This window comes from Lepidochelys kempii, chromosome 4 (assembly GCF_965140265.1).
Source record: "Lepidochelys kempii isolate rLepKem1 chromosome 4, rLepKem1.hap2, whole genome shotgun sequence".
Lineage (NCBI taxonomy): Eukaryota > Metazoa > Chordata > Testudines > Cheloniidae > Lepidochelys > Lepidochelys kempii.
The window spans coordinates 56,352,071-56,496,249 of NC_133259.1; the positions used below are offsets into that span (position 1 = coordinate 56,352,071).

The 144,179-nt window shown below is 40.5% G+C and overlaps 1 protein-coding gene and 1 long non-coding RNA gene across 2 annotated transcripts; both read right to left on the minus strand.

Moving 5' to 3' along the window:
* Positions 1-2,829: 2,829 nt before the first annotated feature.
* On the minus strand, positions 2,830-89,650 carry IQCM (IQ motif containing M). The gene is made up of 6 exons (XM_073343183.1): positions 89,586-89,650; positions 87,939-88,125; positions 84,594-84,738; positions 81,477-81,611; positions 38,559-38,717; positions 2,830-2,939 (listed from the first exon to the last, which is right to left on the minus strand). The coding sequence occupies exons 1-6, from the start codon at positions 89,648-89,650 to the stop codon at positions 2,830-2,832; spliced, it is 801 nt and encodes a 266-aa protein (XP_073199284.1).
* A 6,960-nt stretch (positions 89,651-96,610) lies between these two features.
* Positions 96,611-117,933, minus strand: LOC140909966 (uncharacterized). Its single transcript, XR_012158392.1, has 3 exons — positions 117,815-117,933; positions 101,873-101,976; positions 96,611-96,687 (listed from the first exon to the last, which is right to left on the minus strand). It is a non-coding gene; the product is annotated as an uncharacterized lncRNA (long non-coding RNA).
* Positions 117,934-144,179: the final 26,246 nt, after the last annotated feature.

The window sequence follows — 144,179 nt, forward strand, 5'->3', positions numbered from 1 at the left end:
AAGGCCAGATTCTGATCTCATACACATAAGTATATATACACTTACTTCATTGACTTTATTGGAGATAATCTGGTGTAAATCTGGATTGAAAGCAGAACTTGGTCCATTAACTTCTTGATGTTTAGCTGAATCAAACCTTTGAAATTTGCCCATCTCTACCAGAAATGTTGAATGATTTACCTTCCTTAAAATGAGATATATATCTCAACCAAAGCAGGTTGTCAGTTTCATTGATAATTTTTCCCCAAGATGTAATAATTCATACAACCCATTTCTTTATATACTGTCTTATTTTCAGTCATTTGTAGTGAAAGGCCTATATATCGGAAAGTTCTGTAAAGCAGTCTGTCACCTAATACAATACATCTTAATATGTTGGTTTTTAAACCAATCACATTTAATACTGAATTGCAAAAGGTGACAGAACGTTGTCAGAAATAATGTAACATTTTGGAAACTCTAGAAGATGTAATGTTGACCTTGTGCATCTGTTCTTTTCTTCCTTTCTTTTTCTGAATGATTATGAACTTACTCTGAAAGTAGGTGTTTTATGGATCAGTTTGAAGCAGTGTTTTTTTTAAAACTCAGATGGGTCACAGGAATTTTCTCAGCACTCTATTCTAATTTGCAGTTTTGCTTTAATAAAAGCCCCAAATATATTGCTACTGTCTAGACATTTTATCTGAAACAAGTGTCCTTTGTAGTCTCAGAGGACTTTTCTGTTTTATTTCCAGTAAATCAAAGTCTGTGAAGAGCTTTGGTTCTTATTAAGACATACCCTTCATAGTCCAGTGATTGCCAACGATGGCAAGCCATTGACAGTTCATTTACATATAAGTGATGACTTCCATCAAGGAGCTGGCTCAAAAATACAATGGACATTTAGAGCATATCCAATATTTCTTGTTCTTTGATGAGCATCAAGTGCCAATTTATAACAGAAACTGACTATTGGGAAGTGAAAGCTTCTCTTTACTAACCTTACACTGCCTTCTACAGATCTGGACTGACATATTGTCACTGAACTAAAAAGCAAGTTCATTTTTCTGAAGAGGTATGTAGAACAAGTTGAGATCAAGAAGCATCAATACAGTTATAAGTTTTATAGACAACAAATCCAGCCAGATTCATTGGTAGCATGAGTTACCCAACTATAAGCTAGGCACACGAGGGCAGTATCTAAACCTGGCAAAAATGTGATCTTTAATTCATCACCAGTACCCACTGGTACAGTCTGATTGGTAGAGATGTGGTATGTTTTTATCATCATGCCATCAAACCCCATTCTGAACAGGGTAGACAACTCAGTTATGCTGTTGCTCCTACTGGTGGCAAATTATGAGTCCCATTTTTGCCTGTGAAGACAAGACCTATAAGAGAACCTGCCTGGAGAGTGTAAAGTGGATGCTCTTATAATTCATTAACAACATGTGTTTGTCTTAAATCCCTCTAGTAGCTAGGAGTGTGAAGGGGCTGATGTAGGTAGAAACTTGGCGATGGTAAATGCAAATTTGGATGCAGTCTCAAGGACTACATTTATACTAATGCTCCGGTGATTATACTATGCCTAAGAGTTACTAACAGGGAGATCTACATTAAACTGCCCCCCCCAGCATCCCCTCCCCTCGAAAAAACAACTATTGAAATATTGCACACACAATTGTCCCCCTGCAGAGATGAGAATGACTGAACCATGCATGACAGATGTTAGTCACCTCACTTAATACGCTACTGGGAGGAGCTTACATACAAGGTGATGAAGGCAATACAAGAACACATATTGAACACAAACAAACAAACTTTAAAAGCCTCTCAGTGTTCAGAAACAGCCATAGGGGAATGTCCAGTCCTGTTCATTCCTTCAGCTGCTGGTGGCTGCTGGATTATATGACCTGCAGACACATCTATTGTCAGAATCATTTTAATTGATTCTGTGAGAAGCTAGGGAAAGGAGAGAGAAATAGTTCCCCTCCCAGTCCATGGAGCAGCAGCCGAGCTTCACCAGGGAGGACACTTAAGCCTAACAGCTGGAATCATTTCTATGGCTCTACTGTGTGGGAGAAAGGCCAGGAGGATCAATGTAGCTTCCCCTTTCTAAGGATGACTCTGCAGCCAGACTCCCACGGGCACTGCTGCTCAAGAAGGTCATATGGAGGTTTCACATCATGCAGTGGGTCTGCAGCCCTGCACAACATACCTAAATCCTACAGTGCACAGTGGAATCATACTGGCTCCATTGACAGAGGCCCCCCCTGCACTCACAGGGAGGATGGGGAAGCAAGATATTTCCCTTTTAGGGCCAAATTCTGAAATGCTTACTCAATTACTAGACAAACTTTCATTGAAATCAATGGGAGATTTGCCAGAGTAAAGACTAAGGACGTGAGGATCTTGTCCCAGTTTTAAGAAAATGTTTAAATACTCTTTAAATAAAATCACTGGCTGATGTGTCTACATTTTCCCCACAAATTAAAATAACTTTTCTTTCTCAGTTGTGAAGATTTTATTGTGTTGGTTTGTTCCTTTAAAGCATTTGTACATGCTTCCTATACTGTTACCATATATCCTGTGACATGCATACCAACATATATACTTCAGAAATAGAGCCTGAGTAACATAGCTTACTGGATTTTCAAAAAATAGCTTTAAGAGCCTAACTGATGATGTTTGTCAGCTTGTAGAATTTCTATGTATTGTGTATACACAGATGTAGTAGTTTTGTTTCTCTTCTGCCTATAACAGAATTCTTACAGTCAAACTCCTTGCTTTTGGACACCTGCAGAAGAATTTGACATTTAAAGATTGTCGGCTACTTTCCATCCATCATCGCTAGGAATTCTGAGCAGAAAGGTTTTTCATTTTCCACTCTCTCATTGATGACGCTACTAATTCTCCTGTCACTCGAATGTCAGCTGCCTTTAATGCTGGATGTCCACTCACTATAACACAAAATGAACAGATTTGTTTGTAAATTAGAAGTCCATAAATAAAGATTACTCAAACTGCAGACAGCATGACCAAAATCAGCCCTTATGAGACAAGATTTGACATCTTACCACACGGTAAACACTATTAGTTAAATCAGAGAAGATGGGGATTAGTATAAGAACTGGAACTGGCTAAAGGGAAGACAACAAGGGGTAGGGTAACCAGACAGCAAATGTGAAAAATCGGGATGGGAGTGGCGGGTAATAGGCGCCTATATAAGAAAAAGACCCAAAAATCGGGACTGTCCCTATAAAATCGGGACATCTGGTCACCCTAAAACAGGCTATGGTGAAAGGTGAATGATCAGACTGGAAGAAGGTGATCAGTGGAGTTGCTCAAGGCTCTGTCTTGGGATCAATGTTATTCAATATTTTACTTAATGACTTGGCACAAAAAGTACAAAAGTGCTAATGAAATTTGCCAGTGACACAAAGTTGGGTGGCATCATCAATACAGAGGATATAAGACCATCACTGAGGAAAATCTGGATGACCTTGAAGACTGGAGTACAGAAATGGGATGAAACCCAATTGTATGAAGTGCAAGGTCATGCACTTAGGGTCTAATAATAAGAATTTCTGCTTCAGGCTGGGAGCTCATGTGTTGGAAAAAACAGAGGAGGAGAAAGACTTTGGGGTGTGGGTTGATCACAGGATGATTTTCAGCCACCACTGTGATGTAGTTGTGAAAAAGGCAAATGTAATCCTAGGCTGTATCAGCCAAGGTATTTCCAGTGGAGAAGGCGTATTAATGCTATTGTACAAGACACTGGTAAGAGTCTGTTTGTAATACTATATAAAGTACTGGTCACCCATGCTGAAGAAAGATGGACTGGAGGACTTGTCTTACGCGAGGAGACTGGAAAAATTTAGCTTGTTTAGCCTAGCCCCCCAAAAAAAGACTGAGAGGGGATATGGTGGCTCTTTATAAGTACCTCAGAGGTGGGGAGGGAAACAACAAGGAGAATGACGAGGTATTTAAGCTAAAGGACAATGTTGACATAAGAACAAATGGGTATAAACTGGCCCTGAACAAATTCAGACTAGATAAAGGTGTCTAACGATCAGAGGAATGAGGTTCTGGAACAGCTTCCCAATGGGGGTTGTGGGGGGAAACAATTTAATTAGTTTTAAGACAGAGCTTGACAAATTTGACTGTGATTGTAGAAGGGGTTGCTTGCGCTGGTAGGAGGCAGAGCTCAGCAGCCTGGAGATCATCATCAGTTTATGCCTTACATTCCTAAAAGCTCCTGTTTCAGGACTTCAGCCAGCCACCCTCACGGGTTAGATAGGGATTCTCCCACCTCTAACACCTTTAATGTACTCTGACTTTTGTGAGTGGATTTTTGGTCTCCTTCCACTGAAGCATCAGAGATGGCCATGCCTGGAGATGGGACACTGGAGCAGGGTGGGCCAGAACTCTGATGCGGCTCTAAGTATTCTCTCTCTCAGGTGCTTGGCTGGCTGGTTCTTGCTCACGTAATCAGTGTCTAACTAATGGCCAAATGTAGGACCAGGAAGGAATTTTGCCCCAGGTCAGATCGTAGTGATTTTGGGTGTGTGTGGGAGGGTCACCTTCCTCTGCAGCATGTGGGTGTGGGTCACTTGCTAGGATATGGGTATATTTAACACAGTCATTTACCTGCCATTACAGGGGCCTCGGACATTGGAGCACCTCCATCACTCCTATTTCCTCCCTATAACACATAATAGTCTGATCTCCTGTGGGCAGTAATATCTTAGTCTAATTCAGTTGTTGGGTTTAGTGTACAGGTACTGGGTGGTATTGTTGGCCTCAGATATGCAGGAGGTCAGGCTAGATGATCTGGAGGTCCTTCTTGCCTTAAACTCTGTGACTGCAAGATTGATATCTGAAGGTGAATGTGCATCCCAGTAAAGACATCTACCTATAATTCACTGACAGAAAACCTTGTTAATGCAGAGTTAAGGATGCCTGATAGTATCTCTTACAGCCTGCCTCAGAGATAAAGTCCCCGCACATTGAGCCCTGAAGATCAGACTTGAGGTCAGGAGAGGACATTGCCCGGCCATTGTACTGGCAGCAGCCTTGCACTCATCCATGATTAACCTGACTGCACCAGATCAGTAATAACACTGGGGAGCTTCTAGAAGCCTGGACTAAAGCCACACAGTGTAGCTATGGACATTCAGGGCTGCAGACTTTTGCTAAGTGTATAGTTGTTGTGATATCTCTGCCCTTCCAGATTGTTTAGTTCTGCAAAACCAGGAAATACTGAGATAAGGTACATGCACATGCAACTGTAACTCTTCCCCCCCCTGTGGAGCTGGCAACAGCATAGAATTATCTGCATGGACTCTAGTTGCATTCACTGTGGTAGATATAACTGTACTGAATGGTGAAAGGATTATATGGAGCAGTTTTGCAGAGCTGTGATTGTGATGTGAGGTATTCCTGTGAGCCTCTCTCCCTGACCTCCATGTATGCAATCAATGAAAGAGGTTCACGTGTATCTTGAGAAATCTAGTATGCCAATTTCAGCAATGAGTTCTGTAGGTTACATCAGTAGCAAGACACAGGGGTCTTCTTTCCATGGGAATTGTCAGCAGCTAGGTAAGAGATAAGTGTGGTCTGTGGGATTAATGCGGGATAAGTGAAAATATAGTGTTAGATGGCATTGTGTGCATAAGATTGTGAAAGGGAGCATAGGAGCTACAAAATTTAGCAATTGTGGTATTTTCTGTGAAGTAGACTCCGCGTTTCAGTGTAGGGCAGGTGTAGGAAGCTCCTGTTTAACAAAGACAGAGTATTAGTATTGATATGTGTGTTATAGACATACTGGGGGCATTGCTCAAAGGGGCCAGATAATCTGACTAAGCATGAGAATTTTAGAGCGCTGGAAGAATCGACCTTTAAACAGAAAAGTTTTCTCAACCTTGTCTGTAGGAGAGCTGATGCTCTGCTATAATTTGTACAACATTAATAATCAGCAACTGCTTTGCTATATCCAGATCACTAGCACAGTATAATCCTGAAAGCACAGGAGGCCCTGAGGGGGAAAGGGCCACCCATTTCCTAGCTCCCAGATGAGGGGTTGGGGGTAGGCAGAAGTGTTTAGACATCCCCAGAGGGACAAGCCCCTTTCCCAAATCCCAGTACACAAAAGAAAGGAGAATGTGGGGCTGATAGACAGCTCCCTTACATCTAATCTCCCATATTGCCTGCCCTCCTCAATGTTACCCCTCCCAAGGTCCATTCCCACTCTCCCTAATCCCCAATCCCACTCCCTGATCCAAACCCCCAATCCTTCTCCCCTCCTCTACCAGGGGGATCCCCATAATCCCCCTCTCCCTGCGGCAGTCGGTAACTCCTCTCCCCCATTCCTCCAGTCCCTAATCCCTCCACCCTTCCCAGCAAGCATTCACGTGAGTAATTTATTTTGTTTTTTAATGTAGTTTGATCACCTGAATTTTTTGCAGCACTCAGATCACATTTCCCAACAAAACAAAACAAAACAAAACAAAACAAAAACAAAAACAAAACAATACAACCCTTTGACAAACGCAGATTGTAGCAACATGGCTATCTTTTATTTTCCTATTTCTGCCAAGGGTTAGGTTCACACAAAGTGCTCAAATGTAGTTCAGATTTAATGGCCACATCACATCCCCTTGAGCCACCCAGCTCCAATGAATACTGACTAGCTATACCCTTCTTGAGTATTCTATCTGCATATGCGCAGTATAATCTGGTTGGGGTGCGTGTGTGTGGGTGTACGTTTTGTCCATTAATGTTTCCAATATTTCTTCCTCAAAGGGGATGTGCTTGCCTTGCACTATCTGGGGTAAATGTTGAGTGACAGACTCTTTGGGGCCCAACCAGAGCTATGGGTTGATCCCTAGGCCTGTACAAAAAAAAGTTGGTTGAATGTGTCAACCTTCAGAAAAGTTTTTTTTTTCTTGTGAGAGGGCCGTATCTTGGAAGCTGTGTGGTCAAATAACCCCAATTTTGGATCATTAGTCCTACACCATGCCCTCATGAGGCATACCCAATTTCAAAGCAATCTGAGGAAACATGCAGATTTTAGGGCACTGTGAATAGTCATCCTTTAAACAGAAAGGGTTTCCCAACCTTAACTGTAGTAGATCTGGTGCTCCCCTATAATAAAGGGATAATGCTAGATTACACACAAAAAATCAGCAAGATGGAGTTTTACAACATATATTTTTCTCAGAGATGCTTACAGAATTATACCCTCCTCACAAACAAAGCTCGCTGAATGTGTCCAAATTGTTGAGGGACTTTATCCTCACAAGTTTGATCTTGCAGCCATTGAATTCCCAAAACTCTAGTCCATAAAGGAGTTTGGGAGTGCAAGCAATGCAGAATCAGGCCCCATGGGATACAAGAGAATGATTGCTGCTTTTGCTTATTTTTAGTTCTTTACAAAGACAAAATCAGAAAAACAACAAACACCATTATGCCTCCTGAACATGGCCAAGAGGTGCAGTTTTTAAAACGGTTTGTAATAATTACTTGTACAAGTATTCAGTAAATATTTTTAGATTTTTTTTTAAAAAAATGATGAAAAATTAAAACAAATGTATAAATACAATCCTTACGAGAACAGCAAAAGCAACTTTCACATGCTTATAAAACAAAAGATGAAATTAAAAAGATGTAAGGGCCAGGCAGAATTACAGCACCTGCATTCTGGGCAGTGAAAAGACTGCATGGTACCCCAAAGGAGGAAGGAAAGAGGTGTGATCTGAGATCCACTCTTCTACACCAGCCAGCTCAGAAGCTCAGCAAGTTCCACTGCAGAGAGGGGTGCAGTAGTGGGCATGTGGCCTCTGTATGCCCAGAAGCCAAAGGCAAAATACTTCCTGGAGTTCCCCACACACCCAGCAGTGGCACCTCTATGGAGGAGCTCAAAGCATAGGGCGCATAGGGAGTCACGTGGCTCTTGATCTGGATCAGGTAAACACAGGAGTGACCATGCTTAGTTGGGAGAAGCTCTGCTACCTTTAGTACATTTATAACACAGCACTTAGCATCCTGTAGTGTCACCTAGCAATGCCTCACAGACAGAATATTTATTTTAAAACAAGACAGCCACAATACACAGCTATGTTGCTGGTATGTTAACTTTAAAATAAACACTATGTAACACCTATTTGGCATAATGTGATGAATGCAACTTTTCTAGATGGCCATAAATTTTCAACAGATAAAATTAACACCAGGAAGTTTTTAATTTATTCCAAATAGGGAAAAACAAGCAAAGACCCCCATCCTGCTAACATCTACACATATCTGAGCAAATTACATGTCACTGACTTGAAGTCAATGGGACCACTCAGATGAGTAAAGCTACAAGGGAAAGCATTTGCAGCAGTGATCCCCACACCACTGCTGATCCAGCTAAAGTTATTCCAGTAAAAGGTAACCAAACGTCTCCAAAAGATCAAAAAACTGCAGCTGCTTCTTTTCCTTCTAAGTCTATATACTAACAATACCCCATGAGAAGTAGATCCATCATATTGCTTATGATTTTATTGATACAAGCAAAGTCGTGCTACGTTTGAGAACTGAACATACTCCTTGTAAATCTTTCAAAACTCTTATTTTCACCTTTAACAGATTTGAATGAGCAACACACTCCCCAGCTTAATGATTGCCTCAAACTGGAGAGTAAACTCAAAATACATTAAAAAGAGGATAAAAATAAAAAATAAAAACAAATAATTGCTAAGACCATTTACATTACAATTTCTATGTATATAAAAAAGAAGAGACACAACCATCAGTAGGAAAACGAACACAGGAGGAGAACAGCAGAAGGGATAGGAAAGAGAAGCAGCTGGAAGAAATAAGCAGGAAGCCCCAAAATGGAAACTCTCTTTGGCAGGATCTGTGGAAAATAGGCATACATCCCTAGAACTGAACTGCATAAAACAGTCCATTACCAATTAAGGGTTGAAACTGTATGTAATTTGTTACCACCTTCTATTCTGTTTAAAAAATGGGGCTCTTGAGAGTTTTTCAGATCAGTCCCAATAACAATAATCCGCACTTCTGAAAGGAACTGATTTCAATTCTGACTTGCTATTCATTTGGTGGGCCAGGGCTCTTTATGATGATTTGTTCTTGAGAGTTTGATTATTTAAGAGTTGTCCCTCCAAAAGTGTCTCTTGTTTTGACTGAGTGCTTGTGACTCCTTAAAAATTTTAGTCCTGAGGTTAATATTTATTTATTTAACCCCTCTCATTCTGCCAAAGCTTCTAAACATAAAAAATAAAGCTGGAAGACGTTTTCCACACAATGGGGGAGAAGAACCAGAGGGTCAAACCTACCATGACCCCCAGTCTGCATTTACAAAGCATCCCTAACAATCACTTTGCAAAGCACTGAACAATTATCCACCAAGCACATATGAGCATTAGAAAGCTATGCTAAGCCGGCTCTCAAAGATAGATATTCCCCTCTTGAGCCAGATGTGTGTTAACCATTCATAAGGCTGTACCTTCATGCTATGAAGGAGAGACAGCCATTTTTTTTTGCAAAATGTTTGTCAAATTGTGATGAGACATTGGCTTAGGGCATTCCTCAGTACAAAATAATGAGAGGAAAGCATAAATGGACAATTAAAAACAGAAATACTTGTTGGAGTAGAGACTCAGAACAGTTCAGTGTCCTGAGAAATGATTGTGAAGAATGCCTTGTAAATATGGCAACATACTGCAACAAGTCACTACGCTGCTCTGTGCCTGTTTCCTCACTTGTAAAACATGAATAATGCTACTTTCTTCCTTTGTAAAGTGCTTTGAAATCTACTGATGAAAACTGCTATATAAGAGCTTGGTATTAATTATTATTATTTTATTTACTATTAAGTGTCACAGGAGAACACATACTTGATACATCAGTCAGAGGTATTTTGCTCCAGACACCTCGTACATCTCAAGCATCTGTGAAATGGATAAATGTGAGGCAGTTGTCCTTTTACAGTATAACTGTAGGCAACAAAGCACTGGAAAAACAGTAAACCCCCATTCAAAAGAGAAAACACTGCAAGTGGGTCTGGAAAGAAAGCTTACTTCTCCCACACACATAGGTTTTATGAAATCACAAAACATGTTCAGATCTAGGCATAGCAAACAATTATGAAACATTGGCTGTGCACCTCTGAAGACGACGATGAACTCATGCATGAACTGGATGGAACACTGAGAGATTTCAATCAGAGAGGGTAACAGAAAGGGAGGGATTTATGGTTCCTTCCACTGGAAAATAATTTGGGCGAGTCAAAAATGACAGAACATAAAAACAAGCCATCTTGTCTTCTCCGAGAGATGACACTGGGGATGTGTATTGTAATGTACTTCAGACTTTCCAAGTGTGGTTACAATCAGAAAAATGATTATGTCAATGTCCCACCTTGTTTTTCAACTAATTATTTCCCTGCACATGCTAGGGATCATATCTGCAGTGAGATATTTTCTGACAAAAATATAAGTTTGTACTACTTTCCGTTAGTCCCATAGAGGCAATACACTGGGGAAGAGCAGGCTGGAGCCTATTCTTACTCATGTGCCATCAGCAGTACTGTAAGTTCCAGGTCCAGAAAATGCAACGTGGCAACTCGACTAAGGTCACAGGCGGAGTTTGTAGGGCTGGCATTTAACAAAAACAGCAGCTTTTTACATTTGATCTCGAAGTCTCTGTGGGGATGTCTATACTGCAGCTTGTAGTTTTTGGTACCAGCATAGGTAGACAGACTCGTGCTAGAGCTAGAATCTAGCTCTGCTCAACCTAGCACACCAAAAATAACATTGTGGATATTGCGGCACAAGTAGCAGCTTGGGCCAGCCACCCAAGCTTGGACCCAACAGATCTAGTGGGAGTCTGTCTACCCATGCTGGGAATCACAGCTCCCAGCTGCAGCTACAATGCCATTTTTAGAATCAGTCTTCAGACTGGAACCACAAGGAAAATGAAATAATCATGAAAGCAGATCTCTAACGAAGGTTGCATATCTTTTCGGAAGAGAACACTCTTCCAGACTACAGTGTATTCTTCTCACTGCATAAGTCTGCACCTCCTTTCAGGGGTGTTATTATATCATGCCAGTTTATACATCCTATTAATTTAACAAGTCTTAGGTGCTCTATAAACATGCAACACAAATAAAAAGAAGGTGAGCAGAGGGATCTGGAAGAAAATAAGAAACAGAAGAACCTTACTAGACAGTGGACATGATCCATAATGATGGGTGAACATTAAAAGGTTTGGAAATTCGGCTAGATTAATCACTGAGAGTTCAAATACTTGTCTGCCCTCTGGGATGTTGCTGCCAGAGAACCCCTTGAGTGCAACAGCAGTGGGATGCCAGCAAAAGTTTTGGGACTGGGGAGAGAGGAGGAAAAGGACTTACTCAAACCTAAAAGATTGTTGAGTTTAGTTCCATTCAAGAGATGGACAAATATCTGGAGAAGCAGAGAGATGTTCTTATTTAACAAACAAATTTGCCCATCTCAGGGGGATAACCCCTACAGACCTACAATACACCTGGACTGTCACCCCAAGCCAGGTATAGATGGAAGATCCAAACACAGAAAGGAAAGTCAATTGCCTCTGTCAAACCATCCCCACTTTGTTAAAGCCCTGTCAAGGGTGCTTAGTAGATCTGGAGTTTGTTGGTGGAGAGGGAGCAGAGACTGAGCAGACTAGGAGAAGAGTCAGTAGGAAACGGAGATAGGACTGGGAAAGACACATCTGTTGGTGTCCTCCACCACTCCTCCAGCAGTGTGGAAAATCTCCAGAAAAGATAATACACCCTGAACTATATTATCTTTTCTCCAGATCCCTCCCACAGAGTGTTCCTTAAGGTGGCCATGAGCACTGAGGAATCCAATGGGTACCCAGGCATTCCCGAGGGAATAGAGCTGGTGTGGCGGCATTGTGCTACTGCATAAATGGCCTGGTCTCTCAGAGATCCCCTGCTCCCAGGACTTGCTGGTTTTTTGAGTGAGCCAGCAGCCTCTCTGAGCTGGGGGAACAAAGCCTGCCCCAGCAGAATGATACTGGAGGAACTCCATGAGGGGATCCTGCTTGTGCATCCAGATTCTCTCTTAGCCATTTCATTGCACTAAGAGCTCATGTTTATTTGGTAATCCACCATGATCCATGTATCACTACTTTCCAAAATATATGTCCTCCATCCTATAAATGTTTCTTGGTTCCTAGATGTATGATCTTGCATTTAAACTGTATTAAAACACATTGTTTAAGTGACCCCATCTTACCAAGTGATCCAGATTGCTCTATTGAACTGACCTGTCCTTATAATTATTTACAACTCTGACAATTTTTGTGTCATCTGAAAACTTTACCAGCATTAATTTATATTTTCCCCCAGGCAAAGATAAGAACAGATCCCAGTGAGACTCCACTAGAAATGTTCTGATTGGATGATGATTCTCCCTTTACAATTACTTTTGAAATCTGTCAGCCAATTTTTAATCCATTGCACATATGTTATATTGATTTGTATACTGCTTAAGTAGAATATTATGCAGTACTAAGTCAAATGCCTTACAGAAGACTAAATATATTATGTTAACATAGTTAACTTTTGTCAACCCAATTTGTAATCTCATTAAAAATAACATCCAGTTTGTTTGATAAGATGTATTTTTCATTAATCATGCAGACAGGTATACATTATAGAACCTCTTTCTTTCTTTACTGAATGCATCCATTTTCAGCTTTTCCGTGATTTTGCCCAGGATTAATGTCAAGCTAACTGGCCTATAGTTACCCAGCTCCTGCATTAAATGTGGAATGATACCACTAACTGAAAGTTTAGGAGCTAATCTGCCTCAGTAAAATGGATTTATCTATCTGTTATAAATTTAACATTGCAGAGTTACAAAACAGCTTGGTTTTAGGTTGGCAAATCTAAAAGAGTAGCAGTGACAAAGAAAATTCTCAGTTTTCTGCTTATTAAAATGATTTTAGATGCAGTGCGTACTTAATGTCAGAAGCTTATTTTATGTTCACAAAACCTGCTTTTAACATGAACACAGGACAAAATTGAAAAAACTCTAGTTTATAATGCACAGTATAATATTTATAACGTAATGTAGTCCTTTCAAAATATTATCTGAAATATTTGCACTTGAAGCTCAGCTCTCTCCTTCACAGTCCCATTCCTTCAAATTGGTCCTGCAGTTGTCATAATCTTATATTTATCACATTTAAATGGCATTAGATTGTAAAGTCTGATGTCACATATTCAGCATTATGATTAAGTTTAAAACAATACAAATTTAAACAAAGAATGCACTTTTATAATCGGTAAAGGTAGCAAGGGCAACTAATAATGAAAGAAAGGTACAAAAGGGTTTTAAAGTTTCTCCAAAGTGCAAATATTTCTTTAAATAAACTATATGAATGTGTTTAATCAATTCACAGTTAGATTTCCTCATATTGTAGCGATAGTATATTGATACTTGTATATGATCATGTTCTGCGCATCATGATAGTTATATATCTCTCAAAAGTTAACCCACTTGGAAGTTTATTAAGCAGTAAAACTAAAATTCTATTAACCTTAATGGGATTTACACAAGAAAATTCACACTTAATATGGATGTAGCACTGCTGCTTAAAATTGTTGCCAGGAGAAAAAAGCAGGCTTACTGTAGTTAAAACACAGCCATCACATTTTCTATTTATGTCGTCCTTCACAAGGGTAATCCTCTGTGTATTAGGGAGAGAGGAAAAAGCCAGAGACTGGTTAGTCTTTAAGCTTCTCAGATGTAAGATAAGATAACTGCATTTGCCCATGAAGGATGATCTTGCCTGTGACAGAATAACAAATCACCACTGGTATTAGAGCTGTGTAAATAAAATTGTTCAGTTCAGTGGCTGAACCAGAAAAAAAATGTAAGTTTGGGTAGACTCAAAATTAATTTTTTTTAAAAAAAATTGGTGAACCAAAAAAAGTAAAGAAAAATTCATGGAAATATTTTGTTCTACTTGAAACATGATTTGCTATGTTTTTGAGGGACTTTTTCTTCTATTTCATTTTTTTACCTTTTAATTTTTTTAAAAATAAAACCCAGGTAAAAATGCAAAACAGAAAGCCAATATCAAAATGAAACATTTCAACTTTTTGAAATTGTTTTTGTGGGGGTTTTTTCAGAAGAAACAATTCAGCAAATTTGACATGAATTTGTGAAATGTTTCAGTCTACTCGAATTGGCATTTTTCAGCCAAAAAAAATAAAAATAAAATAAATTCATCCAATTCTAACAGGAATAGGGACAGGAACACATTATGTTTGGTGCAAGAGCAACCATTATCTTCTCAGGTCCTGAAGTTTCTGTTGCCTATATTTATGCCGTAAATTCCTGCCGCTGCCAAATTGCTCCTTAGTGTACTATCTTTAACAAAAATTCAGACTCTTTGTACTCCCACACTCCCCACAACCAAAAGAAATAAACACACAAACAAACAAAACCACCTTTTTCTTTTGCCATTTATGGCAAGCGAGCTTGATCCTGCCAACATTTACTGATGCATTTCAATAACCACTGGAGCAGTCCTGCTGAATATTCAGGTGTGTAAAGTTGAATTCAGTGATGCTGCTCACAGGTGAATTTCACCCCGATGCAGAGAACCAGAATGAGACCTATGAAACACTGAAGTCTTTTTGCAGACCTCAAAAAAGGTGGGATTTAATGGTACAAGGGACTTCAGTGGTTCGTAGGTCTCATTCTGGTTCTCTGCACAGGGGTGAATTTCACCCTAAGTGAGTGAAATTATTCATAAGGGTTATGGAGGATCAGGCTATATTTTAGCAGAATGCCTCGTAGGCCACAATGAAAATATTTTTGTGGAAATTAGCTCTATTCTTTCCCACATTCCCATGGTTAACATTTTAAACTAAGTGTTTCTCAGCAACAGACTTTAGCTTCATCTATTTGAGAATGCACAATATGCACCACCATTGTGAACAGCCTACAGCATGAAGCAGTTCGAAAGCTCTTTCCATAGACTTTACGTCAAAAGATTAGGGTCTGATTTTCAGAAGTAATAATAAACAGGAGCTATGGGTGTTCTTCTTTATTTATTCCCATTTATTTCAGCTGCAGTTCAATGTTCAGCATCTTTGCAAATCAGTCCAAAAATGTACAGTACTGTCTTTTATTCCGTTTCTGAAAATGGAGGAAACATTCCAAGGAGAAGGTTCTCTCTTTACAAGGTGGGGCAGTCAACACAGAGTAACTGTTACAAACTGTATCATCCACTTCTCTACTGTCCACATTTCTCTTATCCATCATGAATTCAAAGTTCAATTAAAAAAATATATATTTATAAAGTCACAGAATACAATAAACATCATGGCAGGCTATGTGATGCCCTCCATGTTTGCCCCAATATAAAAATAACAAGCTAAAACACAAACTATTGGAATTGTACTGTGGCCTAAATGTGCTTGTACTTCCTCCAGAAACCATACCGTATGTTGACTTGGATCTTTCAGTAATGACATACAATCTGGGATTGTTAAGAAAATATACATGCAACAGAGCACGAAAGACTGAGATAATAAATACATTGCTGTCCTTAATTTTGGTGTCATGCCTGTAATAGACAGGATGTCAAAATCCAGCATTTCTTCACCTCAGTCATATTCTCCAAAACGAAAATAACACATTGTACAAAGCAAGAAGTTGTGTTCTGAAAATGATGAAAGTGAGACACTTGCTATCTTACACTTCTTTTATTCACTAGGAGTTAAAAAAGTCACAAAATAATGCCCATGGGCTAGGCACCTTTGCCATCAACTGAAAATGCAATCCTTACATACTAAAACGAATGCACAAGTTTTCTAATACAGAATTGCAACCTAGAACTTTTAGTTAATGTTGTATTGCCCCTATGTTCCCTCCACTCCACTGAACAGTGAAGAAGGGATGAAGACCTGTGGAAAAAACACAGAGGTCTCATGAAAGAGAAAGGTAGTTCTGCTCAGAGCTCCCTCATTACCACCATCTGCTTTTATTCTTTCTGCAAAATACCCACATTGCTGTTGGGCCACTTGCAAGAGAGGAAAGTGGTGAAGGCAAGGAGAGAGAAGCCAGGAAAAAGACAAAGGAAGAGCAAATCTAAAATGTATGTGCACCTTAAAACCTGTGCAGAACGGAGGGGGTCACATCTCAATCATAATATATTAACCTTCTCCTCTGCTACAGGACTCTGTTGTGAGTTCAGAAAGAACCATTTTGGGCCAGACAGTTAACAGCAGCCCCTTTCTGGCCCCTTGTCCCGTGGTCATTCTGTACTCTGGTTGGGCGCAGTCTATCCCCACCAAAATGTTTTTTTCAAGATCCATATAAAGAAAAAGGTCTGTGCATATCATAGTCTACCATATCAAAAGAGTATGCAAATTCTTTACAATTCCATATTCTGCTCAGCCTCCCACCCCAATTATTAAATTACAGGGTATTAAGAGAAACTACATAAAGCACTCTGAAAAGACAAATTTCAGAGACACAAAATGCTATTGCCAAAAAAGAGAGCATGCAATTAAGTTTTTAAATAATTCTTATCACATTTCATACTAAAATTAGCACTTTCAAAAAAACAATAGCAAACTGCAATATTCCCAAAGATGCTCAGCTGAGGTAGCGTAGCAATGCACAGAGACAGAATCCTGATCGTTCCTTAAATTTTGATGTTATGCACAAATAGCACTCATCGTCTCCTTAATTATTAAAATAATTCTGTAACTCTAAAGTGAATATAGATTAATATTTATATAAAAAGATCGAGAAGAATTTCATGTTTCCTTTTTGTACTAGTGCAATAACAAAAATGTATGCTATTCTGCTTGATTTTCAGTGAGAATACATTAGCACAAACTTTTTGTTAATTGGGCTCTCAGAGTAAGTACACAGCAATGAACATTAGTCTCTCCTCATTGCTTTTTAAAACCTTTATGTCTACCCAGGTCTCATAGCCTTACAGATTGTAATGGCCTTAATGAAGAAAAAGGGCATTGTTATTCAATTTGATTCAAGCTGATCTCCATTCAGAATGACAATGTCGCCATTCACAATGCTATTGTTAGGGTTGTCTCATCATTTCTATTTTAAATCCTGTTTATCAGGAATTTTTAATTTGGCAATAAATTTCCTTTCTCAGGTCTGAAATATGGCACACAAAGCATATAATCTACTCCCTCAAACCAACTTCTGCACACAAACCAATTGTCAAACACATACATTTGACCAGTTATTCAAAATCACAGCTCATATCTCTCAAAACCAGCATCGACCTAAAAACTGAAATTTGGCAATACAATACTCCACAATACAATCAAATTGCTTTGATTTCCTGACTGTAAGAAACAAAATTAAAAATGTTTGCAAAACTGAGCTTCAAATATTTCCTTCGCATACGCATGGGTGCTTTGTATGTAATTGGTCTCCAAGATTTTTAGCACACAAAATTAATACCTGCAGGGGTATCTCAAGTTGGGCACCCGAGTTGTTAGCCACCTTAGAAAATGTAGGCCCCATGATATATTGAGCCCTTTTAACACATTCAGGGGCATATTCAATATTGTGAATTACAGGGATAATTGCAAATTACAACAAATTAACAAAAAAGTGTGAATACCTTTCACACAGGTACACATTGCACATCAAAGCCAAAATCCTCACGTGTGCACACACCCCAAGGAGTTGATAGGTACTAGACACATGTCAACAGGTAAGAGGGGAGAGCAATCCTTCCCCAATGCCTCAGAGAGACTGCAGAGCTACCCCATCAAATCTGCATCCTTTATATAAGGTGAATGACCACAACATCTGCTTAGCCATACATCTCATAACCTTTGCCACAGTTCCTCTGGGCCATCACTCAAATGCCCATTGTGTACAGTCATCCAAGGAGCCGCAACAGAGCCAGGATTTTTATCACACAAGATCAGTGCAGTATTTGAGCACATTTGGAGTACAACCCAATCCCCCTACAAAACACCTTCTCCATAAAATTTGTTAAATGCCCTGAACAAGATTCTCCTCAGCTGTCCAACTTGTCAATGTTCCCCACGCACGCTGCCTATGATGTGAATATTAAGAATGTTTCCTGATTTTCTGTTTCACAAATGTGGTCATCCTACTCTCACTCGTACATGTAAATGTGGCTAGAGTGGTTGCTTGAATATATAACTTCAGTATTGTCTCTTTGGTTGACAAGTGCAGCATAGGTGGCCATGAATGAATGGGCTTTTTTGTATTCTGATCCAAAATTGATCATTAAATGGAACTGCATTTAAAATAGACTTTTCCTTCTCCTCTTCCCATTGCTACCCTGCTATAAAATACCCATGTGAGGGTATGGAGGATGAGGTAATCAACAGTGATGGGGAACATGGAGAGTTGGCTGAAGCAAGAACACAAGTGGATCCTGAGATTATTACATTTTAAATGAAAATTATTTTTTTCTAAATCCTGGTTCTCCTATTGGGGGTAAAAAAAAACAAGAAGAGGAACAGAGGGGTACCTCTCAGCCAGCAGCTGTAACAGGAAGTTGAAGGATGATAGTGGGTCAAAAAGGGCAGGCAAAAGAAGTGAGATCTGCAAAACATCTACAGAGAAACCCAGTCATAAGAGTAGGGGGAAAAGTGATCTGGCTGTAAGAATCACAGATGGACCACAGGCGCCTGGATAAAAAGCATTCAATCCTTGAGAAACTGCACCCAGGAGCCAGACTGGACCAATCCAAGATGCCAGTAAGTGCAAATGGGTTTCTGGAAGAAAAGAATTACCTATTGATTTAGGCTAGTTCCCAAGTCTGGAGACAGCATTAGAGGTCAGACTAGTTATAAAGATTTCTGTACATATTTTCGTGCATTTAAGAGGTATCTGGAAGATGGAGAAGTGGCAAATAACAACAACTTCTTCTTAACAGTTACTAATCAATAAATCAGATGGATTAACAACATGTTATACATAGGTATAACTTCCTAAAGGGAAAGGGAAACTTTAAATGCAGTTTCTTTGCTCTAACATGAGCTGGTGAAATCATACTTAAATTTTCTGGAAGGGAAAAAACTACCTGTTAACTGTACTGTTTTGGAGCTGCCAGTAGGACATCAGACATTATTGGGTAACCAATGGAAAATTATGTTTCTTTATGCAAAGAGAATTACTAGTGAAGATTGGCAAGTGCTGAAATTTTGCTACTCTGTGAGTAACTGCAGCATGTTATTCAAGACTAGAAGTATTTATGCAAATATGGCAACTACCTGAGATCATTCAAGGAAACAAATTAGACACAATAATAAGACCTGGCAACAATGGTTCTTCCTTACTTCATTTTCTGAGAGAAGTGAATGTCCATTCCCTTAGTCCTTGATCAAAAACTGTCTTCTCAGAGGTCTAGTCCTTTTTCCATAATGTAGTCAGTACTTTATTGATCTATGATTCTGATAAACCCAGAGCCTGCATGTAGCAATAAAAATAACTGCTAATGAACAGCTTTTTAAATTTCTACTAATAATGCATCATATCCACCAACCCAAATTGAGGCACCATCAAAGCCTGGAAAAATCAGGACCTGTGATGGAAAATATAAACCCCACACTGGGATAGAAGGTGTTAAGGAGCAGTTCTGGGCCCAGGTGGCTCTGCCTAGCCACATGTGCAGAGCCTACACAAAGAGGAGCTTAAAAGAGAGTCAAGACAGCTCAGAAGGCAGGCAATAACCAGAGGAGGAGGAGTCTCTATAGTTATAAAAGAAGGTCTTATGTCAAAATAGGCATACAGAACTTATGTTTTGAGAACAACACTGTTGAGATTCCTATGCAGAATAACAACACCTTTAAATAAATCTATAATGTTTACAACACATGTAAAAAACACAACAATCTAGAATTGGAAGAGTTAGTGAAGGGTAGCAAAGGCCTGTACATTATTTGTGGCGACCTTAATAGCCATAATGAATTATGGAGAAGCAGAAAACTGACTCTAAGGGCAAACACCTCGAATGATTCATTGACATGCACAACCTGATATTTTTAAACACTGGGTTTAATTTGGTGGATGGAATCTTTTCATGTTTAGATCTGGAATTGCAACAAGTAATATAACAAGGAAATGCAGATGGAAAATCTATAAAGAAGATGGAATGAAAGGTGATCACTTTCCTATACTAATTATCGCAGTTAACTCACGCGATTAACTCAAAAAAATTAATTGAGATTAAAAAAATTAATCGCAATTAATTGCAGTTTTAATTGTACTGTTAAACAATAGAATACCAATTGACATTTATTAAATATTATGGATGTTTTTCTACATTTTCAAATATATTGATTTCAATTACAATACAGAATATAAAGTGTACAATGCTCAATTTATATTATTCTTATTGCAGATATTACCACTGTAAAAATGGTAAACAAAAGAAATAGTATTTTTCAGTTCACCTCATACAAGTACTGTGTGCAATATCTTTGTCACGAAAGCGCAACATACAAATGTAGAATTTTTTTGTTACATAACTGCACTCAAAACCAAAACAATGTAAAACTTTAGCGCCTACAAGTCCACTCCATCCTACTTCCTGTGCAGCCAATCTCTAAAACAAACAAGTTTGTTTACATTTGCAGGAGATAATACTGCCCACTTCTTAATTACAATGTCACCTGCAAGTGAGAACAGACATTCACATGGCACTTTAGCAGTTGGCATTGCAAGGTATTTACGTGCCATTTATGCTAAACATTCGTATGCCCCTTCATGCTTTGGCCACCATTCCAGAGGACATGCTTTCATGCTGATGATGCTCATTAAAAAAACCAATGCATTAATTAAATTTGTGACTGAACTCCTTGGTGGAGAATTGTATGTCTCCTGCTCTGTTTTACCCACATTCTGCCATATATTTCATGTTATAGCATATTGTTCATTTTAAGAACACTTTCACTGCAGATTTGACAAAATGCAAAAAAGGTACCAATGTGAGATTTCTAAAGATGTCTAGAGCACTCAACCCAACGTTTAAGAATCTGAAGTGCCTTCCAAAATCTGAGAGGGCTGGATTATGGAGCATGCTTTCAGAAGTCTTAAAAGGGCAACACTCCAATGTGGAAACTACGGAAACCTAACCATTAAAAAAAAGAAAATCAACCTTCTACTGGTGGCATCTGACTCAGATGATGAAAAGGGACATGCATTGGTCGGCACTGCTTTGGATTGTCATTGAGCAGAACCCATCATCAGCGTGGACGCTTGTCCTCTGGAATGGTGGTTGAAGCATGAAGGGACATATCAATCTTTAGCGCATCTGGCAAGTAAATATATTGCAACGCCAGTTAAAACAGTGCCACGTGAATGCCTGTTCTCACTTTCATGTGATACTGTAAACAAGAAGCAGGCAGCATTATCATCTGCAAATGTAAACAAACTTGTCTGTCTGAGCAACTGGCTGAACATGAAGTAGGACTGAGTGGACTTGTAGGCTCTAAAGTTTTACATTGTTTTGTTTTTGAATGCAGTTATTTGTTTTACATAATTCTACATTTGCAAATTCAACTTTCATGATGAAGAGTTTGCACTACAGTACTTGTATTAAGTGAATTGAAATACTGTTTCTTTTTTACAATGCAAATATTTGTAATAAAAAAATAAACTGAACATTGTACACTTTGTATTCTGTGTTATAACTGAAATCAATATATTTGGAAATGTGGAAAACATCCAAAGATATTTATATAAATGGTATTCTATTATTGTTTAACAGCGCGATTAATTGCGGTTAATTATTTTAAGAGTAAGTGTGATAAGTATCTAAGTACCAATTTCATAAGTGATAATTTAGAGGAATTTCATGGTAATATAATAAAGGAAGCTGTAGCGGCAGCCAACCTAGCTATAAAATATTGAATTTCCACAAACTCAGAAATCCAGTTCCCTGGTGAAATGAAGAATGCAAATCAGCAATTAAAGAAAGAAATACAGCAGACAAACAAGCAAAAAATACAATGAATAGCAAGGACTTAATGAACTATAAAATATGTAAAGCAGTGGCACAAGGACTATTAATAAAGCAAAAACAGATTTGGAGAAAGTAAAGTGGGAAAATTACTTAACAAGTTGGTCTTCAAGTCACCAGAGCTTGATGAAATACATCCTAGGCTGCTCAAGGAGCTGACTGAGGAGGTATCTGAGCCATTAGTGATTATCTTCCAAAAGTCATGGAAGACAGGAGAGATTCTAGAGGACTGGAAAAGGGCAAATATAGCACCCATCTAAAAAAAGGGAAATAAGGACAACCCGGAAAATTTATAGACTAGTCAGCTTAACTTCAGTACCCAGAAAGACAATAGAGTAAATAATTAAGCAATCAATTTGCAAACACCTAGAAGATAATAAGGTGATAAGTAACAGTCAGCATGGATTTGTCAAGAACAAATCATGTCAAAGAAACCTAATAGCTTTCTTTGAATGGGTAACATGCCTTGTGGATGGGGAGCGGGAATGGTAAATGTGGTATAGCTTGACTTTAGTAAGGCTTTTGACACTATCTCACATGACCTTCTCAAACAAACTAGGGAAATACGTGAACCTACTATAAAGTCGGCGGGTAACTGATTGGAAAACAGTTCCTAGAGAGTTATCAGTAGTTCACAGTCAAGCTGGAAGGCCATAATGAGTGGGATCCCGCAGGGATTAGTTCTGGGTCCAGTTCTGTTCAATATCTTCATCAATGATTTAGATAATGGCATAGAGAGTATATTTATAAAGTTTGCGGATGATACCAAGTTGGGAGGTGTTGCAAGTGCTTTGAATAATAGGATTAAAATTCAAAATGATCTGGACAAACTGGAGAAAGGTCTGAAGTAAACAGAATGAAAATCAATATGGACAAATGCAAAGTACTCCACTTAGGAAGAAAATATCAGTTGCCCACATACAAAATGGGAAATGACTGCCTAGGAAGGAGTACTGCAGAAAGAGATCTGGGGGCATAGTGGATCACAAAAAAAAGCAAACATCATTCTGGGCTATATTAGCAGGAGTCTTGTAAGCAAGACATGAGACATAATTCTTCCACTCTACTCCACACCGATTAGGCCTCAACTACAGTATTATGTCCAGTTCTGGGTGCAACATTTCAGGAAAGATGTGGAAAAATTGGAGAAAGTACAAGAAGAGCAACAAAAAATTATTAAAGGTCTAGAAAACATGACCTGTGAGGGAAGATTGGGTTTGTTTAGTCTGGAGAAGAGAAGACTGAGAGGGGACATAAGTTTTAAAGTACATAAAAGGTTGTTACAAGGAGAAGGGAGAAAAATTGTTCTCCTTAACCTCTGAGGATAGAACAAGAAGGAATGGGCTTAGATTGTAGGAAGGGTGGTTTAGGTTGGACATTAAGAAAAACTTTGTAACTGACAGGGTGGTTAAAAACTGGAATAAATTGCACAGGGATGTTGTGGAATCTCCATCACTGGAGATTTTTAAGAGCAGGTTAGACAAACACCTGTCAGGGATGGTCTAGATAATACTTAGTCCTGCCATGGGTGCAAGGGCTGGCCTAGATGACCTCTTGCAGTCCCTTCCAGTTCTACAATTCTATGAAAATGAACAAAGATTCCAGGGACTCAGAAATATATAAACTAGTTAAAAGACTGAATGGGATACAGCGTAAAAACAAAATTTATACCTAGACTTATAGTAAATGATAAAGTTTAAAGTTCTAATTTAGGAAAAATTGGAAATTATAGCAAAAGCATTCCAAAAAGTTAGTAGCGATACAAACTGCTACTTCGTTGAATATTTATAAAAATTACTAATGACACCCAGCAGAGGACTGGGTGTCATTAGTTATCAGCACTACATTGCTTAACATCATGATTAATAATCTCCTGAAGAGTGTATGGGCAGGAATAGGTATTACCCTATGTGTGGATGACTGTGCTATACAGGTCAAACAGACTTAAGATAGCGGTGGAAAGAACCAATGAGGTACTGGGGGGAGGGGAGGGGAGAATTGAAATTGATAAGATGCTTGGGGATTTAAGATCTCACTTTGTGAAACAAAACAGAATAATCTTCACAAAATGAAAGATTGGGAAAGAATGGAACATATCTCTATGCACAAAAAATTCAGGTCGTTCACAATTTTATATTTTTAGGAGTTAGATAACAAACTAACTTGGAACGGTCATATAGAAAATATCAAGACTAAATGTAAAGATCATAGAATCATAGGACTGGAAGGGACTTCAAGAGGTCATCTAATCCAGTCCCCAGATATGATGAATCTGCTGAAAAATATTGCTGGGAACAATTGAGGTACAGATAAGAACACACTGATGACGCTGTATAGGACACTTAATAAGATGACCAGTTATAGATTATGGCTATCACGCCTTCAATTTGGCTTCTAAATCATCATTTTAAAAAATAGAGACAAATCAAACCCAGCCTCTGCAAATCACATGTGGTGCAAGCATAACAACACCATTATGTGTGATGCAGGTAGCTACCAGAAAATGTAAGGATGAAATTGTTAGAGTTAACCTTTTGGGCTAAGGTTAATGGGCTAAGGTTACTAGTAAAGATAAGAGTACTACACAAATATACGCGTATTGTTGAGAATTAAGTAGACAAGATGTAACTGAATGCCACAAACTCCCATATGCTAACAAGGTTAAAAGGGGGTAAAATACTTGAATGAAAAGGAAGATATTAAAATCTTTAGTAATGGGAAATCAAACTATAGCTGGACTGTTGTCTCACCAGTTGTGGATTGTGGAATTATACAATAAAACAAAGGTAACAGCAGGATCATCAAAAATGATTAATAAAATTTATGAGTTTATATATGGCAATGTTGACCCCATTTACCATATCTATACAGACAGATCTAAAGATGACAACATGGGTAGAGTGGGAATGGTCTTCTGGTATCCCTGAATCTGGAATAAGAAAATAAGTAAAACTATTCAATTTTGTGACTATTATCATGGCTGAATTGGTGGGCATACTGTTGGCACTGACCTGAGTAAGGGATGTATGCCCAACTACAGCTGCTATCCTATCTGACTCTTTAGCTGGTATAATGAAGATCAGAAAGGGAACATCAGAAAGCAGGAATAAATTAATTACATATTGTGATTAACGATTAAGTATACATTTACTAATAGTGTGGATTTCTGGCACGTCGGGATACCTGGCTATGAATTAGCAGACAAAGCAACAAAAAATGCCTTAAAAATGAGGAAGTTGATATAAAGATTCCTCTGAGTACCCATAACTTCAAAAGTTTGGTTAAGAGAGAACTTAAGCAGGAATGCAAGAAATATGGACCAAAAAGAGTAAAAAGGATGAAGGCTCTATGAAATATGTCCTAAACTTGAAAATAACATTATACTGCACAGCTAAGACAGAAGAAGTGAAATAGGTATATTTAGAGTGCTAAGAGGTCACTGTGGCTTGAACGGTAATTTGTATCTATCAAACGCATACAAAGATGGAAGAAAAGGAGTACTTGTGGGACCTTAGAGACTAACAAATTTATTTGAGCATAAGCTTTCGTGAGCTACAGCTCACTTCGTCAGATGCATTCAGTGGATCCGATGAAGTGAGCTGTAGCTCACGAAAGCTTATGCTCAAATAAATCTGTTAGTCTCTAAGGTGCCACAAGTACTCCTTTTCTTTTTGCGAATACAGACTAACACGGCTGCTACTCTGAAACCTGTCATTATACAAAGATGGGTTACGCAAAATGCAAAATTAAAGAAACAGTTGAGTATCTGCTCTGGCAATGCAGGGAGAATTATACAGAAAGAAGGATTATTTATGTAGAATTGAGCTGTCTCCAAAAGAAAGAATATAGTCTGAAAGGATTGGTGAAAATGCCAGGAAAGTGGGGTAGTATTAAAAAAAATACATTACCGTGCTTTTTTAAGGATAAAGGACAGGGTGAGAGGCTATAGATTTCGATTATGCAAAAACTGTGATAGGTGGTGGTCATAGCCTTACATGCTGAATTTATGGCTGCAGTGCCATAAAGTGACAGGAAAAGAAAAAGAAAGAAGGGGGTCAGACAGGATAGGAGGTGCAAACTACCTTGGGAACTCCTGAGTAAGCGTACAGCTGGAGTCCAGGCTGCAAGTGGCATCTGCCAGAGGCTTAGAGGAGGAACTAGCCTTTACCTAGCAATAGGGAACCTTTCGTGCCATCTTCTTGTGGATCATCTGCAAGGCTTTTGACCACACCCTAGACTGGAAAGGTCAGTAGTACCAAGTGACTCAGGGAGGCAGCCCTGAAGCACTCCTAGATGTTTGACATTGCTGCCTTTCATAGGGTCCTGGGCTGGAGCCTGGTTGTGAGGGAGGGCCCGGGTTCCCCTACTAGCCCCACCTTCCACAATGGGGCATATGTCCCTTCCTCCCAAGAGGTAAGGGGGATAGTGACATTGTAAGCCCCAAGACAAGAGCACGCAACCCACAGAGACCTGGATGTGGGCTGAAGACTCTTTTGTGCAGGACATTGGACTTTTATATTTTGATGGATTCTGTTAATCTTTGAGAAGGGGGCGGCAGACTCAATTGGTGACCTGGCCAGAGGGCCAAGTGCTGGAACAATTTGTATAGTGGGGGTACTGAGAGTCATCGAACCAAACTATAAACACTGCATTTAATGGAAACCACTTCAAACCAAGGAGTGCAGTAGCACCCCTAGCACCCTCATTTCCAGTACCTGTGCGTTTGTTTTGAATGAAACTCCATTTTTTGGTGAATAAACTATATTGCCATATTCCTATGCTATTAGAAAATACATATATATATATACATTTTGCTTTATTACTTTGAAAATATTTGCACTGAATTTGTGAATCCAGGGATGGAAATCCCCTTCTCCTCCCCAGCCATTCCCATTTGTTACTGCTTGGTGAAATCTAATTATAGAACATACCACCAATTGGTGGTGTCTGCCCTGTTTTTGGCAGTCTGCTCCGAGGTAGGCACACACAGACATGAGCCACACCAGGCAGTGTGACAGTTATGTAATCAACTTTGTATATTTTTCTTGTTTTTCTTAAATGTTAGAGAAATACCAGTATAAACATAACTGGAAAAACTACCATGCTAGCTAGTTAAATCAGACAAGCCTAATGTAAGTAATATATAGTAATAGAATAATAAATAGAAAGTATGTTTCAAAGAACAAGAAAATAAAGCTTAAGAAATTTACAGTTTCCTAAAATGTTTTTAGAAATGTATTGTATCAGTTGTTTTCATATTCAAACGACTGCAAGTATGAATCACAGATTTGACATTATTGAGTTTCTTGACTGCAAGCATGAAGCTGTTCTTCTGGTTCATTAGTCAATAAAGAATTGTCCCAGAAAAAAAAATCCAAGTCTTGCATCTGTTAAAATTATAAATAAATTACTATCACAAGGGCACCAAGACAGTGTGTTCAAGTAAGGTATTAAAAACCAAATATTTTCATTTTAAACTTTTAGCGGTCTTGCTTGGATCTGCCATTTTTAATATCTTTCTCTATGGACCCAATACTACAATCTCATCTGGGTGCATGGACCTTTGTGCTTACCTGGATCAGACTTATGTAATTCCAACAGACTTTCATCAGAAAATGTTGGTTTGTCAAGCATGAAATTACTTGTAGAGGAACAGGAAGCATGAGACGGTATCTACACAGTATTTTGGAGCGAGCAGCCCAGCCCAGCCCCATCCCTAGGCTTCAGTGTCCAAACTCCAGCCTAAGCCTCAATTTCAGTCCTAGCTATATAGCTATTTTTAGAGCACTAGTACAAGCCCTACTAACCCAAGTCTGTCAGCCTAAATTGGGAGGCTTCCTCCAAAATGCTGTGTACACACACCCTGGACTCCACTCATGGCTCCACCAGGGTTTTCAGGGCTTCCAGGATCCCTAATAATAGAATCATAGAATATCAGGGTTGGAAGGGACCTCAGGAGGTCATCTAGTCCAACCCCCTGCTCAAGGCAGGACCAGTCCCCAATTAAATCATCCCAGCCAGGGCTTTGTCAAGCCTGACCTTAAAAATATCTAAGGAAGGAGATTCCACCACCTCCCTAGGTAACCCATTCCAGTGTTTCACCACCCTCCTAGTGAAAAAGTTTTTCCTAATATCTAACTGAAACCTCCCCCACTGCAAGTTGAGACCATTACTCCTTGTTCTGTCACCAGCTACCACTGAGAACAGTCTAGATCCATCCTCTTTGGAATCCCCTTTCAGGTCGTTGAAAGCAGCTATCAAATCCCCCCTCATTCTTCTCTTCTGCAGACTACACAATCCCAGTTCCCTCAGCCTCTCCTCATAAGTCATGTGTTCCAGTCCCCTAATCATTTTTGTTGCCCTCTGCTGGACTCTTTCCAATTTATCCACATCCTTCTTGTAGTGTGGGGCCCAAAACTGGACACAGTACTCCAGATGAGGCCTCACCAATGTCGAATAGAGGGGAACGATCACGTCCTTCAATCTGCTGGCAATGCCCCTACATATACAACCCAAAATGCCATTGGCCTTCTTGGCAACAAGGGCACACTGTTGACTCATATCCAGCTTCTCGTCCACTGTAACTGCTGCCGAGCCATTTGGTCTCTAGTCTGTAGCGGTGCATGGGATTCTTCTGTCCTAAGTGCAGGACTCTGCACTTGTCCTTGTTGAACCTCATCAGATTTCTTTTGGCCCAATCCTCTAATTTGTCCCCAACCCCCCAGTTTAGTGTCATCTGCAAACTTGCAGAGAGTGCAATCCACACCATCCTCCAGATCATTAATGAAAATATTGAACAAAACTGGCCCGAGGACCGATCCTTGGGGCACTCCACTTGATACTGGCTGCCAACTAGACATGGAGCCATTGATCACTACCCATTGAGCCCGACAATCTAGCCAACTTTCTATCCACCTTATAGTCCATTCATCCAGCCCATACTTCTTTAACTTGCAGGCAAGAATACTGTGGGAGACTGTGTCAAAAGCTTTGCTAAAGTCAAGGAACAACACGTCCACTGCTTTCCCCTCATCCACAGAGCCAGTTATCTCATCATAGAAGGCAATTAGATTAGTCAGGTATGACTGGCCCTTGGTGAATCCATGCAGACTGTTCTTGATCACTTTCTTCTCCTCTAAGTGCTTCAGAATTGATTCCTTGAGGACCTGCTCCATGATTTTTCCAGGGACTGAGGTGAGGCTGACTGGCCTGTAGTTCCCAGGATCCTCTTTCTTCCCTTTTTTAAAGATGGGCGCTACATTAGCCTTTTCCCAGTTGTCTGGGACTTCCCCGATCAGCATGAGTTTTCAAAGATAATGGCCAATGGCTCTGCAATCACATCCGCCAACTCCTTTAGCACTCTCGGATGCAGCACATCCGGCCCCATGGACTTGTGCTCGTCCAGCATTTCTAAATAGTCCTGAACCACTTCTTTCTCCACAGAGGGCTGGTCACCTCCTCCCCATGCTGTGCTGCCCAGTGCAGTAGTCTGGGAGCTGACCTTGTTTGTGAAGACAGAGGCAAAAAAAGCATTGAGCACATTAGCTTTTTCCACGTCCTCTGTCACTAGGTTGCCTCCCTCATTCAGTAAGGGCCCACACTACCCTTGACTTTCTTCTTGTTGCTAACATACCTGAAGAAACCCTTCTTGTTACTCTTAACATCGCTTGCTAGCTGCAACTCCAGGTGTGATTTGGCCTTCCTGATTTCACTCCTACATGCCCGAGCAATATTTTTATACTCTTTCCTGGTCATTTGTCCAATCTTCCACTTCTTGTAAGCTTCTTTTTTTGTGTTTAAGATCAGCAAGGATTTCACTGTTAAGCCAAGCTGGTCACCTGCCATATTTACTATTCTTTCTACACATCAGGATGGTTTGTCCCTGTAACCTCAATAAGGATTCTTTAAAATACAGCCAGCTCTCCTGGACTCTTTCCCCCCTCATGTTATTCTCCCAGGGGATCCTGCCCATCAATTCCCTGAGGGAGTCAAAGTCTGCTTTTCTGAAGTCCAGGGTTCGTATTCTGCTGCTCTCCTTTCTTCCCTGTGTCAGGATCCTGAACTCGACCATGTCATGGTCACTGCCTCCCAGGTTCCCATCCACTTTAGCTTCCCCTACTAATTCTTCCCAGTTTGTGAGCAGCAGGTCAAGAAGAGCTCTGCCCCTAGTTGGTTCCTCCAGCACTTGCACCAGGAAATTGTCCCCTACACTTTCCAAAAACTTCCTGGATTGTCTGTGCACCGCTGTATTGCTCTCCCAGCAGATATCAGGGTGATTGAAGTCTCCCATGAGAACCAGGCCTGTGATCTAGTAACTTCTGTGAGTTGCTGGAAGAAAGCCTCGTCCACCTCATCCCCGTGGTCCAGTGGTCTATAGCAGACTCCCACCACGACATCACCCTTGTTGCTTACACTTCTAAACTTAATCCAGACACACTCAGGTTTTTCTGCAGTTTCATACTTGAGCTCTGAGCAGTCATACTCATTACATACAATGCAACTCCCCCACCTTTTCTGCCCTGCCTGTCCTTCCTGAGCAGTTTATATCCATCCATGACAGTACTCCAGTCATGTGAGTTATCCCACCAAGTCTCTGTTATTCCAATTACATCATAAATCCTTGACTGTGCCAGGACTTCCAGTTCTCCCTGCTTGTTTCCCAGGCTTCTTGCATTTGTGTATAGGCACTTGAGATAACTCACTGATCGTCCCTCTTTCTCAGTATGAGGTAGGAGCCCTGCCCTCTCGCGTGCTCCTGCTCGTGCTTCTTCCCGGTATCTCACTTCCCCATTTACCTCAGGGCTTTGGTCTCCTTCCCCCAGTGAACCTAGTTTAAAGCCCTCCTAACTAGGTTAGCCAGCCTTCTTGCGAAGATGCTCTTCCCTCTCTTCGTTAGTTGGAGCCCGTCTCTGCCTAGCACTCCTCCTTCTTGGAACACTCCCATGGTCAAAGAATCCAAAGCCTTCTCTCTGACACCACCTGTGTAGCCATTCGTTGACTTCCACGATTCGACGGTCTCTACCCAGGCCTTTTCCTTCCACAGGGAGGATGGACGAGAAGACCACTTGCGCCTCAAACTCCTTTATCCTTCTTCCCAGAGCCACGTAGTCTGCAGTGATCCACTCAAGGTCATTCTTGGCAGTATTCGTGCCCACATGGAGAAACAGGAAGGGGTAGCGATCCGAGGGCTTGATGACTCTCGGCAGTCTCTCTGTCACATCGTGAATCCTAGCTCCTGGCAAGCAGCAGACTTCTCGGTTTTCCCGGTTGGGGCGGCAGATAGATGCCTCAGTCCCCCTGAGGAGAGAGTCCCTGACAACCACCACCTGCCTCCTTCTCCTGGGAGCGGTGGTCGTGGAACCCCCAACCCTAGGACAATGCATCTCATGCCTTCCAATCGGCGGAGTCTCCTTCTGTTCCTTCCCTCAGACGTATCATCTAGTCCACTCTCCGCATTAGTACCTGTGGAGAGAACATGAAGATGCAGGCAAGCTGTGGCTCTCAAAGTTGAGGCTCTCAGCTCTGCCATTTTGGTGTTTTGAAGTTTCCTAAATGAAATTTGTCAGAATCCCCAGTTCAGAAGAAATGTCTACAAAATTTAAACTCAGTCTGAATCATCAAAACCATATTTTGAAATGTCTAAATTTCCCATGCACAGGAAATTCCCAATTTGAGTCAGCTCTATTCCCAACAGAATCTCAAACTATATATCTCTGTTGTGGGAATCCCATAGTTTAAGTATTCAATATTGTATGTATGGTATAGGGACTATGCACATAATAGAGTGTAATGATTCCTTTGAGACAATTATGGTCTACTGTGTTGAACTCTACTGTACAATTATGGTCTTGTGCTGAACTCAAGACTTCAATTGCACCCACTACGGTCAGGGCTGACTATATTTTTTCATTTGCACATACCTTTTTTTTTTACATACTTCTTTAATTAGATTGAGTAAATAATATTTGTAAAATGACTTACTACATATTTAAATAAAACAATTTAGCTTGATTAATCCCAAAGACTATGTTTTTCCTTTAAATTTACAAGTATCAGAGGGGTAGCTGTATTAGTCTGGATCTGTAAAAGCGGCAGAGAGTCCTGTGGCACCTTATAGACTAACAGACGTATTGGAGCATAAGCTTTCGTGGGCGAATACCCACTTCGTCAGATGCATCTGACGAAGTGGTTATTCACCCATCTGCATCTGACAAAGTGGGTATTCACCCACGAAAGCTTATGCTCCAGTACATCTGTTAGTCTATAAAGTACCACAGGACTTTGCCGCCTTTAAATTTACAGTTTTTAATACAGGAAAAAAAGGAAATACATGAACACAAAAATGTACTGAGAACATTAGAGGGCTGACAAACTGATCCAGAATAAGATTTTCTAAAGTGTTTAAGTGACTTGGGAGATAAAGTCCCATTTACAAAAGAGATTTAGGCACTTAGGGACACATTTTAAAGGTATTTATGTACTTAAAGATTCAGATGGGCACCTAATGAGATTTTCAAAAGTGCCTACTTGCCTAACTCACATTGATTTCCATGTGAGCTAGGCACCTAGGGTTGGAGCTGCATAAATGGGTCATTTGACCCAGTTTAGAACTGAGTGAAATTTTTTCAGTAAATAGCAAATGCATTAGTTACAGTAATGCATTTTGGGGGGCATTGAAATCATTTGTGAATTCTAATCAAATTGGCTAATAGTTATGGCCAAAAAAAGAAAAAAAAATCAGAAATGCCCATTTAAAATGGGGATCAAAACCTTTTGTTCAACCCAGACAAAAGTTTTTTTGGTTTTTCATTTTGGCTAATCAAAAATCAATTATTTGCTCAGCTCTAGCCAGGTCTCCCACATCCTAGGATGACCCTTCGGAGTCAATGTCCCGTTAATTTTCAGTGAGATTTAGGCTACTACAGGCTGAGAAATTTTTGAAACTTAGGCAATTTGAAAAATTTACCTGCAGTCCTTAACCTACTCCTCTGTGCATAGGAAATATAGTACAATGCTAACCTGCCCATTATTTTGAGACTTTTCATGTAACTACTGTGTGTATTCTATATTTTCTGCTGATACATAACTGCATTCATTTTAACATTTCTTATGAACTACTTATTCAGCATAAATCTGAAATGATATGTATTGTTCAAGATCTGTGACAAAAACATGTCATTTGCAAGCATTTTTAATGAATGGGACTCAGTAAATATACTTAATTAATGGGACATTTTGATTAATTTTTATGTATTAGATTGTTCAGTGGATGAATTTCACTCTGTAGACAATTTATTGAAAACAGGAGGCTGTTCGAAACACATCATTAGAAGCTTTTATTCCAAACTGACACTATGTAGAGTTTTCCTTGTTAGCTCTATAATATCTACTTCTTTTATTTTTGAGGCTACACCATGTAAATTAAATCATGCTGTTAAACAGCTCAGTAATCAAGATAGTAATATCAAAGCTAAAATAAAGAGGTAATCTATACTACATATATACATTCAAACAACATCTGAAATATCCCCCTCTTCTCTTGTTCTTATTCAGAATGGTCAGAGCTGTTCCCTTATTTTATAAGTGTTTTAACCCTCCCATTTTGTCCCCTGTGTTGCTGAACGCCCTCCATTTATTCTTTTCTTTTGAAATTTCATGAATACCTTTCTAATTCCATTATGTTTGCAGTATACTACTGCACAACAGTACAGTTCCCCAAGTCAGTGACAGAGGGTACACATGGAACCATTTGTTAGAATACCATTATAATATTAAAGGGAAGATTACGGTGATTTCCCACCTTCTGATGGAGTCATCCCCCTCCCTACCTCACTGAATTCTGCTACTAAATCATCCTTGAAATCCTTAAATCATCCCCCATGAAATAATTACTGAAGTGCAAAGTGTTCATGCTTGGAATGCACCAAGGGCCTGATCCAAGTTCTCATTGAAGTCAATGGAAAGACTTTGGACCAGAACACAAAATGTTTGTTTTGTAAATTAATTTTCCAGGAAAGGCTTTACCCCCCAACCCCCCAAAAAATCTTCCTCAACTCTTCCCTCCACATTCAAGTTATACATGCTAAACACTGTGCTATGCTGTCAATATATTTTATATTTTTCAAGAAAAAAATATACGTATTTCCAGCAAGTACAGTGACTCTAGGATTGTTTGCTCTGATGTGTTGCCTGCTTGCTTGGTTATTATATTGAGAAAATGGCTTTGTTCCAGTGTAAAAATAATTATATAGGTTTCCTAGTCATAGACCTCACTTCTCTGCAAACATACATACCACTGGTTCAAGGATTTTGTCACAAGGAAAGGAAAATTGCAATGGGAACCCCTTATTAAGTGATTGGCAGCATATCATTGTTCCATAGGGCTTTTGGAGAAAAGGATGCTTAATAAATATAATTATTACTTATTATTAATCCCATCTAAATACAAACTGAGGTTAATTGCTGACACATCAAAAAAGTTTACTAATAATACTACTACTGATTAGTATTTCCATGGATAGTTCTTCATCTGCCCATCTCAAAGTGCTTTACAAAAGTGGGTATATAACATTATCCTTATTTTACAAATGGGAAAACAGGCACAGAGAGTTGAAGTGGTTTGGCCAAGGTGACACAGCAAGTCAGTGTGAATAAAACCTAGATCTCCTGTCCTAGCTTAATTGATCTATCAATTGAAATACACTGGATCTCCCCCCACCACTCCGTGTAGGGAGTAGTTTAGGGCAGAATGACCCAAATGCATGTGCTTAATACTACAGGAGCTGGTAGTGAGAGCAAATTTTCATTCTCTCACAGGACTCCTTTTGTAGCATGGTAGTCCTTACAAACCCTACCAGCTTCCATGGGGAGATTAGAGGAATATGGAATATGAGATTATGGAATATGGGAACCAAATCAGCCCAGAAACCCCATTTCCAGAAATATACAGACCTAACTGGGAACACCAACCATCGCCCCCTGCATCCAAGACCAAGAAAAAAAAAGAAAATGAAGGTGAGTAATATTGTTTATTTAGTTAGCCACTCTCTCACTTTCAAGTGGCCTTTATTTACATAAAAGGATCGTTTTGGCCCTGTGAAAAATTAATACAATTTCCTTAGAAAAGATTGCTTTTAAATCTTTATTGTATATTAAATTATTTCTGCAATGTTTATTCATCTTGAGAGAAAAGTAATTACTTTTGAGAAAACAATATAATTAGTTTTGCTAATGTTTAATAGTGTTCTTAGTTAAGTTATTCTATTGATTTGTCCCAACAAGATAATCGATAATTCACCCCCACCAAGGTGGCCTTCCTCAGATCCTAGAGAGAAAACCAGAAGTTCAAAGAATTCTAACCTTAAGTGCATCTCTACCTTGAGAACTGATTCTAAAAATGGCATTGCTTAATTCCATGTTTATGGTGTCCAAGTGATTTCTTTATCAAATCTGCCCAGTTCACAATTAAAGACTAAAGGTTTTATTAATTAAAATTAATATAAATGATTGCTGGTCCTGCAAAGAACGCGGAAGATAAGCATTAAGCTTCATTTTCTGGCTCATACATTGCCAGTGATAAAAATTCTAAAATCAAAACATAGCTATCACTCACTAGATAAGGGGAGAGTAGAGGGGATTTATCAGACTCTTTAATCAGAAAAGTAATCAGATATAACTCTGAATATGCAAGATAGCAAATACATTGAGCTGGAAAAGTCACTATACAAAAATAGCACATTCTAAGTAGAATTGCATATTTTCTGCCATTTTCCAATGCAAAAATTCAATGAAGGTCACTCGTCCTTAACAAAAGAGATGTTGAAACATTACCAATAGGAAATGGCGGGGGGAGGGGGGAATATCAGTTAATATAAATGAAGAAGCTTTATGGAATGGCCTCCCAAAAACATGCCATATAGATCAATGAGATGAATAAAGCTACTGTACTCTGAAAATACAGAGAGGTTCTCAAACTTTTGTACTGGGGACCCCTTTCACACAGAAAGCCTCTGAGTGTGACCCCCCCTTATAAATTAAAAACACTTTTATATATTTAACACCATTATAAATGCTGGAGGCAAAGCAGGGCTTGGGGTGGAGGCTGACAGCTCATGACCCCCCATGTAATAACCTCAAAACCCCGAGGGGTCACGACCCCCAGTTTGAGAACCCCTGCTTTAAAAAGTCCATTTCTGTTTATTTAAATCGCATGAATCTTTACTTCCTGTAAACCAGCAGATAACTGCTACTCAATTATCTGATGAAAGTTCAACACATCTCAGAAGCCACAGAAACAGAATCAATAGTAAAAAGAGTTATGTCTGGATTCTGTACCAGTTTTTATGAGTATACACACACACAATAAATTTCCAGGGCTATTTTTCCTAAAATGTTTATAGGAAGGGGAGTCACTGAGCTACAGAAAGTCCTCCTTTAATAGACTAATCTCTTTTCAAGGCTACTGCTGCCTCTTACTTGTCAACTGGTTTAATGACCATGGTAACTCAAAAAGATGCAATATGCCGGTCACTTAGAAAAAACTATAAAGGCTTTCAGAAGTAGCCTTTACTATATACAACATAATCTCATTTGAAGATCCACTTTTGTCTTCTCTTCTATATAATGTAGATAAGAACGATAATCCAAATTCAACACACTAATGTTCTATCAAAGATCTAAATAAGCATTTTAGAAGTGAAGTTATTGGCTAGAAAATCAATCAACTCATGGACAAGCATTTAAATACTACAGATGCTGGCAGGTTTAATTACCCTAACAAAAAAGGCCCCAATCCACAGTTGGCGTAAATTGACCTAGCTCTGCTGAAGTCAATGGAGCTATGACAATTTACATCAGCTAAAAATCTGGCCAAATCAAAAGATCAGGCATCACTTTATAGCAATAATTCAAGCATATTTAAAAACAGTGCTAGTTTATGCGTTTGGTGCAGAAACAGCGATGCATCTACAGGTTAAAAAGAATCCTCTCACAATTTGTTTTCAGCAACAAGCTTGTAACTGTTAATTGTCATGCAATATCATCCTATGAAAATAGTCATATAATAAATGGAATTCAGTTTTAATAAAGACCTTGTAACTTAAGGCATGGCTGAGATATGAAGCATATAAAGCATGAAAATAATAGGATTATGTCTGCATCACTTTGGCTGTCAGTGGGAACACTGTTGTAATAAGGCAGTTATAAAAAAAGGAAGTGTGTATTGTTAAAATGTCAAGGCTCATTGCAACTTAGTTTCAGTTCAACTTTTTGTTGTTTCAATGCACCACCAGACAATGGGATGTTGGTTGGAAAGGAGAGGAGCGACTCCCACCCATGTCCATTTACTTCTCCTCCAATCTTCTGCTTTAAATGTGTTATTTTAAAAGGCCCAACCGTGCAGCAGCATACAATCTTCTTTCTGTGCCCTTAATTTCAGCTCCTCTGTGCAACATACTTGCTGTCCACTTCAGGCCAAATCTTGGAAATGGGCTCACAGCCTAATTAATAAGCTCAGGAAATTTCTCATAAAGCGTGTGGGAGGGAATGGCAAGATATTCAGCACTAACATGCAGTTTCCAACAGATAGTTGGGCTGCTGCTGCATGATGCACTATGAGAAAAGGCAATAGCAGATGTGAGCCATGTGGAATTTTAGCTTTGTGGATTCTCACTCAGAGCCAAAACTACAAATGCTTTGTACAGGGGATCTCCACAGGGGATGAGTAAAGGAAGACTTCCTCCTTCCCAGGCTTCAGAGTACCAGCAAAAATTCTCTGAAACTGCTACTATACTCCATAGTCAGTAAAAAAGATTGCTCTTCTTGCCTTTGCAATTCCTTTTCCCCTGCTAGGGGTTTCAGCCAATGCATTCACATACCCACAAATTGACGAGCTGCAGTCACATCCCCCCTCAGGCCCACTCCTCTGCTGTCATGGAAAGCCACCACCCTGCTCTGAGGCACGCTAAGCCCTTTTGGTTGACTTTGCAATGGTATTGTGGCGTTACCACAGCAGCCAGGCATCTCTGTCCCCATAAACACAATGCTAGCAGACGCCAAAGATACCCATTCTACTTCTTCTCCCTTCCCAACATTCCATTGTGGAGAGATGCTACACAGCTGTACTCCATGGTGTGCAGAGATCCTCTGTATGGGTTCTCTACTGTCTGACCCACCCAGAGGTAGAAATATGGCATTTTTACTGATAAGGGTCTCACATAGATGCACAGGCACACTATAGATTGGTCCTTCGTAATGTTAGACCTATTAAAATCATTACCAAAATGCTGAGTAAATATATTTGGTAGCAGGTTCTCCTATAAGCCAGCGCTTTTAACTCAAAATGTTGACATCACTTCTATCAAATATTTGGTTTATTTAGAAAGTTTATATCTATTATTCAGCATTTCTATAGAGATATAGCCTACACACAACTTATACCACATATTGCTGAAGCAAAATACCCTCATCCACCTGACTATATTCATAGCCTAATATGGCTTTTAAAATTTTACCTAAATATATGTATCCATCTTCTCCATCCACTATAGGTTGCACCCAGGTTGACCTCACAGGAACTACAGTACTCTGCTTTGCACCAGCAGGAGGATATAGTGTGAAAGCCATTTCGAGTGCTTGATGCTGCTTGATGGTTGTTACTTCAGAAGGGTGACCTGGGAACAAATAAACAGCATTCATATAGTGCCCTACAACTACACTTCAAATACTGAGGTGTATCCTTTCTTTTGATACATGTATGCAATTCACATTAACATTAATGGTAGTTGCACATGGATATTTGGCTTCAGCACACACTTCGGGATTGTTTCATACCCTAAATTGGACTCCTGAGCCTGTGCAGGCTGAACCATTGAAGTACCATAGGCTACGCAGTTAATGCATGTGATTTCACAATCATTGTAAAGGTGTATAATTTGGATAGCTTCACCTTATGATGATCTTGGCCATTAAGCATTATATAGCACAATGTTAGGATTCTTCATAGGGATATTTTATTAGTAGTATTCGAATAATTAAACTGGTATTATATACAGAAGCTTATTCCGTAATGATGCTCACTAGTAGATAGTACGATTGAATATGTTTCCTCACACAATACTAATTTTCAGGACTGAGATTTTCAAAGGGGTTGAACATCTCTGAGGGTTGGGTGCATAACTCCCTTTGAAAGTCCCAGGCTAGATGCTTTCTATGAATTGGTCATGAACAGCACTACCTCAAGCTTCAGCCTGTAAATTATTTGAGAAAATGAAAGATAAGCTACAACTTCAAGCAAGCAGTCAGTCTCTTCAATGATTTAAAATGGGCAGTTGCTGACAAGATATGGTAAGAACAAAATGAAATAACACTGACATCAAAAAGACCAACAGTATTTGGTCCTATAACGGTCTCATACAAGTTCTTCTGTTGAAGTCAATAGGCATGGGCACTTTTAATGGGGTGGCCCCCACCTCTTTCAAGTACCCCCTGGTTGAGTGTGTGTGCCTGCCTCAATCAGTTTTTCCTCAATTTCTAGGCTCCTGGTGCCCCACCGGCTGCTGCACTTGTCAGGCAGATCTTTGGTGACTCAGCCCTCTGGCCGAGTCTCACACAGTTCTTGTGAAAACAAACAAACCCATTCTAGGGTATAAGTCCAGAATGTCCTGCAGCCCTCCCTGGCTCAGTCCTTTAGCAGTCCAACTTGGCCCATTGATTTTGGTGTAAGGGAGGTCAAGGGTGTTCTGGGGGTTCAGAAGGGATGTCATCAGGGGAGTAGGTGTGACAGAGTGAAGCTCCAATGCACCCAATTCTCCACTGATTTAAGGTACTTGAGGAACCTTTAATCAATGGCGTACGTTAAAGCTTCCACCTTGTAGCTTTAACTTATATTGGGCATGGCAGCTGAGAATGAAGGAGCTGTGACCAGTTCTTTGACACACCCCACACCTTGGCACAGTGCAGAATCAAGTCCATGGTGTTTAATGAATATTGCCAAAAAACGCTAACCATACAGTAGACAAAACACCTGCAAAAGAGGGCTGAGGGTATCACAACTCATGTGGCTGAACTGACGGTGCTTCAGTTCACTGATCTTTACAGCAGGGTGCAAGAGCTCTCTTCTATTCTCATTGTGGAATTCCAGCCTCCGAACATTCAAACACCATGAGTAAGGCCCTCCCCCAAAATCACGATATTGACTTAAATACCGTGAGATTTATTAATATTGGTTTCTTCTTATTTGACGTCTGTTTGTTTGTTTGTTTTTACCCTTTAGAGTGCACTTGCTTGTTGTTTTCCAGCTTTTCTCTTCAACCATGAGGGCTAGATGCTTACTTTCTTTTTTAATAAAAGCTGAGATTCTCATGCAATCTCTTAAAGCCATCACCTTTATGAAATACAGAACATCATGCCATCATGGTAAAATCATTGGAGTTGGCAACATTGGAGTTGGTATTCAGTTTGAGGAGAAAGACTTCTTTTGTGTTTAAAGTTAGAGAAACGATGGGGCAGATGTTTCAGATACTGTGAATGCACTTTGTTTTTTATAATATTAAGCATATTGTGTAAATTCTAGAAAAAGAAAAGTAATAAATCCTAAAATGATAACTCAATGGGTTAAGACACAATAATTCACAGAATTATACATTATTAAAATACGTTGGGAACTATTTCCTACCAGCTTATTTTTTAAGTGAACTTGATGCTTGTTGAAAGCATTAGACTGACAGTTCAGGAAACTACAATCCTATCTTTGCATACAGTACAGGCAAGTGGTGTAAGTTTCTCCATATTAGATTGGCAGTATTGGCCAGGAGGAAACACATCTAAGTACTGCGAGGGATATTTCACTCCCCATACCAGTTAGTCTCCAGACACAACCCACCTTCAAGACTATCAACTGTGGTAATATTGGGCTTCTAGGTGTGAACAACTTTGGCATCCACTAGAAAGCATCTCATGCCACTGCACAGCCATCCACCATTGATAATTTTTGGTTGTTAGCCATCTGAGCTATACTGAAACCAAGATCAGAGGCAAAAAAATCTGTATCCGGTTAACAATTAAACTCCACGGCATCACAGCTCTCAAATCTGAGCTTTTAAAATTTGTGGTCACAGTTCAGTAAACTCACTTCATGTTGCATTCATTTTCTTCAGTATGAAATAAGTGTATGTCACACTTTTTTGTCATACCATTTTTATTTAACAAATTATTTTCTATTCATTAGTAAAAAAAATTATAAACAAGGCAGCTCATTTATCAAAATGAAAAATGTTCTCCTCCTTGAACAAGGAAAGGGGACTCTAAATAGACTGTCCCTATTCCTAAATTAATGGAACTATCTTACATGTAATATTTTCTTTTAAGCATTAATGTAAGCACTCCAAGATCATTAATGAAGAAGTAGAGGAACAGGAGTTACAGTTGAAGGGCAAAACTGCTAAGAAAGCGTTTCAGAGGGATGTCACTGAGTGATACGATCTAGGAAAATAAATATAAGGATCATTGATATCATAATTAAATGCCTATAGTACATGACGAGGAAAAAGGACAAAACGTTTATTAAAACTTGACTAAGAACATGACCTGCAGGACTAATCAAGCAGGTATACTGAGAGGCCATGCAAAGGGTTACAGTCAATAACGCTGTATTTTAAAATGGCTTTATGACTTAAGAAACAACATTGAATAAAACTTCCTGGTTACTATTTACAAATTCCTTTGTACTTAACAATCCAAAATTTGAAACCCAGCATCAGATCATCAGCTGGTGTAAACTGTCACAACTCCAGTGACTTAAATAGAGCTACCACAATTTATACCAGCTGAGGATCTTCCCACAGGAGTAATTATTATTAATTGCACAGCCAGGTCTTATTTTTTTCACTTCAGTGAACGGCAACATATTAAAAATATAGAAACCATGAGTTCTGGGATGTTTACTCATTTTTAATATAGAGACAACAACATGTTAACATTTCAGACTATTCTGGCAGTCCTCATCACGTACCAGTATAAACATTTAAAAATATTGCAGTCTATAAAGTGATCGATGGAGACTATCAGTTCCTATCCAGACTAACAACACCTACTTCACCCAAACTCATACACACCTTTCTAAAAAGTAAAGGAGAACAGAATTATCCAGGCTAAGCTGAATAAGAAGAACAATAGCTGATCTTGTAATATACACCAGATTTATTGTAACAGAAGAAAGTTCACTAAATCAGATGGAATTCATCTCAGAGAGCTAATGAAACTAGCAGCAGTAGTATGAAAGTGACTGTGTATTATTACTGAAAACTAACAAAGTACAGCCAGGATCCCAGAACTGGAAAAATGACAAAACATATTACCTATTTTAAAGGAGAGGAAAAAACAAATACCAGGGGAACTGCAGAACAGACAATTCAAATTCAAATTGCTAGCTAGCAAAGAAGTCAATTTGTAAGCAGCTCCCAAACCTTTGGCAAAGGCGATAAATAGTAAAAATTTGGATTGGCAGGGACAAAACATGTCTATCACATATATTAACTTGCATGAGCCTCCTGCTCAGTGCCATCACTACCATTAACCACCCTAACACAATGTAACTTCCCCACAGGCACTCTCAATTTGTACTGGAAAATACAATACCCAGCGCTTATCAAACTTCAAGACGAATGATCCATTCTTCCGTTCCCTCATTGCCTCCCAGCTCTCGGGGTGGCAAACTTAATTTTTGTAATGCCCCTTCACACCATTCATACAGTAAACAACATTAGGTCCATCTCTCTGCATCTGTTAAATATTAGACTTTAAACTGAAGGCATAGCACACTAAGAAAGTTTACAACATACAGCAGAAGACAAAAATAGATTGATGCGTGTGTATGAGAATATTTCTTGTTTATAATTGTAGCAGTTATACAAATCATTTAAGCACCAATTGCCTGTTTATTATACCAAACATTCTGATTTCTATTGGTTCAGACAGCTAGAAAAATCCTTTCCCTGTCAGGAAGTTCTCCCATGTTGAAAGCAACACTAGTAACTGCTGACGTGCTCAGGCTTGTGAGATTACAAAACAACATTCCCTTTGTTCCCTCCAGGATGTGGAGACCAGGAAACCATATTTTTCTCTAATCAAACATCTAAATGCTTGGCACAGATGGGTTCATTAGGAAATCTAAAATTGGATTCCCTGACCATTCTGTTCCTAAAACTCTTTGATAAAGAATGGGTTAATTAAATTATTCTCACAATACTGGTAAGAAATTTCCATTATTTTGATGTTCTGTGAAACAACACACTTTCTACATCTTTATAAATAAAGATTGCTCTTTCAGGAAGCCCAACAGTTAAATTGTCTTTTGTTTTGAAAGCCATTTTTTAAATTTGAACCCAGATAGGTAATACCAATCTTCCATTTCTTTCTTTGAAAAGGCCAAGCCAACTAAATTACTCTTCTTGCTAGTCGCCCATGTTTTGTTTTCTGTCATGGTGGGAAAATAATTGTATATGGCATAAGGAAAAGCTGTATGTAGCATATCACTATAGAACAAACAAACACGTGTATGTGAATTACAGTATCAGCACACTTTTGGATGAGAATCTCCCTGCCTCTTTGCTGATATACATGGGGGGGGGGAAAGAGGGAACAGGGAGCCCCTCCTGATCTCTTGCATACTTATGGAGGAAGCCGTCAGAATGTTAATGCTTGTGCTTCTCATGTACAGCGGACACAGGCGAGTCCAGCCACAAGCACCCCACGTTCCAGAGGGAACATGACTAGGATAGGAGGTTAGTGATCATTGCCTATGCCCACCAGTTGGTGGTTGGAGGATGGTGCTAGGGGAAATGCTACACCTCTAAAAACTTATAAGACCAGATTCTGAGTTCTCTCCTACTTTGCCTGCTCCAGCACTCTGCAGGTAGAGTGCCTCCAGCTACTGCTGCTGTATCTCCATTACTCTGGCCCGGACTGTAAAATCCACAATAGAATCTTTTACTTAATTTGTTGACAAGAAAACACATTTAGTGGAGAAAGGGAGGACATGGCATTTTGTACAGTGGAGGCAGTGTCGCTCAGTGGATGGACCACTGGATGATAGGTTGGGAGACCTGGGTTATATCCACAGCTCTGCCACTAGCCTACTGGGTGACTTCAGGAGGGTCACTTCCCCTCTTTGTGCCTGATTCCCCATCTGTAAATGAGGGTGATGACACTTGCATCCTTTGTGAAGTGCTTTGAGATCTACTGATGAAAAATGCTATTTAAGAGCTAGGTATTGTTATTACAGGGCTTAATTCTGTTTCAGTTACAGCCACTAGTTCAACCCTGCAAACCCCATTTGAACTCAGTGGGACCAACAAAATGTGGCCCCTTTATTTACCATAGTAAGGCAAGAGATACTGTTCCACACAACAATTTCAAAATGTAGATCACCATTTTGCTAAAAAAAAAATGAACATATTTTAGTAATGGCTCATGTCAAGGTGAAAGGAGAGGACAGTTGGACCATTTGGTGTTCAATATATTTTCTTAATAGCTTGGAGGATACAGTGGTGAGTACATCGTTCATATCTATGTATGGCATGAAGCTATGAAGAATCACAAAGGGCTTGATAATGCACAGCACAGATGTGGAACTGCATGTGCAAACACTAAGTAAAAGGAATGGTTGGGTCAAATAGTTCAGGAGAACACAATCCTATATTAATGAAGGCATTAGGGTATATCCATCAAATTACTCCTGCCTAGTGCCAGTGAGAAAAGAGTGAATAGCTTTTTGCATGACATAAGATCAGACTTAAGTCAATGTCTCTACAGACACCCATCCTCTGCCCCTTTTATACCCTACATTCCTGAGAACAGGGTAGTGTGGGTACAGAAAGCTGGAGATTAATTTCTGCTCAGTGAAGTCAATGGGAGTTTTGCTTTTCACTATAATGGGAGCAGGATCATTCATCTGCTTAATTCACACTTGTGCTGGACTGCAGCAACCTTACACTCACTGCTGTATACCACACAAGGACTTGCAGGATAAGGCCAAACAGCATTATAAGCCATCTTGAATCATGGACAAAAAGATCAATAAAATAAGATTCATTAAAGACAAATATAATGTGGTTCACACAGGAAGGGATACTCAAATTCACAAGTATAGAATGGCAGACAAATTGAATGCGAGTCAACAATACAAAGCTTTTGTCAAACCACAAAATGTTGAGTTAGATTCTGTTAATATAATAAAATATTATATGTAAATTAAGAGAAGTAAAATTACCATACAATGGGTTATAATTGCTTTAAAAACACTTTAATTATATTCAGGCAATGTACAATCAGAGGAAAAATATTTTGACAGTAATTACCTATATTTAATTCAGTTTAATGGTGTGCTACTAGCTGGGATGGGTAAGAAAGATTTAATTTGAGCTACTTTTCCTGAAATGCAGAAAGTGCCAAAGATACTATAATCGGACATAGGAATTACCCATTTTATAGGAATATTAGCAACTCCAGTTGGTTTGACCACAAAATTAAGTACTATAATCAATTTTGATTACAAAAGACAGACTGGAGAGAATTCAGATAGTCACGCAAATTATAAAACATCTAAAAAATTAAAATGATGGGGAAAACAATAAAGAGAACTGGATATGTTCACTTCAGAGAAAAGATGACTCAGGTTCTTTCCATTGACTTAAATAAGAGCTGGATTGGACTGCTAATCTTTCACTCTCTTTTAGGCTGTCCAAAGAAAATGTTACAGTTAATAAAGGAATAGCTATAAAAAAAGATTTCCAGATGTTTATGAGGTGATCGAGAAGGTATGTAATAGTATACAGAGTGACATCAAGTAGTGGTGAACATCCAGAGTTATTATCCCTTGAAGTAAATACTGATCTCTGCATTGCCTTGGTCACAATTTGCCTCTAAAAACAATAAATCTTTATAGCCTCAACATAAGTCAATATCTGCGTTTCTTTTTACAGAGAAGAAGCTCGAAAATGAGGGCTACAGTCTTAGATTTGGTAGGGCATTTGTATAAATATCTAAATGCATAATAATAAGTATTATTTTTATTATTACTGAATTATGGAGAAGGGGACTATTCTCCTTTTTGTAGTAATTACAAAAACACCAAAGTCTTGATCCTGCAAACGATCTGCACATTTACTTTGTTTTATATGTGGTGGCTTTAGTTAAACAAAACCATACCTATTCAGCACAACACTTAAGCACATGCTTAACTTTAACTTTATGCTGAAGGCCATTAACCTTAGTGGGACTTAAGCAGATACTTAGGTGTTTTGCTGAATAGCATGTGCTAAAATGGATTGTTGAATTGGGGCTTGCAAGTAGGCCCATTAAAGTCAATGGAACTACTTACAATGTATATCATGAGGCACCTGTATAAATCTTTGCAGGATTGGGGCCTAAAAGGAGAACAGATCACACCCAAAAGAACCTTAAGAGGTGATTTGCAAAGCACCTAAGGATTTAGAAGTGCAAGCCTAATTGAAAATGTGCTCCTAAACCCTTATAGGTTTTTTAAAAAATCTCTTCCTTAATTTATCCTGTTGGTTTCTGATCAAATAAAAATCATATTTAATTTGTGACCTATCCTTTTCTGTTAAGATCTAATACACGGTTTCTCAAACTTTTGTACTGGGGACCCCTTTCACACAGAAAGCCTCTGAGTGTGATTCCCCTTATAAATTAAAAACATGTTTTTATATATTTAACACCATTATAAATGCTGGAGGCAAAGCGGGGTTTGGGGTGGATGCTGACAGCTCATGACCCCCCCCATGTAATAACCTCATGACCCCCTGTTTGAGATCCCCTGATCTAATATGAACATAACAGGCATCTCAAGAAGATTAATCAGAATACAGGGGTAATCATTTTGTTTTGCTTTTTATTAATATTATCTGTATTTTTGTAAATAATCTTTCAAAACAGCATTGGAATCAAAAGATGTTTGTTCATGTTCAATACCTCTTTGTAAACCAAAGATCTAGATTTTTTTCAAGTAAAGACTCAAATTTATGCTACCGTGAAATTAACTAGTTGCTGTAATTTTATTCTAAAGTGTTTACCTATCCCTGCTGTTCTGTAGTCAATGAAATGATCTAAAAATTGTTCACAGAGCATTCATAGTTAGCTTCTACTGGAAACAACTGAGACGGGGAAAATCAAGCCAACTTAGTTCCAAATGTTTATCATTATTAATAATACAATTAAGATAATATTGAATGTAGGTAATTATTCTTAATATCAGATTTCTCAAAAGAAACAAAAACAATGTTAATAATATATTTGAACTTGTGCTCAGTATTGAATAAAATATTAAATTTTTCATACTCCTCCTATAGCTGAATTAATATTATGTAATTTCATGTTTTTGCTTTGTAAAACTGCTTAGAAACTTGTTTTTCTATGTGTATTAGTGTGTTTTGGACTTCTGCAGCAATATACCATATATTATTGTGTATTTTCTGTCCGTTGTGTTTATTCAATGTCTTTTTTGTTTCACAAAGGCAAAAGAAAAGGAATAATACTGGGGGATTTCAACTATCCTCATATTGACTGGGTATGTCACCTCAGGAATGGATGCATAGATAACATTTCTAGACACATTAAATGGCTGCTTCTTGGAGTAGCTTGTGCTGGAACCCACAAGGGGAGAAGCAATTCTTGATTTAGTCCTAAGTGGCACACAGGATTTGGTGCAAGAGGTAAATATAGCTGCACCACTTAGTAAGAGCAACCACAGTGTAATTAAATTTAACATATCTGAAGGGGGGAAATGCCAAAATAACCCATCACAGTTGCATTTAACTTCAAAAAGAGGAACTACACAGAAATGAGGAAGCCAGTTAAACGGAAATTAAAAGGAACAGTCACAAGAGTGACAGTACTGTAAACTGCATGGAAACTATTTAAAAACACCATAATAGAGGCTCAAACTAAATGAATACGCCAAATAAATTAAAAACAAAACAAAATAGTAAGAGGACCAAAAAATTCCATCATGTCTAAATAGCAGAGTAAAAGAGACAGAGCCGAAAGGCATCCTGTAAAAACTGGAAGTCAAATCCTAGTGAAGAAAATAGAAAGAAGCAAACTCTGGCAAGTGTAATAAGGCAGGCCAAGAAGAATTTGAAGAGCAGCTAGCTAAGGACACAAAAACTAACAGCAAAAAAATATTTGAAGTACATCAGATGCAGGAAGCCTGCCATGCAATCAGTGGGGCCCCTGGATGATTGAGGTGCTAGAGAAGCACTCAGGAAAGACAAGACTCTTACAGAGAAACTAAATAAATTCTTTGTATCAGTCTTCATTGAAGAGGATATGGGGAAGATCCCCACATCCAGGGGTCATTCTTTTTAGGTGACAAATCTGAGGAACTGTTCCAGATTGATGTGTCAACAGAGGAGGTTTTGGAACAAATTGATAAATTAAATCATAATAAGCACTACGGAACAATTAGGAACTCAGATATGAAACTGAAAAGCTACTAACTGTGATATATAACCTATTGGAGGGTACCTAATGTAATGTCAATTTTTAAAAAAGGATCCAGAGATGATTCTGGTAATTACAGGCCAGAAGTACTAACTTCAGTACCAAGAAATTGGTTGAATTAAGAACAAAATTATCAGACATATGGACAAACACAGTATGATGAGGAAAGAGTCAAGACTTGTGTAAAGAGAAGTCACGCCTCACTAATCTATTAGAATTCTTTGAGAGTCCACGTGGACAAGGATGATCCAGTTGATACAGCTGCTTAGTCTTTCAGAAAGCTTTGACAAGGTCCTAAACCAAGGGCTCTGAAGCAAAGTAAGCAGTTCTGGCATAAGGGGAAGGTCTTCTCATGGATCAGTAACTAGTTAAAAAGATAAGAAACAAAGGGGAGGAATAAATGGTCAGTTTTCACAATGGAGTGAGGTAAATGGCGGGGTCCCTCAACGATCTGTACTGGGACCATTGCTGCTCAACATATTCATAAATGGTCTGAAAAAGGAGATAAACAATGGTGGCAAAATTTGCAGATGATACAAAATTACGCAAGATATACAAGTCCAAAGCTGACTGTGAAGAATTACAAAGGGATCTCACTAAACTGGGTAACTGGGCAACAAAATGACAGATGAAATTCAATACTGATTAGTCCAAAGAAATGCACTTTGGAAAACAATCCCAACTGCACAAACAAAATGATGGGATCTAAATTAGCTGTTATCACTCAACAAAGAGATCTTGGAGCCATCGTGGATACTTCCCAGAAAACTTCTGTACAATGCATAGCAGCAATCAAAAAAGCTAACAGAACGTTAGGAGCCATTGAGAAAGGAATAGATAATAAAAAGAAAATATAATAATGCCACTATATAAATCCATGGTATGTCCATACCTGGAATGCTGCACTCAGTTCTGGTCACCCCATCTCAAGAAAGAGATATTAGAATTGGAAACAGTACAAAAAAGATCACAAAAATTATTAGTGGTATAGAACAGCTTCCATCAGCAGAGAAATTAAAAAGACTGGGACCATTCATCTTAGAAAAGAGATGACTAATTGGGGGTATGATAGAAGTCTATCAAATCATGAAGAAAGTGAATAGGAAAATGTTATTTACCCTTTCATATAACTTAAGAACTAGGGGTCACCCAGTGCAATTAAGAGGCAGCAGGTTTAAAGAAACATAAGGAAGTACTTCACACAATGCATAGTCAATCCATGGGTCTCATTGCCATTGGATGTTGTGAAAGCCAAAAGTAAAACTGGGTTCAAAAAAGAACTAGACCTATCATCCATGAACTTATCTATCAACAGTTCTTAGCCAAGATGGTCAGGGATCTAACCCCATGCTCTGGGTGTTACTAAGACTCCAATTGCCAGAAGCTGGGACTGGACAACAGGGGATGGATCGCTTGATAATTGTCCTGTTCTGTTCATTCCCTCTGAAGCATCTTGCACTGGTCACTGTCAGAGACAGATACTGGGATATATGTACCATTGGTCCACCCACTATGGCTGTTCTTATGCATTAAACATAGACCACCACAATGACTGTTTTACAGGATACTAATCAATGGAAGAGGCATGTACTCAGTACATCTCTTAAAAGTTAGACTCCAAAAGAAGGGTAAACATCAGGAGCATGGGGAAGCCAAGATAAGAACAATCATAGATATGATAAAGGGAGACAACTGGACACAGAGTGATCGGGAGCTCCTGATAAGCTGCGTGCAATCAAACAATATGTGCTTTAGTGTGCAAATGTAAACTTATACATGTAGGAGCAAAGAACATAGACCATACTTCCAGGACGGGGGATTCTATCCTGGAAAGAGTGACTCTGTAAAGGACATAGGGATCATGGTGGATAATCAGCTGAAGAGGAGCTCCCAATGCAAGGCTCTGGTCAAAACTGCTAATGCAATCCCTGGATGTATAAACAGGAATCTTGAGTATGAGTAAAGAGTTTATATTATCTATTTGGAACTGGGGAAACAGCTACAGAATACTCTGTTCAGTTCACAATTCAGTTCACAGTTCAGGTGTTCACAATTCAAGAAGGGTATTGACAAAAGTAGAGAGGGTTTAGAGAAGAGCCACAAGAATGATTAAAGGATTAGAAAGCATGCCTTATAGTCAGAGACTCAATCTGTTTAGTTTAACAAAGAGAAGGTTAAGGGGCCACAATCTGTAACTACCTATATAGAAACAAAAATCTAATAATGGTCTCTTAATCTAGCACACAAAAGTATAAAAATCCAATGACAAAGCTGAAGCTAGATAAATTCAGACTGGAAATAAGGTTCAAATTTTTCATAGTGAGGATAATTGACCATTGGAACCAAGGAGTATTTATGGATTCTCCATCACTGGCAATTTTAAAATCAAGATTGGATTTTATTTATTTATTTTGTGAAATATGGTCTAATTCAAACAGGAATTAATTCAGATAAATCCTATGGCCTGTGTTATACAGGAGGTCAGGCTAGATTATCACAATGGTCCTTTCTGGCCTCATAATCAATGAATCTATTAATATAATTAAATATACTTTCATTTCATAAGTATTTTATGAAATTTGCACTTCAAATCTCCTAGCATGGTTAAAATTTGTACTTAATGTACTTTTTAAATGTTGTACATAACTCTAAAATATACTTTCACATTGTAGATTATGAGATAGTTGGCAAATATATCCTATATAATATGCTTTTAAATGGATTATGCTATTAAAGCTCTGTTACAATTAATAGCATAATCCATTTAAACCATCTATCAAAATAGATGACTTGTCTCATTACCCAGATTAATACTTGGAATCCAGTGGATTTCAATAGCAAGTGTTTGGTATACAGTAATTTGAAAAAGCATGTGTGAAAGAGAAGAAGAAAAATTAATCATGCCCTTAATATAGATACATGGTGGCTGGAAGTGCTGTAAAGTTTGGGGTGACTATATTAACAAGTAGCATACCAACAAGTGAGATATATGTATCTTTCTAAATTAGAGACCAAACTTTATAAAATATTACACACCCCAAAAAAACCTGGGTTAAACTAACATTATTAAAATTGCAAATTAAAACACCCAAAAGTTAAGAAAGTCCAGAATTAAGGTTGCCCGTGAAACTTTAATTTGGCCCTCTTGTTCATATGCATTATGGTGCAGTCTTTAAATATTTGATCATATATAAGGCTACAAGTAGGTCACGGAGGGTATGGAAGTCACGGATTCCGTGACTTTCTGTGACCTCCATAACATTGGGGCCCCGCAGCAGCCGAGCCCCTGCTGGTAGTGGGGGGACCCTCCTACAGCTCCCCAGCCCCCACAGGTGGCGGGGGACCCCCCCTCCAATCTAGCTCCCAGCCCTACAGGGCGGCAGGGGATCCCCCAGAGCTCTCCAGCCCAGGAGTCCATCCCAGCTCCCAGCCACATTAAATCATCAAAGTATGGCCTGTTAATGGTTTACTAGTAGCACAACAAAACCTGAAGGACATAAAGGACATTCTTATTCCTCTAAAGGCACTTGCATAGGACACCTGTTACAGCCAGAGATGTGCAGAATGATCAATAGACAAAAGGATACCAATGAAAGGAAATAGAAATGGGAACAATATGAAAATCATTTAGTGTAATGGAAAGATATTGCAGGTGTTGGCTAATATGGAAATGGAGTTTATCAGAAAAGTTTTATATAGAGAGAGACAATAAAACTATATATAGTTTTTATTTAACATCTTTTTGGGTGTAGAACTATCATTAAGAAATAATAATTATGTGTAATGTATAACATATAATTATATAAATAATTAGTATAATCCTGGGATGAAATGAGGGCTATTAGTGGCAGTGGATACTTTGAACCTTGCACATTTAGTCAAGAAGACCAATGACACCCAATCAAACTACTTTAAAATGAATTACAACAAACAATGGCAGCACAGCTGCTATTAGGACTATAATTAAGTTTAAGAGGGAAACAGCAGCTGAATGCAATCAGATAATTAAGGAGCAAGCTTTTGTTAACACTGAGTATCAGTAGGGTCATGATTCGGCAGATTTTGAATGTATTATGGCTCAACAGACTAATCTATTTTTATACCAGAGGTATATTTCTATTTCTTTTACCAATCAAGTATATTTCTGACTAGCAGCCAGTTGGTCATTTATTTATTTAAAGTATTTACCATCCATTTAGGGGAGAAATTTAACATTTACCAAATCTAAGATTACCATGGAAACCTTACTCTTAATCCCTAAATGCTGTGGCAACACTTAGTGATACAATTGTGATGGCTGAATAACAAGCCATGAGTACTATAAAGACTGTAGTTATAAAATTATTGTAAGTAATGTCTCAGTTCCAAGCCTAAGCATATTTTTCTGTAGTAGTTCCAGCTGTGAAACCCAGTCCTAGAAGGGAAATCTCCCTATTGAATAGAATAAAAACACAAATATTTTAAAATAGCATTTGAAAAATACAGAATAAACATCATCATAGTTAAGGAACTCAAAAAAGTGATCAACAGTTAGAATTTCCTAGTGCATGTCCATCTTTAAAGAAGAATACTGGAGTTTTACCAATCAGAGAGTTTTGGTGCCAAAAGGGTATGGATCTATTTTCTGTAGGCTACAAATATATTGGTTCAGGTCTTTGGGATATGAATTAAGTTCAAGGATCCCAAAACCTGGGCTAGAACTTCCAAGGTTTAGTCCTTCAGATGAGCTGTCAGTTCAGTTTCTCATCATCCACAGTGATTGCACTGGTAGGATTTACACATTTTATGGCACGCATACACAAGTCAAAGAGAAAAGGGGATAACTTCAGAGTCCTAAGTAACTGTCTCAGAAAAATATTCTTCTGAGTTGAAAGCATGTCCCTATTGAAGGGAATAGGAATTTTGCCATTTACTTCAACAGAGCCAGGATTTCACCCTTACTGTTTAATGGTATTTCTGAGTATATAATGGCTGCTCATTGCCACCTATTTGTTTACATTGCCAGTAGCTAACACATAATAATTGCTTCATAAAGCATTTGGAATCATTGAGAATGGAAGATATCACATGAAACCAAACTCTTCTGTTAAAAGAAGTAATAATTTTTAAAATATGTAAAAATAATATTCTATACTATTAGAAACTCAGGGTCTATAACCTCAGCTGGTGTGAAATGAGATCACGCCATTAACTTCAATAGAGCTGTGCTGATTTACAGTAGCTTAGTATCTGGCATTAGGAATTTTTACCAAAAGGTCAAACTGGGAAGTTCACTGATGTGTGCTGTACCTTTCCCCCTTTCTCCTTTAGTTATATTAGTCATTAAGGACAAGAAACCCTAAGGAGAAAAGAATAGTAATTGAGTCTATGTCCATCAAAACAGTAAATCATTAGCAACAGAAAAGTTGTGAGTGACACTTCTACTATAGTTAAAATTTCAAACTTGACTGCAGCATCTGACTTCTTTAGTAAAACATTCTAACCACTGAAGAAAATAACTCGCATCCCTGCAGCAGAAAAAAAAAGGAGAACAGGAGTGGAAACTTCTTGGTTAACTGTGGCTCTTGACTCTACATCTTGGCTCCAGAATGAGGTGATATGAGACCTTGGACCATTTGTAATTAGGTCCAGGAGTAGATGTTCAAAAGATGGAAAAGCAGTCAGTAAAATGACAAATCAACATTAATGTAGTTTTTTATGTAGTTTTTCTGTGTAAGGTTAAAAAAAAGTTCATATTTTGAGTTTCTGACCAAACAATTTGTTGACAATTTTATTTTTGACCAAATTCCAAACATTTTTTTTCCAATCAAAATGTTTATGATCAGTTCTAGGAGCTACAAAAGTAGACATCTTGACACAAACTATTTAAAATAATTTCCATTTGTTTGTAGGAAGTCATTTTAATGGCCTTTCTCCAATCTCTGGTTCTGTGTGGTCCAAAGTTTCATTTCATCTGTAGATCAACAAAGTGTATGTCTAATCTTACCTACAGGGTGCTATTTTTTTTCCTTTTCTTCTTCAGGAAATCCATTCCTAGACTCTATAAAAGGCAAACAGAATTTGGTTTTTAGGGTATGTCTACACTGCAGCTGGGAGTGTGCTTCCCAGTGTAGGCCGACAGACACATGCTAGCTAACATGGTAAAAATAGCAGTGTAGGTGGGGTAGCAGGCTACCTGTCCAAATACATAGGCATTAACTCCGTGGGTGCTTCGGGGATTAGTGGGTGCTCTGCACCCACCGGCAGCCAAGATCCCCTCACCCGCTGCCCCACCTTCTCCTCCCCGCCCCGAGGGCACCGTGTCCCCACTTCTCCGCCTACCTCCCAGCATTTCCCGCCCGTCCACCACCAAACAGCTGTTTGGCAGCATTAGCATGCTCTGGGAGGGAGGGAGAGGAGCGGAGCGGGAATATGGTGTGCTCAGGGGAGGAGGTGGGGAAGAGGTGGGGATTTGTGGAAGGAGTTGGAATACTGGCAGGAAGGGGGCAGAGTTGGGGCAGGGACTTTGGGAAAGGAGTTGGAATGAGGGCGGGGTCGGGGCCTCATGAAAGGGCTGGAGTGTGGGTGGGGCCAGTGGCAGGGTCGATGTCGAGCATGGGTGTGAGGGGAAGTTGGCGCCTATACACAAGTATGTACCCAGGGGTTCTGGGCAGGTATGTACTCAGGTGTCTAGCCCAAGCTGCTGCCCATGCTATCACAGCTCCACTGCCGTTTTTAGCATGCTAGCTCAAGCAGAGCTACCAAATGTCGGTCTATGCTCCCTAGGAAGCATGCTCCCAGCTGCAGTGTAGACCTACCCATAGTGATATTGCACCTGGAACCAAATATCATTCAAAGATATTTATGAATGGGATAGTAGCCTGCCAATCCCAATCCCTTTTACAGTAATCTGGAAAAAAAATAGATACTAGGGGGAGGGGATCAGGGAATAGATGTTTTTGTATACTGAGTATTCCTTGCAACAAGAATCCTCAGCTGTACCTTAACATCTCACCAAATGTCTGCCAAAACCCCAAGCATATCTTTAGCTTTATAAAGTGTACAATGCTAACCATTTTTTTGAAAGTCTCTCCAAGATCTGATACTTGTCATACTGGTGTTATTGCAATTCAGGATATTACTTTAAAACATAGTGAACCATAAATTACAGGGATGGGCATTATAGTAAACTCTAAACTCAAGACAGACATTAAATAGATTTGCTAGTTTTAGAAAATATATGATAATGGTCACCATTAAAATCAATATTTGTCAATTGTTATGACACTGGCATCTGAGATTACCACAATTTCTCCTATATTTATATGTAGGATCTCAGTGTTAAAGGTTGGGAAATACTGACTTTTTAATGTCTTAACTGTGAATAGAACAAGAGAGGCCTGCTACCCTGCAGAATCCAGAGCCTAATTCAAAGTGACCACCAGTAACTTCAAGATGAGGACCAACTTCCTAGTTTATTTCTAAAAAACCTTTGGAATCACAGAAATCCTAAGGACTTTGTGGTGTTTGACTTGTAGGCATATTCTGGAATACACCTTTGAGACACAGAGGTTCCTCAATATTAATTGAGTAGACAGACCATGAGCAGAATATTTTGCTCTTCTCATTACATCCCTTTCAGCAACAAGGATGCTAATCTAGATGAAAGAAGGTACCCTGGTTCAGTAACCATGTCTAAGCAGAAACCTGTGTGGAGAAATTATTGACATTTGCAACAACTTAGAACATCAGGACCTTCAGGACTAGTAAATGCGGGGAGGCATCAAAACGACTAACATGTTTTCCTTTATTTTATGAACATAGCACAAGAGTAATGGGAGTGGGACAACAGCGAACAGCAGATGAGATGAATATTTTTTTGGAAAGGGCATCTATAGATCAATTCTTGTACTCCTTTTGTATGGAGAAACAGAGTAGAAACTTTCATCGAGGCAAATAGACCCTCCTAGGATGCATCCGATGAAGTGAGCTGTAGCTCACGAAAGCTTATGCTCAAATAAATTTGTTAGTCTCTAAGGTGCCACAAGTACCCCTTTTCTTACTACAATGGAAGAGCCTCCAAACAGAGATCCCAAAGTCTCTGGTAAAGATATGGCCTGCTGTTCCAGTTTGTCATTACATTTATCATTGCTGTTGTGTATTGCCCTCAGAGATTTTACATCCTTTACTGCTCAACAGAACTGCGGTATTACCTCCCTTAAGAGAGCAAAGCTGCTTCTTCCTCCTGCTTGTTTAAAGGAGACACTATAGATATTATTAAACTGTAAGCATCTACAGTAGAAAGTAGTGTTGCAGAGCTAGTAAAGGGATAGTGCTGTGCTGCTCTCAACTCCAGTAGAATTTTGCTTTATTTGCTTTAACGTAATGACCATTTTCCCTTGGACAGAAAGGTGAAGTATTTGCACATCTCAAATCAAGAAGCTAGCTGGCTTTGAGTCACATTTTTGCCAGCAAGCTACTAGTCTAGTAGGTTTCATGTTTCTGTTACACTCCTAGACCAGTGTGTTGTTTAAAATGTGAGAATGATATTAAACTTTTGCCATAATAACAGTCCACTAAGCTCCATCCAATGTCAGCCTGGCACCACAATGTGATCATGCCAGAGAGAGTAGCTGAGTTGTATAAGTATTACTGAGGGAAGAATTTGGCCTGGAGGATCTTTACTATTACTGCTAATAGTGAGAAGGAGGAGGAAAACACTCAGCTTGATTTTCAAGAACCCAGGCAGAGTTTGCTGTGCTGGTAGAAAAAAATACTTTTTACACTTAAATTGACAAATATTTGATAAGAGGTAATTGATACTCTTTAAACACAGAAGCCCCCTCAATACACTTTTATAGAATGACTTTTCAGAGAAGAATTCCACTTTAAAACTACCATCATCATCCTTCAGGCCAGACACACTACTTTTTCAATGGTCAAAAGGGGTCATCATAAAAGCACTACCTTACTCTCTTGCTGGGATTGAGCACATTCTTTCCATAGTGCTCTATTTGCTACCTAAGGAGTGAGAGATTGGAACTGAACCCAAGTCTTCCAGAACAAAGTATTCAACACTGCCACCATACTGACCCTATTGTGTGTCTACTTTATACCCTAAGAGAGATCTGGATGTATGTATTCATTTATAAAACACATTCATATTGAAATGAATGCTGTGTAAGTCTTATTGCACACAATCCAAATCCATTATGATGATGAGCTATAGCACAGTACTTTTCAAAACACTTTAGGAATATTGACTAAGCAATCCTCTTAACCCCTTTCAGGGAGCCTAGTTCCCGCAGTACTTCTCATTGTATTTGAGTGGCCTATAACTCTGAATATAATTTATTCTAATATTTATTAATGACATTGAATTCTATACTAAGTTTCAGCTTCTTAGACCTCCTATATCAAAAAACTATCGAGGTGCCTTCCAGGAGTTCATTAAATGATGTGACTAGCATTTGTCCCTTGGGTCTTTTTCTCTCTAATGGGAAGGAGATTTTTTAAAATTATTTTTCATTTGTTTATTTTATGTTGGCTGTGCTCTGTGTGTTTATTATTGAAGGTAAAGTCAACGAAATGCAACTTGCATTTGGACTAGAAAGTGGTGCTGTTTGAGATGGTTCTTAGATCCTGTGGGTATATTGTCCATATTGCCAGGATAGGGAACAGAGATATTAAATTATGCTTATCAAACATAAATTTATACTCAGTTTTGCCTGTCTGTGCAAATTGACTGGATTCATAGCATAAAGGAGGCTGTATCTGTATTTTGCAAACAGTAGTTGTTCAGGGTCAAGATCTGAAGTCTTTCTTGAGACAAAACTCTCATGGAGTCAGTTACAGTTTTGTCTGAAGTAGTACTTCAGGTTTTGACCTTGTGCAACTATTATATCTTGTCCATGAGTGAAGGATGGGTAGACAGGGTGCTTGACTGATTTAAGAGATCTTTAAAATATTTTGGCCTGGAAATGTTATAAAACCTCTTGCTACAATTACAGAAAATTGATGATTGTCCCTACATGTGGAAATGAATCTCAGGGAAAGGGAGGAAAGGGGAGGAGAGTGAAAACTAAGTTTAAATTGAGTGAGGACTTAATAATTTGACTTATATTTTGGAACATATAACTATTTTTTTAAAATAAGAATGATGGCAAATATAAGAACATTCTTCCTCTCAGTATTTAAGACCTTAGATTGGAACTCAGAAGAACTGAGTTCAATTCCAGTCTCTATTGCAGTTTTCTCATGTGACCTTTGGTAAACAAGCTAGTCATGGTGTGCTTCAATTTCCCATTTGTCAAACAGGCATAATTACACTTCCCTGCCTCAGAGGGACATTGTGAAGATAAATGCAATAGTGTTTGTGAAGTGTTCAGAAACTATAATGATGGAGGATGGGTATATAAGTAGCTAGACAGACAGTTTTTCAGTGGAACGAATGTGAAGTATGACTGACATCCAAGAAATGTCTGTAAGCCGACAAGCTCACATTGGGCAAATGTGGCCTAGCCCACTGCATAGCTCAGTTATAAAGCATACTGACCTATGTCACAGTTTCAGAATAAACTGCACCAGTGTTCCCCCTCTGTGGTCCCTTGACGGTACCCACTTAAGGTTTCCAGCCCCAGCTGTCACCTGTCTTGTTGGAGACAGGCATCTCCCTCCCTTCCAACCAGGGGTATTAAGGCTGCAGTGTAAGGCAGGTTGCTATGCAAGCCAGTCCGCCTAAAGCTCACGTGCTTTGCTTTCTCTAAAGGCTATGAGCAGAGTGCTGCTAGCAGTTAAAAGTTATCACATAGCTCTTTCTGAGCAAGCACATTTATTCTTAAGGTAAAAGCATTATAGAGAAAATATATTAAAACAATAGAAGTTCCTATGTGCATGCTCAAAGTTTACCAGAGGTCACCCACCAGTGTATGGGGCCCTAGTAGGTCAAAGTCCTTCCAACTCTTCTGCAAAAGTTAAGGGCACCCCTTGGACAGAAGGTCCTGCCCATTTGCTAGATCAGAGAGAGGGGGCCCTGAGTCAGTTTAACCACAGTCTTTTTATGACAAAAGCCCTTTCTTTATCTGTTTGTCTCTGAAAACCCAGTCTGAGGCAGAGTATGCAAAACTCCCCATAGTGGCACCTCTCTGGGTGTGTTTGCAACCAAGTGATTCACCTGAATCACCACCACACCCAATTACACATATGGTTTTTGGTCCCTGGAGGAGCTGTGATAATCTTCCCCCCAGACTAGAACACAATGATACATGGAATCTCTGGCCCAAAGCGATATATAAACTTAATACAATATTGTTTCCCCAAAGATACAGTTGCAATATCTGCCACAACCTACACAGCAAAGAGGTCAGCTGAATAAATAAAAATAATAATAATAAAAATGAATTTCTCTGTTGGAAGGCTTCATAATCCCTTTTTTGTTGTTACTGCTTGAGTCCCAAATGTCCATCATAATCTCCTCTCTTTTACTGCATTGTTTGTTGGGAACAAGAATGCTTTTTCATGGCTTCATGAATCCTTGTTTTATTACATAATGTGCCTAAAAAGCAACCCACTGGAAACTGGTAGGCATTTATTTACCATAGTGGGTTAATCTCATTCAGGGAAGTATAGAAAGTCAGTAATGAGAGCTACAGTATATAAGCTAATTGCCAGGATAAAACCAAATGAATAATTACTTAACTCCAGAATGAGACCTGCGGGAATTTTTCTTTAATAAAGGTTTAATTCACCAGTGATAATGAATGCAATCTCACGTACTACTGAAAAACGCCATTAGCATAATGGCTGAGATACAAAAACTATAATTAGAACTAAAAATGTTAATTATATCCACTAAGGTACTGAATGAAAAGGGAATTTTCCCCCTACCTGTAAAATGGGTTTCTATGAGTGTAGCTCCAGTAATCCATACTAAGGGGCCCTCCTTCTGCACAGGTGATTGGCAGGCAGAAGTTAGAATCAGAAGATATCTTCCCTTCCCTTTTCATCCCAGAGAATGTTGTGATCTCTGTAGGGCACTTTGATAGCCAGAGTAAGACTGAGGGCAATACAGATTGTACCTCTGATCACAAAGCTTACAAAATGAGCCCCCAAATACCTGATTCAGATAGTTTAATTCCCCTTCAAAGTAAGTAATCACTTCCCAACTTGTAGGCAGACGAATCACAAGTGGTCAGCAGCATTCAATATCTTTCAGCTAATTTTGCCACTTACAAAGAGGTTTGACACTATGCCATTTGACATATGTAATTGTATGCAACTGTGCATGCAAATATGGGCATGCAATTGGCTAGGCAGGCGGTAAGCTGACGCTACTGATCTGCTCAATTTTCTCTACTAACAACAAGAAAGCCTCTACACCTAAAAAATGGTGCATGCAGCTGTCTTGTCTTAGAGACCATGCAAGAATGGTCTTTTACTAGATTTCTGTATTCTATTTTTAAAAAACTGAGTTAAAAGACCATTAAGTTTGCACATTCAAGCACTCAAAAGTTGTGAAATACCAGAATTAAGGTACTATTTATTCCACAGGACTCATTCAGTGTACAAAATGAACTACGTTCACTGAATGGTTAGCTATTCAATATTTCTTTTTATTGTCATCATTCACTGTGTGATCTCAGGCTTTATTTACCACACAACACGAAAACCCTGCACTGAATACAAAATTATTAATTACTACATGGGATTTCTGCAGTGATCCCACCAAAGTATCTGAGTGCTTCACAAAAATGAATGAATTTATCTTCACAACACCCCTAAGAGGTGATATTACCGAGGCAGAGAGAGATTAAAGCCAAAGTTAAATGTTCACTAATTTTGAGTGCCGAACTTGAGATACCTAGCACCCGATTTTTCAGAGTACTTAATATTTTATAGCATTTTTTATGTTCAAAGAACAGCACCAATTTACTTCAGTTGCAGTTGTGACTCTGCATGTCTGCAAATGGGCAGCCAGAAAACGAGGAACACATCATTACAAGCCACCTGTTTACATTTTGGTTTTAATGACTTGCCCCTAGGAACCCTGGGCCAGATTCACAAGGGGGCTTAGGGGCCTATCTAAATCCAATATATAGGCATCACTGACATTAACAAAACCCCTGCTCAGGAGCCACCTAACCCTGTAGGTGGCCTAAGTTTCCACTGGTAAAGTCTCCATGGTGCTTAAATTTCTGCTGCTGGGCATGAGCAAAGCTGCCTCAGTCTTGACACTGCCAAGAAGCTCGGCACCTAACTCATACCTGAGACCTGGCAGGATTCATAAAGTAGGATCTCTTCCCCCACTCCCGCCCTGCATATCTCATCCAGTAGATGTGCTCAGATGCTGTCTTGGAGCACATATCCTAGATAGGGCGCAGCACAAAACACAGCAGGAGGTGGTGGTGTTGCCACCACCCTTTTACCCAAACCCAAGTGGTTAGAGCACACAACCAGGAGGAGAAAAACCTAGGTTCAAATCCCTGCTTTGTATTGAGTCACAGGCGGTGGCTCCTCCTCTGCTTTTCTGGAGAAAGGACCGACCATGCTTAGGCACACAGCTCCAGGCACTTAACTCCAGAATGAGACTTGGGGAAATTTTTCTTTAATAAAGGTTTAATTCACCAGTGATAATTAATGCAATCTCATGTACTACTGAATAACACCAGGAGAGATTTTTCATGAGTATGAATCCTGAGAAGAGGGAGATACCTTCCTCCAGCCTGGATTTAGGTGCCTTCCTCCCTTTGAGGGGTGGGGCTTAGGCCTTACCCCTTGTTTTGGAATTTCCTACTGGCTAGCTTAAGTGACTCCCCACTCAGCTTGCTGGATTCTGCAAAACCCTGTTTTAGGTGCCTAACTCTCCCTATACATTCTAGAGAGCCTAGGTGCCTGACAAGGGATTGGGGATTCCACTTCATGGCAGGGCACCTAAAAGTTAAGCACTCCAATACGCAGCCTAAGTTCCTCTTGGGAATCTAGCTCCCTGTGGCAGCTGGCTGTATAGAATCCAGTTGTCCACAGTTGCAGTCAACCTCTTTAACCATGAAACCAACTTATCATTTTTATCCCAAAACTGAAAAACAACTATAAAAATCTAGTCTTTTGGAGGATGTGCAAGAGCACCCGAAGTAGGAGCACGGCACTGTAGCCAAAGTAGTGATTTTAATGCCAGGATTGCAGAGGTAAAAGGAGTAAATTAGAAATTTTCTACAAAAGCTACATAGCAAAATTGCCTTCAAATAGTCTCCCCAGACACTGGGTGAGAATAAAACAAACGGCTATGAGTTAAAACAACTACAGTAGGTACTTGAATTAATGGCATCAAGAAATGTTTGAAGCTACTACAACCTAAGATTAAAGTACACGATAGACTTTTATGAACTCAGCATTGTTAAAACTATGCAACAGAACATATATGCCAACAATCAAACAGCTGGAATTGCTTGTATATATAGTATAAAAAAATTGTTCATTCCGTATCCCTGTGAGCTTGGGAGAAAGAGGGCGGGGACCACCAGCAAACCAAACCAAACCAAAGAATTCATTGTAACAATGCCTTTTTAAAAAATTGGAAATTTATGTGAACATTTTTTTACTTTTTCAAAATTTTCCATTTTAGCAATAAAAATGGAAAGTAAAAAAAATTATTTTTTCAGATTTCAGTGTTTCAGTTTATCATTTTTCCTTGCCCCCACCCCTTTTGTAAGACCTGTGATTCATCTGTTGCAGAAGATGCAAAGTGTGTAGTGAATAAAGGGAGGGAACAGTAGGAAGAGGCTTATTAGTTAGCCTGTCCATCGCATACGAATGCTGTGTGACTTTAACAGGATTTGAATTCACTCAGTTTAAATTATGATGCACGGAACTAAATAATCTTTTGAATTTATATGTCATGCAAAGCAAGGTTTCTGGAAAAAATATTCTGTTTAACTAACAGAAAAGAATAAAGAAACAGCTGTAAATCAAGAGTCGTTATGCCAACATACTGTACAGCTGGATTCCACATTACTTTGCATCCCCCACATCATACCGATTATAAACTTAGTGCTAATGTTTTCATTTAATTCATTTTTTGAATATTTTAAATTCATAGTATTTAGTGAACACTTGGTCTGAAACAAAACAAACAAACAAAACCTGACCTGCAGGTGCAAGGAATTTGAATAACCACATAATTGCTGACCCTCAAACCAACTGAGTCTCCTGGCACCTTTTTAAATGTGTAAGGAAACAAAATGTCCATATTACTCAAAACAATTGTGAGATAACAGAGCTGAAATAAAGCAGTTAATTAAAACATTATTATTTATATTTCAGTAGTGACTACAGTCCCCAGCTGAGATCGCAGCCCATTGTGTTGGGCACTGTAAAAACACACAGCTAAAGAAGTCACTGCCTAGAATCTTGATCTCCCATTGACTTCAGTGGTCCAGGAAGATAGAGGGTTGGATGAGAAACAAAGATATTAAGTGACTTCGCAATGCTATAATGCAGGGCAATGGCAGAGCTGAAAATAAAACTGAGGTATCACTATCCACTGGATCACATACAGTCACTCAACTGAATATATCCCAACCCATGTCTTTCAGGAAGCCGTGGCGGCTAAGCACTGAGAGTCTATAACAAATTTTGCTACTTTCTGAGTACTTTAATTTTCCATGACTATTGCCTTTCATAAGAGTTATTTATGTTAACGTATTCTCGCCTTAATTTACAAGGGTATTTTTGTCATCAATATTAGTTTTCCATTGAAAATTAGTATAACCTCAAAAAAGTGATATAAACTAACAATTGTCTTATATGAAGCTTCTACCAGTATATAAGGCTATGCATCAATGAAGATATGGCTCTAAAAAATTAAATAACAGTCACACACAACAGAACAACATAAATTATGCACATAACATATTTCACTTCTGAGATGTAATAAGTTGATTCATGTACTCTGCACACAGCTATCCACAGAACTTCAAGTGATCTCAGAGACATGTTGCATCTGTCATCATCCCACCATGGAATCTGATTATTTTGTACAATAGCAATTTTAGGCTCAGACATCTTGTTTAAATATATTTTTAATGCTAGCTCCTCATATGGGAGTTGGTGGAAGGAAGTTTTTTAACTTATATAGCAGAAACAAAGTATGGTAAAAGCATCAGAATTACCCAATCAAAGAGTAATGTCTGACTGCATGGACCTGTTTAGAGGCTATCCAAGTTTAGGCCTACATTAGTGATGCAGCAGAGTCTAACCTGACATTTCCCAGTTACCAGATGGAAATATCCAAGAGTTAAAATATCAGAGAACAAATCAAAATAAGATTTTTTTTCAAACCAGAACTGAACACAAACTCATTTCCAAGTGCACATGCCCTAGTCCTGTTTATATGCATTCCAGAAAAAAGTAGGAAATGTACATGATAATTACCTGGGTGATACCCATTGCTGTGTTCCCCGTGTAATCAGAAAGTATTTCTTGAGATGCAGCTGCAGTCACTGCCCTTTTACCAGTGACTGTCCTACCTAAGACAGACCTCTTAATACTTCTGGCTGAATCAATGAGTCAAAGAGAACGAACTAATTTAACTCTTTACTATCTGCCTGGTTTGTGAGCCAGGACATACCTTCACAGTTTTCTAGCCATATCAGACCAAATTTTATCCATCCAAATCACTCCTATTTATACTGCTTAGTGCTTTCATTCACACATCACATTTAGTTATGACTTTCTTCTAGGTCTTTTTTGTTTTGGGGGGATTTTTCTGAGGGAGGAAAGTTGGCATGAGTATTTTTTGCTCTGAAATAGTTCACAACAAGTAAGGATAGAAGCCTAAAAATAATCCTGTACATCTATATTTCTGTTTATTTTATTATTTAAATAAATGCCTTGATCAGGTACTGAGCACTTTTGAAAATAAGGCAGGTCCTTAAATATGAAGTCAGGAGTCTAAATTTTGGCTTCTGAATCTTGTCCATGTTTGCCTGTCTGATTCAGAAGCCAGAATTTGGCACAAATCCATCCTTTTAGCATCTGTGTTCCGCTCCATTGCTTTCACCTTCACCAGCAGTGAATATAGCCCTAAGAATAAACAGATTTGGAAATGCTGTGTACCAACATGTCATTGTAATGTTCTGATAATATTTTTGATAATGAAACTTTGTCTTCTGTCAGTTTTCCATAACTTTTTTAACATTTTAATTAAAAATACCCTTCACAGTAGCTCTAGTTGGTTTACGTTAGTTTCTCCTTAGTAATGAAGCTTGCAACGATACCAATATTGCTTGGCTTGGGAAATATACTGAACATATATTTATTGACTAATCAAATATACAGTAAAACCAGAAAAACACAGCAATATTTAAAATCTAGCTGATTACACTTTCGTGGCAGATGACTAACAGCTTACTTCAGCAAAGCAAAAAATGCTGCCAAAGGTTTCTTCATAGAAATGATCCTTATTTATTATCCAAGTTCACAGCTGTATACACTGCAGGCAGCAACTAAAAACACTTAAAAAGCATAATGCTAAAAAACAAACCCAAAGCTTATGTGACTGTGATGCTCATTAAGGGTCCAATTTTGCCTCATTAAAGCCAATATGAGGGTTTTTTCCTCCCAGTCATTTCAGTGGGAGCAGAAATAGGCTCTGTAAGCAGTATTCAGATAAATTATGGCTGCATTCTGCTCTTTAGCACTGAAATGATTCTCTTGGACATGAACAGCAGCTCTAGGAGGTTACTCAGTACTCTCCTTTTTGAAGGGACAGAATCAGAGAAGATGCTGTTAAAGGTCATGTCCTAATAACAGCCATATTCTGCTCTGAATCTATACACAGAATTCTACCTCACTGAAGTCCGGTGGTTCTGTGAGAAAAACAGAGTGCTACATGACTATTTCAACTGCCTTTAGGCCCAGTTCTACAAACCTTACATCGGGTAGTATTTACTTACATGAAAAGCTTCATCAAACTCAATAAGGCCTCATGTGAATGCTATTCAGTGTTGATAAGAGATTGCAGAATCAGGTCTTGTGAAAGCAGTAATATTTAATTGGCTAATATGGCTGCTTAAATTCTTCATTTGGATGGAAGAACAGAGTGAAGTTTCCCAAGATTATCTCCTCATATCCATCCCACCCTCTCTGCAAAACCTTTTTTCCTCTTCCTCATTTCATAAAGCCAAAACTTTTCAGCTGAGAGAAAGCACCTCTCTCCGATGCTCCGACCTGAGAGATGGTGGTTACAGCATTGCCCTGGGATGTCAAAGACCCAAATTCAAGTCCCTTCTCTGCTTGATTCAGACTGACCTAGCATGAAAAACTCTGCTGAGTCAGGCAGGATAGAAACTTGAACCTGGGCCTCCCAAGATCCAGGCCAGTGCCCTTACTATTATGTTTTACACACACACACACACACACAAAACCTGAGCTTGTTGTTCCAAAAAGAGACATTGTGACAAAATTCAATTTTTATGAAAATATTCAAAGGGTTTTCGTTTTGTTCCTGTGCAGAACAGCAACAAATTTTGAAACCTCATAATTTGCCACAAAACAGTGTTATCCTCCAGAGAGCTCTGCCCAGAGTACACCAGAAGCGAGAAAGGAAATTAAATGTTGCTCATCCTGGCAGAACAAATGGGGGCTGCTACATGTCCGAGGGCCCAAAAACCCAGACTTTGGCAAACTGATTATGGAAATAAAATACACAATGATAAAAGACCTCTATCTGTCCCCTTAAGATAAAATCTGGGGACAGTTAGTTCAAGCACTTCAGATCCCTACCACAGGATCACACCAGGAGACAGGCAATCAAGCCATTTAAAGCTCTACAGGTTAAAACCGACACCTTTAACTACACTCCAGTACAAACTGGATATCGTGAAGATCATGGATCAGAGGTGCAATGTGCCCTCTATGAGAAACACTCCTTATTAGGTCCAGACTGGCAGGCACAGGTAGCCCGAGTACAAGAACTTCTATTTTTAAGCATCACAGCTTTGCACTCACCCCAAGAATCTAGTCATTTAGAATCTCGTACAGAGGTATAATTAGATATTTTATTTATGTGCAAATACAAATAATTGTATAAATTATCACGTGTGGGTATAACACAGCAGTCCTTGGTATTCTGTGGTAACATTTAGGTATATTAGATTTATGGGTCAGTTCCTCAGCTGGTGTTAATTGACATAGCTCCAACTCAGTCATCAAAGTTACACTAATTTACACTAAATGAAGGTCTGACCTTCAGTGAAATTAATTAGTTTTTAAAAATTAACCAACTTTGTTTCCCTTTTGTTCTTGTACTGATTTTCTTTTCCATTCCTTCACCACATTGTTTCTGTCCTCCACTACCAAACAGTATATCTGAAGTATTTTCCTCCACCTTTTCCAATTTCTGTTTTCTCTTAGACTAATTACCATAGAATATCAAATCATAGGAATGTAGGACTGGCAGGGACCATGAGAAAATTCTAGTCCAGCCTCCTGCACTGAGGCAGGACCAAGTTTACCTAGACTATCACTGGTGTTTGTCTAATCTGTTCTTATAAACCTCCAAAGATGGGGATTCCACAGTCTTTCTTGGTATTCTATGCTATTCTAATAGTTAAGAAAGTTTTTCCTAATATCTAACCTAAATTCCCCTTGCTGCAGATTAAGCCCATTACTTCTCATCCCACCTTCACTGGACACAGAGAACAATGGATCACTGTCCTCTTTATAACAATCCTCAACTTATTTGAAGACTATTATCAGCTTCCCCTTTAGTCTTCTTTTCTCAAGACTAAATATATCCAGTCTTTTCAACCTTTCTTCACAGGTCAGGTTTTCTAAACCTTTTATCATTTTTCTTTCTCTCCTCTGAACTCTCTCCAATTTATCTACATCTTTCCTAAAATGTAGCACTCAGAACTGGACACAGTACTCCAGCCAAGTGCCGAGCGTAGCAGGACACTTACCTCCTGTATCTTGCATATAGAACAGGAGTACTTGTGGCACCTTAGAGACAAATTTATTAGAGCATAAGCTTTCATGGGCTACAGCCCACTTCATTGGATGCACAGAATGGAACATATAGTAAGTATATATATATACACACACACACACATACAGAGAAGGTGGAAGTTGCCATACAAACTGTAAGAGGCTAACTAGTTAAGATGAGCTATTATCAGCAGGAGAAAAAAACTTTTGTAGGGATAATCAAGATGGCCCATTTAGATATTTGACAAGAAGGTGTGAGGATACTTAACATAGGGAAATAGATTCAATATGTGTAATGACCCAGCCACTCCCAGTCTCTATTCAAACCCAAGTTAATGGTATCTAGTTTGCATATTAATTCAAGCTCAGCAGTTTCTCCTTGGAGTCTGTTTTTGAAGCTTTTCTGTCGCAAAATTGCCACCCTTAAATCTTTTACTGAGTGGCCACAGAGGTTGAAGTGTTCTCTTACTGGTTTTTGAATATTATGATTCCTGATGTCAGATTTGTGTCCATTTATTCTTTTGCATAGAGACTGTCTGGTTTGGCCAATGTACATGGCAGAGGGGCATTGCTGGCACTTGATGGCATATATCACATTGGTAGATGGGCAGGTAAACGAGCCCGTTGATGGTGTGGCTAATGTGATTAGGCCCTATGATGGTGTCACTTGAATAAATATGTGGACAGAGTTGGCATCAGGCTTTGTTGCAAGGATAGGTTCCTGGGTTAGTGTTTTTGTTGTGTGGTGTGTGGTTGCTGCTGAGTATTTGCTTCAGGTTGGGGGGCTGTCTGTAAGTCAGGACAGGTCTGTCTCCCAAGATTTGTGAGAGTGATGGCTCGTCCTTCAGGATAGGTTGTAGATCCTTGATAATGCGTTGGAGAGGTTTTAGTTGGGGGCTGAAGGTGATGGCTAGTGGCGTTCTGTTATTTTCTTTGTTGGGCCTGTCCTGTAGTAGGTGACTTCTGGGTACTCTTCTGGCTCTGTCAATCGGTTTCTTCACTTCAGCAGATGGGTATTGTAGTTTTAAGAATGCTTGATAGAGATCTTGTAGGTGTTTGTCTCTGTCTGAGGGATTGGAGCAAATGCGGTTATATCTTAGAGCTTGGCTGTAGAGACAATGGATCGTGTGGTGTGTCCTGGATGGAAGCTGGAGGCACGTAGGGAAGTATAGTAGTCAGTAGGTTTCCAGTATGGGGTGGTGTTTATGTGACCATTGCTTATTAGCACAGTAGTGTCCAGAAAATGGACCGCTTGTGTGGATTGGTCTGGTCTGAGGTTGATGGTGGGATGATTTCAACAATTTCCATTCTCCCCCCCCTACTTTACCCGCTCCTGTGACCTGTCCATGACTTTTACTAAAAATACCTATGACAAAATTGTAGCCTTAGCTATTACATAAAACACTATTATCCTGTAGGTACTTATAAATTAATTGTTTAATCGTTATTTCCAGTTATCAAAGTTAGGCTGAACACTCTACAATTCCCCAAGTCCTCTTTCTTCCCCTGTTTAAAGATAAGTTCTGTGTATGCTCTTTTCCAGACCTCCTCCATTCTCCAAGATATCTCAAAGATAATCTCCAATGGTTCCAAGATTGCTTCAGCTACTTTCTTAAGTACTCTAGGATGAATTTTAGCAGGCCCTGCCAACTCGAAATACTTGTAACTGATCTAAATATTCTTTAATTTGTTATTTCCCTAGTCTAGCTTGTGTTCCTTCCCCTTTGTTTTTAATATTAATTGTGTTGAGTATTGGTCACAATTAACCTTTGTAGTGAAGACCGAAGCACAAGAAGCATTAAAAACCTCTGCTTTCTTATTGCCTTTTAGGTCTTTTACTAGGTGGAACTCATTTAGGGTCTTGGCCTTTTTTTTAACTGCACAGTTTAACAATTTTTCAACCTATATTATAATGTCAAAATGTCCCTCAGTTCTGCAACTCAATTTACTGTAGTACCAGCTGCAAAGTGCTGTGCCGTGGTTTATGGCCAGTGAATCATAAACCTCCTTAGTGTTCTTGCAGAGGAACCCACTAATGAACCTTTGCTGGGCTGTGGAGTCTCCTGAACAGCAACACCGCAGCAAAACTGATGTACTTTGGGACTTCCACAACTCCAGAAATGCCAGGACCCTTTCAGTCTATCTGTAAGTTATTCCTTGCACTCTCTCGCATTTCTGCCAAGGTATTGTTGCAATTTCTGAATTGTAGATAATCCTACATATGGAATACATGCTTCATTTGTTACCCAAAGGGGTAAATACTTGTACCTTGGCTAAAAATATATGACAAGTACTTCAGTTAAAGAGTAATTTGTGTGTTTTAGCTATGTAGGTGGAGGGGCATGGGAGAGCTTATCAGTCAGTACTTGTAAGTAAAGGATACATTGATTGGTTATTAAACTAATTTTGAACAGAAAAGTTAATCATAAATTCTTATCGTTCAACTCTTGCATGAAGCAATACCTAAACTGTGTCTGTGGTGCTCAACCAAGACATACATTTGAAAACATCAATACATATTTCTTCTCAAACGATAAATATCAACCAAATGAGGTGGGGGATGAAAGTCACATTTATTCATTCAGTTATTATAAATGATGTGATCTTTCCAAATACAAGCATTGGAATAATTAAACTAATTTTCCAAAATTATTCTAGTGTATTCAATTACAGATTTTAATTATTTTAGAGAAATAATCCACAGTGTTAATGAAAGAGACAGTAGTAAGAATCATGGCAGGGTATGGGTTTCATGTGCCTGCATTCCATAAGCCTTATTAGAAAATGTAAATCAAATATTTGATGAATACTAAGAGCCTATTGGGACACTAAAATGAATATTACCATTGTGACTCTGAGAATCAGGTTGAAGTATAACAGAAGTCAGTTAAGGTAAGTGGATTTCAGTGCCAAAGGGAACATTAGCTGTTTTGAAGAGGCCTCTAGAGACTTATCCAGTGTTAAATAATAATAAAAAAGACGTTTAAATAACATTCAGATTGTGACACAAAAAACAAAAACTACCAGAAATTCAAAAGTTATAACTGATATACAACCTCAGCTCTCATATCTATAAAAATAACGTAAGCACACCCAAGAGAAGTGTGGATGGCATATGAACATTAACTGTGAATTTCCTGTTTTAGCACTTGATCCTGCACCATTAAAGTCAATGGGAGCCTTGACATTGACATTATTGAGAGGAAGATCAAGCTCTTATGCTGGTTTATACTATACTATCCTTATAGCTTTATTTAAATATACAGTTTTGTATTCAATTTCTTTTAAAAATAAACAATCCATGGCATTCTGCGGAATTCATATTGTTAGCCTAAAAGGCTAAATAGCTTTCAAGTATTATATATGATCATCTCAACAACTTAGTGTTTATATAGCACTTTGTTTTGTACGTGCTTCACAAATACTAGCTAATTCTTTTTAGCAAATGCCTTGTTTTAGAGGCAAGGAAAGTGAAAGACTCAGAGGTTAGGTGAATTTCCAAAGACCACAAAGAGAAAGATATTACTCAGAAAATCCCATCACAACTCAACTCACTACAGCACACTGTCCCTAGTGCAGGCTTATGTAGACGTCTACAGTATTTTTAGGTTAAGTTAATGGTGTATAGGAGTTATAGCCTACCAGAAGCACTATAAAAATTCAGTGTAGTTAAAATTATATTGTAGAAAAGGTTAATATGTAGTCATTTTAAGTAGAGCTGGGGTGAGAAGACAGTGTTTGGAGATAGAATATGTTAGGCCTGGGGATTTGGCTTGAAGCTGAATCAGGACGATGTTTCGATTTGACAGCACTAAGATCTTGCAAGTGGTTCCTGCAAGGTTTTTCCCCAAATGGAAAAAATGTGCAAGATCAATGGCTCTCATAAGATTTTTGCCTTCATGAAAAATGGAAATTTCATGAAATCAGCTATTATGGAGTTTTCCACCCCATGGGGCTGAATTTTCATGAGGATGACTGTTCTTGTGAGATTTCAGGTATGCTGGAAGCGGAGGGGGGGGGGGAGGAAGCTTTTTCTTGTTTTGATTTAGACCTAGAACAAGAACAAATAAGGTGTTTGTGGGGACGGGGGCTGGATCTCAGAATCTGCAATCAAAAAGGCTTGGAGGGGAGGTTCAGGTTATGATTAGGTTAGGTTCTCTCTAATTATTTGATCTTCATTATCTGGTTCACTCCTCTTCCTCTATTTTCTGTATAATTACACTAAATGTATATTTCTGGAAGTACATTTTAGTGATAGGACAAAATATATGGTAATGACCTATGTGCAAGTAGATTGCTCTGTTTGCCTCACATAGTTTCCTTTGCTTCCAGATAAGTATTCTACAAGATACAACTCTATTCAAGTCAAAGGGGAAAAGAGTGCAATAGGTACTCCAGTACCTAAGCCTCTGGACCAGAAGCGTTATCCCGCTCTCATCAATGTCAATGGCAAATTCAACTGACTTCAATAAGAGCAGGACTGACCCTATGTTACAATCACTACCATGTTCTTTCACAATAGTTCTTGAAGTTTTCTCTTAATAAATATTTCTAATTCTTTAGCTCCAGTACGCTATATGAATGATGTAAATGTCCACAGTCACTCAAAGCTTGAAGCTTCACTAGATAAAACAAGAAATTGAATCCCTTTTTGATAAAATATCTTTCTGATACAGAATCTCTCTCATCAGTCATATAATCTTTCCTGAGAAAAATGAAGTGCACTTTATGAAACATGTCCTTTTCCTGTTCTCTATATTTGTACACTTACATGAGGAAAATATTCAGAAAACTCTGGGTGACTGGATTTCAGATCCAAAAATTGGAACATTTTTTGCCACCATCTGTAAGATTGAATATATAAATCTATTTTTCAAAACCCAATCTACTTAATAAAATATGTTCTGTAAATTCAGGAGGACACCCAGGTCTCAAAACATCTATACAAAAGAGGGAGGATCAAAAACATGATTTAAGAAAAATAACAATAAAATTCAATTTTGTATTTATATCACTTTATTTTAAATCAATTATTTCTATTTATATCTGGATTTATTTACTTGTGGCTACCTCTTCACCCACACACACAGGCCAGAAATTTGCTAGACATTCTTTTGAGCTACAGGGCAGAGGTAACATCTTGGACCTTATCCTTCACCTATGGTCAAAGACTATTTGTTTGCAAGAAGTTTGGTGGTAATCACAACATGATGCACAGGCATCCAGCGCAAGGAGTGCAGGATCACACACACAGTAAAAGGAAATATTTTACCACAAGTATGTCACTCTCAGCACAAATTGCAAAGTAATAAAAAAACCAAAATACATTCATGAACATACAGCTGGAGGACAAAGCAGCAATAATGATAATTGTGACAGAAGTTTCTGATGCAGAAATTGTGTTTACTGTTGTGTCTTAGACAGCAGACTGGTCTGCGACATTGGCAATAATGAACAAAAAGTGAATTTCAAAACAGATACCAAACTGAGTGCATTGGAATCACAGCAAGTGACCAAGTATAGATTCTGTATTTTTTCCAGCTGTCTCAGGGGAGTCTCTAATTATTGTTATTTTTTTTAGGATTACAGATATATCAATTGATGTGATCCATTCCTTCGGAGTTGGCAACGATTTTTTTTTTTGTGTGTGATGCATAATACATAGTCTTGCAATGGAGAGTACTGCACAGATAAATCTTTTCTTGTACTTCTCCAGAGGAAGCTTAGATAAATCATGTAAAAGACATCTTTGTGGCTGTAATAAATTGTGAACATTTAATATATCTCCCCTATATCTCATTGATATTTGACTCCAGAATTCTTGAACTTTTTAATATCTCCATAATCTCCACGTTTGGATTTTCAATGGCTACATTTATTCTTTTTATTTATTATAATTATTCTTACTGCAATCGCTCCCCTAAGTCCCCATTGTACTAGGCTCTGTGCAAGTACATAAAAGATACAGCCTCTGCCTTGAAGAGCTTGCAATCTAGTTTAAGACAAGCTATAACAAGTGAGCATAACAAATAAGATGGAGGAGGAGGGAGGACTACATAGTCTGTGTGCAGTGTAAATGTTCAAAAACCACGGGTGTGATCCTCCACACTTCCACAGGTATGTTTATATATGTGAGCAGTTTCATGTGTATCAAGCTTCTCATGTGTAAGTTCGCTGGATGGGGTCCCATGTTTTTATATTATACAGACAGATATATTCAGCACTTGTGGCTATTTTTAAATATCTGTTTGTGTTATAATAATTCTTTATTAATTTAGTATGCTAAACATCTGCTCAATTCTTTTTCCCCTTTTTATATCTTGACCAATTTCTATTCTTTTTAACATTATTCTATTGCTTGTTATGTATATTACTGTAGCATCTAGAGGCCTCAATCAGGAATAAGAAGCCCCATCTGCTTATTAAAACACTTTTTCTTTATTTCTCCTTTTTAGACCTATATCTTTAAAAAAAATTAATTCCCTCTTCGCCCCGCCCCCTACCTTTCTATTAGCCAGGATGGGTAGGGGTGGTGTCCCTAGCCTTTGTTTGCCAGAAGCTGGGAATGGGTGACAGGGGATGGATCACTTGATGATTACCTGTTCTGTTCATTCCCTCTGGGGTACCTGGCATTGGCCACTGTCAGAAGACAGGATACTGGGCTAGATGGACTTTTGGTCTGACCCAGTATGGCCGTTCTTATTAAACCTCTATTATTTTTAAGCATATATCTATATATTTCTGTGAGTTTTCTGCTACTGGACACTAGAAAATTGGGAGAAAAACACAGGAGGAAGGAAGAATACAAGAGAGCAGAAGTGTTGGCATAGGTTAGGAGGAGTGGGGACAAGGAAGAGGCAAGTCAATCATAGCAGCAGCAACCACAGTATGCTGTGCCAATGTCCACACAAACCTCAACTAAGCAAAACACCGAATCATGTGCTTAATTTTGCACTTGCTTTTATGCCCAATTGATGTCAGTGGAATTTAAGTACAAAAACAAAAGTTGTGTGTGTTCACTGCTTAAGTGCTTTGCCGTTTTGGGACCATATACAGGAAGACACAGTACCTGCTCCAAAGAGTGTACGGTCATGCATCCCAATCCTACAAGCATGTGGGTGAGTAACTTTACACAGGCGAGTAGTCCCAGTGAAGCTAGTGGAACTACTCACACACATGTATAAAGTTATGTTTATAAGCATGTGTAGGGACATGGCCGAAATAATTTTGTATTTAATTAAAAATGTGCACAAGTACACATCAGCTATAGCCAACCACCTCTTAGCCTAGCTATTCTTATTTGGCCAGTTTTCTGTAGGTGCCCCTGGAGAAGCAAGTCTTGAGGAGAGATTTATCATTATATTCGGCATTTGCTGTTTTGTGCCTTGTAGAGGTAATATGAATGTTACATTCTATATGAATAGAGTTTAAGAAATAATTCTGCCTCCCATAAAAAATATTGTTGCAAGAAAAAAAGTGAGCTTGATGTTTGCAAATTTCATTTATGAATAAAAAGGACTTAAATTGTTTATGTAACTTGGATACTGACATGCAAGAGATTTCAGCAGATGAAGAGGTGCTAGCCATAGCAAAGAGAGAAAATGAGACTAAAGACAGATGATAATGAGTTGGAGAAAAATCAGCAAGTGCACATTGCTGAAGCATTTTCATATTTGTCCATAGCAATGAAAAGGGGACAGCCTACGTATACCAGTTGGCGATTTGGAAAGTCTCCTAGATAAAGTCTGCAAATACAAAATATACCCAGCAGAATTGCAGATATTTTTTAATGAATTGAATACAGCATACACGCTAATATTATAACTTTTAAACAAGTTTGTACTGTATACTGAATTTTATAAAGTTAATGAATTGTATTTTATTAAATGTTATTGAATTGATCCACTAATACAACAAATTAAAAACTGAAGTCCCTGAAGTGATGGTATTGAAAACACAGTCGGTCAGATGGAATTGGCTGTGACTTGGTGAGCTTAGTCTCTTTGGGATGGAACAAATCAGAATCTAATGAGACAGCCTGATTAAACAGTTTCTTCTCTTTTATGATCCTATTGCTGTGTTCATTGTGGTGTGCTGAAAATCTTCCAAAGCTAAAAAATCACTCCCCTAGCTCATAGTATAAATGTAGCCTTGTCTGTGTTTTGTACATACATTGAACTCAATGTGTTAGAGACAAAGTCATATGTACCTGTTCATAATTAATTTACAGACGGCTAATATTTAAAAACTAGTGTGATATAGTGTCTTCATCAGCATGTATTTCAGTGGTGATATAGTTTCTACTACTTTTGCTACTGAGTCTTTAGAATCTCATTTCACATTCTTGTAAGCAATTCTTGACGAACACACACACACACACACACACACACACACAAAACACTACAAGCAACTTTAGATGTCTTGTATTTTAAAAGATAAAACTCTCTTTCAGGAATTATAACATTACTAAAATAACTAGAGGCCCCAGCCCTCCAAATACTTACACATGAAAGTAACTTAGACACATGTATAGTTCCACTGAACTTAAATGTACTCATCTGCATATGTGCTTGCAGGATCAGATCCTGATGATGTACTTTGTATCAAATTATGGAAAAAACAGAAGTGAAATAGCAAATTTTCTGCTCTCTCTAATATATATATATATTCTATGACCTCCTTGGAATAGTTTTCAAGATGTAATTTTGGTACCAACTGCTAACTATAATTCCTATGGATGCATCCAATGTACAGCCAATAAATAAAAATTAATTGATTTAAATAAAAATATACTGGATTACCAAAGAAAATATATGACGTTGCATTTACTCTTTTTCTGACTGCATAATGAAGTCTACAATATATTGCAGAATGAAGTGACAGCTAGTACTGGTCTATAAAGTCATGATATAATATATTTATTGGTTTACAAAATCTAGAAATGGGTCCCAGATATCCTTAAATTTAATCTGCTTTTTTTCTTGAAGCCACCAGGGTGCCGTTGCCATAGATATGCTATTCAGGTTTTTTAGCCAATCCTTAACTTTTCAATAACTTAGAATAATGTATTTAGCTACTATCAAACCATTGTCACCTATTTTTCTTTAGGATGTAGAGAAAAGGTATTTCTGAGCACCATTTAAGATCTAGCTCTCATCTGACTTCAGTGGCCGAGCAAACTTGATCCCCCAGAAACTAAAAAAAACAGATTTCAGAAGGAAATCTCGCACATTAACACACTTCATTTTGTGTCTGAGTTCAAACCAATGGTTTGGTAGGTACCACTGTATGTGCCTGTATCTGTTTTTTGACAGTGCCAACACTCATTCAGTGGAGTCTCGCTCTCTGTAATATATATTATTTAAGGAGTAGTGATTTTAAAGTGACATCTCTAGTAGCCCTGTATCCTTATATTAACAGAGTTAGCTATGCAGTATTCTATGTTATATTTCATATTCATATGCTGTTCATACCTTGCAATCTACAATTTTCCTTCCAATTTGCTATAAAGCTCACTACTGCATACTTTTAGCTAGTTAACATGCTGTTGCATATATCCCAATTCTAGGCTTGTATTTCACTCACATACCTTTATTACACGGAAATAACTTACAGTATTTTAAAGAAGAAATAGATCCATTCCGAGTACTACAAGCAAGATTTGAAATTACGTAAAACTGCTGTAATTAAATGAGAATACGAAAGAGCTGCAGGGATAATAATGGGACATGGAAGCTTTCACTCCCAGGTTATTACTAGTTTAACAGCAACCAAAGATGGCACTGACAAAAAGTTGCTACTGGAGATGAGTGAACCACGCTCGTTGAAGTCCAGTGACACTTATTTTCAGAGGCCCCATTGCCTTGATATTTGGATTCAGACAAAAATACAAAATTAGATACTAGAGGTAAAATTAGATGGCAAGCTGCTCAGGACAGGCATTATGTCTTCTTCACATTTGTTCTCAGAAGCACCTGGCATGCTTTTGGCTGCTGTATAAATAAAGTAAAATAATAATAAATGAAGTGTGAGCAGGGAAGTGAAAGAAGCAGTGTCACAGGAGCAGACAGAGAGGAGTGAGATTTTTAAAAACAGTTTTTGTTTTTTCCTCATATATTCCAGGCATTTCTGGCAGCAGTCTGAGACAAGCAGTAATTGGTGGGCACAGCAGCAGCAAATGGCAATGACTCAGAGGCTGGATAGCAACATATTGGCTGGCAGGGAGACAGCCCTGTACAGCTCCTGCAATATTAGGAAATGGGAATCAAAATGGACACCTGAGCACTGTATTGGTGGGAAGGCAGCTGGAGTACAACACCCGTTGCAACAATCAGCAGACAGGAACAGCTAGACGACCGGCAGCAGCAGCAGAAAAGGAGACAGAGAAGAGAGATCTTTCTTCTTTATTGTATTCATTGAGGGTGGCAGGCATGATGATCCAATCATTCTACCACTTGATCACACAGTCATACAGGATGCAACGTCCATCCCATAGATTTACAGCAATATTAAAAGCAGGATGACACAAGACAAGATTCTATCATGCCATCCCACCACTGCCATATCACTCCTCTTCTGAGCACATAATCAGGCAGGATGGTTGTCTTTCCACTGACAGAGGATAGCCGGATTACTTTGCAATTCACAACATTCAGTCATTCACAATGTGTCTCCCTGGCAATCTGGTGAGGTTATATTCTGTTTATAACTAATCTTTAGAAATAAATGTTATTTGTGTTACAAATCAGAAAAAAAAGTGGGTACTTTACAGATAAGTGAAAATTTATTTAAAACACATGCATGATGGAAATAATTTGGTGGGTGTCCTGTTGTCAGACATACATTTCCACGTCTCAGAAAATATTTCATGATCTACATGTTTATACTTTGGTAAAACTTTGAACTAGTAATAGCAAAGAAGTCTATTCTCTGCCCAGTCCATCCCCTGGCAGCAAACTGGTGAAGCTAAGGTTGAAACTATGCAATGACTGAGAGTTGCTAAATAAATGAAATAATGAATGGGGGAACATTAACCTTTGCTGGCCTGTCTGTGAGCATAGTGAATAGTAGCAATACTTTCCAAAAGCTAGGATATTAGACTAAAAATATGTCTCACAGTTATAAAACCTCTTGTTACCATAGCAATGAGGACTGAGCAAATGATTAAAAATACCTGGTCTTATTCAGATTGTCTTAGGAATGTGATCTAAATGGCATATAATGCATGATTTTCCATGAGAAATTAATTAAGTTTACTAGAAGTAAACATTATTGCAATATACTATTGTGTAAGGTGGAATGTGGGGTCAGATACTCAGAGGAAAACCTACTACCCAAAGATTCAACTTCTGAAGGCTAAAAATCTCAACAAATTATCCCACTGATAATAGTAAGTCATTAACAAACCAAAGGAGATACAATTGAACATGAGTTTATCACACTGTGGCAAACCTAAAGAAGTTTCCACCTGAATTTCATGGACCTTAAATCTATTGTTATCCAAAACAGGGTCATTGTCCCCAAATGTTTGACTACCCTGGCTGACCCCAAAATTAGGGAGCCACAAAGGAGGTATAAAACCTCCTTTTGGGTGCAATGCCAAGTACGGTTTAGCTGCACCCAAAACTTGTGGCCAACATCTCATTCATCTCAATAATGTGTTGGTGCTGTAGCCTAATAACAATATAATTGCAACTACCGACAGTTCTTTCACTGCCATTTTATCAGAAATATCCAGGTCTCACACCTACCCCCAGCTGCTGGATGTACTGGCAAACCTGGGTCAGGATGGCCACAAACACCATGAATTTAAAACAAAAGTGCATTGCTGCACAATGGAATTTGGAAATGCCACCTGTCCTTTCTCCATCTCTCAGTGTCTGAGGGTGGGTCCAGAGGTCCACTCACAGAATTCTCTGCTGCTGCCGCCCAGAAGAGGAGATCAGGGAAGAGATCAAGCTGTTCCAAGACTGTTTCATTCTCTTCCCCAGAAGAGGGAGATGGAAAAAGAGAGGCTTTTTACCCATGAAAGCTTATGTCCAAATAAATCTGTTAGTCTTTCAGGTGCCACCAGACTCCACGTTGTTTTTGTGCATACAGACTAACACAGCTGCCCCTTTGATAAAAGAGAGGGGAGATTTGATTTACTTGAAGTCTTTTTCTTCATTTTTGATCACCTATTTATACTGCAGCATAACATTATTCTCCTCTTATAACATTTTATTCCATTGACCTGCTCTCTTAAATAATATAAATGCACAAAAAACTTCATTGTGAAGCAGTAGTGTTGCTATATACACGGCATTTGACATAAACCCAAAAAGCAGACAATGAAAAGTTAAACCACTTAACAGTACATCCCTTCTGATCCTCCATCCACAAGCACACATGTTACCATTTCCACAACTACCATACACCACAGATCAGGCACTTCAAACTTAACTCTGCCCCCTTTTGTCTTCTATACGTACCCCTTTGCCAGATTATACTGACACACACATGCACACACTAGTTGTTGTGGATGTTTGGTGTAGTATGATGATTGTTGCACTGAGTTGTAAAGAGTTGTGTGCAGAAGGGTGTTTAAAAGGGGACGGTGGAAGGCTGGCACCCCTGTGATGCAAAGTAGGGAAGGAAGCAAGTGCCTTGCATGCAGATATCTGAAATGGTTGAGCAGCAAACTAGAGTGCACTAAGTTTCTCTATACTCTTCTGAATGCCATACAAGGTGGTGAAGGATCAGTGCCTTGCATTATTGAAACAATGAAACTCTACAAAGTGTATTTTCATTTGAAGTTGTAAAACACTATGAGGAAAAATTTGAGCAGGCTTTGTCTAATCTATTTTTAATAACAGCAGCTCCTGTACTGTCTCTACACAAAGACATTACAAAATTGTAATGGATGTTTCCTGACCATTGTGAAAACATTAAAAAAAAAAAAAGACACTTACCTGGACAGACCAGATGCAAAACCTTATCTATTTGCTGCTGGGGTAGTAATTGTCCACAGTCTTTGAAAAATGCCTGCAGATCATTTTTATCCATCTCTTTCCAGAACTCCCTCTTGGCAAACATTGTTTCATAAACTAAAAGAAAAAAGTTTCATAGTTTCATTTACAGAAATTAAAAAAAAAAATCTTACTAGGTCTATTATATATGTTGGAACATTTTGTATTGCCCTAGAAGTGTCTTATTTAGAAGCAGGTTTACATACAGTACAAATACCATACACATATACAGTACAATGAATGGCTAATGAAATTATTAAGTGCCTTAATGAGGCCTTTGGACCTGCAAAGCAAAATGGCTGCCAAAAAGGAACTAGAAGATTTGAAAATTGGTACATTTTTTCCAAACAGGAAAGAACATTAATCCTGAAAAGTGTAATTATTGTACATCATAAAACAATGAAACAATTGTTATGAGGAGGAAAAAAATCACTCTAGATGATAATTGAACTAAGAGCAGTAAATAGGTTGGATTTATTTTAAAAAAAACAAATATTTCCAGACAAACGTGATTACTTTGAAAGAATTACAAAAATTAGGGTATAGAGGGAAAGTGGTAGATGTAATAATATTTAGATTTTAGTAGAAGAGGGAAAGTATTTGGCATTGAGTAGTTTGAAAAAATTAATTTCTTCTTCTGTCTGTGAGCTGTCTACAAACATGAACAGTTTTTAATTTTATTGCCTAAAAATGGTGGAGAGTTGTGGAAGTAAAATTATGGAAGACAGGACAGCTGAATTCAGATATTTGTCACTTTTAAAAAAGACCCTTATTCCCATCCAATGAGTTCAGCATCACATGTTTTAACATGTCCAGATTGTGTTGGTCAAATCTCCACAGTAGGCTACAAGCTAAAAAGGCAAATAATTATGCAACATATAAAAATGTCTGCATAATCTTCTACATTTGCAAATCTAAACATCATTTTAGGTAATCTACCATAGCTCAAAGACTTTTGCAGTGTCTGTGCCAGACAATCTTCCTCCTCAGTAAGCAATTTCAGTCTAGCTAACAGAATGAATGGTTTACTAGTTATTAATGTAACCATTAATTTGAACTTTATGTAAAAGTTAATAGAAATTGACTGTATTAAGTATTGACATTAAAAACGCAAATACATATAGTAGGACTATTTCTCTCCCATCTTCAAACGCAGCATAAATTTATCACTTTAACGTATAAGAAAACTAACATCATCTGGCTTCTAAACTGGACTTCTCTCTCTACATGTTTAAGGACTAGGAAGACAAGAGGATGACAAGAAACCAAATGTCAGGATGTAACATCTTACGTCTGCAAAGAAGCTTTAAAGGGGTACATTTTTATGTCTTCGTATTAAAGTCTCAGTGTCTCAAAAAGCCATGAAATACTACACAGTATGTGACACTGTAAAGAAGATTCTTAGTGTAAAGGAGCCTTAAATTAGGTATACATTCCAAAGTAGAGTAAAAGGGACATAGTGTAAATGAGAATTAAGCTCTACCTGATAAATACATATGGAGGTTCAAAGGAAGCCAAACAGGCTGGAATCTAGTTCCTATCTTTATCTGGTGGCCCCTTTAGCTTCTTCAGAATTTACATGTTCCTTTGAAAACATGTTTCTAACCCTAGGGTTTGAAGATAGTGTATACTGTTGCTTTCTTGAGACTTCAGAAAGACAAAATGAACCAATAACTCAGAGGCACAAACTGCACCCATTCATACCAACAGTGAGTTAACTCTAAAACCTGATGAGTGCAATTTAATTACCAACATTAACAATGCTACCCATCTTGAAGAAACATCCAGTCAATATATTCCTCCAGCATGGCTGGATATCACAGGGCAGATACTGAAAAGTTCTGCTGGGCAGTACTGCTCCCACCTACCACAGCAGTCGCTACAGTAGGTCAGCCCTTCAGTGCTTTTGCCAGTCTAATTTTACATACTCATTGAGATAGGTCTGTGATCACTTCCTTGGGGATTATTCTGCAGTATAACAGATCTCACTATGAGGAAGTTTTGATGATTTTTTTCTCCAGTCTAAAATTTTCTCTCTTAAATTCATCCAATTACTCTTTTGTTATGCCCCAAGGATTGATCCAGTAGTGATATGCAAAACAGTGCAGAAGAGAGTGAAAAGAACAGCAGCAAGGATGCACTGCTGCTACCCAACAAATATATCCCACCCTGTTGGTGTTCCTCTGCACTTAATGGCGTGGATCAAGAGAAGTAAAATCCCCCCTCCCCCTAAAAAAATAAGACCACTTGTTTGGCTTTAGTCTCAACCTATCATCATCATGCCGAGTTTCTCCGCTGCACATACTGCACACCCCAGTACATGCATAGGGTCTATGATGGCTCCACACTGTGCTACATAACAGCGCCTCTCAAGTACAAACATACAGCCATTCCACAGCCTATGCTCTTCTATGGAGTAGCCACCAGACCGGAACTAAAGTGAGCTCATAGTAAAGGCAATATAGAGTATAACAATAGTTATGTGAATAAAATGTCTGAAAAATGAAACATTCAAAAATGCAGAGATCCTTCCACCAAAAGCTCTTTATATACACAAGTAATTTTCTTTTATTTTGGATGATATTACTAGTTTGACAGAGATTCACTATACTTGAAATGGGGCATAATGGTAATAATTCTCAAACCAGTAGGAATTTTTAAATGCAATCACTGTTAGTGAAGAGAATATAGTAAGTACTAAAATGATTTGCAAATTTGTCCTCTGTCACCTGCCAGCTCATTAAGAATTCCTTCTCCCTGACAGTGTACAACCCTATCCATTATCTGAAAGTTACAAAGCAAAAAATCAAATCTCAGTAGTGCAATGACTATGTCACAAAATGTAGTACCCACACTGACATAAATCCCACAGTTCTAAGAACTGAAGGCCAGAATGACGTCTTACAAAAGCAGCTGTGCATATAGTAACATGCAATATCCTTTGCACAAAGGAGCAATTTAAAATGCTGAAGTTATAAATGAGCAGTATTACTTCAGAACAGACAACCATTGAAATTAGAATAAAAGATTACTCTGTACAAAAATGTTAACAGCACTCACATTTTTTCTTGTCCAACCACTCCTCTAGTTCTGAATACCGTAGTGGTGTGGATGGATTCAAAACACCAGCTCGACGTTGAATGCGATTCATCATTTTACGGTAGGCCTTTACAACTGCTAAAAGGGATGGTCCATGACTTTTAGCCTGTAATTACAGATATATTTCATTTTCATTACTTTTAGAAATAGTGAAGGATGACTAAAGAAAGCAGATGAGGAGGTGAAATTGTTAGATGTGCAGAGTAAAATAAGATCTTAAAAGAGGGTGAAGAGAGGTAATTTTATTGCCACAAATAAGTAAGTGTAGATCTGAAAAACTGTTATGCATCATGTGATATATAAAAAATAGTGTACAAGACCTGATTTCAGTCTGCAGTGCTAATAAGGGCTGGTCCTTTCAAAAGATGTTGAGGTGGAAATATCTGGGGATGTGTGCGGCACATGAAGACTACAAGAACAGAGCTGGAATAATGAAGAGCAGCAGATGTTTTTATTTGTCAGAATTGGGGATCTGACTAGGAAGACAAAATTCGGTATCCAAACAGAGGAGTACTATGGGAATGCTGGGGAAAGAGGAACAGTGGGATGGAGTAATCACCAAGGAACAGGGGAAACTTCTCAGAAGCATCAGTATGACAGGGTCATGTGATTGACAACATACTACATCAGCAGTGTGATAATCTCAAGTGCCCAATGAAATAATGCTGAGATTTCAAGAAACAATAGATATGGGGCATGAGCCAAAGCCCATTGAAATCAATACAAGCCTTTCCAGGGACTTCAGTGGGCATTGGAATGGAGCCACAGTTAATAAATATCAATGCTGCAAAAAGATTAAAAATGGATGTTATAATTTATATCATTACATAGATTTCCAGAAACATGAAGGATTAATAAATGCAAACAAAACCTTAATCACTGACTGAATCACAGCAATGCTTACCTGTGGACTCATTAATGGTGATCAGGATAACAGCAGCCACTGCATTGCATCAGATACCACAGTTCTCATCAGATACAATTATAGAAAAATAATGTGATATCTCAGATTCCCTGGTACAGTAACAGCTGACTTTTAAATGCCAATCACTGAACCTAACAATCAGTGTTCAGTTCAAAGTATAGCCCTGTAAGGAAAAATATGCCCCATTCTCTTTGGTCCAACAACCAATTTCAAAACTATGCAAGTTCAGTTCATCGTTAATCATATAAACAAGGCAGCCACTTTTTGTAGCATATAAAGCAGCATACTCACAGGGGAATTTTAGGACAGTGACAACTATAGAATATTTTTATCTGGTTTGTATTCACTCTATTTAAGGATTTTTGGAAATCCTTTAACTATGGTTTTCAATTTGATTTATAAATTCATATAATAAACAGGTTAATGAAGGCCCGTTTATAATAGACTATCTATTTGAGTCAGGTACAGGTTAGGCTATGGAATACTTATTAGATTACAGGGCTGCATATTGCCCAGAGATTGAAATCCTGATGAGGTGGAGCTGTGTTATCTCTATAGCCAGCAGTAAGCAAGACCTCTGTTAATGTGCTGTACATATTGAAATGGAAGGCAAAAGTAAACATTCTAGCGCTTTCTGACCCTATGTGCAGGAGCTCATATTTGACTCTGGCTGAAAAAGAAGCAAACTTCAAAAAGGACAATTTTATGACATACTCTATGCATGCTTAGCTCAAGTGTTTGATATTTAAAATGGGGGCGAGTAAAGAAGAGAGATAATGAACAGCTTGTTAAACCTATGCTGTTTTTATATGTGAAAAAGAAATCCTGGAATTAACTGATTAGCATGTAAGTGTGCCATAGTTCTCTTCAGGACAGAATTAAAAAGGGATCAGATGTGAACCACAGCCCCTTTACTCCAAAAGCTAATGGAGGTTCTCATTAAGCTCAAGTGACGAAGATCTGTCCATTTAGAGCAGGAAGGTTCAGATACTATCTTCATTTTCACTGAATTTCCAAACAGCCCACGGTGTGCTACATGGTGGTTACAATGGAGAGCTAACTGGGCATGGGCATACAACAAATATTTCATATTAAAATCATAAAAAGCAGTAGTGCTTAGGCTACTGTGACAGATTGGATCACAGAAACCCCCTGGGAGCTGCCACCTGATGTGTGAAGACTTCTTCTGTTCGTGCTTTCCTGCCCAGTCAGCTTAGGACTCCAGCACCCTGCCTGGTTTGAGCCAGACCCAGGTCTGAACCATGTCCCCTAACAGCTGTAGGGTTAACTGAAAGCAGCTTACTGAAGTGTGCCTGTCTTTAACACTCAGATGCCCAACTCCCAATGGGGTCCAAACCCTGAATAAATCCATTTTACCCTGTATAAAGCTTATACAGGGTAAACTCATAAATTGTTCACCCTCTATAACACTGATAGAGAGATATGCGCAGCTGTTTCTCTCCCCCCCCCCCGCAAGTATTAATACATACTCTGGGTTAATTAATAAGTAAGTAAAAAGTGATATTATTAAATACAGAAAGGATTTAAGTGGTTCCAAGTAATAACAGACAGACAGACCAAAGTGAATTACCAAGCAAAATAAAATAAAACCCGCAAGTCTATGTCTAATAAAACTGAATACAGACAAAACCGCACCAGTTCCAGTAAGCTTCCTTTTACAAACTAATCTCCTTCTAGTCTGGGTCCAGCAATCTCTCACACCCCCTGTAGTTACTGTCCTTTGTTCCAGTTTCTTTCTAGGGGGTGGAGAGGCTCTCTCTTTAGCCAGCTGAAGACAAAATGGAGGGGTCTCCCCCGGGCTTAAATAGACTTTCTCTGAGGGTGAAGACCCCCTCCTCTCTCCTATGCAAAGTCCAGCTCCAAGATGGAGTTCTGGATTCACTTAGACAAGTCACATGTCCATGCATGACTCACAGTTTCTTACCAGGTAGCAGCCATGGGTCACATGCTACCTTGAATGTCCTCAAGTAGACTTCTTATGTGGATTGGAGCATTCCAAGATCCATTGTACTTTAAGTGCTTCTTGATTTGCACATTCCTTTCTCAATAAGCTGACCAAATGCTTTACAAAGGTTACTTAAAAATCAAGCCAGTACACAGCCAATATTCATAACTTCGAATACAAAAACGACACACACATACAAATAGGATTAATAGATTCAGGAGACCGTAACCTCTACAGAGATATGTTACATGGCATGTGTATCATAAAACATATTCTAGTTATGTCATATATACATTCATAAGCATATCTCCATAAAGCCTTATGGGGGGGCACTGTCATAGCTACTTTCCAAGAATTTTAACACTACCCAGATACAGTGAATTACAGTATGTGAAATTAACATCTGACACATTACCTTGGTCTTTATTCTGTTGAATCTGGTACGTTCAAGCCATCCTCTGACATATTTCTGAATATAAATGGATGCTCTAATTACTTTTCTGCAGCTAGGGTCCTTTCTGGCATGAAAAGCCTCAAAGACTTCTAAGTGTGGTCCAATTCTTTTGACCTTTTCCTGAGTTTTAATGACAATACATTTTCCACTAGAAATTAAAACATAAAAGATTTTTTTAATTTATTTTTCAATAGTGTAGAGCATGCAACACAAACTATAAAATCAAAATTCTAGCAAAGGAATTGATATAATTTGAATCTAAAATAATTGTAGAATGCATTCAAGGCTTTAAAATAAGTATTTAGCCATTTACCATCCACTATTACTAAATTAGCATCCAAAATTTGTTGTGTTTTACAGACATGTAGATCAGCACATTCCCTACTAGGCTGCAAATATTAAAGGATTTTTTAAAAAATGTTACATGTCAAAAAACATATTTTTCAGTTTTCAAGTTTTTGTATTTGATTACAAAACATAGTAAATGAAAAAGAGTACTAGATTCAATACAAGAATGTGTCCTTTTCAATCAAGGATCTGAGTAAGATGAAAATAAACATTGTAAATCTTCCTTTTTCTGAAGGTATAATCATGAGTGGAAATAATCATTTCATAGTTAAAGTCATAACTAGCTTTGTATTATAAAGCCAACTGTGATTCTATTTCCCACACCTAGACTGTGCCAAGACTAAACTACTCCACCAGAAATATAATTGAGTACCTTTGTCACAGGAAAATGTTTTTTTTTTTAATTTGGTATTAATTGAACAAAATGCTAGTAAGATATGAAAGTTTGAAAAACTGAGCTTCTCCCATTTGAATGTTTCCTCTGTGTGTGTGGTTTGTTTTGGGGGTATGTTTGTTTTGGAGAGGGTTTAGCCCAATGAAGCTGAAATGTGTCTTGTCCTGCCCATCATACCTTCTCCCTATATTCAAGTCATTACAGCATTTTCACATTATACCCTCTACGTATAATCCACAAACACAACCTACCCTTATCTACCATATGCCGCAAAACCCAATCAGCCATTCTCTCTCTCTCTCTGTTAGAAACACTTTTGATTTATTGTATTCACCTTTCCAAAGTGGATCTGTGACTCCACCACTCACATACAATCAGATACACTTCCATTCTACAAATAATAAAATAATAATAATAATAATACCTAGCTCTTATACAAGATTTTTCACAAGATACTGATCAATACTGGCCCGGATTCACTCATGCACCAGCAGGGGCAGTTTACTCAAATAAAGGGCAAGTAGCGTTTACATCGCTGTCCTCCACACAGGTTTTTTCTAGGGGATGGCAGCTTTAATTTGCCATTGAGATTCCACAGCAATTGTAACATAAAAAGCTTCTTAAGAAATATATTGAATCCATTCATTCCCATGACATCCTGGCTCCAACCCTTTCCTAGACAGTGTTGCCCATTTTGCAGGCAGTTCTGGTCTGCACTGCGACATCAGATGGAGCAGAGGCTAAGGGTGGCCTCTTATCATACTTTTCACCACCAGCTGCCAATAGCCCTAAGATGGTTTGATCCACTGGCCACAAAGCCCAGAGTGCATCATTCTCTCAAACAGGCTAGACAGAAAGAGCCTCACCTATGCGCTATGCTACAGGTAAAGGGGAACTGACAGGCAGAATGTACTGTTTTTTTCTTGTTCATCCTTTCAAAACTTTGAAAAATGTCAGAAATGTTTATCATAGACCCTTATCTACATCATGAGGATGATTCATACTGTGGCGTCACTTGAGATGGAGTTAAGATTGCCTGGGTTCTCTCACCTCTACTTTCAGACTTACAAACATTAAGGTTACATTTTAGATTTTCTAACTTTCTGGGTTTCTTTCCCCCAAAGTAAGATTTGTAAGGGTTCTTTTTCTCATAAAAGTTATCCTGAACTCCAACTTAATACTGTTGTCTGGGGAAATCATTTATAATTGTGTTCATTCCACTCACACTTGGTCAACATTCACTCTGGGTCAACTCATATCCTTTTGGGGGCTTTTACAACACAAATATGGAAGATATGAGGACCTGGAGATCAGCCCTATTTAGAAGATGGGAATATACAAGCAAATCCTCAGTAGGTGCAGGGGCAGCTGTCAGCTCCTTAAACTTCTATGTAAAGCCAAATGTGAGTGAACTGCAGTGCAGATCTAAGGGCAATATATTGCATAACTTTCACTATCTAAAGTTTTGAGGTTTACATGGGCTCATAATGGGGATTAGAAAATTGAATCACATGTTTTCTGATTTTTTAAATAATCTTTTAATTTAATAATATGCCATTTACATGTGCCTATTTATAACTCTGTACAAAAGTACAATATTGTGAATTGGCACTGGAAGACAGGCAACCTATTATGATTATACCAGTATTTTGTATTGGCCTTAATGACATGAAAATAACAAAATGCTATTTTCATGTTACACTGTTCTTTCTTATATGTGTCATTGCTTAATATGAAAGTTTGATATTTATGTTAATTCCTGGATTATGTGATTTCTATTATTTATACCACCTCTAATACTTTTCTTTTTTTATGAGAAAATATGTTCCCTGTTCTTAATAGAGAAGAAGAATAAATTAAGAGTGATTTTTACTATTTCAAGTTTAGAATACACCAGATAAAAAAAAATTAGGTATGATGTTTGAAAAGAAACTGCTATTAAACTATAATCTTATCAGCATTAATACATATTACACCAGTTATAAATTTTGGTTCAGATATTGCTACTAATTAGTTTTGGCTGATATTGAAGTATTTTGCATGCCCCATGTATAAAAGCTGTTGGCCCATCTGTTAATAGGTTGGAAATGATTAAGGGATACTTATTTTCGCTGTTGTAAAGGCCAAATAGTTTTCAAGCTGCAAATGTGTGACAAAAAACTAACAGGGTTGCCAAGTTCAGGACCTGATTTTGCAGAAAAGTTTTGATGTCTGATACTGCCTTGGGCCACCATATCATCTACAAACCTACAGTATGTATAGGCAAATATCCACCCTCCTTTGACAGGACCAGCCTACCTACTTTGTTCAAACGTAATTTATAATAGAGTTGCAATTTATTTTGATTTGGTTGATCTGCTATCAACCCAAGTCAAGAGGTTTCTGCTTCACATATATTGACCTGCGGTTCCCTGATACTCATATCTGGGTAGCTAGTGATATACAAGTTTGTGAAAAGAAAAGGAGGACTTGTGGCACCTTAGAGACTAACCAATTTCTCTGAGCATAAGCTTTCGTGAGCTACAGCTCACTTCATCGGATGCATCCGATGAAGTGAGCTGTAGCTCACGAAAGCTTATGCTCAAAGAAATTGGTTAGTCTCTAAGGTGCCACAAGTCCTCCTTTTCTTTTTGCGGATACAGACTAACATGGCTGCTACTCTGATACAAGTATGTGGTTTCAGTTTAGTCTCCAAGAAATATTTTTACTATTTTAATATTTCATGTTATAAATTCACCAAGTAATTTCCAGGACTGGCATTCTGCATCAACACCACTACAACAGAGTTTTATCAAGGCCCTGTAGCTGCCCCTGGAGCTGAGAGCATGCCGGCCTTGTCAGTGTGCCTAGTTCCACATCTACATGTAATATCTGAAAATCGTTCCAGGACTCCATGCAGATGAAGAAAAGTCAACATTAATTATTATTTAATATCTGTATTGTTATAGCACCTAGATTCCTCCACCAGATTCCCACTGTTATAGGCACTATGGAAACATCTAGGACTAGATGATCCCATCCCTTACTTGGCCATGCAGGGAAGAGAGAGGGACTAAGACCCACTTTCTCTCTTACATCCCTGCTTGGATTGCATTGCAAATCTACCTATAGTGAGGAGAGCAAGTGGACAACCATGAAGAGTGGTGGAGAGTGGGAGGACACTGGTTCTTCTTCCCTCTGGTCAGGGGGTCCATCTTAACCTATTTTTTCTACAGAGCAATGGAGGAACTCAAGAAGGAATTGTGGTTCTGAGTCACAATTGGTTCTGTGGTTTGCTCTTGGTATGAGACAGCTTCTCAGGACAAGTTGTAAACTTACAATGTAGCCCAGGGTAAATTATAGTTCCTGTCCTAAATTATTATTTATTATTTGTATTATCATAGCCCTATGTGCCATAGTCGTGGAGCAGAACCTCACTGCGCTAGGTGCTGTACAGACACAGAACAAAAGATGGTCCCTTCCCCAAATTGCTTACTATCTGAGTATAAGACAAGAGACACATGGATACAAACAGATAGAAAGGGAAGTACATGAAAACAATGAGACAATATTGGTCAGTATGACAGGCAATGGTCTTGATACAGTAGTGACCTGTTAAATTTTATTATAGGCATCACACCAAAGGAGAATTTTAAATAGGTTTTGAAGGAGATTAATGAGATGGCTTTGCAGATGTTTATGTGGAGCTGCACCCAAGAGTGAGGGGTAGCATAGCAGAAACTAAAAAGTTGGAAAATGTAAAAAGTGCGTGATGGAGGCTGGCATAAAGAGCCAATCAAATGGGAGTAGATATTTCAATAGTGAATGAGAGATGATAGATAAAGGGGGAAAAGGCTGCAAAAGTCCTTGGAAGTGAAGACAAGTAGTTTATGTTTGATAAAATAAAGAAGGGGGAGCCAGTGAAGGGATGCAAAAAAGGGATGACAAAGTAATGGGCTAGGATAATGGACTTTACAGCAGCATTCTAAATCGATATCAGATGGACAAGATTGCATTTGTCAAGCCCAGAGAAAAGAATGTTGCAGAAATCAAGATGCAAGATGATTAGAGCTAGATGAGAATTTGAGCTGTGTGGTTGCATAGGAAAGGCCATATCTTAAAGATGTTATGAAAAAAGAATTAGCAAGATTTAAATATAGCCGTGATGTAAGTGCCAAGAGATGTCCTAAAGAGTTTGCATTTTGCAAGTCTATAGAATTGTCCATCAGATGATCCCCAACTATTTCAGACACTCTTTGCAGTGTCCTTGAGCCATGAGAAACCTCAGAGAAAGAATGTGGGAATGTAGTGAGGTATACTGGTATGGAGAAGGGGGGGGAGGAGAGGGGATAAATCAACAACAAAAAATCTCCATCAACCCAAATCCCTAGTCACAAGGAACTTCCCTATAGTTCTACCATATAATCTCAGTCCTCCATTCCATCTGGACGAGGAATATTTCAGCCTAAGCTTTTCTCAAACAAACTAGACAATATATCCCTGTGCAGAGGACCAGAACAAGATCTACATCCCATTTAAATATCAATTATGTGTGATATTTAAGGGATGCACAGGCCCTTTGTTGGACCTCTTCGTTTGGTGAATCTCACCTATTACATCATATCCTGCCATTTTCTCATATATACAGTTCCATACATTGCAGCCAAAGCTGATGGAAAGATATGACTCAAACTTTCAGTTGTCACAGATGAAGAGTTCTTTGGAGATATATAAAAAGCATTCAAATAAAATATTTAGGGCTGTCAATTAATCACAGTTAATGGATGCAATTAAATAAAAACAAATTAACTTTTTTTTTAAATTAGCGTTAATCGCACACCTCTGGCTGTGGCCAGAGAGAAAGGGAGACATGGCTGGCCTTATAGGTGTGTGAGGGGGACCACAACCCAGACTGCTGTGCTCAGGGGGGTGCCGCTGCATGCCTCAGGGCAGGGGTGCCAGTCTTCCTGCCACCCTGCTCCACTGCTGCTCCTGCCTCCTCCGCCCCCACTCCACCCCCCCCAGCTAAGCTGCTCTGGACTGGGAGCCTGCCTCCTGAGCAGAGAGGGGGTGGGGGCTGATGTTGGGTTGTTCCCCTCCATCCACCCATGTACCTGGTTGCTGATGCCCACTCAGGAATGAGTGCTGCTGCCTGCAACTACTGCTGCTGGCTGAAAATGCATCCAAGCTCTTAAGTGCTCTGCTTAAAGAGACAACGCTCCCCTTCTCCCCTACACACACACACGCTCTCACACCAAACCAAAATCTAAAATGGGGCCCCTGGGGCCCCAGAGGTGGCCAGAGGTCTGCAAGATGGCAGTAGGCTCCGGCAAGATGCAATCCCCATGAGACAGCACGGAGCCCTCCTTGAGCTGCAAGCTGAGTGCCAGGTACCATGAGCTGCAGCAGCGGCGCAGAAGTAAGTCCATCCAAAATATTTAAATAAATGGCATTCTATTGTGGTTTAACAGCGCAATTAAAATTGCAATTAATTGCAACTATTTTTTAAGCTCGTGATTAATTTTTTTAATATCATTTGACAACCCTAAAAATATTCTATACTGGTTGTGTCTCTGGCTCATGAAATAATTTTTCTTGGTTGGATTTAGATTTAAACTGTGACACCAAGGGGGAAAGATGAGTAACTAACCCTGGATCTATTTACTTCATCTGCAAATTTAATTTTTAAATGAATAATATAGAGTGCTACCAACATGAACTTTCCTGGAAAATCTGTCAAGCACTTTCTCTAATGATTATACATCTTAGAAGTACAATAAATGAAAGGATTACCACTGAAATCATATTAATCTACAAAGGATTAACAGCATACTGTTGAAAGACTTCAATAGAGAATAAGTGATTTATTAATGAACTGCAATAGCACACTATCTGAGATTTTAAGAATGCAACGAACTATTCGTATATATTGTGCTGAAGGAGAGTATAGAAGCTGGAGCAACAAAAGTTCAAAAGGACTCTAAGAAAGAATGTTTATATAAAGAAAACACTTCACACTGTAGAGAATAAAATGGTTAGATAGTAACCGTGGAGTATAATATATCATATTATTTAGTCTTACTCCCTAGATATTATTTACTCATTTTCTCTCTGAGTTCTTGCCAGTTGTGTTCTCATTTTAATTTAGAATTTTAAACTTTTAGATACGTTATATGAAAGGTTTCATGTTACAAAAAGGAATTGAATCGTATTGAACTTCTGAACCTATTGGAATAGAGAATGAAGCGCCGATTTCCTACTGGTACTGGGTGTTCTCTCTAAATATGAAAAACACTCCTACTGCATATAGAGCCCCTTCTCTTTGGCAATATGCAGCTTAGCTTTTAAAATTTCAACACAAAACTGGAAATTATTTTCCCAGTATATTTCCCCTGTTTATAGCAGCAGCAATTATAGATAGCAAATATAGCAGTCAGGCATTTCAAGTTAATTACAAGCTGAGTTCACCTCTTCAAGGCAATCATCAGGGCTCTAGATTCAGTAGCCAGGCCTATTCATCTAATCACTTAAGCACATGCTCAACTTTAACTTGACTTAACTTTAAATCAATGGGATTTTAAAACATGCTTAAATGCTTTGAAGTTAAAATTAAGCAAGTGCTTAAGTGCTTTACTGAATATGGATGCAGTAATGAATCAGGACCCCTTGATGACTTCTAAGTTATTGCATAAATAAAAGCACACACACACACACACACACTGTATGGATGAGAGGAATTTTGATTACCAGGTTATTATAATTCAAACTGACAAAATATGGATATGAAAAAACAATATTTAAACACAAAAATCCATCTCAAATTGTTCACTGTTTGAATGTTCATGGATTGTAACTTATAATTAGGCCCATACCAAATTCATGGTTCATTATGGTCAATTTCATGGTCAGAGGATTTTTAAAATTGTAATTTTCACAACTTCAGCTATTTAAATCTGATATTTCAAGGTGTTGTAATTGTAGGGGTCCTGACCCAAAAAAGGAGTTGTGGAGCAGTCACCAGGTTCTTGTAGGGTGGATTGCAGTACTGCTACCCTTACTTCTACATTGCTGTTGGCGATGGCGCTGCCTTCAGAGCTGGGCAGCTGGAGATCGGGGGCTGCTGGCCAGGAGCCCAGCTCTGAAGGCAGCACCGCTGCCAGCAGCAGTGCAGAAGTAAGGATGGCATGGTATGGTATTGCCACCCTTACTGCTGTGCTGCTGCCTGCAGAGCTAGACCCTCAGTCAGCAGCTGCCACTGTCTGGCCACCCAGCTCTGAAGGCAGTGCAGAAGTAAGGGTAGCAATACTGTGACTCCCATAAAATAATCTTGCGACCCGCCCCCCTCAAGTTCCTTTTGGGTCAGGACCCCCAGTTTGAGAAATTCTCGTCTCCTCTGTGATATCTGTACAGTATAGCGTAAAAGCACATAAAAGACCAGATTTCATAGGGGGAGACCAGATTTTACCATCCCAGACACGTTTTTCATGGCCATAAATTTGGTAGAGCCCTCCTTATAATACTCTAGGGAAACAAAGTGCTACTTTAAGACCAGCTGCTAAAGTTGGCTCAAGAACAGTTCCAACTTCAAGCTAGAAGACAAAGCAATTCAATGGATTGAGCCCCCAGGGCTAATCCTACAATTCGTTTCATGCTCTCAGTGCCCACTGGTGCTAGTGGGAGTTGAGGATGCTGAGCAACTGAAAGGATTATGCTGTTGGACCAAAACTGTGGAGTTTTACATCATAATATTCAAAATCTAGGATGTTTGCTTCTTTTCTGGAAATCATTTAACCTCTAATTAAGGCAAATAAAAGCTCTCTCTTCCATCTCACCTTTACAAAATAACCAGAAAAACAATACAAAAACAACAATTGGCTATGACTTTCCAGAAAGATTTGTACAAAAGAAGCACCTGCTAATCTTCCTTTTTGATTCAGGAGCAATAGTTACAGCTTTCTTTAATTTGTCATCTTGTAAATCTGTTGTTATCTAGAAAGACAGAGATAAAACTAGTGAACTCTACAGGAGAAATCCATGACAATTCATACTGCCAAATATTTTTAAAAAAATATAAATATTAAAACGTTTAATTTACACAGGACTTTGTTGAAAGAACCTATGCTGCTAAAATAGATAAACCTAGTCTAACCATAGCAGTGAATGGTAGTAATGAGCCCATCAACAGTCTGCCTTGTTTCTAGATTGCAGATTCAGAAAAGTCTTTTCTTTCTTGCCCCCACAAAACAGTGGAACAGAGGGAAAATTCATTTGAATAAAATTCTACAAATAATTAAATTAAGACAAGACAAAAAAAGGATAGAGATTGACTACCACATTTTTCTTTTTAAGCCAGTTAGTTATATATTACAGGATGACATCAGGCTCTATATTTTCTTTAAGATCCAGCTCTAGTGTTGCACCATGGTTATTTTCATCTTCTTTAATGGGATAAGTTACTTGTGAAAGGCTTTCATATAATATGGTCCACCAAAGATACTGCATGCAGTTGCAATATCTGTCACACTGGGCTCTCCACATATAGGTGAGCACACTCTGAATCTTTGGGAGTGGAGATTGGTATGTTAGAGAGACAGAGAGAGAGGGGGATTCTCCTTTGTCAGGACCAGACCAGTTCACAACTAAGTGTCGAGAGAGCAAAGGTGAGCTATCACATTTGTAGAAGATATGTAGAGGAGAGATTTGTTTTTTCCCCTGAAAAATACTTTTCTAAACATAAATAACTGCCACGTTGCTAACTATTCATTTCAAAACTAAACATTAACATAAATTATAACATTTTGATGAACAGGACTGCTAATAAAACAGTAACACCCTTGGGACTTAGTAATATCATCTCAAATATTTTGTACTTTCAGAATGAACTGATCCCTTAAGTACTTTTTTACTGAGTATCCTGAAGTATGCTACTTTCCCTCGATTTGTAGGTCAGAGTCACCCCTTAGAATGTAAAAGGGGCAGGGGTGAGGAGCACATCATAAAGTTTTGTTGTTAAAAGTTTGCACAATGGTACTCTTTGCTACACTCTCACAGCAAGAGATTTAAAAGCCAGCTTTATCTTCCCAATACCTTCACAGTGCAGCAAAGCATGTGTTTGACTCAGAAAGAACTGTACCTACATCACACTATGATGATCCACTTGCCAGTTCGTTCATTCTGTCTCTCAGTTACAAGATGAATTTAACTGGCTGTTATAGCAATATGCACTGTGCTGTTTAGAGAAGAAATTGTCTCACCTAGATATCTTATACTGAGTTTCCCTTCCACAGCCCTCCAATAATAGTGTTCTCCCATCACCGTCTGCCACCACTCTTCAAGGCCAGTTCCTCTCTACAGCCTTCCGAAGGTCCTTCAACCTTATGATTATCCAACAATCACAGCTCCTTTCCTCCACTTCTCATTTTACCTTTAAAGATCCAGTCATGCGGTTCAGCAAGTCTTGCAATCTTTCTTCTTGGCTTGACCCCTGCTAAATTCAAAGCCTTCTGTCTGAAACAGGAACACCCTACAATAAAGACCTTCCTCCATTTTATAAGCCACCTGTTATCTTCTTCACCAGCACAATCAACTCCTCTACTGCTTCCCAGTCCTGTTGCTCCCCAACCCACTCTGCCATCTGCATGGCAGGAATTCAGAGAAAAGCTTACTAAGTGTTATAAGTCTCAGCTTTGTCTCACAGGCAGTGATGCTTTGTGAGCAGAGTAATTATTCCAGACTAAAGCCACTTTTATTCCAAAATAGAGTGTCCACACAAGAAGCTATTCTGTAATAACTTATTCCACTGTACGTATGCCAATTTTCCCTTGTAGACTAAGCATAAGGGGTTATTCAGTAAGAGTTTAAGGTTCTTTATCCAGAGCAAGAATTTCAGTCCTTTTATTGTACCTCAAAAACAACAGCTTTAGCTTTAAATTAATCTAAAATGGAATGAAAAGGTTTCAAAATGTCACTTTAAACAGCTCCAAATTGTGTGAAATACGGAGATTTGGGGGGATTTTTTTTTTTTTTAAGACCAACAACATTTCAGGAATTTGACTGAGAAAGTCATGAGAGACTGAAAAAAGGTGAGTGGGTTAGAATAAAAGCTGAAAGTCAACACTAACTATTGGATAGCTGACGCTGTGCTCTCACCCGCTACATTTTTTCATGTGAGCTATCTCAGGCTTTGTTCAGTTCAGAATATCACATAAGCCAGTTTGTATAGGGAAATTCAAAACTATGGAGCCACTTTGTTTAGATAGTACTATTGTTTGCCAGCCTTGAACCACAGTGCAAGAGTGCAAGTGCTTGCTCATAACTAAAAGTGTATTCGTTTTAAAGAACGCTCTTCCTCCTGTTGAAGGTCATGGAAATAACCCTACTGAAATAAGAATTGTGAGCAAACCATAACTACATCCTATACTGGCTCAATGAAAACAACTCAATCCAAAATAATGGCACTCTAGTAAAGCTACAGTTCGCCTATACAATCCATTATCCACTTTCCCATATGCCTTTTAGTGAAAAATGTTGTCAAATATATTTAAAAGTTTAATGAACCCATTTAACTTTTTTGTTTCTTAATTTTCCAAAGAGTACATTAAAGCCATTCTAAACAAACAACAACAATACCCCTTGTGTGTAGATGTAAGTGAGGCTACCGGCACTTTCTGGGTCTGCTCATTGTTTTCTCAAAATTTGTATTCTATGTCTGGTGCATTTTCTGTCATAAAATGAAAGCAATTAGAACTGTAAAAATATTCTACAAGCTGGTTTTATTTCTATGTGAAACATGTTCACTACCAAAAGCTTGTCTTTTCAGATGGCTTTATTTTTGGTTATGGTTTAGGTTTAGTTTGTGTTTCAGTTTTTCCTCTGTTAATTTGGACTGTTCCCTTTTAATTGGATTACCTATTGTAACTAAATTCCATGCAAGTGAAAATGCCAAAAGTTAAACACACCTTGCTTAAACACTAACTTACTCACCTGAGACTTGCCTGTTTAAGGCCTACATAGAACATTAACCCAGTGTTCACAACAGTTGTTAGCAATGGGTTCCCCAACCCAATTGTGAAAACTGCTTAACTGCACTGTAGAAAGGACAGAACAATTTTCAGAACCGTTATAGAAAGTATCTCAATCATGTTCTGTAACAGGAAAATGGTTTTGTCCCATACAAGATAATCAAACTGTCTTCACCACAAGCTCAGGAGCACCTGTTGCTCACAACCATTGTCCACAATGGGTCAATTCTATAATGTAGAGTAGGGTTTAGAGTCAATGCCATCTTCTATGGGTCTCCCAAGAAAGCTTTTTTAATCACCGTTTCTGATATGATAAAGGGCAATACTGGAGATTTACTGGCAATTATATTCCCTATGAGAGGCCATTTGTAAAATACAAAAATGAAGACTAGTGGCATGAGCAAGAGATCCCAAAATACCTTCATATGTGTATGTATAGATTGATACTTTACGCCGACATCTACATTAGAAGCTAGGGATGTGATTTCCTGGCTCATGTACACATACTCATGCTAGTTCTCATCAAACTAGCAACAGTATAAATAATGCAGCTGTAGTAGCGTTGGTACCTGCAGTGATGGCGTGGCTTAGCCGTGCTGAGTACAAACCTGCCTGAAACCAGTGAGTATGTACTCTGCAGGGTTAAGCCTTGCCTTTGCTGCTGCTACCCACGCTACCATGGCTACACTATTTATATTCGCTTGTAGCTCGATAAGAGCTTGCACGAATATGTGTACACGAGCAAGGGAATCACCCCCCTGGTTAGTGGTGTAGACATAGCCTACGACACATATCTGCATGGATATTTTGTCTTCTCTCTTTTGTTTTACATTCCATGTCTTATTTTAAGTATTGTGACTATTTAATTTAGCAATAATCCTATATTCAATATTATCTACCTCCAGCTGAAATACACTCCCCAGTTGTGGTTCTCACTATTGTCTTTGAGAATCAACTGACTCATAGGGTAATTCACAATTCTGACCAAAAAAACAAGACAAGAGGGAGAGTGCTTATGGCACAAAGGCTGGATTCAAAGCATTTTCCAAAGGATACACAAAACAATTGACTATATCCACCTGAAAGTTTCATTTACTTGAGTCACCATCATTAAGAGAGACATTTAACGATAACATCATGAAATTGCAGAGTTGCTAGGGTTCCAGCTGCGACTACCCAGAATCCTGTCCAAATCAACTTAAGCTATCAAACCTCTGCCCTTCTTTCATAATTTGTTTTATTCACAGATCGAGCCCCTCCTTTTAAGAACAAAAGGAACATTTAAAGAAAAGAAACCCTCCCACTTTTCATACTGCAAGCCTTTCAACCTTCACAGGAATTCCCAGATAAGCTGAAATATGTAAGAAAACAAAGATTTTATGAAGTAGAATAATATATTCAGCTCTAAAAGTTAAAGATACTTGCTACTGTAAATACTATAAATAACCTGTAACACACTGTACCTCCTAACCATTTTTGCTAAGAAATAAAATATATTTAACTTTTGTTAAATGATTTCATTTCATTTCAGACTTCGCATCAGTTGTAACTGTACAGACTGGAGTAAACATCACCCTTTGGAGTGCTGCATGTTTTTCAGTATTTAATGTCTAAGCATTGTTTTTAAAATCACTGAGACTTGAATTGTTACAGTCCTATTGCTACACCTCATTTCAGAGGGCTGGATCAGTTTCTGCATTTTTTTTTTAAGCCCAGTAGAGGAAGCCTCATATTGATGAAGAGTACAGTGTAAGATAAATTTGGCAAAAAAAAAAATGATTGTGGTAACAAATGATGTGAATAACAAACTGGAAATAGATCTAATTCCTTCTCTCAAAGAAAGTTTGGATTGTCTAGAAAAAGGGATTTAAACATGAGATGATAGCATGTATTAGCTAACACATGCTAATTAACATGCTTTAAATGTCTAGTGTAGAAAGACCTTTAACACATGCGACACTGGTCAAGTTTAAGCCTAGTCTCCCTGGATACATGGAAGCATTTGAAAGATTTTGGTGAAATTAGAAACATGACTAGTATAGCCTTCTAATGAGAAGCCTCAAAAGAAAAACACCATTAAGTGTACATATTTCTCATGCAATACTGTATTAGAAGTGATTCTTCATTTATCAGCTGAGAGCAGTTTTACATACCTCCTTGTCCGATTCTTTTATTATTGGCCTCTTTTGCTTCGCTTGTTTTTGCACATTTAAAGGTTTCTGTGATACCTCCCCTCTCCAGTCCTGGTATGCTTTGCCTATAGAAAGATCAACACAGTTTAGAATAATACATTATTTACCCAAATTAAGTGTCCACTAATCCTACTGGGCCAAATACAGCCCTCATATTAGTAGGTGCAACTCCCAAAGATATCTATGGGAATGGCACCCACTTACTACAGGATCAATCTTGTAAGCGGGAACTACTTCCACAGCAAACTTCAGATAATTCTCACCCTGCCTGGGATCTGGTTGAATGACAACAAAAGTAGTAAAATCTCAAACATTGTTCCCCATGGGATCTGGTTTAATCCAGTCTCCCAAATAGTTTTCAGACAATTATAGAGAAAACTCCATTTCTGCAAGCCTTCTCCTCGGGCTTAGCTCAACATTCTGTCACAAACTAGCAACAAAGATCCCCCCAATAGCCTCTCTCTCTCCAGGTATTCTACAGGGAGATGCCCACAAGAAGTTCTCCAAATATCCCATCAGACCAAGGAAAAGGAAACTCCTGTATATTCCTGCTTCCTTTTCCAAGCATGCATTACTGCAAGATTTATGGTTCTCATGTGTCCTGAAATTACCAGCCAGAATGCCTCTATACAGGGCAAAAACCAGAAATGGGGCTGAGGTGGGCCTGGAATCCATTATAGAATGTCAGCTTGCTCTGTGATACATCTATGTGTCTGTCTAGATCAACACAGGGTATGTCTATATTGCAGCAGGAAGTGTGCCTCCCAGCCTGGGTAGACAGACTCGCAAGAGCTAGGCTCTAGCTAGCATGCTAAAAATAACAGTGCAGACACTGCTGCATGGACTAGCTACCCAAGTACAAATCTGTCTGACCATCTTAGGGGCTGGCACATGCCAAATGTCCACAGTGCTATTTTTAGCATGCTAGCTTGAGCAGTGTTTGTCTACCCAGGCTGGGAGGCACACTGCCAGCTCCAGTGTACATACCCCGGGAGCCTTGTGCCAGATCTCTATTTAGTTCATAATCTAGTATAATCGTATACTATATTTAAAATGTCCTAACAAGTAATTATTTTTATAAACATACTTTTCTGTCTTAAAAACAAAAGAAAGGCTATGCATCAGCTTGTGTTGAGTTACATATAATATGATTTTTTCCACTACTCTATGTTGGCTCTGAACAAACCTTTACCTGTCAGTTTTACCTGCCTTTTTTTTTTTTTTTTTTAAGATGTTATGAGCCTCCACAGTTTTGAAAGTAGCAGAGTTTTGATTACATAACCGGGGCATCATTTGCTATGGGGCAGGGGTGGCAGTGGTCCTTGCAGACCTTGGTTTGTATTCCCAAATTTTAATCGCTCTTAGGCAGCTGGCATTGTGGTGTCTCCTCCAGGCCCGTGGGGGCAGTTCTGGGGCAGGCCAGGCCGGGGCTCCTAATCACCACATTTCTGCATCTTCCCTTCCCCCCGTTTGCTGGACAGGAAGTAGCAGATGAAGCCTGGGCCAGAGCTGAGCATGAAACAAGGTAGGCCCCAATCCCAGCTCGAGGCTGGCCTTTGGTGAGACTCAGCCCACTGCCCCAGCACAGTGCCCATCCCTATTCCCAGGACAGGACTGGGACACCACCTTTCTGCCCTCTCTGGGATTAGACCAGCCTGCTAAACCTCCCTGAGCAACTGCAGCCTTAGCGGGAAGGTGTAAGCGGGGATGCTGACACAACTTTGCCCACAACAAAATTTTTCTGAAATGATGCCCCTGTTAACTTAAAGCTTAATTCAGTGAAAACTACTATACATTTACTCTAGATCATAAGTCCATCACAAATCTACCTAGGTGACTCCCAAAACTACTGGGCTAAAAACTATGTAGGGGTTAGGGAGGGGGCACCATTACCACCACCTCAGTTTTTCTTGAACAAGGATTGACCTGGCTTAGGCACACAATTCCAGGAGAGGTTTCACAGCTGTGAATCGCAAGTGAAGACAGGCATCTCTTTCTGAGCCAGACTTAGATGCCCAAGTCCTTCTGAGACGTGGGGCATAAGCCACGACCCTCTCCTTAGCATTTCCTACTTCCTAGTTTAGGTGATTCCCAACTTGTTTCATTCACAAAAGAGATGCTGAATGCAGGTTAAGTTGAACAAGTGGAAATGTATTAAGCCCATTCGACTGCTCTGTTCATGTGGCTAAGAAGCTTCCAGCCTAACTCACCAGTGTTCCCCATTACCCTGGTGTCCCATCAATAATAGTCCTTCCAGGGAACACTGGCCTTCTGATTCCAGTTCCATTTATCAGGATTCATCCTTCCTATTTGATAAACATTTTAATATAAACATTAAAACAAATAATTGACATCCAAACCCTCATCCCCTGTCCCCTCCAGTGGAGAATGCTAGCATTTAGCCAATTTGGGGTCTCATGTTTATCACAGACTAGTTACATAGTTTGGGGTTTGTGGTCTGATTACATCGATGGTCACCCAGTAATAGTGCAGTGATGGAATCACTCTACTCCAAAAACCACAACCAGAAGCTCTCTCTCTATTGGGGTGTAACCCTGTTCAGTTTCTGACATGGCTCTGCTGGCATAAGTGACCAGCTGCTCCTGCAAAAGAGCTAAACCAATTCTTTCTCAAATTAATCATGCTGGAGTGTCAGTGGCTCTCCTGGCTGGTAGTACTTCAGGATGAGGGCATCTGTTATTGTTTGTTTAAGCCTGTCAAATACTTGAAGTTGGGGACCTGTCTAGTCACACTCAAGATCCTGCCTTCTGAGCTGACTATAGGTTTCGCCAATGCAGCCAAGTGAAGACAGAAAATGTATCATTCTTATGAAGCAATGTGCCCCTTTCACATCCATTGGAGCTGGCAAGTTTCTGACTGCCTTGAACTTGTTTGGATCTGCTTTCTGTCTCTCTGCTGTGAACCAATGTCCAATGTATGTCACTTCATGCTGTTTGAATTGCATTTTTTCTGTATTGAGTTCAATGTTCCTGTCCCTGCATTGCTGTAGAAAAGCTTGTTTTCTTTCATGGTCCCATTGAGCTTCTGTATCATTGCTCCTTTCACCTGTAACAAGCATATCATCTACAATTTTCTGAATCCCAGCACTCCTTCCAGAGCTTGGGAGAGTCTTCTCTGGAACACCTCTGGTATTGGACTAATGCTCATTGGCATGCTCAGCCATCTGTAGTGAATAAATGGTGTTGCAAAGTTTGTCAGCATGCTGGACTCTTGATCCAGGCTTGTGTGCTAAAACCCGTTCCTCACATCATAGATCATGACAAGTCTGGCTTTGGAAAGTTCTGGCAAGATATCATCAATTCTGGGCATTGGATACTGGAAATGGTTCAATGCACAATTCAATGGGTTTAGATCTATGCAAATGTGTAATTGGCCTGATGGCTTCTTTACCACCATCATGCCGCTTACTCAGGCTGTGCTGGTTTCTACAGGTGCTATGAAACCCCTGCTTTCCAGCTCCTTGCATACTGGATTACATAGTGCCACTGTAATTTCCGACATAGTAAGAACACAGGTTCCTTTGTGGAGCCTACTTCCAGTTTCTGTTTTCCTTTGAGGCACCCCTCATCTTTGAAAACATCCCCATATGCTCTAAAATTGCCTCTGTTGTCCAGGAGACTTCCCCTTTTGCTTTTTGCACTGTAGCTATAAAATTCTAATGCTGAACCCTGATCAGATCCAGGATTTGTATTGCTGTATTCCCTAAGAGAGGTCTGTGGTGCTTACTATCCACCAGCACAAAACTTCAGTTGGTCCCATATGTTGTTTTTCAGGAAAGTTGTTATGAGGTCAGTTTCCTATGGCCTGCATTATTCTCTCATTGTACATAATTAGAGTGTGCCTGCTCAATCTGTGTTCACGTCAAATTCAACCTGAGGAATCACACTGCAGAAGGCCCCACTCTCCAGCTGAAATCACACAGCACATTTCCCTATTAAAATTGTTGTATGCATGGAGGTTGGCATTGCCCCTTGTTGCTTGCCTGTCCCAACAGCTTGAACTTGATATGCTCTCAGACTCTAAGAGAAAGCCACAATGTCATTGCAGTTATTTGATGTGCTATCCTCCACTTGTACAAGTCTGACCAAATTGTCCTGGGACCTTTCTCTGCTCTTGCACACACTGTTAAATGGTTCACCTCGCCGCATTCTTGCAATGATGTCCTAGTTGGGCCTGTTCTCTTTTATCCAATCATGCTGTCTCCCACAAAAAATGCATCTCACTGTGGGTATGGAACCCTGGCCACCTGCTCTCCTTCTCACTGCATGTACTTTGTGGGGTATTGTGCCTCCTAGGGCTTTCATCCTCTCTTGAGGCTTCCACAGCATACCAAGCATCTGTATAATGTAAGATCAACTTCCTAGAGCAACCGGTCCCAAGGTGGTGATCCCAAGTGCTGGAGACTATCCTGTCCTGAATCCGGGACTCTGCAAGGTCCCCAAAATTGCATGTAGCAGCCAGTGTGTGTAAGGCAGTAACATAAAGGTTATCCCTTCCCTTTCAGAAAGGTCTCTTGTGAATAATCTGTGTCGCTCCACAGTTGCATTCTGATTAGAGGAGCAATACCTCCCCGCGGCTCCAATGGCTACTATAAGGATTGAGGCAATAGTGAACAGCAGCCCTCTCTGCTTTGTCCCCCAAATAGATAAAATAATAGTTTTACTTTCCTGACATTGATCCCTCCTGCCTGGCCAGGTCTGCATACAGTTCAAACATCTCCTTCCACTGGGTCCATCACCGGGTTAAGTTTAGATCTGCAAAATTCAGGGCTTCAGGGGCTTCACAGTGATTATCATGACTCATGCTGCCAGCTGCTGCACTTCAGAGAACTCACAGCTCAGATGCTGTCACCATGTTTCATTCACAATGAGTGAAGCTGAATGCAAGTTAAGTTGAACAAGTGGAATTTTATGTCCTTTGGACAGCTGTGTCCATGTAGCTGAGTTGCTTCCAGCCTAATTCTCCAGTGTTCCCTGTTATCCGGGGGTCCCATCAATAACAGGTCACTCCAGGGAATATGGGTCCTCCGACTCCAGTGCTACTGATCATGATACACCTCTCAGCATGCTGGCTTCCATGAATGCCATTCTTCTGTGCCTAACGCTCCCCATGGATTTATGGGGAGCCTGGTCACCTAACTCAAGGCTGTGAATTGCACTTAGCAGCAGGACACTTAAAAGTTAGGCACTGCCACACTAATGTAGCAATGCCTAAGTCCCCTTTGTGAATTCCTCCCTATCCCTCCCTTCCCACCTTTTGTGCCACTTCTTACAAACAAACAGCTGGCCCTTTTATTTCCCATTCTCCACCTTGGTAGGAAGATATCTTTATCTTGCCCTTTACCATAAACAACCTTTCAGTGAGGCCAGTCAGGAGTTGTTCCATTGACTTCTACTTAAAAACCAAACAAAGAAGAAATTAAGAGCTAGCAAGGTTGATGCTGAGATCCTGTGGAAGCTATAAAAAGATGGGGAAAAGTAATATTTATAATCATGATTCTCAGCAGCACTCTCATCCCTAATGACCATTTAATTCAAAACTTGTGTTATCTTTTTATAAACTCTCAACTGTTTAATGCCTTTTTTTAATTGGACATTCAGTTTTAATCTTCAGGTACTTACAAACAATTAATAGCTGAAAGATAGAATTAGCACTTCATACTTTGATTAGCAGGGTAATTAAAAAAAGAGGAGGATCCTAGTAGTCAATTTAAATCCTAATTGTTTGAATAATTAACTGTTGGAGGGTTGATCTGAACTGTTAGATTTCATCTGTTATATCAATTTAAAATTGCAGAAGCTAACTAAACAGGTAAAAACACTGGATCAGATTGTTATTTCCACTGAATCCCCTTTGCACCATTCTGGCCATGTAAAGGGGCCTTAGCGTGAGCATGAATGTAATTATGCCCACTTTAAGCCTTTTACACTGCCAGAAATGGTGTAAATAGGCTCCAGTGTAAATAAGAATCAGGCTTATTAGGAGAACCTGCCTATGTGATTACACTGTCCATATTTTAAGGTTTATAATTAAAAAAAAAAGCCACCAACACTTAAATAAGTTTTACACCAACATTCCTGTATTTGTCAGGTGACCAAGGGATTCAGCAATAATCAAATATGTCCCATAGGACAGGGGGCTGTTATATTATTACAAACAGTGCCAAACTCAGATGCTGTGCAGCGAAGAATACGTAAGTTGCTCTAATTTACAAGGCTATGATGTCATTGAGAGTTCTCAGTTAAGATAAGGTGCAAGAGCATTTAGGGTGTCATAAGAAATCCTAGTTGCTATTATGTACTGGTTTTAAAAGATATCTTAACACACTATGTTAATATGATGTGACTTTCTTCTTTTTTAAAAAATGTGTTTCATCTCAAGGAAGAACAGGACTCTTGTGTCTCAAGCACTGGGCCCATGCTCAGGAGATTTGGGTTAAATTCTGGTTCTGCCACAGATCTCCTGTATGACCTTGAGCAGATCAGTGAGGCCCAGATTTTTAAAGGTATGTTTAGGTGTTGCAGCATTCATCGTTACAATGCCTAACTGATTTAGGTACCTAATTTTTCAGTAGGACACATCTCGATCTTCCCTGCCTGTTTTAGCTGCCCACATACATAAGGCACTGGTAGAAATAAAGGCACAAGCTGACCCCTTTATTTAGCCTCCCCCTTTTAAGAACAGCAGCTCAGGTACTGTTTCTAAGATTGCCGTTATTGTTAGTGATATGTTTCCAGTGCCTAATGGCCAACTTAATGTGAAATGGTTCATATTACAGATACAGCCACTCAATCAGTACTAATTGTACCTTTGTTGTCAGCCTCAGCAGCACGCCCACATACTCAGTGGGTATGTGGAATATATCCCCACTCCCAGAGATGGTCCCTGCAGAGCAAGGTTGAGCGATACTGACAGTTGAATGAGTGTATCCACTTTAAGGCTATTCTAAAATATTGCCACTTAGTTTGGAATTGGAATAGATTCTGCATTTCTTTTAATTAAAGAATTTATGAAACATCCTCAAAGAGACCAACCAGACTTAAATTTTTAGCTACTACTTTAGTGTCCAAGTGAAATCCTCATTTTGTTTACTTAGTAGAAATGTACCAGACAGACTACAAACAGAGAAGAACAAAGCCTCAGAAAATGCATTTACAAAGGTTTGCTTTTCAGGATTGATATTACAAGTAATTAGCGTGACATTTAATAAATGACATTTCTAAGAACTGCTAAAGCTAACTTAACAGGCAAATAAAACAGCCTTGTTTTGTTTTTAAAAAGCTATTTGCATTGTAGCACATTTTATGCAAAGTGTTTTTGCAAACACATGTTTAAAACATCCTTTGTATACATCAAGCTTACTATTACAGTGTTCTCAACTTAGCACAAACTCCGATTAAATGAATTGTGATAAAAAAGGAAATATATTTCCATATCCCAATTCAGTCAGTATATACTGTAACTGAATGGACTCATTCTATAGTTAAAATAGATTAATCCTTGCTTAATGTAATGCAGTTTTTCTAAACATAATTCAAGCAGTAAACAATTCAGTCTCCACTTTAGTTTTTCTTTGAATAAAGAAGAGTGAGATATGGTATAATCACATTTTGTACAACTTTCTCTAATCCTCAATATCCAGTTAGGATAGTAGGAAATAATGGTAGCTGCTTTGAACAATCTGGATTTATCCTTGAGCCCTGCTACCCAGTGCTGAAGATACATTTGTTTATATAAACCATATTTTAGTGCCTTAAAAAAAACAAGGCGATCCAGGATATTAATTAGAAATTTGGTTGTCTTTGCTGATCTAAAAGTTTCGCCATGTTAAGGAGAAAGTTAAGTGTCCTACCTACATCATGGATTCATCAGCGTTGTTTTAGTACTTAAGAAATCTTGAAGCCTCTTCACTAGCCTAACAAATTTCACTGTCACTTGCCTCACTCTGTTTAGCTAGCATAATTAAAATTGACAGCACAGGAGAGAGGGCGGAGCGGTCAATCTGGACTGCTACATACAAACTGAGCTCCCACAAAATGGCCTTATAAACCATTTTTTGGCAGGAAGTGCATGATTTGGGAGCCTGAGTGAAATCCTGGCCCCATTGAAGTCAATTGGAGTTTTGCCATTGTTTACAATGGGCCCAGCATTTCACCCAATCTCTCTGCTATGGAATTGTGGCTAAACGGCATGGCTCCACCTATAGTAAAGTATACAAACTTATAAAAGCTAAGGGAAAGGAACTGTGAGATAGCTGAACAACAGAGGTAAGAGATAGTAAATAATATTAGAGTGAGTGTCCTTGAGGCAGGAATAAAATAGGATATTTAAAACTATTTGTAAAGCTGGTTAAAAAACAACAGCTTTTGTGACATTAAAAAAGGAAATTTTTATTCCAAAGGTTTAAAAAGGGAATATTTTATCTGAAATTTATCATAAAAAGAATTATTGAAAAATTTCATTTAGAAAATTTTCAGGAGGGCAGGCTTCTTCCTCTTCCCCCCGCCCTTCTATTAATTTTGCAACCCACCTCCCACCCCACCCCAAAAAAAAAAAAGAGGTGGTAGGGAAAGGAAATAGAAAATGAAAAATAAAACTCCATTGTCAGGTTTTGTCAAAAATAAAATGGAAAATTTTGGAAAAAACTAGAATTTCTCATGAAAATTTCCATTTCCTGTAAAAGGCCATTTTTCAAATTTTTTTTTCAATTTTGACTAACTTTACTATTTTGGCATAGCATGGGAACTAGGGATTGTGGGGGTGCTGCAGCACCCCCAGGTTTTATGCAGGTCTCCACTCTGGTCCCACATGCATGGTCCTGGCTGCCGGCCCTGTGCCCAGGCTCTGCTCCTGGCCCCGCCCCCACCTGTTGCTCCAGCCTCAGCCCCCTTACAGTCCAGGTCCCCCCTTCCCAGAGACACAGTCCTGCTCCTGGCCCCAGTTGGGGTGGGGGGGGCAGACAGGGGTAAGGAGGCTGGCTTTCAGGACCTCCACTATTAAAAATGTTCCAGCACTACTGTATTTGGGCCACATTTTTGAAGATTTAGAAATATCCACTAAGATTGGTAGAGCATACATAGAGCCTTCCATTGCCCATCACTGCACAATTACAGTATGGAAATGAAGATTATGACAGTAACTAGGATTCAACCTCACTGAAGTAACACTGGAACTGCAAAATCCTACAGAGGCAGGAACAGTGGCAAAAATACCAGCAGCTTTTATGTACCAGGCTGCTTCTAGGGCTATCACCTGTGGAGTTGGACCAGTGTGGGAGCAATCATGGGAGATTTCCCTAAAAGTCTTTAGCACAAAGATCTTAGATTTCCACACACCCTCCATAGGGCTTTCTCCATCTCTCCTTCTTTTATTGGTGTTTCTTTTCTCTCCCTTTTCTCTTAGGGTCTCAACCCAAGGTTTTTCTTACCACAGAGCTCTCCCTTTCCCTCTCCCTCTCCCCACCTTTTCCTGCTTACCTCAAGTCTCACTTCCCATCCATCCTCAGAGTGTCTCTTTCTTGCACTGGTGTGTCTAGCTCACTCTGATCCCAACCTTCATGCTCAAGTAAACTCAGGCAAAAGGGAACCCATTCCTAACTCCCCAATCAGGCCCTATTCCATGGATGTCCTTTGCCTTGATCATACAAGTCTTTCCATGATTTAAAGTACTCAGTCTGACCCCTAGACGCACATGGACAAGTTCCATAATAGTGAAAATGCAAAGAAAAGGTGGGGAAAGAGTCCTGTATACATATAAATGTATCATGCTCCCTTAGAAAAAGCCCTTTGAATTGCAGACTCTTCCCTTCCCCTACTCTTGCCACCATAGGTTATTTTTTAAATGTGTTTTTGCAGCAGTTCTTCACTGAAGTGAGCAGTGCTACTTTGGGACCTTGGTACTTGTGCAGTAATTACTATTCTTCAGTTCTGTATTTAATAGGCAAGTGAGAGTACTACTAAAAATATAGCAGTGCTCATAAAGATTGTCTACTGGATCCTTGTAGAAATACATCTGAAGATGCCATCCCAAAACAAGCTCTGTTCACTTCGGTGGTGTTTTTTGTTAAGGGCTGTTGCAAATGAGAAGAAAAAAAAACAGGACAGAAAGTACAGAGGAAGGAACGAAACCTGTGGTTCAGAATGTCTCTGCCTTTGCTACAGCAGCAAAAGTCTATTTTATCATATATGCAGAATGAGATTATTTACTCAAATACTTCAGAAACTATGACCGCTCTAAGGGCTCTAAACTACCCTTGATTTCATTGTCAACAGAATATTTAAATGCCACAAGCAATGTAGTATGAATGTCTTTATTAAAGGTCAGATTCTGTTCCTGTCCGATGAGATCTTGCTGCCTCTTTCCTTTTTATGCTACAAGTAGTTCTTGTAAGTGCTCTGCTTATTTGAACCACTGTGTTTTTTCTCTTTTTCCCACTGCATGACACAATTTCAGTCAGTACCCTCCTTTACAAAATGAAGGGACACTTTAGATCCTTTCCCCATGAACCAGCTCCATTAGATGAGTATTTTCATATTATCAAACAAGTGTGTTTGTATGATAGATCTATTTACATGAACTGTGGGGAATCTAGCAAGAAAAATAATTTTTTCTATCTGCTTCCTGTTATAAAGTGGAAATGAACCAGAAGCACAAAGCATAACACCCACAAATTGCATAAGATATCTTGAAAATGTAGTGGAACTAGTGCTAATTACCACAACACCACCATTTTATAAAACAACAAAGTGACTGAAAAGGAAACTACATTGGAAACTAAAGATGACAGCATATCTTCATCTAATACTATTCCCTTCCCTTTGAAAATTTGGTCATATCCTTAATACACAAAATCAAGAGGTCTGAAGTCTATTGCTAGATCTGCCACAATTCCAAAAAGCAAGACACTTATTCTCCCTATGCCTCAGTCTTAACATCTATAAAAGGGACTGATGATACATACCTACCTCATTAATGTATATCAAATTATTTGAGACCTTCAGATGTTAGGTACTAGAGAAGTACAGATATTATTGTGATTAGTAGTTAAAATGTATCTCCCTACTGCAGATCAGAATGCATAAAAATAATACATAAAAAATGATAGGTTCTAAATTAGCTGTTACACAAAGAGATCTTGGGAGTCTTCATGAATAGTTCTCTGAAAAAGATCAGCTCAAATGTGCAGCATCAGTCAAAAAAAAAAAGCTAAAAGAATGTTAGCAATCATTAGGAAAAGGATAGATAAGGCAGAAAATATCAAAATGCCACTATATAAATCCATGGTACACCGACACCTTGAATCCCACATGCAGTTCTGGGTCACCCCATCGCAAAAACGATATACTGTATTAGAACTGGAAAACATATAGAGAAGGGCAACAAAAATTATTAGGGGTATGGAACAGCATCCATATGAGGAGAGACTGGAACTGTTCAGCTTAGAAAAGAGATGACTAAGGGGGGGGATATGATAGAGGCAGATAAAATCATGAATGATGCAGAGAAAAAAAGCATTATTCACCCCTTCACATAACCCAAGAACCATGGGTCACCCAATAAAATTAACAGGTAAAAGGTTAAAACAAACAAAAGGAAGTACTTCTTCAATTAACAGCTTGTTGTCATGGGATGTTGTAAAGGCCAAAGGTAGAACTGGGTTCAAAAAAAGGAATAGATAAATTCATGGAGGATAGGTCCATCAATGGCTGTTAGCTAAGATGGTCAGAGTTGCAAGCCCATGCTCTGATGTTCCTAAGCTGGGCCTCAGGGGAAGAGGTGGGGCAGTGGTGGGGCCTTGGAGAAAGAGGCAGGGGAAGGGGCCAGGGTGTTCTTTTTTCAGCAATTAGAAAGTTAGCAACCCTACCTAGGTATGAAATGAGTAGGGAAGAAAAATGGATTAGGGACAGAAAATCTTTTGCAAAACACACACGTTGGACTTGACTCACTGTAAATTCTGTGCCATCAGAGGGACATTAGCAGTGGAAAGTCTATGTGGAGGTTAGTTAGAGGGGAAAGCTGAACCAAGTTCAAGTCAATGCTTAGCTGTGACTCATCTTTGTTAATGAATAAGGATGAACAAAGTCAATGGGAACTTTCTGGCATTACTTCCTGATCAAATGTGTTTGACTTTTCATACATTTATCATTATTTCCTTTGGCTTGGATTGTTTTTGACTGATATAGGGCTATCTTTAACTCACCAGTTGGTCTAGGTAAAACATTTTGGGTTCAATCATCCTTGTGTTGGGAATATCCTTGAGCAGGAGTTAAAGGTCAAGAATTTTTCAAGATTTCAAGATTTCACCTTTAGAATAGGAGGAAGGGACAGAGACTTGTCCTCCAGCAAAACATGCCAGAAGACCAACCCACAAATCCCACAGATCCTTGAAGACCCCAGGGGACATCCAACAGGCCAGAACCACCTTCAGGGATGTTCTGTGGCTCCCACTGGTTGTGTCCCAAAGAGTTCCTCCATGCTACCCATCCCAACCCCTCATCTCTGATAGCAGTGCTCCATTGGAGTTCTGACACCAGGCTTTCCCTAGCCAGTGACTGCTACCAGGTCCCCCCACCGCATTGAAGAGGGATTCCCACTAGGAAGGAAGTACCAAAGTCTGTAATATCTTTACTTCACAAGGAGAGATTAAGAATATTATATACCACCCAGGTTCCTCCCACGAGCCTACTCCATCCCCTATGCCTACTTACAGATCCCTTGACCTGCAGAACACCCCTTTTGGATTCTGAGGCAAGAGTGGAAATGCTGACAAGAATGGGTGGTCCATTCAAGCAGGAAGGGGATAATCCACGTGTTGGTCATAGGAGCACATTCATAAGAACAGCCATACTGGGTCAGAGTAAAGGTCCATCTAGCTGAGCATCCTGTCTTCCAACAGTGGTCAATGCCAGGTGCCCCAGAGGGAATGAACAGAACAGACAATCATCAAGTGATCCATCCCCTATCATCCATTCCCAGCTTCTGGCAAACAGAGGCTAGAGACACCCCTGCCCATCCTGGCTAATAGTCATTGATGGACCTATCCTCCCTGAATTTATCTAGTTCTTTTTTGAAGATCTTTTCAGAATTACCAAGCTAGTGTTAAAAGGTGGGGGGGGGGGGGGGCTGACACAAATACCTTTTATTTTTGTTCACTTTTGGCAAAAGATAGGCTGATATTTCTGCCATAAATTATGAAATGGACCATGCCCAGCCTTTACTGTCAACCTAAGTTATGTCTCTACTGCAAAATGGGACAACACTTTTCAAAAAAGCATGTGCACTTTTGTGCATGCCCTACTTGGCACATGCACAAGCACTGCTGTTTGTATATAAAGTTTTGGAATCACTGCTCCATATCAAGCAATTTTCTTAGTTGTATAAATTATTCGTCCTTCATAACAACACATTAGCCTCTTCTAATTAACAATGAGTAAATTACCTTCACAAGAACTACTATTTATTGTTTAAAATAAAGCTCGGACTGGGGGAAATATCTGAAAGAACACTTCAAACATTTGGCAATTTCCATTCCGAGAGGATATTAGAAAATCTTTTCCCCCCTTACTTTACAACAGAACCAGTCAAATGATACCTGCCAGATGGTGAATATAGCTTTTTCCATCAAATAAATTTATTTGTTTGATGTAGTCAGGTATTCGAATGCTCTTTGATTAATAGTGGCAATATTAATTGACTAAATTAGACAAAACATTTCTCTTATATGTTCCTGACCATTTCCACCACCACCTCTTATCAGTGCCTATTTACCAATGATAAAAGCTATCATAATCTAAGACGGAATCCCTTTGAGCTCAAAACTGTCTGTACAACTTGTAGATAACAGTGCCTTTTTTACTAATGGAACAAAACCTGCATTGTACAAAAAAATAACGAAATATGAAAATGTAAAAATTTACAGGAAATGTTAAACATTTGTTCTTGAAAGAAAGTTTATACAGATAACCATGTATTTATGTTGATCCATTAGCAGAGAAGAAATGACAGGTAGAGTTTTTGTGATGTATAACATGTAGTGTGCTTAAGATCAGCTTTCTGTCAATTCTATAAAATTATGAGTACAGAAAAGCTGGTACTAACAAAATGATCAATAAGTTAGTTTTAAACAGTCCTACAATCCAATCAGCACAGACCCATACTTAAGTCCACATGGAGTACCAGCAATGAAATCTCTGGAGCACCACATAAGCTCCCGCCATGCACATCAGACACTACATTTCAGAGCAATAGTCTCCAACAAAGACAGTATCCACAGACTGAGAACTACTGCATTGCAGGTTTATTCACAACAGGATTGGATATTTTTCTTTAACCTCTGCAGTTTACTATTTGTATTACAATTACATTACAATTTTTAACATTCTTCTATGCTACTAATAAAGAGCAAGATTATCTTGTCCTATGCCCCCGACTCTATTGTATGGGCTACAGACATCCTAGGTCACAGGGAGTGGGGGAGGGAAGGCACTAAAGGCCTGCTATTCCCCTCCTGCACAGGTTGGGACAGAGTGGGTGGTAGAAGCAGGGAACAGGTAGAGCATAAACTAACCTCCTCCCCCTCAATATGTTGGCCAGCAGAGCTCAGCCAGATTGAAGAGGAAAGTAGTCCAAAACTGGGATAGACAGCAGCAAATTGTTTTCTCCCTGCAACAAGGGGTGGACCAGAGAGGGACTTGGAATCAAGAGTCACAATTCCCTCCCTGACCTTCAAGGATTATACATAATCTAGAGCAGATTGTTATATTGCAATCTAGACCCAAAGAACAACAAAATAAAGCTGTTAGTGCTTCATTATCAGCACATCGTAGATATGCTCAAAATATGCCTGATGTTTATCTACAGGGCAAATACTGTTCTGTAGCTTTTCTGGGGTTTTTTTCTATAGTATGAAAAAATTAAGATTGTGCATGTGCAGCTATCTCGACAACAATTAACAGAAAGAATGGATTTCTATTCATTCTGAATGTCTGATGCTTCCAGAACTCAGCGTTGCCTTTTTTCTTTTTTAAATAGCCTTATCTTTTCCCATGCTAAGACTGTCTGGTGCACAGAAAAAAAAAGGTAAGATCAAAACAGACAGATACATGGGCTGACTGTTGCTAAGTACAGTAGAACAACAAAATGTTTTGTGACTATCATGATTCAAAGTCTGGTAATCTCTGTTAGAGCCCTCAATGTAGGTCTACACTGCAATTAAACACCCATGGCTGGCACATGCAAACTCACTCGGGATTATGGGGCTCGAGCTGAGAGGCTGCTTAATTGCAGTGTAAACATTCAGGCTTGGGCTGCAGGTTGAGCTCTGGGACTCTCCCATCTCTCACGGTTCTAGAGCCTGGGCTCCACCCTGAGCCGGAATGTCTATCCCACAGTTAAACAACCCCTTAGCCCGAGCTCCCTGGGCCCGGGTCAGCTGGCACAAGCCAGCCACAGGTTTCTAATTTCAGTGCAGACATACCCAGTGAGGCAATTATAGCAAACACATTTTTCCTTGATTAGCAGAAACAGTAACAAACTCAATTCAGACAAACATCTCATTTGCAGAAAGGTCCAGCAATTTTACCCAGTTTTCAGTGCACACTGACTGATGAAAAAGTTCAAAGAGTCAGTGATTAAATCTCCAGTCCCCCATCAGGATCCATTAGTGTAGACCCCTTCAGCCATGCAGAGTCACATCATTGTCAATGGGTATCCGTAAAGGTGCAGGGGTGCCTGCTACCAGATTCTGATGCAGAACTAGGAGTCTAAAATGGTACAAGAATGCAATTCATCCTGACTCCCGCCCCCATTACTCTGTTATAGTCAGTGACTATACAGGATTGTTAACAGCAATGGTATTGTCAATCAACCAACAAGAGTTCTTACCTATGTGCAGTCACCAAAGCTTTCTTGCCACAGGGTTGACAGAATCTTTCATATGTATTCAGCATATATGTAGTATATTGCAGCAGAAAGATAGGAATCAAAGCATTGGTGCAGGTAAACCATCCTGTAACTGCATTTTCTGATTCAGGATCAGGCTACACAGTAACTTCCTTCTATCAGTTCTAATGACACATACAGGATTCAAGGCAGCTCACAAAGCTTGACCACCGGGATTTCAAAGGATATCTACTCAATGGTATCCTTGGAATACATGAACACTTAGGCTTACAGTGAATTATTAACTAGCCAAGATTAATGTCTTTATTTCCTTCTACCTTTCCCCGGAACTTCTAAACTCAAAGTGAGATATTGCTTCAAAATACTTGCATCATAACATTTAAAAATATAAAGAAAAGAAAGAACTTTTATAATGAATGCAACATAATGCAAATAAAATCTAATGCCATTAAAAAGAACAACATTTACCTTTGTACTGCACCTGAAGCCAAGGAATGTCATCATGCACGCATGTGGAAACACTGGGTAAATTGAAGGCCTCACTTGAAAATGCAAGATAAATTCACATCATTTAGCTTTTATATATTCCCTATATTACAGGCTTAAATGATGAGATCAACTACTATACAGTATAAATTGTCATTTTTTCAGTGTTTAAAATATTATTTAAGGAGGAATCACATTTTCTTAAAAAAAATAATCCATTATCAACGGAACTGGGTGGCTTTGGGACTTTCTAATGGGATGGAGTGTTTAATTTCTAGATTAGATGTTCTGCTCCCAATCTGTTATGCCCTAAAGTTATTACCATCCAACAGCTGTTTGGCGTCAATGTGAAATAAGTAAATGGACTCAGTCCAAGCTCTCCAGCTCCTAGTGGACAGGCTTCCTACATCACAAAAATCAACACAACTGCCACCCTTTTTGGTAGTGTCAATAGAGAAGCCAAGGAGTGAATGAGCATGGAGACACAATTACCATGTCAACCCTGGAAATTACAGCATTTATGCATATTGGCAGAGAAGAAGAGGATCTTGTGATGCCTATGTGCATGCTATCCTGTAAGATGGGCTTTTATGCAAGACTACCATAAGCACTAAAAGAGAAATCACTTAAAACAGAAAACATCCCACACCGTTCAACACTGATTGTTGTAGTCATTCTCCTCACTATGAACCAAACTATGGTCTGGCTTGTGTGACTGCCCAAGGCTGTAAGAGGGGATAAGAGGTACCCTTATGCCCCCATGCTGGCTACCCAGGCCTCAGGTAGCAGCCTGAGGAGAACAACCTCCCACAACATCCCCCTCCCAAACAAATGAGTGAGAGTAGCCGGACCTTTGGCTTATTCCTTCCTCCCAACACTGCCAAACTGCCTTTTGGTCTGTTTCAGGGTTGTTTTTCTGAAGAATCCCATTCATTTTAAATGTTACATTCAAAGTAGTTTATTAATAAGCCTTTCTGAGGTGTCATGCAGGATGTTTTTCAGAAATTTTAAAAAAAATGCACGTTCTAGTCTGAACATGAAGTATGGGGAGATAGTCATTGCTCAGCTATTCACATGTTCTCTGAATTAGTTAAAGTGTGAACTTGGTCACAATAACGTGTGGTTTCAGTCTCAGTCCAGTAAGCAAACATCCCACCCATTTGATTTGTCCCATTTTAATCAATGTTGTTGCACTACCATTTAGTTTTACATATTGACTGCTATGGAAAAGTTACATGCCAGACAGTGACACAGTGCATGTTTGTCCCAGAGCTCAGTTCCCAGCATTACTATAAAATGACTGTGAGCTGCAAGAGCATCAGCACAAGAGCAGCTCGGATTCAAACATGGATGTTGGCATGCAAATGCACCCACCAGGAATTCCCATAGCCAGTAATAACACAAGGAACTTTTAAACCCAGAGCAGCATTTTTATGCCTAATGTGTAACCAGGGATATGAGCGTGCATATATTAGCAACAAGTCAATAGAAAATTCAGAGGGAGGGTACCAGTACTATAGTACGTGTATATTTTCGCCTTAGGCGTTTTAGATTTGTTAGTATCCCAACTTATACAAAAATTTAGATATGGCTTTAGGACTCTGGACAGAAATGGAGCGGTCTACCTTGCTCTCTGTTAGTGCTTTTATGCCCATATCAGTAATATTGAGAGCATTCGTAGTTCTATTTGGTTTTGTGATGGGGCGGACTGGCCCCACACTGGGAATGAGAAGGTCAACGCTTCCCTGCTGGCAGAGGAAGCCATGCCCCTGAGGCTCTGCTGGGCATGCTCCAACAGAGAGTCAAGTATAAAAACTGGCAGAGCCTCAGGGGCATAGAACCGGCAAAGAAGCCGGGAGGAGGGATAACCTCACCCCGCCCCGGAATCAAAGGGGTTGACGAGGTACAAAACCCGCCACAAGTGGTGGAGAATGTGGGCATTGACCAGGGCCTACTAGAAGGACCCACCTGTACAAGATGGAGACTGACAAGCTCCTAAAATGGCTGCTGGAAAACCAGCAGCAACAGGCTGTACAACAGCAACAACAGCAGACTCACCTGTTACAGCAGCAACTGCAGGCAGCAAAGCCACAAAAATCCCAGCAACAGCTGGTTCGGGAGTTAGCCGCCCAGCAGCAAGGGAGTCAAGATTTACTCTTTCAACAGATGGCAACCTTGTTGAAAACGGCAGCCACTCCTCCCCCCAACCCAGCTGGAGGAGGGTCAGGGGAGGGCTGCGAGGGACTACCGGTGCGGCTGTCGAAGATGGGGCCTGGGAACGACCCCGAGCCTTCCTAGTAACTTTTGAATGTGTAACTACAGCCACTCAGTGGCCCCTCAAGCATTGGGCCACTATTCTCGCCCTGTATTTAACGGGACCCACGCAGGACGCTTATCGCAATCTTGACCCACAGGAGGCACTGCAATATGAGAAGGTTAAGGCCACCATCCTAGACCAGATGGGCATCAGTCCGGAGACGTATCGACAGAGGCTGCGTCGAGAGAAATATCCGCCAGGGGCCAGAACACAGGCCATAGCCCAGGTCTGCAACCTCTGTTGGAGGTGGCTAGAGCCTGATTGCCATACTAGTTGCCAGGTGGCCGAGGCTGTGGCGCTGGAGCAGTTCCTCCGGATCCTTCCCACCGGGGAGAAGGAGTGGGTGCAGCAACACTGGCCGAAGACCCTCGCAGAGGCTATGTCCCTCATCGAAGACTTCATGACGGCAGAGCCAGAAGAGCGAGCGGGTCTTAAGATAAGGACTTCAAGGGGGGAGACCGACTCCCAGAAGGAGCGGCGCATAAGACCGGCGGGGGAGATGCCCATTTGCTTGCCCAGCAACCCCCAAGATCCGGGCCCCTCAGCAGCGTGTCCTGGGACCAAGAGGACCCTTCTGGGGAGTCAAACGTACTGCAAGGCACCCTACCCACGGAGTGGAATCACGATAGATGCTACCAGTGCGGACAAAGGGGGCATTTCAGGAGAGAGTGCCCCTACATGGACTGTAATTATGGACAGGTCCTGATGGAAGACCAATGAGCCCAGAAGGATGGGCCATCGAAGATGGTGATCCCAGTGCAAGTGGAGGGAACCCCAACCTTAGCACTGGTGGACTCGGGTTGCAGCCAGACTGTCATTCGCATGGGACTGGTAGAGGATTCCCTTCCCACTGGGGCCCCGATAAAGTTACAACATATACATGGGGATATGAAGTCTTACCCCACCATCTGGGTACAACTGGAAGTCTCCCAAAGGGAGGTGCATTGCTTAGTGGGGGTGGCCCCTAGACTAGCGTACCCCATGGTCTTGGGTTGCGACTGGCTGGGTTTCACCAGTCTTATGCGGGGTGGAGCAGGCAGCCCGTGAAGAGGAAGAGAGCCCACTATGGGAGGTATGGTTTGTTGGGCCAACCTGGGCCACAAGACCCCTTGGAGGGGACATTGAGAGGGCCTGAAGTAACCGAAGGGAGCCAAGCCCTGACCGATGGTTCGACAGGGGAAGAGACGAGGTGGCTGGATGTTGATGGAGATTTCCTGGAGGAACAGAGAGGGGACTCCAGCCTTAGTCGAGCCTGGGAACAAGCGATCAGCCAGGATGGAGAGGCCCAGTCTCGGCAATATCGGCCCCAAGGCCCCCATTTTGAAATCTACAAAGACTTACTTTGTTAAGTGGCCCAGGAGCCAGAGACACGAGCCAAGGTGCGCCAATTGTTGGTCCCCCAAAGGTTCCAAAGAGCACTGCTCCGCCTGACCCATGTGGTCCCCTGGGTGGGACATTTGAGGCGAGAAAAGACCTTCCTATGAGTTGCCCAACTGTTTTTCTGGCCAGGCATACACCAAGAGGTCCAGGATTACTGCGCCTTTTGCCCAGAGTGCCAGAAGGCCAACCCAAAGGGGGTACCCAGGGCCCCCCTGGTGCCTCTACCAGTGATTGGCACTTCTTTCAAATGGCCTCGACCTGGTGGGGCCCCTGGAGAAAAGTAGCTCAGGGCATAGATACATCCTGGTCGTAGTAGACTATGCAACTAGGTATCCAGAGGCAGTACCCTTACGAACAACTATGGGCCCCGTGATCGCCAATGAGCTATTACAGATATTTTCCTGGGTGGGATTGCCATGAGAGATATTGACAGACCAGGGGACTAATGTAACCTCCAAGTTGATGGCAGAGCTCTGCAGACTACTGAACATCCGGGCCCTTAAAACCTCTGTCCACCATCCCCAGACAGACGGATTGGTAGAACGCTTTAATAGGACCCTGAAGGCAATCCTGCGGAAATTCATGGGGGACGACCCCCACCAGTGGGACAAGTACCTGCCAGCACTCCTCTTCACCATACGCAAGGTTCCACAGGCTTCCACCGGGTTCTCCCCATTTAAGCTCCTCTACGGGAGACGACCCCGGGGGATTTTGGACCTCTTGAAAGAAACCTGGGAGGAGCAAGAGACCCAGGTCAAAAGTTCGGTCCAGTATATCCTCCATTTGAGGGATCGGCTTCGGGAACTGGGCACCCTAGCGAGGGAGAACCTGTTACAAGTACAACGCAACCAGCAGATCCAGTACAATCGAGGGACGAAGATGAAGAACTTCGAACCGGGGGACCGAGTTCTGCTGTTACTGCCCTCCTCTAAGTCTAAATTATTAGCCAAGTGGCAAGGACTGTTCAAGGTGGTTCTGCAGGTGGGGCCCACTGATTATGAGATCCGGCTGTCCGGACGACGAAGGGACACCCAAATATACCATATGAACCTGCTGAAGGCATGGAAGGACCGAGAGAGTGTTTTATGATTGCCCCATACCCCCCAGAGCCCAAACTTGGGCCCTTAGCCAGAGAGTGTAAGGAGCCGGGCATGGTAGCCATTGGCCAAGAGCTCAACCCTACGCAGCAAGAACAGATATGGCAGGTGGTGGCCGCATTCCCCATGGTACTGTCCGCTCAACCAGGGAAAACGACGGTGACCAGCCACCACATCGCCGCTATCCCCAGCCAAAAGGTGAGAGAGAACCACAGCCCGCTCCCTAAGAAAATGTGGGAGACTGTGTGGAAGAAGTTGGAATTGATGTTAACCCTGGGGGTGGTGGAAGAATCGAGGAGTGACTGGAGAAGTCCCATAGTACTGGTCCCCAAGCCAGACAGTTCAGTGAGATTTTGCATAAACTTTCGCAAAGTGAATGCCATCTCTCACTTTGACGCCTACCCCATGCCACGGGTGGATGAGTTACTGGAGAGACTAGGACAGGCAGAATTTATCTCCACCCTGGATTTGACCAAAGGGTACTGGCAGATCTCTCTGACACCTACCTCACAAGGAAAGACAGCCTTTCCTACGCCATTCAGTCTTTTCCAATTTACAGTGATGCCCTTGGGGTTACATGGTGCCGAGGCTACATTCCAGTGGCTCGTAAACCAGGTACTGAGCCCCCACAGTTTGTATGCCGCGGCATACATTGATGACTTTGTTTATAGCTCCAGCTGGGGAGACCATATTCGGCACCTAACCAAGGTACTACAAGCCCTGGGCAACGCAGGCCTCACGGCGAATCCGGCCAAGTGCCATTTAGGACAGAGGGAGGTGACTTATTTAGGCTATACGGTAGGGCAAGGGAAATTATGCTCCATGGTAGATAAGGTATGGGCTTTGAAGGACTACCCCACCCCTAAATCCAAAAAAACAGGTACAACAGTTCTTAGGGTTGGCGGGGTATTATCAGCGATTTGTCCCTAATTTCTCGACACTGGCTGCCCCCTTGACGGGCCTAACAAAGAAAACACAGCCCCAGGAGGTCCAATGGACAGAGGAACGTGAGGGCGCCTTTCATGCACTCTGAGAACAACTGACCTGGGAGCCTGTGTTAACCCAACTAGACTTTACGAACCCCTTCATTCTCCAGACGGACACATCTGGAGTAGGTATAGGAGCTGTCACAAGAGGTAGAGGGGGAAGACCACCGCATTTTGTACCTCAGCCAGAAACTCTTTCCACGCAAGACATACTACTCTACCATAGAACGGGAGGCCCTCACAGTTAAGTGGTCAGTTGACACACTGCGATACTACTTGCTGGGGAACCACTTCTTCTTAGTGACTGATCATGCCCCCTCTCCGCTGGATCAACAGCATGAAAGAAACAAATGACCAAATTATGAGGTGGTATTTGTGCCTCCAGCCCTATTCCTTTCAAGTGCTGCACAGGCCAGGTAAGGCCCAAGGAAATGCGCATTTTTTCTCCCAGATAGGAGAAGAGAAGGACAAGGAAGGGGACGGGGCAGTGGAAACCCCTACCATTGTTCTAAGGGGGAGGGTGTGTGAGGGGGCAGACTGGCTCCAAACTGGGAATGAGAGGGTCAACCCTTCCCTGCTGGCAGAGGAAGCCAGGCCCCTGAGGCTCTGCTGGGCATGCTCCAACAGACAGTCAAGTATAAAAGCCTGCAGAGCTGCTCAGTCAGGGCTGGTGGCTGAGGAAGGAGGACACCCAGCGGAAGCTCCAGCCCAGGAACAGTGGCAACTCGTACAGGAGGGAGCCGAGGGGCCAGGAAGTGGGACCAGAGACTGGCAGCTGTGGGAGCCCCAGGGGCTGAGGAACCTGAAGGCCCTGATACCACAGGGACTGCTATGTTTGGAGAACTGGTAGGAAGTGACCCAGGAAAGGGAAGGGAGTGGTATCTCCCACCACTCTCAGAGCAGTGTGTTGCAGTAGGATTCTCCACTGACCCGGGGCAGATCACGTCATCAATAACAAGGCCTTTGGTTGGAGCCCGGTAAAGATGGGTGGCCCAGGCTCCCTTACCGGGGGGTCTCCCCCCCACTTTTGTGATTACGACCCCTCTCTTACCTCAAAGGAGATAGATGAACTCTGGCCACTGGGCAGCACGATCCTATGAGGGGAAGAGGACTTAGAGGGATTCTCGCCCTCAGGCCACACTGTTTTAGGAGTGCACTATAGAGACTCTGGCTATCCCACCAGAGGAAGAGAGTTTCAGAAGACTCTGGCCATTGGGCCATGCTGCTTTAGGAGTGCACTATAGGGACTCCAGCCGCTAGGCCGCACTATACCAGGGGAAGAAGATTTAGAGGGACTCTGGCCATTGGGCCATACAGCCCTGACTACCAGGGAGTTTGTAGAACTGGCGTAGAAGCCAGGAAGTAGGATTAACCTCACCACCACCCCGGAATCAAATGGGTTGACGAGGTACAAAACCCGCTATAGGTTTATTTTACAAATTTGTTTTCATATTAGTATTGTGGCAAATTGCCGGCACTACTATGATGGGTCTCGTGCCCCAGGGGTCGGTCCTGGGGCCGGTTTTGTTCAATATCTTCATAAATGATCTGGAGGATGGTGTGGATTGCACTCTCAGCAAATTTGCGGATGATACTAAACTGGGAGGAGTGGTAGATACGCTGGAGGGCAGGGATAGGATACAGAGGGACCTAGACAAATTGGAGGATTGGGCCAAAAGAAATCTGATGAGGTTCAATAAGGATAAGTGCAGGGTCCTGCACTTAGGACGGAAGAACCCAATGCACAGCTACAGACTAGGGACCGAATGGCTAGGCAGCAGTTCTGCAGAAAAGGACCTAGGGATGACAGTGGACGAGAAGCTGGATATGAGTCAGCAGTGTGCCCTTGTTGCCAAGAAGGCCAATGGCATTTTGGGATGTATAAGTAAGGGCATAGCGAGCAGATTGAGGGACGTGATTGTCCCCCTCTATTCAACATTGGTGAGGCCTCATCTGGAATACTGTGTCCAGTTTTGGGCCCCACACTACAAGAAGGATGTGGATAAATTGGAAAGAGTCCAGCGAAGGGCAACAAAAATGATTAGGGGTCTGGAACACATGACTTATGAGGAGAGGCTGAGGGAACTGGGATTGTTTAGTCTGCAGAAGAGAAGAATGAGGGAGGATTTGATAGCTACTTTCAACTACCTGAGAGGTGGTTCCAGAGAGGATGGTTCTAAACTATTCTCAGTGGTAGAAGAGGACAGGACAAGGAGTAATAGTCTCAAGTTGCAGTGGGGGAGGTTTAGGTTGGATATTAGGAAAAACTTTTTCACTAGGAGGGTGGTGAAACACTGGAATGCGTTGCCTAGGGAGGTGGTGGAATCTCCTTCCTTAGAAGTTTTTAAGGTCAGGCTTGACAAAGCCCTGGCTGGGATGATTTAATTGGGGATTGGTCCTGCTTTTGAGCAGGGGGTTGGACTAGATGACCTCCTGAGGTCCCTTCCAACCCTGATATTCTCTGATTCTATGACCCCACCCTCCGTCACGTCCTTTTGTTCTGCCGGCAAGTACAGCTTTTACCGCCGCTGCTGGCACGTGACGGAGAGGTACTTGAGGGGTCCTTCCTAGTCCCCTACCAGGGAGCCCGCTATCGGGTCTACTATTCCACAGGAGGGGCCCGGTGCTACCTCTGCCGATCAGCGGGGCATGTCCGAAGAGACTGCCCCTTGGCCCGGCGAGGAGGGGCACCTGAGACCCCCAAAACCCGGCAGGACATCGGCTCCGTCATTGCTGATGCCCCTGGCCACCCGAGATCTGCAACCACCTCTCCTCCTGCTCGGTCCACCGCTGCTTCTGCCCAGGCCCAAGAGATACCTCCCCTACAACGCCCAAACAAGCGAGGGAGCCCCACCCTTGCTGTTAACAATCCAGCAGAGCCTATGGAGGAGGGTGCAGCAAAGATATTACCGGGCATAGGAGAGGGCCCGCCCCAAGGAGAACCGCCCCCCCCATGTTGCCTCATCGTTACCCCCCCGAGCCCCTGAACTACCGCCTCTGCTCCCCGACACGACCCCTACTAACCAGCCCCCGGACGATGCTATGGAGGGCTGGACCCTAGTCCAGGGAAAGCGAGGCAAGCGGAAGTCCCGAGCTCCACTGCACCCATCCAATGCGGAGGCCCTCCGGAAGACCAGGAAGGGAGGCACTGACACTGAGCCTTCCGCTATGCCCACGAGAGAGATCCATCTGCCGGTGTCAGGAGGGAAAGATAAAATAGCACTGGAAGGTAGAATCTCCCCTCCACGGGAGACCCTCCCCTCCGAGACCCCTGAGGAAGCCCCTTCTGCCCGAATATCACCCGAACCCCCCGCGAACCCTGAAGCGACTGTCGTAGCGGACGCCAGAGGGGAGTCCCCCGGGGTGGCAGAAGACGACCTTTCCTCCATGTATGAGGAGATCGAGGCCCTAGGTTTGACCCCGGTCACCCAGGGAGAGAATGACCTACTGCCGGCTGGCCTCGATCTGGGCAACCTTACCCCAGTCCCCCTTTCCCCATGCTTCCTCCCCCTAACCGCCTTCCCAGGTGAGCACCCTGCAGAAGGTGGTCCACCACCTGAAGCCATGGCTGCCAAATCCACCACAGAGCCTGCGCCTAGCATCACTGGGAGCCCCCTCCCCACTCCCTTAACCCTCGAATCTGTTCGGGAGGCACCACCTCTCAGCTGCTTGCCTCTCGAAGCCCAGAGCCTCGCCTCTGCCCCCACCCCCACCCCTGTCCCTGCCCAATCCACCTCCTCCTGCAATGCCATTGCTACCCCTGGGGTTATTTCTTTCCCGTTTTTTGCGGATCCCCCCCAAGGAGCAGTCTTTGGGTTTTCCTGCCGTGACTCATTAGGAGCTGCAATTTTCCCTCCGCCATCCTCTTCTACCCCAAGGCTTGAGACGGACCTAATAACTTTAACCTGTCAGACGCCCCATCGATGGTCTGCACCCTGCCTGCCCACCTCAGCGGACCATGAGGCTGCACCAAGAGCCTCACCAAGGAATAACCCAGAAATCGCAACACCAACCCCCCATAAGCTGCGAAAAGCGTTGCAACCAGTTTTTAGAAGACATCCGTGGCTCCCGTAACAGGGTACGGCTAGCTCTCCAGCTATGGGGGGACTTTGATCACATCCTCCAGGCCACAAGGGCCCTTATAAAGGAGGGTAAAGGGAAAGGAAGGCACAGCGCCGCGGCCTACGGGTGGGCCCGCAGCTTCCGTGATTATTTACTCACTTACGGGATGGGTCACGGATTGTTGCGTGACCCGCCGGGGGCTGCGAACACCCCCACCAACAAGGAACCCCCACCCCCCCAGCCCTCCGCATGACGCCCCTCATCATTGCAACTTTGAACACCAGGGGTTGTAGGATGGCTCTCCACAGGTCCCAGGTGCTCTCTTACCTTCAGGAAGGGGGGTACTCTGTGGTTTTCCTGCAGGAGACCCATACGGATCCGACTGCCGAGGACAGCTGGCGGCTGGAGTGGGGGGACGGGGTCTACTTCAGCCACTTCACGATTCGACAAGCTGGAGTGGCAACCCTGTTCTCCCCCAACCTACGGCCCGAGGTGCTAGGCTGAGGCTGTGCCGGGCCACCTGCTGCATCTCCGAATCCGTATGGAGGGGATCATGGTCACCCTCGTCAACATCTATGCCCCGGCAATGAGCCTGAAGCAGCCGCAATTCTATCAGCGGGTGTCCGACTTCCTCAGCACCCTAGATTCTCACGAGTGCTTAGTCCTGGGAGGGGACTTTAACACCACCCTCGAGGAACAGGAGCGCTAAGGGGCCGAGCTGAGCCTGGCCGCTGCGAAAATTCTCTGAGAAATAGTCTAACATCACTCCCTAGTAGACGTCTGGCGTGACCACCACCCAGATGACACTTCCATGTTCACCTTTGTCCGGGTGGAGGCCCATCGGTCACACCACTCTCAGTTGGACCGTATTTATTTATTCTGTTTCCATCTTTCACAGGCCCACTCCTCCAACGTTCGGCCAGCCCCATTCTCCGATCATCATCTAGCCACCATAACAGCCTCCCTCCGTGCAGAGAGGCCGGGGCCAGCCTATTGGCACTTTAACAACAGCCTGTTGGAGGATGAGGGCTTTGTGACATCCTTCTGGCGAGAGCAGCGGCGTGCCTTTCCCTCGGCGCGGCGATGGTGGGATCTAGGGAAGGTGCGCGCCAAGCTCTTCTGCCATGACTACAGCTGACGGAGAAATGCAGTGATAGAGCAGTTGGAACAGGAGGTCTTAGAGATGGAGAGGCGTCTGGCCACCAGCCCAGAGGACCTGTCCCTCTGCGGAGCGTGCCGGGAGAAGCGGGAGGAGCTCCGGGCCCTCGAGGACCATCGGGCCCGAGGTGCCTTTATTCGATCCCACATCCACCTCCTTCAGGAGATGGATCGCGGCTCCCATTTCTTCTACGCCCTGGAGAAAATGAGGGGGGCCAAGAAACACGTCACCTGCCTTCTATCAGAAGACGGCGCCCCCCCTCACGGATCCAGTGGAGATGTGTGGGAGGGCCCGTGACTTCTACACAAGCCTTTTCTCCCCGGATCTGACCGATCCTGGCGCTTGCAGGGTGCTCTGGGAGGAACTTCCCACGGACAGTGTGGGCGACCGAGACTGGCTAGAGCTGCCTCTCACCCTGGCCGAGTTCTCGGAAGCCCTCTGTCACATGCCCACCAATAAATCTCCGGGCATGGACGGGCTGACCGTGGAGTTCTACCGCACGTTCTGGGACATCCTTGGCCCAGACCTAGCCACTGTCTGGGCTGAGTCTTTGCAGGGAGGGGTCCTCCCCCTTTCGTGTAGGCGAGCAGTGCTCACCTTGTTGCTGAAGAAGGGGGACCTCTGCAATTTACGAAACTGGTGTCCCGTCTCGCTCCTTAGCATGGACTACAAAATCGTAGCAAAAGCAATCTCGCTGCGGCTAGGGTCCGTGATGGTGGACGTGATCCACCCAGACCAGACCTATACTGTCCCGGGTCACAGCATTTTTGACAACCTATTTCTAGTCCGAGATCTTTTGGAACTCGGGCGTAGAGACTGTCTGTCGTTCGCCCTCCTGTCTGTTGATCAAGAGAAGGCGTTCGATAGAGTGGACCATGGGTACCTCCTGGGCACTCTGCAGGCGTTTGGATTCGGACCTCAGTTTGTGAGTTTCCTCCAGGTGCTGTACGCTTCCGCGAAGTGTCTGGTTAGGCTCAACTGGACCCTGACTGAACCGGTCAGCTTTGGGCGAGGAGTACGGCAGGGGTGCCCCCTCTCGGGCCAGCTGTACGCTCTGGTGATTGAGCCCTTCCTCTGTCTCCTCCGCAGGAGGTTGACAGGGTTGGTGCTGCGGGAGCCGGAGCTGTGGCTGGTCCTGTCGGCGTACGCCGATGACGTGCTCCTCGTAGTCCAGGACCCGGGGGACTTGGCCTGGCAAGCCTCCACCCGCGCCATCTATTTGGCAGCCTCGTCCGCCCGAGTCAACCTGGTCAAGAGCTCTGGCTTGGCGGTGGGGGACTGGCGGCAGGTGAGCTCCCTCCCACCCGTGCTTCAGACCATCCGGTAGAGCGCAGGCCCACTGCTCTACCTAGGCGTTTACCTTTCTGCCATGCACCCTTCTCCACCGGAGAACTGGCAAAATTTAGAAGGCGGGGTGATAGAGCGGCTCTGGAAATGGATGAGGCTACTCCAATGTCTCTCCCTCCGAGGGAGAGCACTGGTGCTTAACCAACTAGTTCTGTCCACGCTCTGGTACCGGCTCAACACCCTGGTCCCAGCCCCGGGTTTCCTGACTGACCTCCGGACATTGATTCTAGAGTTCTTTTGGTCAGGAATGCACTGGGCCCCTGTTGGGGTTCTTCATCTACCCCGGAAGGAAGGAGGGCAGGGCCTGAAGTGTGTGTACACTCAGGTCCGTGTCTTCCGCCTCCAGGCCCTACAGAGGCTCCTTTATAGTACAGGTAGTTCGACGTGGAGCATATTGGCGCACGCCTTCCTGCGCCATTTCCAAGGGCTCCGATACGACCGGCAGCTCTTTTATCTTTGTCCGAGAGATTTTCCCGCGAGACCTCTCCGGGCTGCCAGTCTTCTACCAGGACCTCCTCCGGACCTGGAAACTGTTTTCAACGGCCAGGTCCGTGGCGGCCACCGTGGGAGCAGACCTCCTCGCGGAGCCCCTGCTACACAACCCCCAGCTCTGTGTGCAGGTGGCGGAGTCCCGCTCGGTGCGCCAGAGTTTGGTCCTGGCGGAAGTCATGAGAGTCGGAGACCTCCTGGACTATGACTGGGGAGACTGGCTGGATCCCGTGACGCTCGCTCGGCGCGTGGGGCTCTCCAGACCTCATACCCCCCCCCGGCGTGTACTTCAGGAGGTGAAGGCTGCCTTGACGCCCGCTGCTCGGGCTTATCTCAACCGAGCCCTGCGCAAGGGCGCACCCCACCCACCCTCTACCCCAGGCCCACTGGACCTTTCAATTGGGCCCCTACCCCGTAGATCCCAACAAACCCCTCACCCTTTCATGCAGCCGGCTGCATGAACTGCAGCCGGTCAGCTTCCAAATCGCACCACGGAAATATCTATACACACTCACGCTTCACACCCTTCACTCCCACACCCTGGTGTCCCGCCCTGATACAAAGTGGCGGCACCTCCTGCCACCTTTAGAGGGTGAGCAACCTTGATGGGCCAGCCTGTATTCCACCTTGGTCCCGAGGCCCGTCGGGGACGTTAGTTGGCGGCTCCTTCATGGGGCTGTGAGCACGGGCATGTTTTTGAAACGGTTCACCCCCATCCCGGATACTTGCCCTTTTTGCAATATGAGGGAAACCCTGGCACACGTATATTTGGAGTGTGCCAGTCTGCAACCCCTTTTCTGGCTCCTCACAAATATTTTATTACACTTTTGGCTACACTTTTCCCCTCACCTTTTTATCTACACACTCCCCATCCGTGGCCCCACAAAATCGCGAGATCTCCTGGTTAACCTCCTCCTAGCCCTAGCTAAAACAGCCATTTATAAAACCAGAAAGAGGAGGTTGGCTAATGAAACATCCTGCAATTGTAGGGCCGTATTCCGATCCTCAGTACATTCACATATCCGGGCGGAGTTCCTCTGGGCGGTGTCCACCGACTCCCTTGACATCTTCGAGGAGTGGTGGGCGCTGTCAGAGGTTCTCTGCTCGGTGACCCCATCCGGTTCCCTCCATCTGACCCTTTGATTGAGGGGAAGAGCGAGAGACCCCAGCCCCAGCCGTTGCCGCTGTGGATACCATCATCACTGTCACCTAGGGGGGTCCTATCACACGTGGTGTACGTCCCCCCCACCCCCAAACTGCCCACCCTGCAGCCGTGCCCATCTTGTCGGGCACCCTCAGGAGAGGGATAATCGGTGACAACTGGGCGTGGCACTAGGTAACTCGAGGGGGTGGAAGACCACGAGTGTCGAGGAAACCCCCTGGCTCTGGGCCCAGGCTAGCCTGAACACTTCTCCCTCCTGAAGGCTGCTGTGTTATACCTTGTTTTTGCTTTTGTTTTGTTGCATAGTTTTGCTTTATCCTTTTTTGGTGATTCATTGTAAGTGTTACACAAATAGAATTCTTTTCTGCTTCAAAAAAAACATTCTCCTGCTGCCCCTCTGGCCATGCTGTATCACAGTATCAAGATGTTCCAGTAAATGCATTTCTAGAGGTTTGATACATTTCATTGGTGTTAAAGGTACTCATCGTACAGCCACGTGCCTTGTAACACCATCTAAGGAAACTATCATCACCCAAAATACACTGCCTATGCACATCTTATTGCCTAGATTTTAGATACAGTTTTCAAAAGTAAAAATTAGAATTCTGTGCATGCTCTCATTTTCCTTACAGCTCACCCAAAATGTTTGTGAACAAGACCCAATTCTTCTTACATCCCTAAAGTTACTCGATTTCAATGGGAGCATGGTCTTTAGTATTAAACAGTGTTTATAAATTTTGATATAAACCTTGTTGGTCAAAGTTATACAAGATCATTCTGATATTCAGACGCATTGTATGAAGTGGTTAGTGAAAGCAACACAAAATGAGATCAAACTTGATTATAAAGTTTTGACAAAAAAAAAAAGTGTCCCCACTAGAACTTAAACAAATTCACCAGGATTTTGGGTATGTTGATGGGCTGCTAAGCAATGCCAGAAGTATCTGAAAATCCTAGAGTAACCATATTTAGGAAGCAAGAGAAATTATGGCAAAGTTTTCCCCAGGATCTTTCAATTTAGGATACTCATCCATGGTGCGCTGCAGAGCATAAATATTACAATCAATCCCTAAATCTTTGTGTACCTAATAGGATTCTTTTTCAGCCAGGCCTCTACTTGTCCTCTAATTGTGCACATACAGTTTGATGGATACGCATACTTCATGAGCTCTTGCACATGTCCTTTGAATTACCAAATAATTGCACATGTGCAAGTGTCAACATCTGCACATATTTTTATTAATATAAAGCATTGAAGGGTTCAAATGCAAACACTTGCAAGTGTAGTGTATATAAATGGCACACACAGTTAGCAGGTATTCACACATTTTCATCTGCAAAATGCTGGCACAAGGATGAGTGTGACCTCAAGAGAAGCTAGAAGTCTGAAAATTTGGGCCTATAAAGCTCAACATGAAATAACCCACTTGGTAACAACCATTTTCCCTTTTATATTTAACTTCATTTTGGTGGTCTCTTTTTGTTTGTCATGCTGCCTCAAAATTAGTATTCTGAACCTCTCTTCTATCTACATTTATGTGAGACTGTGACAAGGCTACCTTCTCCATCCTTTAGACCACCACAAACAAGCTAGATGCTTTCCAGGTTTTATAGCAAATTAATGACTGTGCAGGCTTTCCAGAGCTTCACTGTGTTATATACTGTGTCCTCTTTGCCAGTTCATTGGTACAGCCTTGAGCAGCAACATTCACATGGACATAAACTTCTCCCTTAGCCTACTCTCCGAGGAGAGAGAGGGAAAGATCTCCTCATTCTGAGATCCTGTGTCCCCTGGCTCCTGCCATCCTCATCCTTGCACTTTATTCCTGTCTTTTAACTGTTCCCAGCTGATGAGTTGGATTGATTGCTCTCACTAGCTCATGAGCTCCCAGCCTCATTAATGGCTCATTAAGCCATTCAGCACCCATCTCCCAGTTAGTCCTCACTAGTGGAATAGCTAGTACTTTAGTGACCAGAGTGCTGGGTCAGCTCTAGGATATTAGTATTCAATCAATGAGACTGAACAAATGAAGTGGTGGAAAGCCTGCACAGTCCTTAAAATCTGACATTTTAAAGAGGAGATTGAGCTATATGCTGTAAACTCAGTAAAAATATTTCCTTATAGTTCTTGTTTCTGGGTGTCACTATAATGTTTTGCTGTATAAGTTCTGCTCCTGCACCACTGAAGTTAGAGTTTTGCCATTGATTTCAATGGAAGATGAATCAGGACCTTAAAGTGTATAAACAAACAGTCAAACTCAATCCCCTCTTAAAAGAGGTATGTAGCATATATCATTGAAAAGAGAGTTTATCCTACATGGGCAATAAGATCTTAGTTTTGGATATAAACTATGTCCTTGTGAAGGATGATGGCTCCATATATGTAACACTGTTTATAGGCAAACAAAGCCTCCCCCCCCCCCGATTTGTTACAATTTCATTAATTCAAAAGCACAGATAAACCCATTCGTTTCTAAAATTTAAGCAATTTACAGTAAACATACCTTTTACAAAAGTTATTCCCTATCAGAAGACAAGGTCACTTTCATATATAGCATTGAGAGGGGATGGGGAATAAATGGCAAAATGGAGAAGATATTCATGGTCTTTCACCCAGTTATAATGAAGTTTTACCTGAGAGATGCACAGTGTTTACTTTTCTTACGCTTCATAGCTCTATTCATAGTTTCAATCCTGGCCAATAGATCACTTAGGCTAATTGTTTCTATTAAAAACAAAAAAGAAAAACACTTAAAAGTAATTAGCTGTATATCTGTATATACACTTTCAACAAACTAAATGGGACACCCGATGCTTTCCGACAACAAAGGGTTTGTGAAACCACTAATACGTGCACGCACTGCCAACACAGGGCATTTTCTCATCGGTTGCTCTACAATTAATTTTCACTCAAACTCTAGGCAAGTGGACCACACACAGTGCATAGCTCGGTTTTATATTTGTGAGCACAAAGAAAACCAGACTACTTTTAACTGTATAAACTTCTTCAGAAAAGGATCTTGCTAGGAACGTAGATATGCAGTGCAATGTTTCTAAGTACAACAGGTAGCAAAAACACTTGGCAGATTTCAACAGGCTGGCCAAATGGCAATGACTCCTATTCTCCCCACTTCTTCACTTCACCCACCCAAAAATAAAGACTTCTGGAAGAGAAATATCTATCTTCGTGTCTATTCCCCAAAATTAACAGACTCACAAACTTTAAGGCCAGAAGGGATCATCTAGTTTGACCTCCTGCACATTGCAGGCCACAGAACCTCACCCACCCAGTCCTATAATAGACCCATGACCTCTGGCTGAATTACTGAAGTCCTCAAATCATGATTTAAAGATTCAAGTTGCAGAGAATCCACCATTTACTCAAGTTTTGACCAGCAAGTGATAAATGCCCCATATGCTGCAGAGGAAGGCAAGGAGCCCTCATGGTCTCTGCCAATCTGATCTGGGGAAAAATTCCTTCCCGACCCCAAATATGAAGATCAGTTAGATCCTGAGGATGTTGGTAAGATCCACCACCCAAATACCTGGGAAAGAATTCTATGTAGTAACTGAGACTCTTCCATATCTAATGTCAAATCTCTAGCTGTCGAGGATAGTTGCTACTGACTGTCTCAGATAGGTCACATGCCATTATAAGCAATCTCATCATACTATCCTCACCATAAACTTTATGCTTTTATAGTTTTACACTATGTTCATTTGGAAACAAGATTTTTATTTATTTTAATACCCATGTAAACATATTATAAAACATTATTGGCCAAGGCAAAACTGTTAACACTTGGTAGCCTGGTTTTCATATTTTCAGCTCTCATTGATGCTAATTCAGCACCTCTGGAAATCACCTGATTTGAGTGCCTACAGTGAGTGAGTGAGAAGTTTTGAAAGATAAATAAAACATAGAAAGAATGATAGAAATAGGTTATATATATATATATATATATATATATATATATATATATATATATATATATATATATATATATATATATATATATATATATGGAATCTTAAAAATGCAGGAGTTCTAACCCACTAGTAGAAAAATACAGGAAGATTTAGCAAACTCATATTGATCTTATGAGCTATGCTTTTCTGATGCCAGTGGATGCAACCTGTTCAGCATTTCAGATGAAGGCCCAAAACATTCTGGTAGTTCACCCAAGGAAAATCAGTCCCCAAATCCAAATATGTCCCCCCCCCCAAAAAAAATGTAATCCTGGGAAGATAAGCAAGACTCATGATAGTTGTGCACAAAGGGAAAAATCTTTTGCCCAGTACATAGTTTGGATCAAGCTACGGAGTAGCCTCCATATTCCCTTCACACACCCAGCCTTCTACTCCCCCTCACCCACACGAGCACAAAGGCAAAGAGAAGCCATGGGATGCGTGTAGCTACAGATATCCTGGGCTGTCGCTGCCTATGAATTCCTTCTCTGAATTAACTTGTAGAGATCCCTTTTACAGTTTATCTTGCCCTCATATGCCCAAAAGAACCCATACAAGAGGGACCCTGGCACCCTCAGAGAGGATGGCCAACTACTGATCTTCCCTTCTGTGGAAGTATGGGCTATATTAGCTTCTTATGCCTATTTATAACAGCCTAGTCTGGCCAGATTAGTCCTGAGGATACTCAGGCCAGTGCAGGATGACGTGTAGGGTGGCTACACAGCAGCAGATCGGTGGTCTGGAGCCCTAGAACTGCTTCAGGAGTCTCATATGTGAGCTCCCTCTCCTCTGACTTGCCTTCTGCATATCCAGCACTAGAGCTGCAGTAACTCCCAGAGAATAGTTGCAGGGGGAAGAGAAGATACCATTAATGATGGAAGAAAATTGTCTCTCAGATGGTTTAGAGGATCTTGCGGAGCTGGGTGCTGAGATTGAGAGTAACTACTGAGTGTTATTTTCTCTCAGTAGTAGTTCTCCCCTCCACACTGTGGCCAGATCTGATTTGTCCTCATTTGTACCATGGAATAGGCCTAAACCAGACTTTTGCATTTAATCTATTTTACTATAAAGGTATCTTTGTGGCTATGTAATTCTGATTTCTGTTTCTTTACCTAATTTATAGGCAAGGATAAATTAAGGCAATCCCTGGCTGTAGGCACAGACCCATGCCATGGATCCTTGCCCTTTCATGGGAGTGGCAGCATGTTTGATGAATGAGGTAGTTCACACTTCTTGGAGCTATTGTTTGTTGTTTGCAGACTGAGACAGGAATTAACTACACTCAGGTGACATTTTCAAGCTTTTCTTTACATCTGTGAGAGCTAGAGACATTTATTTTTTAAATGAAGTTAAAAATCATCACATCATATGACTCCTGGAAGTGGGGCCTAGGCATGGGACCATCACACCTATGCCTTAATCCATCCCTTTCTATAGGTTTAATATGCCTCATGAATTTTTAATCCATGTTTCACTTTACGTTTTTATAAGTTAAAGAGTATCAGGCATTTCAGAGACCACACCTTTACTAGGTTTAAAATATGTATATAATCAATTTAACAAGACACAACAGAATTTTCAGTTTTGCTGTGATCAGCAAGTTTCCACACTCCACAGGGAGAGCCTTACACTCACTGCATTGATAGCTTAAAGGATCTTCTCCAAAAATCTTCTCTTCTCCAAAAATCTGTACAGTCAGTACATAGGGTAGGAAGACAGCAAAGGGCTTTGGAGTGAACAGCTGTGCATTTTGGTTTCTTCAATCTTGCATTCAATAGGTTCAAGTATTTTGCAAACTTTCTTTTAAACAGTCTGACCACAAATCCTTTCCCATCCAAGTTGTTCAATTTTCAGTCTCTCAGTTCTTGTGTTATCATTTCACCACCTCCCCAGTCACTATAGAGTTTTCCAGGGTAGGAAGAGTTGAATTTCTAATGTAAAAACAAGCAGCAAAAGTCTCTTTGGCTTAAACTTTTCAAGTCTTCTTTGTATATAGTAAAGAACCAAAAAAGGCTTTACAGGTTACCTTTCACCTTACACAGGGAGAGGCACTACCGTTCCAGATCCTAGTTAGGCATATTCTTCAAAGAAGATGTTTTATTAGTACTGCCATTCCTCTTTGCATGAAATACTTTGCAATGTCTCTCTCATTCTGACACTTTCATTCATACTTCACCATTTTACTAACACATTGAGCTTTGAAAGATAGCACAGTTATTTGCAATGTTCACATCCACCAAATTTTGAACACACTATATAAAGATGTTCAGCGACACTGATAGAGTAGGTTCAGGCGTAGCTGATTATCCTGCTAACATTCTGGGACTGATTGAACATAATTGTCCTTTGAATAGACTACCAAAACCATGAGTCCTGCCTGATAGCGTCTTTCCAAAATATTGCTGACAACCTGCACACCATATTGTTGATTCAGATGTCAGTTATTCTGAAGTTCATGCATAAAAGACTACACCAATCCATAAAAATTTCTACTGGTCTACATTTGTTTTTCCCTTTCAACCAAGCAAGCATGATAGCCCAATGCCATCGTAAAGGTCCTAAAACAACTGTAGACCAGAGGGTTGGGTTGTTGCTCCTGCATCCAACTGCAGGCTCTCTCAGGCTCCTCCATCCAGGTTGCTTCTCTCTGACCCCACTGGGACCTTCTTTTGGGGTTTCTTTCCCCTTTTGGCTGTTGCCTCTTAGCTAGGGGTTATATTCCAGCTTTCCTTTCCCAACCTTTTCATGTCTCCACAAATGGGAAGTGCTTTAGGGGTTCCCCCACAGCTGCTGGTGGTTCCGGTCTCTTCCTTTCCTTGTATTCCTGGCCCCAGCCAGCCTGTACCTGTTTCTATTTTTCTCTCCCGCCCTGGCATTCTGCAATCTTTTATCATTTTTGTTGCTGTGGATAAATTGGAGAGAAGGCAGATTTTTCCTTAAGTGTGGTGCCCAGAATTGGGCACAGCACTCCAACTGAGACCTCAACAGTGCACAGTAGATAGAACAATTATCTCCTGTGTTTTACATACAATACTTCTGTTAGTGCATCCCAGAATTTTAGCCTTTTTCACAACCACATCACATTGACTCATTCAATTTGTGATCCACTATACCCTTCCCACCCCAATCCTTTTCTGCAGTACTACTGCCTAGCCAGTTATTCTGCATTTTGTAGTTGTGCATTTCATTTTTCTTCCTAGATGTAGTACTTGTGCTTGTCGTTATTTACTTTTATTTTGAATTCATACCAAATCTCTAATTTGTCAAGGCCATTTAAAATTCTAATCCTGTCCTTCAAAGTGCTTGCGACCCCTCCCAGCTTGGTGTTATCCACAAATTTTGTAAGCGTATTCTCCACCCCATTATCCAAGTCATTAACAAAAGTATTGAATTTTACTGGACCCAGGACTGACTCTTATGGCTACAAAGAAACTAGATACGCCCTCCAAGTTTGAAAGCAAACCATTGGTAACCACTCTCTGAGTATGGTCTTTCAACCAGTTTTGTCCGCACCTTACACTAATTTCATCTAGACCACATTTCCCTCATTTGTTTAAGAGAATGTAATGTGGGACTGTGTCAAAAGCTTTTACTAAAGATCAAGATATATCATGTCTACCCCATCCTCTAGGCTTGTAACGCTGACAAGAGAGGAAATTAGGTTAGTTTGGCTTGACTTGTTCCTGACAAATCCAAGTTAGCTATTCCTTATAGCCCTATTATTCTCTAGATGCTTACAAGTTGATTGATCAATAATTTGTTCCAGTGTCTTTCCAGGAATCAAAGTTAGTCTGACTGGTCTATAATTGCCCACATCCTCTTTGTTCCCCTTTTTAAAGATAGGTATTATGTTTGCTCTTCCCCAGTCCTCTGGGTCCTCACCCACCCTCTGAACTCAATCTATGCCAGTGGTGCCCAAAATTTTCCAGTTGCACCCCCCTCTGACCATTAACGGAATCCGTCTGCATTCCCCAACCCCGCATTAATGCACAGCCAAGGCTTCCTCAGCAGCAGAGCTTAGGCTGAAGGTGGAGCAGGAGGAAGAACTGGGGATGGGGGTGGAGCTGGTCTGGAGGCAGAGAGGGAATGAGGCCAGAGGTTGGTTGGTGGCAGAGCAGAGTTGGGGGTGGAGTGGGGATCGAAGTGTGATGCTCAGTCTGTCCCCCATAGGGACTGGCCCAAGCTCTACCACATGCTCCCCCAAATGTTCTCCATGACCCCCTTAGGGGGCACACGCCACCACTTGGGGACCACTGATATGCACACTGTAGTTAGGCCAAACTTTATCCCTCCCTTCCTAGGTTATGGGTGTATTGGTAATGCAAGGAATAACAGCAAAAATGTAAGCTTCAGCCTAAGCTTTTTCCTTAATTTTGGTTGTTCCGAGAGTTTCCCTGCAGAGACCTCTCTGTCCTAGACCCTAGTTCCTTCTGTCCAGTGAGACATTCCAATTTTCCTTATATCCAGGGTGGAGTTAATGAAACAAACGTGCCCAAATGAGCCAGCAGGAATCAATCAGCTTCTCTTTGCAGGATTCCAACTTCTGCTAATGCAATGAGTCAATGTAAGAATCCTGCTCCCCTGTTACAAGGAGTAATATGCAGTAGGTGAGTGAATATATCTGTTTCAGTGTACTGAACCTATTCATATTAAGTGTAGTTTGAGTTTTGGGATGCCTATATAGATATTTATGCAGGAGCTGTTTTATGCAGGAGTATCTGAAATGAGGTGCCATCTGGCAAATCTAGGTGAATTCTTTCATGGCTGAGAAAGAAATAAATTTCCTCTCAGTAAACAATTTTGAATGTAAAAATGGGCCTTTGTGGCCTCAGAATTGCCAGTTAGACCTTTTCTACAGAGTACACTATTCATAGGAGATCATCATTGTATCTCTCTTAGATCTCTCTCTGGCATTATGGGACTTGTGACACCTGTTCAGAGAAAAAATAAAAGTTCAATGGGGTAAAAAATTATAGGAAGTTGGATTTGGTTTATAGCATGTAGCCTGTGGTGGTTTTGTTCCTTTTATGTCTGAACAATTGTTTGTCACAAACCACAAGAGAAAAGTCTCATGGCATTTTCCCAGATATGCAAACAAAATTCTAACACCACGAGATAGCACTGACTCCATTTCCCCAGTAAAGGACAAATTTAAGCTTCTGGATTCCTTCTCTTAGAGAGAGAGAAAGCCCTCCTCAGAATGAGTTTTGTTATACCTCAAGTGGCACTAGTAGCAGTTGTAATTTACCAGGCAAGGATATGCACAGTGGTTAGGTTTGGCACCGTTTCTGTAGAGGCTCATCATTATAGTGTATGTATCTTTTTGTAGTAATGGCTTTTTGTACTGCAACAGAACTTTACACACAACACTAAAACATTCAAGTACCACATCTAAGAAGATGCTAAGCTCCAAGCTAGATGATAAAGTGAAATCAGGTATAGGCAGAGAATATGATTTCTCTTCTGAGATGCAAGGTCTGAGGTCTTTGGAAGGAAGAAATGTGGTTCTGAGATTGCAGTGAGAACATCAGGGAATGAAATATGATGAGCTCAGGCCAAGGCTATGCAGGCAACATCAGTTCCATCTAGCTTCTACTTCTTGATTACACAAGGGAGCAGAGAAGTTAGCATGAAGGCACACATGAGGTTCAGTTTAGGGTTGGTCCAAAAAATTACACAGAAATTTTTTTGATGGAAAATTGGGTTTTTGACAAGACAAAATTCCTGAAGGTGTCTCCTTTCTGTGGAAAATTTCAACTTTTCTGTCAAAAAAAACTGAAAACCCAAAAGAATTTGCAGCTAAAACTGAAGACACATTTGAAACGAACAATATTTCTCACCATTTGGTAACACTTACTATTCGTAAACCCAGTTGTGCCACCCTTGCTCACACTGAGCCATACATTGACTCCCTGAGCATTCCCCGTCCAGTTCATAAGCCAGATCTGCCATGGTGTTATGCCAATTTATACCCTCTGAGAATCAGGCCACTATGAGAGAACAAGGCAGAACTGAGCCCAAAGTAAGGAGTTACTATTTCCCCCTTTCTAAAAATTATATATAAATGAATGTGATTTGGGGGGGGGGGGGGAATTGCACAGAGGAGCCTGCCAAAGACTCCAGCCAGCAGGAGCAGAAAATGAGGGGGTAAAATGGGGCCCATACAAGGCCCCTCCCACTCCCAGCACCCTCTGGACCCAGAACTGTGCAAGGTAGACACTATCCACATGCACTCCGGGGGAACTATGATACACGAGGGACCCCTCACCACATGGACTTGGCAGAAAATTAGAGATAGCCAGAGATGCCAGGCAGAAGAAACAGAAGCAGCCAAAAGCAGGGACCTCTTTACTGTCAGACAATCCAGTCAAAACTATAGAAAGTTTTGACTTTCTCTGCCCTGCATTGATTGGCTGTTTTCTCCATCCCTTCCCCATACCTTCCCTCACAGTCTCTTTACTTCGGTTGTACTGAACACCTAACCCTCACCTGTCCTGTCCCCTTCACACTCCTTCCCTTCTTTTCTTTCCAACTGATCCCCTTCTAAACAAATCCCCACAACTACACACTAAAAAAAATTGTGGAACATACATGTTTGCTGACATTACATTGTTCATTCTGCTTGTACATTATACCTCTTCTCCCCCCCTGTCTTGTCTGTCGATTTAGACAATTTTTCTCATTGTTTTCTAGCACTTCCCTGTGGCAGTATCCATCTGTCTTATCTTCTACTTAGATGATAAACTCTTTGGGGGAAGGGACTGTCTTTGTCTTCTGTTTGTACAGTGGCTAGCACAATCAGGTCCTGGTCTCTGACCGGGGTCCTAGGCACTATCGTAATACAAATAACAAATTAAAAACATCTTTCTCACCTTCTTCTTTCAGGATACATTGTGGAGATGGTTGGACTAATATCTTAGATTTCTCAGGATATGTTTTGAAGCACTTGGATATGAATCCATTTACAGAGCTTGGTCTTTCAAGTGGCTGTTTTAATCCTTCTAAAAGAGAGATTCTGAGAAAATTCTTTTTAAGATTTGTTGTCTGAATAGGAATACAGTTATAAGGAGAGGCATTTTTTGCTAAAATAGGAGGGGCACTATCAGAAGTCCTTGTTGGTTCCCATGTGGAAGGTGGTACAGGTCTATCATATTCCTGTTGACAAAATAAATACATTATTAAACTGGCCACAACTAAAATCTGTCAACTGTTGTCTCTGTTGTGCTGAGCATAACTGCAGACCATGCTTCTACTATATTTTTAAAAATAAGAATCTGGGGTTACTGAGAGATAATTGCATGACTATGCATGTAACTCAGTTATTTCAGAAGTTCCAGAAACCCTAGAGGATGTTATTCTTTTTATAAGATGAAACTTTTGGCATTTCCCAACTTTTGAGTACCTGACTACACAATGTTAAGCAAGATAAGCAAATTCCATGCCATAAACTGTTTATTTTTAAAAAATAAGAGGTTGGGGAATAGTAGATGAGCAAAGTCTTCATGGCTTCAAAACTCTGCTGGCTTACAAAAACTAGCAAATAGTTTAATTTTATGGGATTTACAAAACCTCTTTGGCCAGATATCACCAGAACCTTGCCAGTCTTGACCAAGGTCTCAGTCAGAGCTTAGAATTTCATATTTAATAGCTAGACACCTACTACCAGTAAACTATTCTACACTAGCCTATTTTATGCTAATATTTTCCTAGTTAAACAAAGTCATTTCCATTTACCATCATTAGACTCATTCAGTTTCCTCAGGACAGCCTAATATAGTTTTCTCAATATGCTGTGAACCAGTCTAGCATATTATTTTATAAAAATATTTTAAATGTATATGTTATTGCTATGTACTATTTTATAGCATCCATGAGTCTATTAGGTGGCTCACA

Coding starts and splice junctions, on each gene's coding strand:
- IQCM (XM_073343183.1), bottom strand. CDS start 89,650: ATGAACAAGAAAAAAACAGTACATTCTGCCTGTCAGTTCCCCTTTACC. Junction 88,126..89,585: donor ACCTGTAGCATAGCGCATAG/GTGAGGCTCTTT, acceptor TTTAATTTCTAG/TGGAAAATGTATTGTCATTA. Junction 38,718..81,476: donor TTTGCATCTGGTCTGTCCAG/GTAAGTGTCTTT, acceptor ATTTGTTCCCAG/GTCACCCTTCTGAAGTAACA.